We start from the raw sequence: 102,326 nt of genomic DNA on the forward strand, positions 1-102,326 counted from the left end.
TGTGCATGTCAATGATTTTATATCTATCATGGTAAAGACAGTTTTCTTTGTCACTCAAGACACACAGATATTGCACACTTTTAGGTTAATGAACTTAGACAAGTTGAAAAAGTTGAAATTTGACAAATTAATGAAATTAGACGAAATAATGCACGCGCGCTGATGTTGATGTATCTTATGCACCAGCCCCGATTGGGGGGGGGTATTAGAGTTAAATACATCAACATCAGCTATCATTGATTTACATGTAACAGCCCTATTTCCTAGTAAAAGTGGCACAATTGTGATTTTACCCTCTCGTTGTTAACTAAACATATCTCAAGATTTAAAAAAGCAAATTGAACAGAATAAACGGTATTTGAGAGCTAAGACTGTGCCCTTGACGTAGATGTAAGCATTATGTCACAACAGTATTTTCTAATTGCCAAAGAGGGCGCTTTTCACTTGCACAATTTTTTTTGAGACAGGCTGTATGTTTACATTTTCTTATATGTCAAGCACTGGGAAATCCCATTATTTTGATCTTGGGAATTCCCAAGTCTTAATTATAACATTAACCTTTCACATGACATCACTTCCTGAGGGGAATCCCGTGACATCACTTCCTGAGGGGGATCCCATACGATGCCATCTGCACTTTACAATCTCAGGGGTCCAATGATCCAATTTGTTTTTGATCAAGTTGATGCAAGAAAGGGGAATCCCTAAAATGTCTCATGAAATAGATTTTAATTGTAAACAAAGATAAATCAAATTACTCAGGGCATATCACAATGTAAATACCATTTTTACTGTAAAATGCCATTTCTGGATAAAAAATTACTCAATTGAACTTCTTTGTTCATGCATAATAATGAGACACATCTCTAAGTATCCATGTGAAAAACCTAGTTATGTACCTATAACCATGTGCTATTGGTAACCCAGTAAACACACAACGTTTTACAGAAAAGGTTTAAATTTCCGGTTTTACAAAGGGTATAAAAACGTTTTAATATTACAATATTCATAAAACATTTTTGAAAACGTGGTGCAAAACATTTTAACTTTAAAACAGAATGTTATTTATCTGTTGACAAAATATTTAGCAAAAATGTCTTAAAAATTGTATTCATGATGCTGAAAGAACCATAATTAAAACCATATGTTGTGAAGTCCTATGTAACCCAAGGGGCGGATCTAGGTTTTCGAGAAAGGGAGCACTCCTGAAAATGGTACCCAATAGAGCGTAGCGAGCGAAGCGTCATAACGGCGTGGGGTCCAGGGGCTCGTGTAAGGTCCCTTGGTGGGATTCAGGGGCGAAGCCCTGGCGGGGGTTGCGGGGGCAGAGCCCCGGAAACTCCAGGGGTTTGGGCATTTTAACACGTTTAGACATGCCTATTTTGGGGTATTTTTCGTTACTTTTTCTGGCCCATTTTTGTTTTAATTACACTGAAATCAAAACCTTTTTTGCCATATCTCTTTAAGAAATGTATTAAAACTTTTTGAATAAACCTTTTTTACATTTTTGTGTTTGCTGGGAAGCAGATGTTTGCAAATTGATGATTTCCAATGAGGATGAGATCACAGTAAGGATAGCACAGTATATGAGTTCAACTTCCACCCCCCCCCCTCCCTTTACCCCTTCTTTGCTGATCCACGTGGTCTACTCCTTGAATTACTCTTAAGAGGTTTGTGCTTCCAAGTAGTTGATATTATCATTTTATTGAATTGACTATTATCTTAATTTTCTAGACATATATCAGGGTTTATTTGTGCAGAGTTTCGACAATCAGACATGGAATACATTCTATTTCGAATTAAATCTTATCTTCTTTAATACGTCAAGTAATCAAACCAACACCCAATTCAATAGTGACTGAATAGACCCACACTCATGAAATCATGAGTTGAGTTTGGAAAATAAACATTCAAATAAGTGGAGACAATCTGAACTAAAATGAAGTCGTGTAAATCTGGCGTGATTTTGCTGTTAGTGGCATTAGCAGTCGTAAACAACTCGGATGCCGCATATGATGCAGTCAAGTATGTGTCAGTTGATGCATATTTAGGAAGGTGGTATCAGGTAAGATCACAATTAAGACTAAATCATAAAAATGTCATATTTTTGTAATCATCGAGAGCAATCACATGGACTATTAATAGTACCTATTATAACAGAGAGGCCACATAATCAGTTCAAGATTTTTCGTGGAACATTTTTGGAAACAGTTTTGAAATCATTTTGAAAGTAATTTAAAACACGTTCTTGTTTTCATTTTCTCATTTTAGTTGAGATATTTGGATTTAAACGGATTTCACCTAAAATATAAACTTGGGTTAAGACAACTATTACTCTGAAAGTTATGCATGGTGCATGGTTATTGAGTATGCAGCGACATAAATTCTCACTTTACATTATTTATGCATATTATTATTAACAAAATTTAAGTGTGTAGAGTAAATTTTAATGGTGTTGAAACACCATTAGACAATGGATCCATGTTACACGAAAACTTTTTGAGCTTTCATTTTAATGTACGAGTGTGTAGATGGTGGGTTGTGTTTTCGCGCCGGTGTAGCTATGGGGTAGATGTGTGTTGCGGAGGAGGGTGAGGTGTGTGGGGGTGTGTGGACATTTTCTGTGGATAGGTGTGTCTATGTTCAGGAATATATAGCAGATGTGTATTGTGTTGGTTAGGGTTTTCTTCGTCAGCGTATTATTTTTGCAATGGAAAATTTCCTTGCAATTTCGAAAGTTTCAACAATAATGGGGATACGCTAGATAGAGTCATCACATAGGCCTATCCCATTGTACAGCCTGTCTCAAAAAAAATTGTGCAAGTGAAAGCGCCCTCTTTGGCAATTAGAAAATACCGTTATGGCATGATGCTTACATCAACGTCAAGGGTGTAGTCTTAGCTCTCAAATGCCGTTTGTTTTGTTCAATTTGCTTGTTTTAATCTCGAGATATGTTTAGTTAACAAGGAAAAGGTAAAATCACAATTGTGCCACTTTTACTAGGAAAGGGGGCTGTACATGTAACTTGAATCAAAGAAGGGTCAAGTTTATCATTCGTGAAAATAAAAGAATGCATCAATTACACAACAATACAAAATTGTTTTTACTGCTTTATCATGATACAGGTATATTTATTCTCTTTTTCCACTTAAAACAGATTAAAAGATAAATAAATATTTTACATTTTGCTGTAAAACTAAAATACATGTGCATGTCAATGATTTTATCATGGTAAATACTGTTCTCTTTGTCACTCGAGACATGTTAAAAGACAAACATATAATTAAATGAACTCGTATTACTTGTTGGGAGAGAGATTAGACAAAATCGCGGTGCATTAGACGCATCAACATCAGCTATCATTGATTTACATGTACAGCCCTCTTCCCTAGTAAAAGTGGCACAATTGTGACTTTAGCATTTCGTTGTTAACTAAACTCGAGATTAAAACAAGCAAATTGCACAGAACAAACGGTATTTGAGAGTTAAGACTGTGCCCTTGACTTTGATGTAAGCATCATTTCACAACGATATTTTCTAATTGCCAAAGGGGTCGCTTTTCACTTGCACAATTTGTTTGAGACAGACTATATAGTGCTATTATGTGACACCATCTAGTCCAATCAGATGCAAGTGCGCAATAATGAAATTGAGATTTAGGCAAAACTATGGTCCAAAACATACAATACAAAACGTAAGGAAAATGACATGCCAGGGACTTGTGTAGCAGCTACTCTGCAAGTGAGGAATAGTAATAATGTTCAAAATCTCAGTATATCAGGTCGTGTCACGTTTGTTTGTTCAACTCTATTTACACGTATCCTCTTTTAATGTTTTCCTTTATTTATAAAGTGGATTATGAAGCAAAGGTCGTTTGAATTACATACATATCTCCACTGATTATAAGGTGATTTTACTATTTTTAGACGTCTACACGTGTGTGTGTGTGGTATATCTAGCGTGTATACTTTTGAATTCGGGTGGTTAAGTTGGTTGGTTTGTTAGGTGGTTTGCTTGTTAGCCTGTAAAGAAAACAGAGAAGCTAATTTCAAAACAACGATCAAGAAACACTCCTAACAATTTTATAGTCACCTTTTGGGTCAAGAAAAAGAAAATTCTCAACCTTAACTACCACTGGGCTTTATTTACCAAATTCTAAATGTACCAGATGGAGAGTAAACATCCGAATTTAAGTCGAATTCAAATTTATTATGTGATTAATGCATTTTTGACAAGTGTGGCTCAAGGGCGGCGGAACCGGGGGGGGCCAGGGGGGCCAGTGGCCCCTCCACTTTTTTTGACTGGGGGTCCTGGCCCCCCCACTTTTAACCCATAATGTGCTGTGTGTAACATGTCCTGGTGAACATAAAAATCAAATCTCTATTCTAGACCCTTAACATGCTTAAAAAAGTGTAAAAATGATGCATGAAATGGCTTCAATGGACCTTCATTTTGCAAAATTTTCCAACTCCCCTGTATTAGGACACCCAACAATAAAAGCAATAATTTATACAATTATAGTGAAAACTTATTTTCGGATTTTTCAAACAAAAATTGTACACAATGATAGTGCCAGAATGGTCCACCAAATGGCTTCAATTGGGCCTTCAGTTTGCAAAAGTTTTTCACTTCTGAGGGGGGGCACATCCCCTCAGACACCCCTCTGCGTCGCGCAAGCAGTGACGAGATGAAGCGCTTCGCGGCCATTATTTAGATTTTTGCATCACCCGGACTGGCCCCCCCACTTTCAAAATCGTTCCGCCGCCCTTGGTGTGGCTATAGCGCGCTCAATGGGCACACTATTCAAACTTGTTTCTAAATTGAGCTTTTGAAAATGTGTTTTTCAGACGCACTCAAACATCTTTGCCGATTTCTTTGCCGGTATTTCAGACTCAGAATGTGTAACTGCAACATGTAAGTATATACAAAGCAAAAGAAAGCAATTTACAAATCATGAAAACAAAGAAAGCATGTCAAATATAATATGGTTGCTTCATCGGCCAGTACTCATATAATTAAAGCAGTCACGGGCACTAAGCTTTCCACGGATTAACTTAACGAATTAACCAGCAAACACACTGAAAATGTTTTTGAACATGTTTAAAACGTTTGATATGACAAAACACCGATAACACACTATCTTAGTTCAGCAAAATGCCATGAGATATTTCAGCCTGCCGCTTCTTTGAGTCGACAAAACAATATTGGGCTTTACTGCCGCCTTTATTTTATTCTCTCAAACACACAAGAACCGCGAACTGAAGTTTGAAGACTTCACAATTATGGTTAATTTTGAACCACTAGTGGCAAACATATATTTTACAGAGTTCCCTGTTGTAACTCTAAACTGCTACTCCCGTTTACTTCACAATCCCCAGGCCTTATATATTACAGCACATTACATCGTTTCTAAATATAGCTCATTTTATCACCACACCCCACTGTAATTGCACCACTGAGCAATCACGATGCCCATTCTAGTAGTTTCCATTATGTATGATTATTTAATAGCATTTTCTAGAATTTCCAGAAGATTCCATGTACAAACCAAAGGAGATAAATATCAAAACAAGTGAAAATCAATAGCAAAATACATCATTTTAATAATTTTTATATATTTTGGGGCACATAACAACATTTCTAAACACAGCAAAATACCTCGACATAGGCCAATCAGAATCTGTATACATGGTTACTGTAATAGCGCCACCACTTATCAGCTGCGTGAAGCTCCCGATAATCATGATCATTATAATCAACGAGCTAAATACACGCATATTGTAGGCGCTGGAATGAAATACCAATTTTCTTCGTTTTACCTCATTTGTTTGGCTCGAAATTAAAAGGGGGCAATGCGATCAGTGAAAACTATCATTTAAATAGGAATCTATTTTTATGCAAATCCCACATTATTGCTTTAACGCGTAGCGTCCCATGGCAGTGGCGTACCGTGGCCGCTCGTATCCCGGGGGGCTGAAGAAAATTCAATTTTGCCGCCCCTTCCCTAACAGCCCGAAAAGGTTGACCCAATTTTTTTCGGTGGTTTTTAGGCGCTAAGGATTTTAGGCGCTAGCGCAATAAAAGCACTTTTTCAATTTGTTCAGCCCTTTTTTCTTTGCAATTCGTTTTGTCGCCCCCTTTGTTTTTGCCGCCCCTGTTTTTGCCGCCCCTTCTTCTTCCGCCACCCCTTCGTTTTGGCCGCCCCTGCTTTGACCCCGGGGCTGGCGCCCCAAAGCCCCCCAATACACGCATGCATGGTGTGATTCAAGACTACAAAGCTGATTGCCTTATGAATCGCAATTCCCGCATACTGACAAAACCGAGATAAACTATAAACAGTCTCTTTACTATTTTACAATGTTTATAAAGTTTATACTAGTAATCTGGCGATATGTCACAATGAATTATCATCAAGATGTATTCATCTGTATTTTCTTTCCTAGATGGGCCGATCAATGATACATTCGTCACTGTATTAAACGCATACAAGACACGCGATGGATTAGAGGACGAACTAGGAGGCTATGCATACATTGCTGATGTGAAAGAACCTGGCAAACTTACTGTTGCACTAGATGGTCAACCAATAGATTCTCCGTGTAAGTTCTAAATAAAGCTGAAGGAAAAATGTGGATCTTCAATACGACATTTTCAAAGGATCATTGAATTTTCCTCTCAGCTACATATACTTTAAGGGTATACGATGTATTGTTTGTCGAAGCAGCAGAAAAAAATAGTTCTTGCGAATGGGAGTGAGCTTTAGCAAAAATTGCATTACCCAATTCATAGCGAGGGTGTAGAAGAATTCAAACATCACAGATATACTTTTGTAGGTCCTGTGGTTCTTGAGTTATGTTGTAAAGAGGGCTGAAACAACAACACTTTTTTGTAAAACGTACATAACTCATTAACAACAATAAATTAAGCAAGTTTTCAAAGTATATGATTTGTCAATTTTCAATAATATATTGATTCAGATAATGAAATAGATTTTTATGCTGCGTCGACCAACAATACCTCGTATACCCTTAAGAACAAGTTTACTACGAGGACTGTTAAATGGAAAAAATGAAAAATATAAATTTTCAGTTATCTGTCATAAAATGTGTTTTATATCACTAATTTCACAAATCAAAATTACTTGATATAAGATGGACATTCCTCGTATTCATAATGGAATTCGATATGTCAAAGTTACTGCAAACTTCACTAAAACTGTCGCAAAATCATTCACACGAACCTGCTCCTGGGGGAACCACATTGGGGGAAATTTGTTTTTTTAATAGATGCGCAATGTAATCCCGCACATTACGACACCACATTGAATCCAATGTGACCTCAAGAAGAAAAGTTACAAGCAATTGAATAGACGAAGGTCCGGTTTTAAAAGTGACAAACTGGCCTATACAAGAGGCAAAAGATTCCAACACAGAGACAACACAGTTTCTTCAATGAGGCTTTATTTAAAGCAGTTTTTATTTCAGTGTTTACTTCTCTGTACTTTTCATAACTTTCATTTTATTCGTCAGTTCTTTTGTTTCAGTTTTCTTTTGTTCCTTTTGTTTTAAATTAAAGCTAAACGCATAAATTAGCCATTCACCGCTCTCAAACCAGATGTCTATAGTCTGTGGAGATTTGAATAGGCCAGTTTGTCACTTTTAAAACTGGACCTTTGTCTAATCAAATGCTTGTAACTTTGCTTCTTGAAGTCACATTGGATTCAATTTGGTGTCAGAATGTGCAGGATTAGATCATGCATTAGATTAGTGCATCTATTAAAAAAACATATTTACCCCAATATTGTTTAGTTTGGAAATTGTGATTATTTTTCCAAGTGTAAGGATACTTTATTGGCGCAGTATGTATATATGATTAATTTCATATTCCAACTTTTATTTCAGATTGGATCTTGAAACTTGGCCCGATGAAGGATAATATGTACGAGTACTCCATTATCAGTGACAATGCTGGGCTATTTCTTTTTGTTCTTGCACGTGATGTACCGAGATTTGAAGAGCTTTACGAATCTGAGGTTGTAGAATATTTGACACTAACTGGGTTTACCGGTGTGAAAGAACCAATTAAAGAATATCACGGTTCCGATTGTGAATATCCGCCTTTTCCTCTTGCTAAATAGAAACAACAAACACTTCAAATGATGCACTTAATTATGTATTCTGTTAAAAATTGTTCTACATGGTGATTGAATAAAATACAAGATGATAAAAAAATTACTACATGTTTTACTCGTGGTTAGTTACGCATTTCACTGAAAAATATCGTCATTGTAAACTTGACGTATAACGACAAGCGAACAACAAAGATATGACATGACGCTAAATACTATGTCATAATCATGCAGTAAGATCCGTCCCTTTCTTTTGACTTTCAGGAACTTGTTTAACAGGTACTCTTCCAGTTAGTCCAACATGTTTCTCGAGAAACATTGGTCACACACCCTTAAAACTATAATGGCTGTCATTTTTATAGAATAAATGTAATACTCCCTATTATTAAAAAAATTAAATAGAGAGGGCGCACAGCGTCATCATCCCTATATCTTCGTGTCAAAACTTGCCGTGATAGTACTGCGAATCCTCTCGTTTTTCAATAGCTACGCATGGCAATTTTGTTCGAGATAGGCCGAGCGACTCAGGCTAAGCATAATACGACTATCATATGATGGCATATGAGATACCACCAACTTCTATTCTATACATTATTACGATTTGCGCATGCTCTAGTATCCCATATGTGACCGTTCACGGGGAATGAGCCGTAAATTCCTGTGCTGTTGATCCCCCTTTTTGCCGCCTGACTCTTTCCAAGAGATCATTTTATCCATATGCTCCCTCGCTTTGGAATTACCTCCCGGAAGCCATCGTCAAGTCCACATCCTTCAGGCCTTCAAATTGGCTGTCCAATCCCACCTCTTTTAGCCAGTATCTTTGTGTATTTTCCCAGCTATTTCCTTTGCTTCTTTTGTCTGTTTGGCATGTTTTGGTACCTTTTTGTGTTTTTATTTATTCTCTATGTTTGTTTTTGATGTTATTCATGTATAGGCATCCCTTCAATTTATTGCTTGTCAATATTGGGTTTAGCCTGGCGTTTCGCCGAATGTTATAAATAAAATAAATAAATAAATTCCTCCCCGGTCAATTTTGTTTTATTTCGTGTTTAAAAAATAAACATCATAAACTTAAAAATGGTATATCATTTGACTTCAAACGATATCCAGAAGCGGGGTTATGGTTTGTTAAACTTTGCTCCTTCGACAAAATTATAGCTTTTACGTTTTTACATGTGTCTCTTTTTCCACATTGCTGGCAATAAATATCAAACAGTCATAATTGGCGGTCATTTCAAATCATCCCCAAGTCAACGAGGTTTAAGAATGCTCTCTCATTGTTAATTGTTGGTTATGCATACCTGTACAAAATACAATGCCTGGTAACCCACCACTTGAACAGGATTTAGCAAAAGCAAACAAAGACCAGAGCTATTAAAAGTTCTATAGCCATCTAAGGTAGAAGCTTATTATCCACTTCAACAATAGGATTATTGATTAGTTTTTGACTATCAAAATGAGACAGATGTCGGGTCAGCTTAAGTTACCGATGAATACGACCTTCGTACACATTTTACACGGTAACTCAGAATACAATTTAGGGAATTTACGGCTCATTTGTGCTGGCGGGTCACATATGGTGTTGCTATTACAAGGAAATTCGATTTGTTTTCAGGTTTTGTTTTTAAAACACAGGTTTTGTTTTTAATACACTAACTTGAAATTAAATACACTAATTAGAGACCATTGCTGTTTGCTCTGGATACATTTTTACTGCATTTGTAGCGTAACGATTTTTAAATCGTAAGTTAAAATTGTGATATATTTAATTTTGAGAATTACAATTATATAAAAGAACACATTTAGCCTATCCAGCTGCTTGTATAGAATATTCGATCGTGCACGTGTATATCACAATGCATATGTAAACTTTCTTTATCTGTGTCAACAATAGAATATTGATCACCAACGGAGTATGGAACTGTATGAAAAAATATTTATAATACAGGGTGTTGACACTGTGGGCGGCCAATCTTATGTGTCCTAGCAGGACATCAGTCAATGTTATACAATATACATCACAGAGGATACATGCCTGTGAAATTTACTTGCCCGTGAGACATTTTCAAGGGAATTATACGTTTAATTCGTCGGCAGATCAGCCATGAGCTGTTGTGGCGTGTGGTAGTGAACTCAGCGACATGTAGTGAGTGCGCGCTGGTTCGAATCCGAACGGTTCTGATTTTTTATCTCCTTTATTATAGTGCCAGTCTGCCTGAGCTGCATTTTTTTCATTTATTATACAAACATCTTACGCTAAATATGGATATGATTAGCGCAATTCCAATGAGATAATTAGCACTCTTATTATAATATTTTAAACATTTTTAAACAACGAAACCATTTCAGTCCAAATTACATTGTCGGTCTTAGTTCTCCTTACTCCGTCATTGTGCCCGTGTGTACCATAGCAACCATCCCTTTATTTTCCATGCCTTTCCTGTTTGCATCTTTATTGTCCTTTCGCTCCATCTTTTTAGCGTATCGAGTTATGACTTGAAGAATACTATAAAAACAAATCAGTTATGACATGACGTATAGTATGAAATAATAGCATAAAGCATATACTATACTTCCCACAAAAAGTATCCGAACACGTGAAACAAAAGCCATTTCTTAAAGACACTAAAATTAAATCACAAAATAGTTGTCGATAGATGGAGAATTTTGTTCGGCGTATTTTGATACCTCATTCGGTACGACACGACTTTATTTTCTTAACTTAGCAATTTGAATAAAACAAGAGAACTTTTCAAAGGTGACACAAATTTGCATTGACTTTTCATCCCTCGAAGCACACAGATATTGATCACAGCTGATCATTGAACCCATAACAAAAGGTAGCAGAAATCCCATGAAGGAGGAAATATCTAAATTTGTCAGTTTTGAAACTCGACAACATGTCATACGAATGATTATAGGTTAGTGAAATAAAATCGAATTGTGCCGAATAAGGTATCAAAGTACGCAGAAAAAAATTCTCCATCTATTGACTAGTACTTTATTTTTCAATATAGATTTAGTGTCTTTAAGATGTTTTAAGTGTTCCGATGCTTTTTGTGTGCAGTATATTTGAATTGTGTGGCTGCCTTTAGACTAAATCATTCACGTATTAATCTAATAATGTCATGCCTCAATCCGACCCCAAAGGCACTGGAGGTTTTAACTCAGACCACCCAGCCTACCTTTTGTCGTGTTATCTTTAATAGAGGTTATCCGTGTTCTATAAGCTGCATATCCTACCAGCGATTCCTATACCTTGTTTAGGACTTTCAAAAGAAGTACCTGCATGTGCAACCATGACTATTTCAAAATAGCCCGCCAAAGTCATGCAGGTAACTCCGAGGTCGTGCATTGAATTAGTTTGAAAGAGGAATACTACGGGAACCAGTGCCTTTTGTTAGAAGTCACACATGAGTTAAGTGGATAACCTCTATTACTTACATTACATCCACACAAGAACAAATGTATCTTTAAAACAACCTTTGAGTTACCATATTAACTGCTATCCCCTGAAATCCCTTCGAGACCTGATTTCTTGAGCTAAAAATAGTTTTTGCGTTATTATTTTGTTATATTATTTATGATTTACGGTTTTGACTTTTGAATAAACCATTGTGCATGGCTGCAATACGTATTTACCTAATTTATAGCAACATGTGATATGTAGAACAGTATTCAAGGGCTGTCAACTCACACGCATTCGGTACGAGTCTCGCGCATTTTCACGTATTTGGGCTCTCACGCCAAGGTATTAAAATTTCGCGCATTGTCATGGTACAAGTTCGAGAAAATCAGGGGTCAACAATTAACAATTTTAGTCGCCAAACAATATTTCCATCCCGATTCGACAATATCTCACCCCAAGCAATTCCAAAAGGTTGACATCCCTGAACATAATAATTGACGGAGGATGCAAATATTGTTTTCTAAGGAGTTAAAGACTTGTTTATTCCATTAATTCCAGAGCTGTGATGATGGAGGTAGAACTTTTTGAATGACCCCGTAGATCACGTATGGATGTATGCTTGTACATGTTGTAGGAGATGATCGAGGTATATGGGTGGGGTGTGTGTGTATTTCATTTTGACACACTTTCTAGAGGAACTTTTAACTTACGCCGTGAGTATCAACGGAATAAAGCTGAGTGTTCCCATCATAATGAAGACAAAGTTGGGTTGTGTTTGCACAGTTTTCCTATAAATGGAGTTCAGAAGCAAAGGTGATAACAGAGAGCCAATGCTCTCTATGCTTGCTTTAAACGCAAAGACCACACCTGAAGAGACAGATAAAGTTAACGTATCATTACACATTAATAGTATTAACATATGATGTTATACTCAATGTTGTCGATCATTGTGCGTTCTGCAGATCTAACCGCATCCGCATACCACATCAGCCCACAATTAATCGTTGCAGCCGGCATCAACTTTCATCTGTGGATGTCAGCGTAATATGGTTCCATGTTTTAGAGTATTTATTAAGTGAGCTGGTCAAATAGACACGGACACTAGACAAAATTTTGGATGAGAAAACGGACATTTTGGCAAGAAACGGCCAAAATGGGAAGAATTTAAATTTGCTCATTCTTTTGGATGAGAAAATAATAATGTTTTTTGTTTTTTAGCTCAGCGGGAATTACCAATTCTCACCAGTTTTAATAAGACAATAATGATTGACACATACACCACGAAGTTTATCATCCAAAAGAATGAGAAAATTTATATTCTTTCCATTTTGGCCGTTTAATTCTCACCAAAATGACCGTTTTCTCATTCAACACTTGCTCTAGTGGGATAAATTGAATACCCGAATTAAAAACGCACATAGGCTAGCCCATTTCGACCAAATGTGATAGGTATATGATAATATTGCTAGAGGGCCTATAAAGTGTATGATAGACTGGCCCAGACCTCCTTTCTAAGTGTTTCCCTTGCCAACTTACCACTCAAATGCATGTATCTAATTTATATACTGTCAGATATATAAATTACAGATTCATGTAAATGCCTTATTTTATCTTACATAAATACACGGCTTTCCGCTGAACCACTAGCAGGCTATGTTAGCACATCTATGACATCTATGACACTGACCCAAATCTAAATTTTGATGTTTTTTACGATTGTCCGGATGAGCAAATCACTGAATGGGCCTTTTACGAAACTTACCATGTTCATGATCTGATACTAGTTTGGACAACATCGTAGGTATCAGGGGCATGGTAATGGCACGTAAACTTCCGACAAGCGCCGCTGTGGAGATCAGAACAAAAATAATATTTTTTGACCGACATTCCGTATTGCATAGTAATAGTAGATACAGCTCGGGGGTTAATCCATCTCATTTTGTTGTGTAATAAGCATACAGCTCCCAAATTAATCGGTCCCCTTTGTTGTGCAATAAGCATATTGTGTTGTGGGAAGGAATTTCGGTCACAATGACTTCCATTAGAGAAACACAGGATCCACATCGTTCGATTTAAATTTATTATTATGAGCCGAAGTTTATATCATTGCTTATGTGTGTTTTAAACGTGGTCTAGGAGGAATTATTATCGCGGAATCTGGCAGAACTAAGAGTAAAAAACTTTTATTTATAGACTATAATAGCAAGGTATGTGAATACAATGGGGTAAGCCCTCGTAGTGCTCAAATGGCTTCATTTGGGGCTTCAGTTTGAAAACAAAATCCGACTTCACAGTCTGAGGCGCACATACATCACAGACACCGTCGTAAAAGTGCGGCGTGCGCCGCTGACACACCCATATCTTTGTTCTATCCTTTTTTTTCTTTTTTTTCTACAATCAGAAGGAAACCGGCAGCTTATTTATTGCCATGGTGAATAAGTTTTTAAATTAATACAAAAAGTAAAGAACAAAGGCCAACTTACCAGTGTACAATCCTAGCGTCGAGTTGACATACGCATTAAGATATCCAAAAATAATAGTAAATACCATGCTGACCTGCAGATTCCAGAGGTCAGGAAGACACATAGATAAAGTCTTTGCACCTATTGCACCACCTAAAAAACACGGACGGAGTAACATAAAGTCATTTTTAAACATTGCGAGATGTTTTTATTGTGTTTCTAGCATCTACATCTACATAAAGTTGGTTAATAAACTGGTACGTAAAAGTTAGCGTTTCTTTTCAAAACCATCATTCTCCAGTTTTAAACGTAAAAGATCAGTTACGTAGTCAGGAGGGCAGGGGGCAAAGTGTCCCCACAAAACAATTTCAGGGATAAAATGGGGACGGCAAAGAGTAAAGTGTCCTTAAAATGACTAAAAATGGGGCAAAAAATGACAAATTTGGCTTTCCCCCTCACATTAAAATCCTGGCTACTCTCTTAAAACCACAGATTGAAAAATCAATATTAAAGATTGTGTTGAGGGAAAAGTCTAAAATTAGATTGAAAATGCAAAGGAATTTAGTTTGAATTTTCAATCTTTAAGACTGATTTCTCAATCTTAATTTGGACTTTTCCCTCACCCCAATCTTTCCATTTAAGAGAGTACGCTACTGTACAAGGTTCTAGGACATTGGCGTAGCTATGGATTGTGGCGCCCAAGGTAAGGATACAAAATGGCTGCGCCCCAAACGGAAATGATTAATTACTGATTTTAAACAATTTATTTTTAAACACTACTGTATTTAAACATGGATAGCGAATATGTTGACACCATACGATAGTGCCCGCGCAACGTGCAATTGTTATTCTGCAATAAAAGCTATTTTATTTTTTTCATGTTGAGTTCTATTTTTCGTTGACCCCATGTTTTAATCCATCACCATTTCACCATCCCCCTAATTTGACACTCAGTGCCCCCCCCACCTTCCTTTGCCCCACGCGCTACACCACTGTTCTAGGATAAGATTGCAGGCCTTCCAAAATCCACCATATTTTTCGGTCTTGCGTCCGTCTGTGTTTCTCTTATTGGATATCAATTCATTAAATGAACTTAGATAAATAGCCCCCAATTTTAAGCTTACCTAGAGCACCGCTGAAAAGAACCAGTGTCGCATAGCCAGCAACCAGCACTGACGACCAACAAAATGGCGGTCCTAATCCATATACGAGGACAATCTCGAGAACTGCCATATTTATCGTCTGATTCATAAACTCTATCATATAAAGAAATGTCAAACGCCATCTGCGAAGGTACGTATTGTTTTTGAACAAAAGTATCAGACGTTTAAATCCAGATATGAAACTGGATTCCGATTTTTCTATTTTTTGTTTCGCGCTCTTTTCATTTCTGTCAATAGTTTCGATTAAAAATGGCGGGACGACAACATACAGGAATGCAATGCAGTAGGCAATACATGCCATCCATAGTGCAGGGCCAAATCCGTAGTCTCTTATAAGATAGCCAATAGCCACCTGAGTCAATCCGATCCCTATTGATGGTGCTGTGAAAGCGATTGCGATGCGCAACAATCGGTTTTCCTTATTAGTAACATCAGATATGTAGGCAGTACACTGAGCTACCATGAGCATATTGCTTCCGGTTAAACCTGTCAAATTAAATTAAAACTAGACATTGCTGTGGTCTAAGACCACGAACACAGCCGTGATGTGACCCCTTAATGATCTTTGACCCCAAAATCTATGAAAACCCCATAGACATTGGATAATGTAAATACATGTGTGCAGTGCACATGGCATCACTCTGCTATGCTAAGAGGTGTTTTGAAGGTTAATCGTCTAGGACCGGAAGTGACCCCTTAGAGACCTTTGACCCCAAATAAAAATTTACAATGTGCACACTGGGTAACATTAATTCATGTGTGAACATAACCTCACTGTGCTATGTTTTCTTTGTCTGATAAATATAAATTTCTTTTGAAGGTATCTCGTTCTATACCGGAAGTGACCCTAATGACATTTGACCCCAAATAAAATATACCACATATACATTGGGTAACCACAATGTAACCACATGTGTGAACATACCCTCACTGTCATATGTGTTTCTTAGCTAATAAAAAAATCAAGCTATTTGATTTACACCGGAAGTAACCCCTTAATGACATTTGATCCCCAGCTGTGTATGAGTGGGAGAAGTAATGTGTGGGAGAAGTAGCATTTTGAATCGAAATCACCTTTTTGACCCTATATCCCCTACGTGACCTTTGACCCCACGAGATTTACGTGACATGTATGGGCATGGTCAGTGATGGTTGTGACTAAGTTAGGTCATAATCGGTGTAAGCATGTGAGTGCTACAGCAAATGTAGAGGTCGACAGAAGAAAAAAAGAAAGAAAGAAAGAAGAACTTGACATAGCTGTGGTCTAAGACCACGAACGCCGTGTTGTGAACTCTTAATGACTTTTGACCCCAAAATCTATGAAAACCCATAGACATTGGCTAATGTCAATGCATGTGTGCATGTTTCATCACTCTGCAATGTTATTTGTGGGAAAAGAGGCATTTTGAAGGTTTTTCGTCTCAGATTGAAATAACCCTTTAATGATGATATTTGACACCAAATACCACGTGTACACTGGGTAACATCAATTCATGTGTGAATATACCGTCACTGTGCTATATTTTTTTTTTCATGGCTGATAAAATTCTTTGAAGGTATTTTGTTTTATACCGGAAGTGACCCCTTAATGACCTTTGACCTCAATAGCAATGCATGTGTGTAAGTTGCGTCACCATCCTACGTAATTTGTGGGAGAAGTAGCATTTTGAAGGTATTTCGTGTTCTACCGGAAGTATCCTCTTAATGACCTTTGACCAAAAAAATTCCACATATACATTGGGTAAATACAATTCATGTGTGAACATATCGTCACTCTCCTGTTTTTCTTAGCTAATAAAATTTGTGAAGGTACTTGGTTTTACACCGGAAGAAACCCCTTAATGACCTTTGACCTCAAATCTGTGTATGATTTACAGACACTGGGTAATAACAATGCAAGTATGCAAGTGACGTTACTGCCCTACGTAATTTGTGGGAGAAGTAGCATTTTGAGTTGAAATCACGTTTTTGACCCATGTGACCCCTACGTGACCTTTGACCCCACGACTTTCATGTGACATATAGGAGCATGATTAGTGATGGTTTTGACCAATAAATATCGTTTCATATCTCCAAGACAGTTTCAATAGTGCGGATGAAACATAGATTTTGACATTATTATTCACCTTCGATAAATTTAGCGACAGCGAGGACCCATATTGGCAGCGTGAGATGATATACAAGAATAAGGCTCGTGATGAAAACAAGATAACCGGATAAAATTAAACCTATTATTACTTTTCGGCCTACTATATCGCTCCAAGCACCCAATGGCGGTGTGACTATTATGGCCGGAAGAAGACCACACATAGAGATCACCATCTGCCAGTAAGCGACCTCCGCTTGGACTTCCTGAAGTCGCACGTAATATGGATTGCTTCGATTTCGTCCTACACACGTGCCGTTTATACCTCCGTCATCACCGGGTAGTGTCACATTTTGTTCCATGGCTACCGTGTAGCGGAGAAACTGTGGCAACACCGATATCACCACTCCAAAACCAACCGCTCCTAACAAAAGCATGGGTTCTACTGTTATGTATCGAGATGCTGCCCTTTGAAGGTTGGGCGGTGAACCTGGGGGAGCAGGTTGCAGATATGTCATGTTTTTTCGAGAGGTTTTGGATTTGACATTATCGTTCGTATTTGCAGTCGCCATGTTTACTCTGAAACAGGAATTATAATATAATCGTTATACAATATAAAGAAATATTTGAAATGTTCATAAATGATTGGGAACACAGTGGTGTAATGGTTAGGTCGCTCAACGCATGGTCAAAAGGTTCTTAGTCCAAATCCATTGAATGAAAAAAAAAATTGAGAAAATTTTGAAAAGAGGACCCATTCATATACCAAAATAGGCTTTGAAAAAGGGGCCATTGATATACCAGAAGGCTGAAAATGCTACCCATGTTTGCGGCACGTCCCCGTATGGACATTTGTACTGAGTACCCGGGGTCTTGGAGGACTGAGCTCCATAATCAGTTATCTCTCCAAATACACATGTTTGGAAATGGACGAAAGTGGCTCGTCTGATCACGTATGCCTTCTTGGCGGGCAAAAGCTAGTGTGCATCTTGTAGAGCACAGATGTAGCAACCACCTGTCGTCTGTGATGTAAAGAGGGGGTGTTAAGCTTCTACCTGTTTTATTTGTTTTTTTCATAAATCAGTGAATGTACTAGCATTCAATAATACTGACCTTTCATAAGATCTCTGATCTCAGTTTATGAGTACAATCCAAATGAGATACAAAATAATGGTCCGAATATTCTGCACAAGTTTGCTGCTATACTATATTATACAGTCTACATGTCAGTATTTCAGGTCACAAAATGCACTATGAACCCATTTATCACTATAATGTTATCAATACTGGTCACTCAACCCCACTTAACCCCACTGCGCATAGATTAAGGTAAAGGTGAATTCTAGCAGCAAATTTGGTAAATTGTGTATATAAGGGATGATATCAAAACTCGACCGGTGGTTGTCCGCCGGTTCCGTCTGGTTTCCATTGTTTAGAATAATAGAAACCGGACGGAAGCGGACGGAACTGGTGGTCGGCGACGGTTCGCTATCTCTAAGGACCGCTATCTCTAAGGTTCGCTATCCTCGCGGATGAACAATCCTTCTGCTAAGATCAACATCTGCGTGCTTAGATGGAAAAAAGTCAATGTTAATTTTTGTCACTTTTGAAAAGCTCTCTTTTTTAATTCAAAGTTAGGGAAATAAAGTCGTATCGTGCCGAATGAGGTATAAAAATATGCAGGACAAAATTCTCTATCTATTGACTACTTAACTTTATCTTGTAATTTAGTTTTAGTGTCTTTAAGAAATGGCTTTTGTTTTAAGTGTTCGTGTACTTTTTGGGTATATTTTCACCCGTATAAACTATTAAACTCGAATGCGCTTTTCCCGCTTTATTTAAAATAAGAGATAGTGAGCCTTATTTTAAGTTAGAGATAGTGGGCCTAATATTAAATTAGAAATAGCGAATCTTATTGAAAATTAGAGATAGCGGGCCTTATTTGAAATTAGAGATAGCGGTCCTTATTTGAAATTAGAGATAGCGGGCCTTATTTGAAATTAGAGATAGCGGTCCTTATTTGAAATTAGAGATAGCGGTCCTTATTTGAAATTAGAGATAGCGGTCCTTATTTAAAATTAGAGATAGTGGACCTTATTTAAGATTAGTGATAATGAACCTTAGGTATAGCGAACCCTAATCGAAATTAGTGATAGCGAACCTTAGAGATAGCGAACCTTAATTAATTAGGGATAGCGAACCTTAAATAAAATTAGTGATAGTGAACCTTAGGTATAGCGGACCTTTATTGCAATTAGTGATAGCGAACCTTAGAGATAGCGAACCTTCAATAAATTAGTGATAGCGGACCTTATTCAAAATTAGTGATAGCGAATCTTATTTTAAATTAGTGATAGCGAACCTTATTTAAAATTAGTGATAGCGAACCTTAGAGATAGCGAACCTTAATTAATTAGGGATAGCGAACCTTAAATGAAATTAGTGATATCGAACCTTAGGTATAGCGGACCTTTATTGCAATTAGTGATAGCGAACCTTAGAGATAGCGAACCTTCAATAAATTAGTGATAGCGGACCATATTCAAAATTAGTGATAGCGAACCTTATTTTAAATTAGTGATAGCGAACCTTATTTAAAATTAGTGATATCGAACCTTAGAACTAGCGAACCTTATTCTAAATTAGCGATATCGGACCTTAGAAGTAGCAGACCTTTTTTAGGCATAGCGAACCCTTTTCTCTATTAGAGATAGCGGGATTCTGATCTCCATAGACTTTACACGTTAGTGATAGCGAACCTTAGTGATAGCGAACCTTAGAGATAGCGGTCCTTAGAGATAGCGGGATGTCACGCTGGTGGTCAACCACCGATCGAGTTTTGATTTCATTCCTAAAATGATATCCTGGGTTTTGGGTTTTTTTTTTGAGAGGGTGATAGGCGAGGTTCGCATGACCAGAATAAAGGGTTCCACAATTTACCAATTCGAACATTAGTATACTAACATCTGTTTCGTTCAATTTCATTCAATCATAATAGACTAACTATACTGTGTCTCGTCTTAAGTTGACGCGGTTACGTCGCCAGCGTACGGACAAATCGCTATTCTTTCTACGCGTGTGTATACGCCCCGTGGTATTAGATTAGCGCGCGATTTGAATCTGCCACAATGATCGAAATGCAACATGGTGTTACTCTCAACATGAGACGATCGTCAGTCAAATATTAAAAACACCCACAGGGATTGATCCTTATCTTCCATTATCCGTCTGGTGCAAGTTACCATGTTACAATCACTCTCTGTTTGTAGTTTTTGACTAGTCTGAGTCAATCATATCTTTTGAATGCCGAGCACAGGCCCATTGCAGAACAAGTCCAGATCGTTTTCAAATCAAAGAAATATGTGACCATCCATCACGAATGGGCTGTAATGTCAGTAGAGCTTAGAGCTAGAGATATGGTCCATTAAACTTACCAAAAAAAAAACCCCATGGGATCAACTACTAATTTTGCAAACAAGCAACAGGGACATAAAATACCATATAAATTATATATATCATTGTAACACTTATGTTGAGGAGAATTTGCCTGTCTAATATCTCAACAGATTCCAGCCTCTAGAAGATATCGACCAAGCGATATGAGGGATTTATAAGCGCCACTGCAGAAGCAACGGAGAAGATCATCCCTGTTAGAAAGAAAATCAGGAAGGCGTGCTTCACAAGTGATCACAGAGTAACAACAAGACAGAAAATCAAAGATGCTTATGAGACATAACAAGAATGCACAACCGAAGACAACAGGCTCAGTTATAATCAGGCAAAGTCTGAATTAGCAGGAGCTTATAACCAGGCAATAGAGGATAATCTCAACATCAAGCTGAGAAGTTGAAATGGCCCACGACAAATGTAAGCACAGTCAGAGTTGGAGACTGATTAATGACATTACAGGAAGAAAGTCGTCAATGAGAGGCCAACTGAAAGGAGACACTCAGATAGAAAGGGTTTAGTGGTATCATCATTTCAAAGACCTACTAGGAAGTTCCCCAGATATAGAGGGAGAAGGTGATTATAATAGAGCCCATCACAGGTGATCTCACGATTGAGGTTGATCCTTTTTGCCATGAAGAATGGCAGAAGGAAAGAGTAGTGGAGAACACGACATCCCACCAAAAGTCTTAAAGATGTGACCTAGATGCATAGGCGTAGATCCCGGGGGGGGTAAATCCCCCCCTGATTGCATTATGAATCGTGATTCCCGCATACTGACAAAACTGAGATTAACTAGAAACTGTCTCGTTACTATTTTACCATGATTATAGAGTTTATATTAGTAATCTGAAGATATATATACAATGATAATCACGATGTCTAATCTGCGTTTTCAGATGGGCCGATCAATGATACATTCGTCACTCTATTAAACACATACAAGACACGCGATGGATTAGAGGACCAAATAGGATGCTATGCATACATTGCTGATGTGAAACAACCTGGCAAACTTACTGTTGCACTGGATGATGTTCCAATATGTAAGTATGTTCTAAATAAAGCTGAGGGGAAAATAGCTCTTTTGGGGAAATGTGCATCTTCAATGCGAACTTTTCAAATGATCGTCGACTTTTCCTCCCAGCTACATACACTTTTAGAACGTAGATTTATAAATCTCACTACGAGGACTGTTCAAGGTGAAAAATAAAAAATAATAATTTTTAGTAATTTGTCATCAGATGTGTTTTATATCGCCAATTTCAAAAAATCAAAGTTACTTGATATAAGTTGGACATTCCTTGTATTCAGAATGCAATTCGATATGTCTGATATGCTCTCATGTCCCACACAAATACTGTGCAAACGTTGCTATCCGATCCCTTAATTTAACATGACAGTGATTTTAGTATTATTGGAATGTCATTAATGGGTAGTATCTTTCTGAATAGCGACTTTGAAATTACCAGTTTTGAGAACTTCGCACCCATATAGTCAATTCCACGGATGCTGTAAAATTCCATGGTGATCGTAATTCTAATATAACGTCAATTTGTCGTAGAATACATCTACGATCTGAACTAGCTTTGCGAACGCATACGCCAAAGTACTGCAAGTTTAACTTAAAACTGTCGCTCACGAATGATTAATTTCAGATTGGATCTTGAAACTTGGCCCGATGAAGGATAACATGTACGAGTACTCCATTATCAGTGACAATGCTGGACTAAGTCTGTTTGTTCTTGCACGTGATGTACCAAGATTTGAAGAACTTTACGAATCTGAGGTTGTAGAGTATTTGACACTAACTGGGTTTACAGGAGTGAAAGAACCAATTAAGGGGGTACTACACCCCTGTGGTAAATTTGTGACTATTTTTGCATTTTTCTCAAAACATAATAACATACTGGTAATAAACAATTATGTATATTATTGGGGCAAGGAATCCAATTACTACACTGAAATTTCAGTGACTCAAGACAAGTGGTTCAGTATATATGATAGGAAACGAGGTACATGCTAGCGGTACCTTATTTCTTATCATAAATAACAAACCACTTGTCTTGGGTCACTGAAATTCCAGTGTAGTAATTGGATTCCTTGCCCCTATAATATACATAACTATTGTTACCACTGTGTTATTAGTTTTTGAGAAAAATGCAAAAATAGACACAAATTATCGAGGGTGTAGTACCCCTTTCTAAAAGAATATCACGGTTCTGATTGTGAATATCCGCATTTTCCTCTTCCTAAATAAACAAATGCTTTAAATAATGCAACTAATTATGCAATTGATACTGTTCAAACTTTTTCTACATGGTGATTGAATAAAATACAAAAATAATCACAAATTACTACTGTGTTTTATTCATGGTTAGTTACATATTTCACTGAAAAACATTGTAAACTTGAGGTATAACGACGATCGAACAATAATGTGATGATATGGCGCTAAATACTACGTCATATTTCATGCAGCAATATTGTTCTTTCAGGGACTAGTTTAACATGTACTCCCCGAGGGTGGGGGCACTCGAATGTGAAAGTGACGTACCTGTGCCCACCAGCGTTCGAAGCTAGGGGTCTATCAGTGTAGACATTTTAAAAAAAAAGGGGGTCATTCGATGTTGGCAATGTCAAAAATGTGGTGATTTTGTATGTGGGAGGGCCCAAATTTTTACATCATTAACAATCAAAAATAGCTTTTTACCCAATTTTACGGAACAAAATAGACAAAACTCCTTTCTTTTTTTCAAAATGCGCGCTGAAATTTCTATTTTGAGGACTAATTGTTCAAAAAAGGGGGTCATTCAGTGTAGGTTACTGAAAAAAACGGGGTCATTGGGTGTAGCATTTGCCAAAAATAACGGGTTTTTTTCATGGGCACATGACGTATGTCAATATATGGAGCCCCCCCCACCACCGAGAGGTACTCCTCCAGCTAGTCCAACAGCTTTCTCGAGAAAATTGTCACACACCCTTAAAAATACCATTGTTATAATTTTTTATACACTAAATGTAATATCTTTTTAAAATGTAAAGATAGATATGGACATAAACCATGACAATGAAATAATTAGCACTCTTATAATATTTGCAACATGTTTTTTCTATGCCACTCCAGTCCAATCTAGACAGATTTCCCTTTGTGTGTTACGAACATTGTCAGTCTGACGTGTTGCTTCAAAGTCCCAATTTCTCCTTATTACTCCGTCATTGTGCCCATAGCAACCATCCCTTTATTCTCTATACCTTCTTTTTCTGCAGCTTTATTGTCCTTTCGCTCCATCTTTTTAGCGTATCGAGTTATGACTTGGAGAATACTATAAAAACAATCAAAACAAATGTCAGTTATGACATGAAGTATATTATGAATACAAATACCATATTTGATTAACTCGTTCACTTATTCATCTAGTGAGCTCCTGCTTCAATGCGACCCTTAAAGGCATACATTGGAATGTCATCTTTCCCTGGGTAAGATCTGATACCAGGCCAGCCCATGGCCAGAGGGTAAAATGAGTAGGTTTGTTTCACCTTGAAGGCAAGGATAGATAGTCTTGCAAATATGGGTTAACTTTCCCCTAGGCCATCCAATATGCCATATACAGTAGGACTACAACTTGTATCTACTGGTCAGTACCCCTCTTCTTTTTTTTCTTGCAAATTTATGAACTACATAAATTTGTTCATCATCTCATGTCCTAAACTTATAAAATATCTCTACCTACAAAGTGATTTTAAACCATTTTAGTATATCATTTTTGCCCTATATATTTTTTGTTTACGTGTTACTATGGGATTAAAGTAACTCAGTATGTGTCCCTCACTCATAACAAAACATCATTTATTCTATTCAAGCCAGTACTTGAATAGAATAAATTATATCCTTTGTTATACCATCTTCAGACTTGTGATCAACTATATCTCTTCCTCAATGAATGGTATAGCAAATTTAATACTATAATGTCTCTATCATGTGTTGTTTGGAAAGAGATTTCTATAAGGTTATAGGTCATCATAGGTCAGGTTATATGACACCTGGTTGAGTTCAAATTTTACCCCATTTTGTATACACACGTGATATATTGTCACGGAGGTATAAGTGCGTTAGTGTTATAGACCTGACGGGGAAGTCCTCTTTTGGTCTATACGCTAGCGCGCTCGCCTCTTAAACCCAGGGTCGTGGGTTCGAGTCCTTACGAGGAGGGGGAGCATGTCACGGAGGTATAAGTGCGTTAGTGTTATAGACCTGACGGGGAAGTCCTCTTTTGGTCTATACGCTAGCGCGCTCGCCTCTTAAACCCAGGGTCGTGGGTTCGAGTCCCGGCAGGACCGGAAGTGGCTCGAGGAGGCGCAGGATATTTCCGTGAGGGGTTTGTGACATAAATGGTGGCAGCGGTGGTCCCTGGTGTTTCTTAACACCAGGGGGATCCACCCATCGGAAAGGGTTAGGCGTTCACAAAATGGCTGGCCGAGTATGCCTTGTATCAAGGACGACCAGTCTGGCCTTGTATCAAGGACGACCAGTTTAAACAAAGGAAGTAAGGCGCCTTACGAGGAGGGGGAGCATGTCACGGAGGTATAAGTGCGTTAGTGTTATAGACCTGACGGGGAAGTCCTCTTTTGGTCTATACGCTAGCGCGCTCGCCTCTTAAACCCAGGGTCGTGGGTTTGAGTCCCGGCAGGACCGGAAGTGGCTCGAGGAGGCGCAGGATATTTCCGTGAGGGGTTTGTGACAATATCAACATAGCTGCAATGAGGCATCAATTTTGATATTTGGTCTAGTTTGTCTTTTTATTGACTATATAATGCTATGATGGACAGAATAACATTTCTTGGGAATGGATGTAAATGGTGAGTACATTTGGTTTGTCCAATCCATTTCAACTAGACAAAGGTAAAATTGGTACCAAAATCACAAAAATGAAGCTTACGAAAAACTACCTAATCTGATCCCAGCTAACAATTTTACGTTGTTACAACGTTGTCTAAAAGTTATATAAAGTCGTACAAACGTAATATATGGACGTTGTAAGTACGTAAATCGTGAAAACGTTATTCCCGAACGTTAATGTAACGTCATTATGACGTTGTTTCGACGTCAAGTTGTGAAAGTCGAAACAACGTCACTATGACGTTATATCAACGTCCGAAAATCACAAGACGAATACGAGTTCACAAATTAACGTAATTACGACGTCCGTAGATTACGTTGTATCGGGGGTCAGACCATGACATTTACACGGCGTTGTAATAACGTACTTTATACGTCGAAACAACGTCATAAATGTGCGTACTAACGACGTCCGTAGATGACGTTGTATCTGGGTCAGTTCATGACTTTTAAACCACGTTTTAACCACGTGCTTTATACGTCGAGACAACGTGATTTTACTGTCTTAAAAGACATTATATTAACATCCGGCAACAATGATGCTCAATCACACAAAGGGAGAGCGTATAAAAATTTAAAGTTTAGAACTTCAGGAATAGAAGTCGTTACTTTGAGTTTCACGCCTAAAGGCGATCGTCAAATGACACGATAAGAACATTTTTGCTGGACAACAAACTCCTTGGAATGGAAGAATTTACATTCCGTGGTGTCAATATCTAAACTATTTTTCAGATACGTATTTGTGTAACGTTTTCTGAACGTATTATTCAAACGTTGTCACCAGGTTTGGTCAAACATTGCATCAACGTCGAAACAACGTCATTACAACGTCATAATGATGTTATATCAACGTCCAAAAATCAACGTCGAAAATAACGTTGTCACTACACGAATACGAGTTCACAGATTTACGTATTAACAACGTAAATGACAACCTAAGTCCAACATCCGCGAATGTCGTGAAAACGTAGTGTGTTAGCTGGGATGGTATAGGTGAAGAGAAATGCAATTTTTTCAACATAACTGTAGTTTGGTTGTGGAAACTTTTTACCTTAATTAGGTTTCAGTGAAATAATGTCGCTAGTTAAAATTACAAAATATAGCTTAACATTGAAAATAGAAGCATTTTAACCAGTTCGTTTGTTGATAGGTGTGGAGCACGGAAAATCACCAAGTTCATGAAGTCATCAAGAACCATTTATTCCCATTTTACATATCAACATTATTTCTCTAATGCGTTTGCAACATGTATCCAAAATGTTAACGAAATCCGTTGATAGTAAGCTTTCCAAAATGAAGTGAATTTAAAACATTGGTGATGTACCACCTTTTGGCTTCTACATGTAAAAGCATGTAAGCTACATTGATACCGATACCACCAATAGAACGAGAAGATTTGTCCCTTCATTTTGCATACTACTTTGTCCAATTTTTTTTCTCATTTCTTCACAAAATGCAAAAAAATGCGAAAAAAAAATCCAATGGGTGTAGTACCCCCTTAAAAGCGCTGGAGGGTTTTAATCAGACCACATCAGACAACTTTTGCCGTTTTATCTTTAATTACACGAAAAACATCCACACTTTCAAATAACAGTAGCTCTTTAAAACAAACTTCTTGACTTCAGACTTCTTGAGCTAGTTGTCCGCTTTATTATTCTATTATACTATTTATGAATATTTTGGTTTTGACAATGAATAAACCATTGTAAATGGCTGCAACACGTATTTGCCTAATTTACAGAAACGTGATCAAGCATTCGACGTAAGTCACACGCATTTTCACGCATTTAAGCTATCGCGCCAAGGTAGTAAAATCTCACGCATTGTTGAAATATAGTTCCAGAAATGTTTCTGGTCTTCCCACTTCCCCATCCACACTTTTCCATTTCTCGAGTGTCCTGGAAACAAACATCAGGGGTCAACAATTTTAGCCATCGGGCAATATTTCCGTCTCGATTCGACAATATATCCCCGGAATATATCACGCCAGGCAATTCCGAAAAGTTGACAGCCATCAACATAATAAATGACAAAAAAGAATGCGAACATATAGACATGTGCTTATGAGAAGTGAGGTGTATTGAAAAGACGGTGTGTGTTAACGGTGTATGTATATCATTTGTAAACACTTTACACTTTATGACGGATCTGTTTGAACTTACGCCGTGAGTATCAACGGAATAAAGCTGAGAGTTCCCATCATTATGAAGACAAAGTTGGGTTGTGTTTGCACAGTTTTCCTATAAATGGAGTTCAGAAGCAAAGGTGATAACAGAGAGCCAATGCTCTCTATGCTTGCTTTAAACGCAAAGACCACGCCTGAAGAGAAAAATAAAGTTAACGTATCATTACGCATTAATAGTATTAACATGATGATTTATGATGAATGTTCACAGTCATCCAGTTGTAGTAGCATGAAATTTGGAATTAAATACATAACCACATCCGCATACCTGATCAGCTCACAAATAATCTTTACAGTCGGCATCAACTTTCATCTGTGGAGGGCAACATTATTATAGTTCCATGTATTAAGGAATTTTATTCAAATAAATGAACAAAATATTGCATTTAAATGTACTGTTCAAATAGACATGGATAGATTGAATACCCGAAACATGCACATAGCCTACCTCGAGCAAATGGGTTAGGCATATAATAATATTGCTACCTTTCGTTGTTAAGGGGTACTACACCCCTCGATAAATTTGTGTCTATTTTGCATTTTTCTCAAAAACTAATAACACAGTGGTAACAAAGTTATGTATATTATAGGGGCAAGGAATTAATTACTACACTGGAATTTCAGTGACCCAAGACAAGCGGTTTGTTATTTATGGTAAGAAATAAGGTACCGTTAGAATGTACCTCATTTCCTATCATATATACTGAACCGCTTGTCTTGAGTCACTGAAATTTCAGTGTAGTAATTGGATTCCTTGCCCCAATAATATACATAATTTTTGTTACTAGTGTGTTATCATTTTTTGAGAAAAATGCAAAAATAGTCACAAATTTACCACAGGGGTGTAGTACCCCCTTAACTAAACATATCTCGAGATTAAAACAAGCAAATTGAACAGAACGAACGACATTTAAGAGCTAAGACGACGCCCTTGACGTTGATGTAAGCATCATGTCACAACGGTATTTTCTATTTGTCAAAGAGGGCGCTTTTCACTTACACAATTTGTTTGAGACAGGCTGTATATGAATCTGGAAAGCACAGATTAAATATTGCATCCACTAAGAGTTTATCATTATATATATTAGAAAATGCAATTTGCATTAAACAAAACTTACCATGTTCATGATCTGATACTAGTTTAGCCAACATCGCAGGGATCAGAGGCCCGCTAATGGCACGTAAACTTCCCGCAAGCGCCGCTGTGGTGAACAGAGCAAAAAATAACTTGGATCGCCATGCTTGGATCGATCTTGGGATTCTCTACCCGAGAAAGTCAGATTGACCGAAATTCCTTCCCATAAGGTAATGCGCCTGTTGCATATTAACAATACAGCTCGGGATCAATCCATATCATTTGTTGCACAATGAGCATACAGCTCGTATTCTTTGTTACGCAAAACGCATATTGATATAAATGTGTAATATTGGTCAAACTGACTTCCGGTAGAGAAACCCAGGATCTACGTTTCATCGTTTTATTTAAACTTAATTTATTATAGTTAAACTTTAAGGCGGTTGGTTGCACGGAAGATCATTAGTTAAAATCTTCCTCCAGAGGACATGCAAATCCATGGAGTACAATATCATTCACCTGTTAAATTGGTATTGGTTCTTTTGTACTGTATGTCTTTTGGAGGACGATTTGAACTAATGACCTTTCGTGCAATCGCCCTAGTATTATTAATGCGTTATTGCCTATGTATGTTTGAAATAATTATCTGACAGAACTGAAGTGTTAAAAACATAGCCTTATTATAGCATAATATGTTAATATTAAATTATGCTCACAAGGTTATTATTCAGAATGATCTGAGAATGTATTCTTTTGTTAATAACTTTTGTCGCTCAGCTTCTTTTGCTCTGTATAAGATTGGCCAGATTGGCTTTTCTCACTGATTTGCTTATAAATGGTCTAATAAAATTAAACCACATTTTGTAAAAAAAAATGGTGCTCCAAATGGCTTTAATTGGGGCTTCAGTTTGAAAACAAAAGCCAACTTCTCAGTGGCATACACCTCAGACACCGTCGAGCGACGTGCGCCGCTGTGACGTTAAAGTCGCGCCAATTACCAGATTACTGTTTTCCTTTTTTCAATCAGAAGAAAACTTTTAATTGCCTTGGTGGATAATGTTTTGAACCCTATGGCAACTACCGGCCGTATTTTCGGCCTCTAAGAGCAACTTTGATTGGTTACAAAGAGGACTATAGCATGTATTTAGCCAATCAGAGATATGATAAGAATAGCTTAAAAGTACCAAGACATCTGAAGGCTCTTTTTTGATTGGTTACCGAGATGATTATATCATGTAATTAACCAATCAGTGGCACTGTAAGAAAGGCAGTACTAGTGTCCATAGGGTTAAAAGCATTACATAAAAATACAGAAAACTGGCAACTTTCTAATCAATCATGTCGAGCGTACGTTATATGGTATTGATATGCATTGATAACAGAAAATACCACACTAATCTGATGAATACCAACTTACCCATGTACAATCCTAGCGTCGAGTTGACATACGCATGAAGATATCCAAAGAGAATAGCGAATACCATGCTGACCTGCAGATTCCAGAGGTCAGGAAGACACAGAGAAAAACTCTTCGCACCTACTGCACCAGCTGTAAAACACATACGGAAGAACTTAAAGATATCTTTAAACATTTTGATATTTTTCATTGCGTTTTCAGCTTCTATTTAACATTTTTAAACGAGGGACAGCTAGCTGCTTTAGTACGATTTTCGCTGTTGAATAACAAAAGTATCTTCTGGACATTCAGGGCAATCGTTTTTTGTCGTTGAAACTTTTACGGGTTTTATCGTGACAGGAACTACCTTGGTTTATTTTTTTTTCGCAGAGGATCGTATGTTTAAAAACTGCTACAAAATAATAATTCAAATTATTTAATAAATAGTCACATTATTTTGAAATTATAATATAACTGGCATGTAGATTATCCATTATGTATCAAAAACTTCAAGATAAATAATCTCCCCGACATTCCGCTTACCTAGAGCACCGGTAAAAATAACCAGTGTCGAATAGCCAGCAACCAGCACTGACGACCAACAAAACGGCGGTCCTAATCCATACACGAGGACAATCCCGAGAAGTGCAGTATTCAGCACCTGATTCATAAACTCTATCATATAGAGAAATGCCAAACGCCATCTTCGAAGGTACGTATTGTTTTTGAACAAAAGTATCTGACGTTTAAATCCAGATATAAAACTGGATTCCGATTTTTCAATTTTTTGTTTCGCGCTCTTTTCGTTTCTGTCAATAGTTTCGATTAAGAATGGCGGGACAATAGTATACAGGAATGCAATGCAATAGGCAATACATGTCATCCATAGTGCAGGGCCAAATCCGTAGTCCCTTATAAGATAGCCAATAGCCACCTGAGTCAATCCGATCCCTATTGATGGTGCTGTGAAAGTGAGTGCGATGCGCAGCAATCGGTTATCCTTATTAGTAACATCAGATATGTAGGCAGTACACTGAGCTACCATGAGCATATTGCTTCCAGTTAAACCTATCAAATTAAATTAAAATTAGGATATATACAGCTTTAGCTCCGGGTATGAAATTAGCAAAGTTAGGAAAGGAACAGAAAGATGCTATAATTAAACACAGCTTCTGTAATTCCATATACCCTGAAACCAATAATAAAACAACTAAAAGAAATAATGAAGAGGAATTAGTCAAGTATAATACTAAAGTAAAGGATAGTTTATTATACCGGTTGCCTTGATATTTGTCAAATGTTCTACCATTATGAAATATCGTTTTGAAGCTCAAAGACAATTCTGCTGATTAAGCAGAGATTTTGACATTATTATTTACCTTCTATAAATTTAGCCACAGCGAGGACCCAGCGTGAGATGATACACAAGAAAGCTCGTGATGAAAACAAGATAACCGGATAAAATTAAACCTATTATTACTTTTCGTCCTACTATGTCGCTCCAAGCACCCAATGGCGGTGTGACTATTATGGCGGGAAGAAGACCACACATAGAGATCACCATCTGCCAGTAAGCGACCTCCGCTTGGACTTCTTGAAGACGCACGTAATATGGATTGCTTCGATTTCGTCCCACACACGTGCCGTTTATCCCTCCATCTTCCTCAGGTAATGTCACATTTAGTTCTATGGCTACCGTGTAGCGCAGAAACTGTGGTAACACCGATATCGCCACTCCAAAACCTACTGCTGTTAACAGAAGCACGGGCTCCACTGTAATATATCGAGAAGCTGCCCTTTGAAGGTTGGGCGGTGCACCTGGGGGAGCAGGTTGCAGATATGTCATGTTTTTTCGAGAGGATTTGGAGTTGACAATATCGTTCGAATCTGCCGTCGCCATGTTTACTCTGAAACGAGAATTATAATATAATCGTTATACAATACAAATAAATAAAATTAAAATTAAATTTGGATTTATAAAGCGCCTTTCTCCAGATCTTAGAGGACTCAAAGCGCTGTAATTTCGCTGCATCAACTAGGCCAGTTGCTGCCAAACGGCGCACACCTATCCGCATTTAGATTGTAACATCCACCAAATATCTGTGCAGCTCCCCAAATTCCATTGGGTGAAGGAAGTTTTTCATAATCAAACAACTAATCACCGATTTTTGCGATACAGGAGGAAACCGGAGGTCCCGGAGAAAACCTGCGAGAGCGAACATGGAATCGGGATAAACCAAATGCACATGTGTCCTTGGGCCGCGCCGGGGCTTGAACCCGGGACCTCAGTGGTGCAAGGCGAGGGAACTACCGCTGCGCCAATTCGCTCCGAAATGCTTGATATATTCACAAATGATTGAGAGCATAGTGTCAGTGGGGTGCAGTAGCGGATTTAAGCTAATAGTAAGTCAGCAGTTGATGATAGAGCCCCTTCTATCTTAGCCTTCGGGTCCGCCTTCGGGTCCCTACAACCATAAAATGAATGAAACAGATCATTGAAGGAAGTTTGCGGCAATCACCACATTGTGCATGATAGAAAAATAATTCTTATACACGAATCACATGGGTTTAAAACTTATATTGACCATGAAAAACGAATAAAAACAGCCGTTTCTCAACACACGATACATTCAAAATTTGTGCTCAATTGTCATCAGGCTTCATTGTATACTGAGACGTCATTGCACTAGACAATTTCGGCGCCCGGGAATTTTGAATATCGCGTGTTGAAAGACTAGCATTTTATTCGTTTTTATGGTCAATATGAGTTTGTTTTAAATAAAACCATGTGATTTGTACTTGATCATTATTGTTCTCACATATAAGGCATAATATTGTGATTACCGGAGACTTCCTTTGACATTGTTCTGCTAAATACTAGCTGTACGAGTATATCCAGTCATCCGCGCAGTGGGACACTTGAGTCCCCAGGGTGTAACAGTAGCTTTATTACGTGTCTATCTTGGCTCGAGGTGCCTAGATCAAATTTACAGGAGCCAAATAACTCAATTAAACATAAATAACAAAGGTAAAAAATATATCTTGGCCTTAGGCCAAATATAAAAGAAACTTTTGCAGGGCAATCTTCAATGAGAATGTCAAATTTTCACTTTGATTGGGCCCTTGCCCTTCTGTTACTACACTGCTGGCCACCCAACTGGCCTCATAAAGTCATAAAGGGTATGTATGATAATTAAAGTACTTTAGAAACGTGTAATTTTAAAAAGTATTGAGGGCTTCCTCCTCAGGAATTGTTATGGCTTTTAATATTCCCCGCCATTTCAAAACACTAAGAACAATGAAAAGAGTAACTCTACGCGGACTATTAATTTTGTGCAGAAATGTCGGGTGACCGCCTGATGATATGATTTGGCAATGTGTTTTTCAAAACGAAGTTTCTGTTTGTAAGCCCCGTTACCTGTGTTTCGCAACATAACAGGCGATCATCGTTATGATTTTGATTTGTGAGTGGTTTTTTGTTCTTTATCGTACGCGAAATTGAAAATACATTGTCATGACTAATACTTTCAGTGAATTAGCCCCCTATAGAGGGCAGGGTCTGAAGAATGAGGGACATTATGGGGTAAAAAGTAAAAACTATGAAATGGTGACGGGTTGTCTATAAATATAAGTACGGGTGACTTTATCGTCAGCCCGTCGCCCAGTAGAGAAAGCCCTTCACCCTTAAAGTTAATCTTGCTTTCTTGCCCTGCGGGGCCCTTATATTGGGTCCCACTTGGATTGTTTAGTCGTCGTATGGAGTCGCCGGCCTTAGCCCGGCCTGCCGGCTCTGCGGCCTTGATGTTTTCCAGTATCAACAAAAAACATCAAGGCTGGGACCCCAATATAAGCGCCCAGGCAGGGCAAGAAGGCAAGAGTAACGGACTGTCTAAAAAATGTTTAAAAAAATAACCTTAATGTTAAAACCTTGACTAACCTTAATGTAACGACCTTGAAATGCAACTTATAAAAACTCAGAGGGCGCTATCACTTTTCTAGAGTACCATATCCATCCAGATATGTAAGGTGCTCTGGACACGTAGTACACCGTGTACATACGTATCCTGTAATGCAGGATATTTATCCAGCAACGGTGTCCAGTCCACCGTGTAGACAACGGTGTCCACCGTGTAGATATGGTACGTGCTCCGTGTAGATTTAGGGATTCAATCATGTTTCACCGTTGTTCATCACCGATTAACAACGATGCGTTCGCGTCGTCTACGTGGTTTACTTCGCGAGGGCAGCTTTAGCTGCCCGAGCGAAGTAAACCACGCAGACGCGCCGGACGCGAGTTGTTAATCGGTGATGAACAACGGTGAAACATGATTGAATCCCTTTCAACAACGAAACAAGCTAAAGATGTCTAATTTACATAATTCTTTCATTTGGAATGTCTGTTTGTCATTGCCATTCAACCTTACAAGAAGATCGCGGTATTTCTCTGTTGATATCAGCAATAAAACTAAAGAATAAAGCGGTAATATTTAGCTGCTTCCGCCAACATAAGTGAGTTTATGTTTACGCATACGTTCCAAGCATGACTTTTTTTTACGCGCTCATGCGTAACGCGTACGCGTAACCTTGCGTTCGCGTATACGCTATACGCTTACTGCAAAAGTGTGTGTGTTCATCACGGATTAACAACGGTTGGCTCCTGTACAAAAGTATAGGAAGAGTTGTTGAAATATGGGTGAATGGGTTCGTCGTTTGATGATCCCAAGAACACTTATAATGAGGAAACAACAACAACATAGGTGTTCACACAAAATAGCATGAACACGAACACAGACCAACATACCTACCTGTTTTAAGTAGTGGTAATAAATTATATAAGTTCACAAATCATGCTGCTCTGTTGAATGAACATGCTGGTGTGGCTTTCATTTGTTATTTCCTAAAATCTGTGACTGTGCGCGCATTCAATAATACTAACCTTTCATAAGAAAACTGACTTCAGTATTATGAGTAGGGCTACAATCCAAATGTGATTCACAGTAATGGTTGCAATATTCTGCAAGTTTGCTGCTATACTATATTATACAGTCTACATGTCAGTATTTCAGGTCACCAAATGCACTATGAACCCATTTATCACTAAATTAATATTATCAATACTGGTCATTAACCCCACAGCCCATAAATTGAGGTGAATAGTGATTTGAAATATCGCTATGCTGTAAACTTCAACTAGAAACTAGTTCATTATGGAATGTCAATTGCACATAAATTCATTACATAAAAAATTACCACTAAAGGCAGAAAAAGATGAAAAATTGAAAAGAAAAGAACATCTAAGTTTAAAATAGCTAAAATATATGTGTATATTAATGTGACAGCTGTTGGTGGTCCTAGAATTGGAAATTATATTTACGAATGTTTTGTTAGAAACATTAATCACATTAATCACATTAAACATTACATCACATCAAACAAATTAGGTCAACAAAATTCAAAAACACCCTATTGTGTGCTTTTTCTCGTCACAAGCACTTTTAGGGACTGTCATTTTCCCAAATATGTCAGCGACCAGTTTATAACCCTCTATATCGTTTGATCAAATTTGTGACCCATGATGCAGTCATGTCTACAGTAGAATTCATCTCGACCTTTGCAGGACTTAACCCCATTAAAAGCTATTAAACCAAGATAACACTCATTGAAACAGCTCAACTGATTAAATCGGATCTTCTCTGGTTGTGCACAAGTGACTGTTTTCATGTGCGATATCGCAATAAAGCTGGTATTCATAGCTTCAGTTGGGTAACCGATTATAAAGGAAACGAAAGGAAACAATGTTATGTGTGGCTTTGTTCACGAAATCAGACAATGGCGTGCTTTTTGTAAACCAGCATTCTTGAAAATGAGCAACATAATGATTTTTGACTTAACACGGTTTGGAAATAATTTCTTCATATTTTTGGTGTTATCTGTCGTTTACATGTCCTTCCTAAAACACAAAAGTACGACCCTCTCCAAACACCTAAATTAGCTAAAAATTTAGGACATGTTACAAAACTATATTGTCTAGAATTTTAGAAGAGTACTTTTAATATTGGCCGGTTATTTTTCACACAGCGACGTTAACTAGGCAATGTACTATTACCTATAACATTAACTAAAACACCAAAGTACGAATATTTCCAAACATCTAAATTAGCTAAAAATTTAGGACATGTTAAAAAACTATATTTTCTAGAACTTTAGAAGAGTACTTTTAATATTGGCCGGTTATTTTTCACACAGCGACGTTAACTAGTCATATCCCCATACTTTTAACGTAGGGCTATTTGTAAAGGTCACGCGTCAATGGGAAAGAGCACTGTGTATTGTGTATAGGAAAACGGACAGTAACTGCAGTATGCGTAACTTATTCTATGGTTGAGTAACTCTCTTTGAAAGTCAAGGAGATCTCTAGACCCTCCCTCGGGTCCATGGATAACGACTGGTACTGTAGACTATATAACATTAAAAATCAACCCAATACATCAGCGCTCACTGGACTTTTGCGTTCACTAATAATACGAGTATGTTTCTATATTGCTGCATGGTTCGACTGTGTGTAATCAGTGGCGTCGATTTGTGGATGAAGAGGAATGCGGTTTGGCATTGAGAAAACTAGGGGGGTGGGGTTACAGGACTTTGTCATTTTTTCCTAGGGCAATAAGGGCATTATGCATTATCCAGAGATGGAACCGAACCGAGGCTGTGGGTCAGTCTAGGAGATCTCATACAAAAATTGCCAAATCTGCCATTGTCTGCGCCATTTGCATCAGTAAACATGAATAAGGAATATCACACTGTTTCTTTAAAACGGTTTCGAAGTGCTGCCACCCTGATGTACCGGTCTTCTGCAGCCGTTGTTTTTTCTTGGGCGGCCACTTCTGCGTCTGTGAAACTCCTAAAGTTGCCGCAACTTGATTCTGATTGAGGTATGCCAGCCTCAAGCTGACCAATATCTCGAGCCTTATCCAGATCTTATAATCGAGCCATGGTTGATTTGAACTTTCTTGCAAATGACCACAATGCGTTGATCCACTTGAATCCACCTGTTGAACTGTTAATCCTATCCTGGCACTTTTCATTCAAAATGATATAATGCAAACAACATTTTATATCTTTCAGAGAAAGTTACTCAGCCGTGGAATAAGTTATCGTCACAAGTGAGGTGTCATTATTGACAGGAAAAAGCAATCACTGATATGAAACGATATGGCGACAGATCTGCGTCATATTCACAAAATCGGGATTTTCCCATCACTCACAACTGAATATCACATACTGTCGTAAACATCTCAAAAAAAAGTAACTAACCCCCTTAAGTAATGGCCATTATTCAAAAACGGGCGATTATATTACAAATCTGTAAAATGCGTTGGAAACAGAATTTATTTCTGCGCGTTTTGACACCTCATTTGTAGCAATTGTCTAAATATTGACGCCGCCGCAGCGTACATTTAAATTAATGTAACCCAAGATTTGAAAGTTGCAGTAAAATCTATTGATTTGTATTCAGTGTACTACAGTAAGCCAAAAAATTAAGGTACCAGTTACGTTCACCCCCTGTATATCCTATACAAAGGCAAACATGTCATAATTGGAACAAACAGCCAATAGCTGCATCTTTCAGCTCGAATTTAAGACCTCATTCGTTGACATTGTCCAAGAAATAAAGACACGACGATCCAAAAACCCAAGGAAGATGCAAATATAAAAGTTGCAGTTTGCCACATTGCATGCCCTATTGATTTGTACACAAAGCGTACGCGAACAAGATACTAGCGCTGTGCTTTCATTGATTAGCACGAAAAACTAGCATCGTGCTTTCATTGATTAGAACACAAAAGTGCAACTTTTTATTTCGTATCTTCATCAGGTTTTGGACTACCGTTTCTTTAATTCTCAACCATTTTCAACAAATAAGGTCTTAAATCAGAGCTAAAAAGTACAGGCATCGGCTGCTTGTTTTAATTTTGACACATTTGCCTTTATTTAGAATATACAGGGGTGAACACAACTGATACCTTAATTCTTTTGCTTACTGTATAATGGAAGGATATCTGTGTCATGATGTCCGAGTGCTTTTGTATTGTAAGTGCAACTTTCAAATCTGGACCTTACTTCATTAAATTGACCGGTGTTTTTATTGTGTTCTAGGCTATTGTATCAAATGATGTGCTTCCAACGCATTTTACAGATTTGTAATACAATAGCCCGTTTTTGAATAATGGCCATTATTTAAGGGCGTTAGTTACTTTTTTTGAGATGTTTATATCTAACCCGTTGATGCTGTGATGATATCTTCACAGCGTCGCCATCTGCTGAAGACGCTAGCCGGACTAGTGAAAACGTTCCAGGTGAGCGAAAAATAGTGTAGTGTTGAATTTAAACCTTAATTCATTTTATCTACCATTAAATATGAAGATAACATATTCAAATCAATATTAATAAGCCTTTTTGAAATATGGCGGGCACAAAAGGAGAGGGCGTACTTTGAAGTGAGTAATCTTTTATCCGGCTGAGAAGCATACAAAAGATTTGGCAGTTGGTCTATACCCTTGATTGTGTGCTTATTACGTAGTCAATTTACCACACACGGGTGAATGGGAGATGTCCTCCAACTTTTTAATGGACTTTGATGCCATATTTAAGATTGAAAACGTGATATAATTGTATAGAAAATATCTGAAATCCTTTCTTAACGTTAGTTATACGAAATACGTAAACATGAACAAAGCAATATACATTATACAAATGTATTGCAAAAGAATTTAAATCTCGATTTTCTCGGAAACTACGCGTAAGATATTTCAGAATGTAACGAGCGGTGCTGTAGAACCGCCAATTTGAATATTACCCAGCAAACACAAAAACGTTTTTAAAACGTTTTAAATAAGTTATATTTTGGGTTTTGGTTTAGGTAAAAACGTTTTAATAACATTAAAATGTTGGGTTATATAAAGGTCATGAAATCGTTTTAAAACGTTTTGTATGAAAACACACTACAACAATATTTTTAAAATGTTTTCGAAATGTCATTGTAAACTATTTTTGCAAACATTTTTAGCCAAATATTTGGTCAACACTTAAATAACATTGTGTTAAAATATTTACACACAGCAAACACAGCAAAAACATGTTTTTTACAAAACGTTTTAATAACATTTAAATGTAGGGTTATATAAAGGTCGTGAAAACATTTTAAAAACGTTATTGTAAATATTTTAGGCAAACATTTTTTGCAAAATATTTTTTCAACCCCAAAATAACATTCTGTTTAGAATGATTTGTACCAAGTTTTCAAAAATGTTTTTGGAATGTTATTAAAACGTTTTTATACCCTTTATATAACCCGACATTTAAATGTTTCCTGTAAAACATTTGTGCTTGCTGTGCAGTCAATTACCAACAAATGTTATTTGATGTTATGAAAACGTTTTATACCATTAATGTACCCTTTATATAACCCGACATTTAAACGTTTTCTGACAACCTTTTATAACCTTTTGCGAATGATGTCGAAAACGTTTTGTGTTTGCTGAGTAGTAGCCCAAATAGCACCCTGTGTACCTCTGATGGTTTCCGGTTCCGGTTCACATATGGCGCATTACCGATTCAAAATGGCGGAGCGGAAGTTGGAACTTTCGTTTCAAAATGGTTGTGCTTCCACTTCAACGATTCAAATGGCGGTACTTCCGATTGACTTTAAAATAAAGTAGTTTATTTCTCAAAACTTCCAAAGATTGGAAACCGATATTAAACGGTCAATTATTATACCTATATATATATATATATAGGCAAATATTTAAGTCGTTGAAACAAAAGGGCTGTTTTTAATACCGGTCTCGCTATAATAGTAGTATTACATACAAAGATGCCTCACACGTCCTGGCATATTGAATTTATGTATAAAATATACATAGGCCATAAATTACATTGAAATACAGTCAATGGCTATTTCAGTCGAAGCCCATACACCCCCTATGGATGATATAACTTTAGTCTCCCACTCAGGGAGTATAGATTTCAAATAGAGTCACCCATTTAAGTAACCCTATTTGAAATTGAAGGTCATGTCTTTCATAGGGGTGTGTGGATTTCAGCTGGAATAGCTCATTTGGTGGTGATTACCACATACGGTCGAATAGCACACAACAGTCGACCATCTACGGTCCTTTGTATCATTCGGCCAAAGAGGGCGACGTTACCTGCAATATATATTCTGATATACATGTATGATGCCATATGAATGGCTTAACAATCCTGCGTACTATTACTGCCATGTTCGTGATTATTTATAAGTACACTATTATTAAGCTCTTATTAGTTTGCTTGCTTACTTGCTTATGTCGACTCTTGTAGTCGGACTCCCATAATGGCTCTCCAAACTGATCTGTCTAGCATACAATTCTTGATGTCTGGGCCTGTTAATCCTGTATCATCTGCCAACATCTTGATATAATCCTTCTTGGGTGCACCTCTTGTTCGCTTTTCATGTTTGGGCTGCCACATAAGAACACTTGAAGCTGCTTCCTCTTCGCTTCTTGCACAGTGCCCTGCAAACTTTAACCTTCTAATCCTGAGCCTCTCAGAGATTGGTAACAGATTCCCATATAGTTCTTTGTTGGTGGTGTGAGTTTGCCATGAGATATCTAGTGCCTTCCGCAAGAGACGGGTATAGCAGCCATCCATAGCTTTTCTCATTTTGGTTGTTATTGTCCATGTTTCAGCGCCATATGTTAGTACCGATTCTACAGTGGTGGTAAACAACTTGATCTTTAGATCTCTTGGTAGATTACTTTTCCAGATCTTGTCCATGCTGTTGCATGCTTTCCAAGCAAGTGCCTTTCTGATGTTGAAGTCCTTCTCACTACTGGCAGTCCATGCACCTAGATATTTGAAGTCTTGTACTATCTCCAATTCGCTTCCGTCCAGTGTTTTTATTGAAGACGGAGTTTCCTTGTACAGCATTGCCTTGGTCTTCTTGGCATTCATTCCTAGTCCCACTTTCTGTGCAGCAGCTTCAACAAGATGTAACAGTTCTTGCGCGTCTTTGAGGTTGTCAGCTAGAATTGCAATATCGTCTGCAAAATCCAGGTCTGTGATTGTGCGTGGGCCTATTCGCCTACTTTTCCTGGGCTCCAGAGTAAAGCCAAGTCGCTCTTCATTGCCTTCCATAGCCTTCCTTAGAACACAATCAAGGACTACGATAAAGAGGAATGGTGCCAGAGTGTCTCCCTGCAGAACTCCTGCTTGGATCTCAAAATCCTTAGTGACACCATCAGGTGATGTGACATGAGCTATAGTATGATGGTACATGCATCCTATGGCAGCCACTAGCCTCTCTGGGACTCCATATGCTCTCATTATGTCAAGCATTTTCCCACGGTGGATGGTATCAAATGCCTTCTTGAAATCGATGAATATTACTGCTGCATTGAGATTGTTGTTCTTGACTTCCTCAATTATCCTCCTTAGAGCAAGTATTTGTGACACCGTAGATCTCCCAGGTCGAAAACCATTTTGATTGAATCTCAGGACCGGGTCAAGGTAAGGGCGAATCCTATTGAGTAGCAGCCTGTTGAATGTTTTTGCTACGATGGATGACAAACATATTCCCCTGTAGTTCTTCCCTTCTCTTAAATCTCCACTGTTGGGGATTGGTATGAGGTTGAGAATTGACCACTGGTCAGGTTTCTTTCCATTCATCAATGCCTCATTGCAGAAGTATGTTAGTATGTTATACCAAAAAGTATAATACACAAGAAAGGTACATGTTATACTATTAAAATGTTAAATTTGGGAAACATCAGATCATTTCACCATAAAACCTAGACGTTTGACCTTGTATCGATTTTAATCAAGACTACACCATCGTGTCTGTATTTGGAACAAAGTACCCATAATGCTCTCCTCGGCCACTTCGCATACAGGACCAATCTACAAAAATACTATGGAACCTGCTCGGACTTCCTTATAGGCCTATGATTAATATCTAATTATAAATACATTCAAAGATATCATAATAATAGTCGAAACTTATAATTGCAATTTTTTTGATTTAATTGTTTGACCTTGATTCTACATGATATGTTAAGTTAGCATTTAAAACCACCATAAATTATGCGACATATCGTCTTTTCGTATGCGGACATCGGCGCTTTACAAATTCTCATTATATTATTATACATCCAATATCATTTACATTACTATGCCTCAAGGCCTAACAACTTATTATAACAACTTAGTATCATTAATGTAGTTCTAAACAGGCGCAGAACCCGCACCAGCATATCTAGAAAAAAATATCGCAGCCAGGATCAGCTCTCGAGTTTCGTATTCGTCCGTCTACATTTTACGACATACCGTATCCGATTTGATATGGTATTGATGAATTAATATGAAAACAGTCGCATTTTGGTACTAATTCACATGGTTAAGCTAATACATTTAAATTACATACATAATATTTGGCTCTCATCATGAGTAATATCTATACATGAGAACATTTTGACTACAAAAATATAATTGTATATAATAGCCTGATATTTCTACTAGTAGTATATGAATTAATTTCGGTCTTTGTGCCTTAATGGTACATTTTGTCTCAGTGTCTCAAAACTCACACTACCATCGCTAGCATTATATTTTAAGTAACAAGCATTATATTAAAGTTATATTTGAATAGAGAAATCGCTTGAAATCATTTTAAAACCAGATTTGTCACATTTTCTTTGTTGGTTCAAAACATGCACATAAATACATTATTTCATACTAAATTTAGTAAGAAACTAAGCAGAATCTGCAACTTCACTCTTCATGTTTAAACTTTACTAATGATGAACGACCGAAACCAAACCAATGAACAATGCGTGGATCCTGCGTTTCTCTACCGGAAGTCAATATGACCAAAATACATTTCCACAAGATAATACACGTAATGCATAACAATATATACAGCTCGGCTGTAAATCATTCTCCTTGTGCAATAAGCATACAGCTCTGATGTTACTCTGTCTCCTTTGCTAGCTATGCATTACGGATGTTGTGTTGTGGGAGTAGTCCGACGAGTAGGACCTGTTTATTTTCTTAGTTACCAACTATACTCCGCAGCTCTGACACTGATCGCTCAAGAAAGATTAACCACAAAAATCCACTAACCGCCCCTCCCGAACTTTTTTTTCGGGCGGCACGGTCACTGGACTTTCGCGATTCGTCTTTTTTGCGCCATGTGAGATAGTGATCATAGTCTGAGCTGAGTATGGTCTGGTATAAACTTAGAAAAAAGTCCTACTCGTCGGACTATGTGGGAGGAAATTTCGATCAATCTGAATACCGGTAGAGAAATTTAGAGTCCATGTATTATTGTGGCTTTGGAAAGATAGAAAGAATAAGCCACATTCCAAAAACTGGTGCTGTAGTGTTTCGGTTGAGATATACAAAAAATGTTTAGAGAGATAATAGTACATTGGGATATTCTACTTTCCTGAAAATACCATAATGTATGATCAACTGATCAGCGGGGCACACTGCAATCATTGATAGTATTAAAGCAGTTTATCCAAATCTCTGTGACAACATCTTGTGTGCCATGAGAGGTCACATCCCAAGTTGTCAGGATTGTGGTGTGTTCTCCTACCGAAAACAACAGGTGTTTTGTAATGCTTCTTTGGTCTCAGTGATAGTCGTTAACAATAATTGGAGTGAAAATTCAGTTTAATATTTATTTAATTTCTTGTCTTGTGACTAAACTTAATAGTACCCTTTTTGCAAATACATGTACCGGCCATTGTATTTCTCAGAATTCCTAAAATCCCGACTTTAATGGCAAAGGCTTTCGGGAATTTCCGAAATTGTCTATTTCTACCGGACACTTGCACTATAAATCTACGCAGTTTTGGCATGTTTAGGGCAAAATATAAACTAAAAATTAAACATTTCGTCTGGTTGCTTGACAAAAGCAATACAAATTGCAATTTCACACATACCTTAAGAAAGCAACGTCTTTTCTTGATTTCTACAAAATAGACATATAAACTATACAACAACATATTGTTGTATTTGATTATTTTGATGTCGTGACTATTGCATTACATGAGACAAGAGTCAAATTTTTTCCTGAAAAAATGACGTTTCCCAATCAAATCGGTTCTTTGTCTTGTTTATAATAAATTCGCCCCACGCTCTCCCTTGAGATGTTCGTCAATAGCGTCAGCAAACTAGAACTGTCCTTGAGCGTAGTTTTGGCGCTGCCGGGCTCCCAATCGTCCTCACAGCTATCCCACTAAGACTTGCTGACGAATCAGTCAAGTTGTTCTCACTAGAAGGTAAATCCACATTGCCATAATTTCTTGTGACAAAGTCAAGCAGCTACTCTGTCTCCTTTGCTACGCATTATGGATATTGTGTTGTGGGATGGCATTTCGATCAATCTGAATACCGGTAGAGAAACTTAGAGTCCATGTATTAACGCGACTTTGGAAAGATAGAAAGAGTAAGCCACATTCCAAAAACTGGTGCTGTAGTGTTTCGGTTGAGATATACAAAAAATGCTTAGAGAGATAATAGTACATTGGGATATTCTACTTTCCTGAAAATACCACAATGTAAGATCAACTGATCACTGGAGCACACTGCAATCATTGATAGTAAGCATTTTATCCAAATCTCTGTGACAACATCTTATGTGCCTGCGTGATGAGAGGTCACATCACATCCCAAGTTGTCAGGATTGTGGTGTGTGCACTTACATTCCTACCGAAAACAACAGATGTTTTGTATTGCTTCTTTGGTCTCAGTGACGTGATAGTATTTAGCAATTGGAGTAAAAATTCAGCTTAATATGCAATTTCTTGTCTTGTGACTAAATTTAATAGTACTTTTTTGTTGTTGCAAATACCGGCCATTGTATTTCTCCGAATTCCCAAAATCGTCTTCCCTTCACGCGTTGAACACGTGAACTGCTCAGTAACGATGTGCGCATCATCAATGGCAAAGGCAAAGGCTCTCGGGAATTTCCGAAATTATCTATTTCTACCGGACACTTGCACTATCGATCTACAAAAAACGCGGCAGTTTTTGGCATTTTAGGCCTAAATATAAACTAAAAATTACATTTCATCTGGTTGCTTGACAAAAGCAAAACAAACTTACAATTTCACACATACCTTAAGAAAGCAACGTCTCTTCTTGATTTCTACAAAATAGACATATAAACTATGCAACAACATATTGTTGTATTTGATTATTTTGATTGTCGTGACTATTGCAATACATGAGACAAGAGTCAAATTGTTTCCTGAACAAATGTCATTTCCCAATCAAATCGGTTCTTTGTCTTGTTTATAATAAATTCGTCCCTCGCTCTCTCTTGAGATGTTCGTGTATACAGGGAAGTGCCACTGGTGTATGAGAGTAGCATATCGTCAGCAAACTAGAACTGTCCTTGAGCGTAGTTTTGGCGCTGCCGGACTCCCAATCGTCCTCACAGCTATCCCACTAAGACTTGCTGACGAATCAGTCAAGTTGTCCCCACTAGAAGGTAAATCCACATTGCCATAGTTTCTTGTGACAAAGTCAAGCAGCTTGTCCACGCGGGATTCAATGAGATCCATCGGTGATACATCCTTCTCTTCTGCATCTTCTGTTGAAAATAAAGTAAGAAATATGCATGTCTATTTTGTTTTTACTTTTACTGCTGTTATATTTCATATTACATTTTAATGGGTCTATCAGAACCTAAATACAAGGCAAGGCTCATTATTGATCGGAGATTATATTAGTAATAGACTAGTAATAGGTTGTGGGTTTGAACCCTGGTAGAATTTTAATTCTAATAATTTTCTTTTCTTTTGGTAAGAGGAAATAATAATGGCAATAAATCCGTCTTATCAAACTGAATACAACGGAATCTAGCTTCGTATACTTCGTACATCATGTAAGTGTACGGTATTATGTGATGCAAATGTTGATCAGAAAAAATATCACCAGCATTGCTCTTATAAACTCTCATCCACCGCGTCTTTTCATTAGAAAAAATATCCTACTCAAATCCGGAAAGGTGTCAAGATGTCAGCACATCTCTGGAGAAATTGTTCTCAAAATCCACATCAAAAGTAAAGTATCAGTGGCAGATGAAATTGGATTATTAAGTTCCTTCATCTTGTGGATTTCTTTGGAATAACATTATTTTCCTTGAACTTTTTCAAATTTGTTTCCCCTTTCCCTTTTTATATAAGCAAAGAATCCAAATTTGCAACAGACGGTCAGAGGAGAACATGTGGTAGAGTTTCGAACAATACAAACTGGATATGTGGTATTAAATAGGTGTCAAAGGTAGCGAACATCAATTCATTTTTACTTGCCTTCAATTGGATCTTGTCTCTTCATTTTCTTTCCTCCACCGCCTCCGCCACCAAAACTTCTTAGGAAACCTTTTAACCTATCTATCATAAAGTCCACCATTTCTGTATCACCATCACCGGTCTCTTCCGCGGTCGTATCATTCACGTCACCAAAAGCATCAGATATCAAAGTAATGAACATATTGCTTAGGATAAAGAACATCGACAATATGTATGAGAGGAAAAATACTGGTCCTAGAATGTCATTTGTTTGTCGCAATGGCTCAAACTCAAACGACCCCAACATCATTGCAAAGAGTGTCTCCATTGTTGTTATCAGAGATGAATACATATACACAGAATGGCCGAACAGCAGATTACCCATCTGACCGAAGGCAAAGAACATCACAGAGAACATTATGGAGAAGCAGATGATCCCGGCGGATGCACGTGACATGGTAAGACCAAACATCAACATTCGGGGACTAAGACGAAGCAGTCGCATGTAGCGAAGAATAGCCAGGTATGCCAGGAGCCCCATTATGTAACCAAATAACTCATCCCACTTGGCGATATGGGCGAAGTTGACAAATTTACCTGTGGATTAAACATAATCCGTACGGATTAATATCTATTGATTGTTTCTGCATAAACTTCAACTTAAGGATACGGCTTAGGTTAAGCGTAGAGGGTTAGGTAAAGGATTGTGTTGACAGGGCTCAGGAGTCGGGACAGACCATTTTCTCAGTCCGCGTATAATGCATTACAGTGATATCGTATGTTAGATTCTGAAACTATAGTAAAAATTGGAGATAAAGAAACTATTTCGCGTCTGATAATCAATTCCCAGTTCCCACAGCTCGTGATAGGTAAGTAGCGCGTAAAAGGAAAGCTGATCCAACTAGTATAAAAGGAGGCTGGAAGTAATTACACTCTAGATGTGCAGGAAGAGTAGCGGACCCCACACCCAATCCACATTATGCACATCACAGAAGGGTCTGCCAAGTCGCTTCAAAAGAGACACGGCACTCCGGCTTGTAAACACAAGCATGAACCTTAACCTTTTAGACTCACCTTAACAATTCTAGATGACCTTGAAATCAAAAAGGTGCCATGCATTTATATAATTACCTTCATCTTTATTCCTGACTTCTTTCAGTGAAAAGTAAATAAATAGCTGCCTTATTGCGAATAGCCCAACAGCTGTAAATGCCAGGCATAACGTCACAAGCTCTATAAAGGTCCAAAATGCTAATAATTCCTGCCTGCCTTCCTTGCGTATCTTCATCATCAATTTAACGGTGAAGTATATTATGTATGCCACGAATAAAAGCTGTGAAATGAAAAATCGAGAACATGAAAGGATAGAGGTTTGACATAATAAGTGCATGTTAATGCTCATAGCTAAAACAGGTGACTAGCCGATAGCAAATGTCGGAGAATGGTCGGTCGGATGCTTAATTACGGTACATTTAGTAGAATATATCTTGGGAGTAAAAAAACGACTGCACGCGGGTCATCAGAATATTAATACCTCCTTAACCCAAAGGGTAATAAATCCGAAAACTAAAAATGATCATTATGAAACCTAATCCATGCTCTAACCCTCGCCCTATAACCAAGACCCTAACTTTGCCTATTCTGACACTAACCACTAACCCCAACTTTAATTCGAACCATCAAATTTCAAAAAACCTTAACTTTAAACCTTTTTAGAATAATGCCCCTTCAAAATACTCATTTTATTAGCGAACTCAAAATGGTATGTTCTTACGACACGATAATGTATAGCCTACACAGTATTACAATTAATTACAAACGCGACAAGTTAAATTTACGAGTTTCGATTTTTCGAGTTTCCAGTTAGTTTAGACAAAATATCGACAAAGCTTCTCTTTATACTGCATTACTTACCTGAAAAACAATGGATACAATCGCTGCTACACCTCCAGCATAATGATAAAGTCTGAATGTATGCACAAAGTTTGACACGACGCCTCCGCCTGTTGTTGGTAACTCAACTAGAATCTGCACAACACTAAAAAGGTTGGTGTTTGCATTGTATATAGTAAATTCTAAGAATATAGCACGTGTCAACGCATCATACCAATCGTTCTCTCTCAGAAATCGCGATATTTCATAAGCTCGGTCCATACTGGCACCAAATTCGGCAACAAATCCACCGCCGCCGTATAGGGTACGTTTGCCCGGAAAAGGAACACCCTTTAGATCGAGCGAATCTTGGAACTTCCACGGCATGGCCTCGTCATCCGGTATGAACTCGGGAGTTTTGCCGATTTCGTACGTTTTATTACGAGGTGGTTGCCAGCCGATTGAAAAGCTGCCTTCTTCTTCGTTGTCGCTATTGTATTCCTTGTAACAGTTTGGTATGAAAAAGGCAGTTTGCTTTGGGGCTATGCAAATTTCTGTGAAGAAAAAATTAGAAATTTGGGAATTTTGTTTTGGGGTGAATTGCTTTAAATCATGAAAACGTGAATCAATTATTTTCTTTTCTTCCGTGTTGTCACAAATTACTCAAACGTTTCGTAACGCCTCCATGATAGAGGAACGTAATAAATGTAAGGAATTTTAAAAAGTATCTTACTCACATGACCATGCAGGGCACAGTTTAATAAGAAAAAGTGGGAACACTTTCACAGTAGCTAGACAAACCCAGCATAGATGCATCTTATGGACCTTGATCATTTGATCATATTGATCGACTCCGGTGCATTGCTTTGGCTATTTTTGGTTCACCTCAAGTTCGGTGGTGACGTCAATTCTTTTCGCGATTTCGCTGCAAGCGTGCCGACAAATAGCCCTTGTACACGTGCACGTACGCTCTGCGAGATTAACATTACGCGCACGATTCGATAGTGCGACCAGCGAAATATGCACCTACGTCACTACCAAATTTGAAGCGAACCAGTGTATAGACAAAGACATGCTGACATAACTAATTAACGTATACAGCTAGTTCTACCCGTTATTCCGATGGAGCGTTATTCCAAATTGAGCAAAAGGGGCGTTATTACACAAACCACGGAGCAAAACCCAGGTTTAGCTATAAACCCATACCAGAATCCTAATCCGTACCCTAACCAAAATTTTCGGAATAACGAGCCAACCCCGTCTCACTCAGTAGTAAGACTAATTCGGTAATCTAAAACGTATGTTTGTGTTTGGACTTTTAAAGGGAATTAACCTAGGGAAGTAACTTAATCTAGTCTCAAAGTAGTCTCAATCTAGCGGAACGAATACCGAATAATTGTCAATCAGAAAATAACTAAGAGGGTCTACAAAATGTTAACATGTGCCTAAAGCCTAGCCGCAGTCTGTGGCCCGGTTCACAAAATATTGGCAGACATTAAAATTGACAGAGACCAGCACATTTCTACCTGGCTTGACTCTTAGCTGTCGTAGTCTAGCAGGACCAACTCGGTATGATTGCCAATCAGCGAGAAATCTAGAGTGTCTCCAGTGCATAGGTTCCCCATTGTAGTAGGTATTACCATATAGTCCTGGTATGATAGATTTATCCATCCAATCCCAGAATAAATCTGGCGTACTTTTCGATAAGCTGCTTAACTTCAGTGTTGTCTGGTAAAATGAATAAGAAAGAATATTCGTTATGAGTTTGGTGACTGCCAACCATCGATTCGCCAGGCGGCGATACACTACAGCGATATCTAATGTAACAGAACCTGTATTACGCCCTCTTTCGCTCACTTATCACGCTGAATTCCCGTTAAATAATTGATATGTTGCCCTCTGGCTAGCGATTCCCTCAATCAGTCATGAGAGGCGAATCGCTACTCGGCAGTCTGAAAAGTCATAACTGATTATATTCTCATGAATGCCTATACTTATATAACGTCAATGTTTTATCTTTATTGGTTTTGTTTGATTATTTATTTCATCGATTGTTTGTTTTGGTTTTTGGTTGTTTTTGTTTTTTGTTTTGTGATCCCGTTAAATTTTACAATAATTCTAGGCTTCATACCCATTTCAAAGGACATATTTATAGAAACTGTAATAATTGGCTCAAAATCAAAATCTGTTTTCTTACATTTTCGCCAGCGTCTCCATGCACAAAGTTATCCCGAATTGACTTGGACACATAATAGGCCAATGTGTCCCGGTTGGTATAACACAGGATCAGTAATATCATGACATATATGGTGTAAATTACGGTCTCTCGTACGATACTGTACATTCGAATCTCTTGAAAGCGTCTCTTGCGGGCCCTTTCTAGTTCTTCTTTAGTTAGTGGTTTCCTCATAAATGGAAACGCCGTGGCTGAAGAAAGAAAGGGAGATGATGTATTAAAGCCATAATGTGTGATTTGCATAAAGAATAGATTCCTATTTAAATATAATAGGTTTCACTGGTAGCTACTGAGGTAAAACGAACAAAATTGTTATTTCATTCCAGTGACTACAATGTGTGTATTAGCTCGCCGATCGTATTTAATGATTATTGGCGGAGCGTCACGCAGCTGGGATGTACAAACAAGACGTTAGACAAATAGCGATATATTCACAGTTTATACGTCAAGACGTAAAACGAATAGCGATCAAGACGCAAGACTAATAGCGGTATGCACACAGTTTATACGTCACTGATTTAATGATTCAATGAAACACATGTACACGATGTGTTTAGCCATCACTCGATCGGTGAACTCGGAATGAAAATATTTTAAGTTAAAATTTGAAGAAAAAATCCTTTTAAAAATTAGAAATAGCCGATGCCATCTCTTCCGCACATACCTGCTTTATTATCACCCGTCTTATGGAGAAACTCTTCGTCACTATTGAGCTGATTTTCAGACAGAGATCCCAGCTGGCTGTCTGTGTCTGCATCCATCTTAGCGGGCTTCTTGAAGATGAGTGACAGAATAGTGACGATAACCAAAACCTGTCTCGGGTAAACAGGGTAAACAAAATGACATTAAATCTGGAATTTAAACCAACAGCTTTCGATTACTCCTCTTTAGTTTCAGTTGGGGCATATTAATGCGGGTTTTATTTTCTCATTTGCATGCTCAAACGTGGATAAATCAATTCCTATTACGTCACCCTCCTTCTATATTCCCTATTTATCCGGACCCGAAATACAAAATACACATTGGGGAATATCATTTGTCTGCGAAGAATCACGAGTAGACTCTACCACTTTCCCGAAAAATCCTCGAAACTTGTGCGTCCCAAACAACGCATATTCAGCCCTACTGTTCAAAATTCTTATTGCATGTGTTGATGTGAATCTTGCAGATGGATTTAAAGGAGGGAGGTGTCCTTAGGGAACAACCCAAAAGTTCGATGAAGCCCTATTAACGAATTGGTAAGTCACCTTTTTTTTCTCGTTATAATGATTGGTCCAAGCCGTTTGGCAGTAAACTTTGGCATTTTTAGAAAAAAAAAAAAAAACTGACAGGAGTTTGGTACATGTCCCTCCCCTTTGGTAGACAAGGGGTAAGCACCTCTAATATAACTTGAGCATCCTTGAGAATAACGCCCCTTAAGTTTAATAGAAGGAGCTATATTGGGCTATTTCATTTAAAAGCCACACTACCCCTGTGGAAGATTTCGCTTAAGTCTTCCACGGAGGGAAAATGAGTTTCGAATAGAATAGATTGAGTAGCTTCCATTTAGAAGATTAAGTTGTGGAAAATTAAAGTAAAGCCATAATACAGAGGGAGTATGGGTTTCAAAATGATTAACCCTGACCAATTACATTTGAAAACATACTCCCCAATGGAACATATTTCCCAAATCTTCCACAGGGGTAGTGTTGATTTCAACTGTAATAGCCCATTTTGTTCAAAACTGACCTTCATTGGTTGAATTACAACAACTGAATTGAAGAAAGACAACAGCATAGCAGTCAACCATTCATTGGCTTTCTCAGCTCCCCACTCCAAACTATACAAAATAGTAAAGAACGCTGACACCAAGCACGATATGGCAAAAAGAAACCACCCAATATACACACACCAATGGGGAAGCATAAATTCTTCTTTCTTTTTCTTCTCCTGTTTCTCCTTTTTCGGCATATCTTGTTCGTTACTAGGTTCTAAATCTACTTGGTAAACAGTCTCACGACTCGTCGAGGCCGATTGAGATTTCAACATGGCGACGTCATTCATTGATTCCGTCCGTGAGCTTTCCCCAATAGGGATAGTTTCAGTACTGGCTTTATATTGGTCGTGTTGGTATTCCTCGTCCTCGTCAATCATTTCCATATGCACTTTTGGTTTAAACGCTTTACGTAATGCAAACTCGTCCACTGTAATCATCTCTGGTTCTTGGGGTAGCACTATTTCTAATTCCGGTTCAGGTTCTGGTTTTACTTCCGGTACAGACTCCTGTTTTTCATCGAAAAGTTTAGTTTTTTCCACCTTGGATTTTTTCTTCTTTTGCCAGGGTTCTCGAGTTCATCAAGTTTCTGTTGAGCATCCTCTGGTAAACTCGCGTTAGTTCTGTCTTTTTTGCTCGGTTTAGATTTTCTAAAAATTTGCACAATCGCAACGTTAATCGGCACGACTACGAGAGCACTTATGAACCCTACAAAAACTTGTTGGCCACTAAAGATGAAAGGTCCCAATCGTATGGAGGTTGTTTTTTCGACGTTTTCTTCAGATCGGTAAAACATCGCGTTAGCGATCATACTGCAGTAAAGTAGTGATAAACAACATGACAGACGTTGTACGCGAGTAAAATGGCTGTAAAAGTATAATGAATTTGGTCAATATGGATTTAAAGTGACATAAATTATAAACATGATAAAGCGAGGCTATATTATCTTACCCGTCCCAGAATCCTTTGCAACATAACGCATCACCTCATCACATCAAATGATCCTATTACTCTTTACAGGTTTCATGTTGAGGATATACTGGCTAAATATGTGTCAATAGTCAAGAAATATATGGATGTGCTCTGTTCATTGAGGTACTTTTTGTCACTATCGACCCATGTTGCACGCACTAGATGGCAAATCAGTACAGAAAATTGAGATGGAAGAAATGCATTATGGGAAGTGTAAGATATCTTCTCTGCTAAATACTAACTCACATAATATTATTTCAGAAAACAGAGAAGATTTTTGATAGTTGCTTTTTAAATGTCAAAAAAGATATTTACCAATAGTTTTATAAATGTTGAGTGAAAAAATACTGCTCATCAATGGCAAGTATAAAAGTTAGCTTAACGAGTCACGAAAGATTTATCGAAAACTTTCTGAGGCATTTAACTATATATATATATACGTATACTACAAAGTAACCTACTAACCTTCGTGTAGGACGAGTAAAAAGTGAAAACCAAAGATGATCATCAAAAAGTTTCTCACGTGACGACGAATAGAAGAGTTGAGAGAACTGTGTCAGTTCTGATTTGGTGGCAACTGGAACAATGCGATCAACTGCTCCGTCGTCTTGCTCTACTGCTAGCCATCTCTCACAGATGAAGTAAAACCTGACGTCAAATAATTGCATAAGGTATGAAACTTGGAAAACATATTACAAAACGTTGTCTTAAAGATATCGTTAGAGAAGGCAAATCAATAACAAGTATAACCACAAAAAATGTGCAAGTGGTGCTTGCTTCGGTACCACAATTACTTGTCCACCATTGTCCATGGTCACTAGAACATAAGCCAACAGAAGATCATTTGACTTGTAACTTTACTTTACTGTTTGAAACGCATAGACCTATCATAACCCCTCTAAAACAAAACTATCCACAAGATATCTGATATCCATGCATACACCGGGTGTTCGACTAGATGGAAGCAGGTCTGATATTAAAGAATATGCTTTCGATTACAAACAGAAGCTTCTTTTCCAACTCGGTCAAAAAGGAAATATAGCAGCATTGACAAAGCAGATATTTCAAGGAGTATAGTAAAAGGTGTAGACGTAAGGTCCAAAAGACTAACTATAATCAAACTTAAAATGTATGATAATAAATAGAGCCCTATTTTGGAGCAAACAACTTACTGTTCTCCGGTTTGGATATCGAGTACTGAAACTTTAGACAAATACCAGCCAGCCATTTCGCCTTCACCAGAATTATCGTGCCATATTTTCAAGTAAGAGAGTGGACCGAGATTGCCTTCAACAGCCATCAAAAAATGGCATACACTTCCTCTGTCAAATACCTATTGACAGAATGAATTGATCAAAGCATTGGTTTTAAGTAGTCGAGCAGGATAGGTCTATTATGTCTCATTTGTTAGTATTATTATGTCACTCAATGCATTTGACTAACAGCCACACCTTTAAAACAGAGCATTTGCAGTCTTTACCATTTCAAAATCCCTCCGACTCGCCGATTCAATCAGACGTCAAATGTGTGTAATAGGGATATAAAAACTTTCAATTCGTGCAATGATAATAATAATAGGTGAAAGATGTATTGTTTTAACTTATCACGGCTCGTGAAATAGGCAATACATCTTTCACCGACTGATTATAAAGTATCGTTTAAAAAGTTTTCATATCAATTTTGGCTTTCCTTATATCTAAACACATGTACCGTATTTTAATGTTTTTGAATCTTTACCTCACGTTTGTTATCGTCAAGCAGGCGAAACCCAGTGTCGAAAAGGTCACCGGAAATGATAAGTCCAACCTTTGAACTGGTTCCTGACCCAGGTCGCATTCCAGTTTCTATTGTTACTTGATAATAGTATTTATTCTCTGGGCTGTTGTCTGCAAGAGGGTCACACCCACTAAAGCAAAACAAGATGTAAAGACAATTACTAGTATAGAAAAGCTATAATAACAATCTAATCACGTGTTAATGAGTGACTTCAAACTCCAACCGCCTACCGACCACAGGTGCAATGACAGCACCGGCGATTTAACCGACGTTATATTGTTCCGAACAATACAATTTAGGCTCAATAGAATAGAATCAAACTTTCCGTCAGCGCATTGCATGAATTGAGCTGCGTCACACTTCTCTACCGGAAGGTCAGTTTGATCAAAATTCCTTCCCACAATACAATATGAGTATTGCATAACAAAGGAGATGGATTACCCTCCGAGCTGTATCTTTTGTTAGGCAATACGCCTAATATCTTATGGTAAGAAATTTCGGTCAAACTGACTTCCAGCAGCAAAACCCATGCAGGATCCACGTATTATCCAACAATTGTGATATTTTTGACATACTGCGGTCATTGTGGAGAACACAAACAAAATTTAAATCGCTGACAAACAGTCCAAATGATTGTCTCAATTGGCAACATAGCAGATTTATGTGTTGGATATTAAGACTCATGGGAATGCCTATTGTCTCTGGAGCTTGTCAGGTCAATCAGCGAAATAACAATATCACTTTGGCTCTGTAGAGTCCTAGATAATCCTGAACATATAAGTTTTAAACGCCATCTCTCTGTTGATATTGCAACATTAATAGTTCATGGCATATCATTCCATTTTTTTCAAAATTATAACACAATATATCCTTTGCAAAAAACAATATACCTTTATAACATCTTGTTTGTCTTTTCTTCTCAACCACACAAGTAGAATAAGATACACTCCAAAAAGTGCAAAGCAAGTTGAAAATACTGCCGCATTGTCGCCAAGATTCTTAAATTTGGCGAAAACCGTCGAGAAATCGATCGAGTTTGGTGGAACGAAGAACGAAGATGCAAAATCTGAAAGATGGGTACACAAACACTGCGTGTATCGACTACAGGTGAGCGGACCAGGCTGAAAATGGAAGGAAAAAGTATTTTGACCAAATACCTCGTACTTTTTAATCTAGTGGCATTTTGTTGTACTCTATACCTTATTTTGATACACCCTGTTGATTAAAAAGTATAGGGTATTTGGTCAAAATGATATACGGTAATTAACAGCTAAATCAGTATCTTGTCCTCGCATAACTATAAAATCACTGGCTTGTGAGCATCAATAAGGACTCGTTGGCTATTTTAGGGATCCTAGTAAAAATATAGATGCACGAAGTCAATTAAATCAAAGCAATATGAAAATCACATGTTTAACCATTTTCTTCACAGTAATCACACTAATTGACAGTCTTAGTCTTCCAAATGGACACCAGGGCATGGCCACCATTCCTCTAAACGCAGATATATCAGCTCTCATGAAGGTGACATTCACTCCACATCTTATGTGAGACGTCCTGCCTGGGCATGTCAACTTATGTAATTATGTGTCTGAAAGGAAGGCTTGTGAAAATGTTTGATTTCAGCCCCACAAGAAGAAATCAAGAGGTGTAAGATCAGGAGATCGTAGGAGCCATTTCACTTGTTGCTTTAAAGCAATCACACGATTGCCAAACAATTCTGCAAGGTGTTCTGTCAATTACTGTAAAGAAGGTGGTGAGACTGTGATATTAATTGACTTCGCGCAACTGCATTTTCCACGGCTCACAAAAATAGCCATATTAATGGTCACATGCAAGTGATTTTACAGTTGTGGGAGGACAAGATTCAACCATCAACTAAATTATTTTGACTAAATGCCTCATAATTTTTAATCTAATGCCAAAAAAAAAACTATTTAAAACTATTTACCCTGCATCCGTCCGGTATCCATCCTCCTTTTTCTTCATTCCAATATCTACAGGCTGCAACATATATCGTGAGATCAATAGTTGGCAGATATTCGGCATCATTTGACAAGGCTGCTGTCGGTAAGTCAGCTGTCGGTAAGTCTTCTTCTGTATCCCAAATACTAAGGTTTACTGAAATGATAAGGTCAACAAACGCTTTTGACTTTTTGTGATTTTATATGGGAAGAAGATTTTGGTGAGCTAAGCCTTTAAAGAATCGTGAAAAATTCTTGTGGCTAGTGGTTGACCTGGTACATTCCAACAACACAGGCATATCCTGATTTACGCTACATGCCCCTGAAAATTTTATTCTGTATTCTGTCTTTTCCCCTAAATGATCAGTTTACCGGTTTTGCCATAGAGCCAAGGGCTATATAATAGGGGGATAAATTACGTCTGCGTCAGATGACCAGCTTTCTAGTAAGTGACCTTTGCCTGGAGCGATTTGTCATCAAATTGGTATAACATGTGGCATCAAATTGGTATAACATGTGCCATGTTGGAAGAAGTTCCTGGTCATAGTATGCATGGTTGAAAAAGCTATTAACCCTTCAGCTAAAGCGTCAGTGAAATATGGCTAATTTGAAATGGTCAGTTAACCGGTTTCTCATGTTGGGGAATCAATTAGGTCAGATCACCTTTCCAGCAAGTGACATTCTGAGGCGATTGGTCATCAAATGTTGACGGTTGCTATAACAGGTTTTAAACTGGAAGCATTTCCTGGTCACAAAGTATGCATGGTTGAATACGTTATTAACAGCTAAAACATTAGTAAAGTAGGACCGACTTGTTAAGGAGTGTGCAATGAATAAGGTTTCTTACATGGCAGAGCTATGGCTACATAGTAAATCCCAGCACCAGTTCCATTAGCTGTAGGCACCCAGACGCTATACCTAGCCTCCTCACGGATTTCTCTATCAGTCCACGTCTCATCCTCCGTTAAATTACGTGGTATCGTAAATACGTAATCGTAATTGGTTAAGTTGACTGGATCACCGTATTTTACGTAGAGCTTTACGTTGGTAATATTACCCGGTTTCACTATCAAATGAATATCTGAATCGTTACTTGGTAGGTCAACTCTGTAGTTTACGGTAGAGTTCCAGAATACTAGCTCCACGGGGACTAATTTGTTTTTGTTTTCTATGATTATGCCGATTTCTTTGGTCAAATTTTGAACGTTAATGGCCTCATTGGTATCGGATTCAAAGTCAAGTTTGATTGTGCCTTCCGTGCCTACATCGAGCGAGCTAGTGTCGTATGCGTGTGGATTCACGTTGAAGGAGTAAAGCTGAAAGAAAAGAAAATGAAATCTGATGATTTCAACAATTCCCATGCAACATCCGATTTTGACTCCCTTCAATGAGGTGGCCGGCTTGGAATGGGCGGGTGTTTTAACGCATAGAGGGACTTCCAAAACTATCCATTTATTCCATTGCGTGTGTAAGACGAACCCGAGGGCCGAATAAAAGGAATGTGCCACTAGTCCACGTCCATATCCTGAACAAATAACCAGGTACTCTGCTTTGAGCCAAGTCGTCTCGGATTCTAAAGGTCTCTCTCACCACGGCTGCCCGCAGTAATCTTCTACAATCATGATATTAACCCTACCTGTATATATTTTCGCACAAAATTTCGCATCCCCCTCACATCGAAGGGAAAAATTCACTTTCACCCCCCCGCCCCCTTTAATCCTCCATTCCTTGTATATAATTTCATGTCCCCCTCCAATATTAAGGTCAAGATTTCATGTCCCCTCCTCAAGTTAATCAACAAATGTGCCCCCCCCCCCCATAAAATCCTCCGTTCCCTGGCGTAAATAGTGACTCTCCCTAAACTACCCCCTTAGGGTAAGTGCTACGATATAAAAAGTAAAATAAGCCAAACCTTTTGTTTTAGATTTCCAGCTGGTACATCAGCAAATAAAACGTCTGCCGAGGGGAGACTACACGACCCTCCACCAATCGCAAGGTCCCTGCCGCCCATTTTGTCTTTTTCTTCGACGAAGAATTCCGCCTTTACGGTGCCGGTGTCCATAACGACCGGTGGTTGACCACTGACCTGTTGGCTGATTAATACATTGGCTACGTTGTCCAGGGTTCTTTCGGTAATTCCACTGATTGTCTTTGCCTAACATATTAAAAACAATCGGGCAGCACTTTGAATATGTCACTTTGGCAAACAATAATAGTGTAAATTACATTCAAGGATTATATATAATAGAAATTAGCAGATACATAACAACAATGATACTAAAATGGCAAATTAAAACACAAGTCCAGTATTATTTTATGGCAACACAGACATGACAGAGAGCACCTATAACATTGCATCTATAGAGGATGCATGTAATTCCGGGCTTGTCCAACATAATTGATGTCACATCTTGTAGAGCACTTACACCACTTCTTTCCAATAAAGAACAAAGGTCGTCTGGGGTTATCTATACACATACAAAAGGTATTACTGTAAACATGGTAAAAGTGTTGGAACTCAACCGGTGTTAACTATAATAATAACTATAAAGGAGTTTGGTATAATATTGTGTTCATACCGCAAATCGAGCACCTTCTAGCTCTAACGCTCTCTTAGCCGCTTCTTCAGCCATCAGATCGGCCGCAAGCTCCGGGTCTATCGCTCCAGCAGCATATTCGTCGACTTCTTCCGCGGGTTCATTTGTGGGGTCGGTTATCTCTACCAAGCCAACTAATGCGCTATTGACAATGTCCTCAGATTGGGTCATAAGGTTACCTAAAGCATCCGTAAGACCTGAATTTGAAAAAGGAAAAACAAACGCATTATTACTTTAATGTTATATAAAATTGCGCGGCCATATAAGAATCCACAACACAAAATACATTCCCCTATAGGGGGCCTATACTCTAAATCGTAACCCTAATCTGTATCTCTTCATGTCTATCTCTTCATGTCTGTCATTTATACGTTGATATTATTGATTACGCAATATCAATTTTAAGGCAATTACCTTCCGCTGTATTAAACACCTCTTCGGGGCTGTCATCGCTAACGCTGTCCAACTTCGATGCCATAGCAGCCATAGTCGTTGCTGCGTTGAACTGGGTGAATAAAGGGAAAAATTATATTAAACGCGATGCTTTATTTATTCCACAAATGGCGGGCATTTACCCATACATGCACCTCAAATCTGTCACACCTCCCGACCCGACCATTCCACTATGACCCACCCACCCATCAATACATAACGATACACAACAACACACCTCTGCATCTTGCATGTACTTAAAAAGAACATACACAAACGTAATCTTACCAATGCCTGGGCATGTGCGCTTCCACCCGTAGCTTTGGAAAGTGCAGACGCGGCAGAGTTTAAGTCACTAATGGTATCAGCCCATATAGACACTCTGGCTAATTCATCCAGTAAGGATGTTTGGATCTGAGGAAAAAGTACTCATGCTGTTAAGTACATGTATGTAATGGCCACACAGTGACAGAGAAGTGTTGTGTCCTATGTCCTGTTTTTGGGGGGGGTTTTTTGGGTTTTTTTGTTTGTTTTTTGTTTTTTCATTATATCATTAAGAAGAATAAAATAAATATTGTTTTTGCTGGGATTTTGATTTTTTTCCAGAAATAATCAACTCAAAACATCAATTTTCGACATAAATCCCGCTCTAGCAATCAGTTTATCAATGTGCGTCATTATCGTTGTTGCATAGATATGACCTGCTTGTCTTGTTATTATAACTTTGGCAATATTACTTGTCTATCAAGTAAAAATCTTTTAAAAAGTTAATGAAACTCTAACATTTTAAGCCCACCAAATTCCTTTGTTGAAATGAAATAACACTTTTGAATCTGTCTAAATTTGACCACTTCTCAAACAAAGTTCAGTTTAATAACAGCTTTCATATGGGAACCACTCTTTCATGAAGTTTGCTACACTATATGCCACACAATATCTTTGCGTGAGTTAAACAAATTAAGTAAGCAATTAATCTACTATAACTAATTCCATTAACTGTTAATAAAAATAATCTTAGCATTACTTAAAACTATGTGATCTGCTTCCATAAATGAGAGTAGAGTCGCAAATTGGTAGTTTCGAGACCTTCTTTATTTGATGCAAACATTTACAAGCCATAAGTGTGTCCTTTGTGAAAGCCCTATTGTGCATGTTGTACCCCATTCGCAGAGGACATAACTGGTATACGGAATGCCCCATTCACAAAAATACTTCTGGCATGCACAGTTGGACGTGAAACAATGTCCATTAATTCAGCAGCCAAAAACACCAACGCTCATTTCGTGGAAGAATTCGTTGGCATTATCAGAAAAGTTGAGGCAGGCGGTTACGTTGAAATTTTAAGGAAGCCTAACAAAATATGAGTGTATTTTACACCCATACAACTGCCCGTCACATCACCATCAAGTCATATCAGGCAGTCAGTGTTTATTTTTCTTACCTCTTTCACTTCTTCTGTTGATAAATCACTGGTTGAGTTGCCCTATTGAATAGGTTTAAAACAACAACACAAAGTCATGTAAAATATTCAAAATATTAAAAAGTGGCTTATAATCGCTCAAATAATAGAATGATTAGTTTTAATCCCCCTCTCATGATATCACATGCCAAACGAATAACTGGTCAAGCTAAGATGTGATAAAGGAAATCACATCCCTTTGCATGACAACGCTACTAGAGACATTATTTTGGTTGCATACAAACCTGATCTGAAATAACAGAGAGGACGGCGGTTATCAACTGAGTTGCACCTTCTGCATCACCCGCTGCGATGAGTTGTTGTAAATAGCTGCTGTTTGAACCAACTAATGTATTTAATTCTTCTGCTTCTATCACCTTTTCGGTGACCTACAAAAACATAGCAACAAAACTAGTTAAATCCTTACACGCATTGGATGACATATCGTGTTCTCACTTTTCCTTGTGTTAAACAGAGACAAAATCACTTGTTGGGATAGAAGTTCATATAGAGAAAACAATTGTTTCATGCAACATTTAAGCAAGTTGTCTATGAAACAAGATAAAGTTACATAAAGAGCATGGGATACTCTTTTTACGCAAGCTTTGTATTTGTATTTATATACTAACGTTAAAAATAAAAACGTTACACAAACTTAAAACCAGCGTTGTATAATAAACACAACACAAAGGGAATTATCTCACTTACATCCCGGGATTTACAAAACCCGACATCAATCTAAACCTCTTCATGTTATGACAATTTGATTGACACGGTCGTGTGCTGCATCTTGTTAGCTCTAATTGATACCGCCTTTATTACCAAAAGCTCTAAATTATATTGACAAAGATTGATACCAGTATATGAAAGTTGGTGCATTTTCAAAAGTTGCAAATCAAAACGATCACGCAGTTGAAATTCTAGGCATGGCCAAGCTCGCTTGCCTGCGACGAGCCCCTGTCAAGTATCTCAAGTGCCCGTTTATTCAATTGTTAATTGGAAACGCACGGATTGTTACACTGCTTTATTGCTGTATACGCGGGCATGATGCGATCGACATTCCCCAGCGGTCGTTTCGGGCTATGTAATGGTCACGCTCTGCATTCACCTCTACAGCTTGGGTGCTCCTTTTTCTAATTTGCAACTTTACAAAATTTCATATACTGGTATCAATCTTTGTCCATTTAGAGCTTTTGGTGGTAAATGTGGTATCACATTGGAGTATACAAGTTGCTGCACATGATTGTGTCAATCAAATCGTCAAAACATAAGCAGGTTTAGATTGATGACGGGTTACATTGGTGCATTTTAAATTACCATTTAAACTTTAATTTTTGGTGTTTATTTTTATACTTTGCTTACTCATAATTCGTAATTTTGACATCTTATAACAATGCCAGCAAAATGCCAGTCATCCTCAAGGTAATAAATAATAGCTTTTGTTTGACACCAATTTATTACCTTAACTGTAAGATTCTTCTCCGCTTTGGCGCCAAATTTATCAACAACTTGAACTTTCAATTCAAAGGAGTGATTATATGCCGGTGGTCCGATGCCAAAAATAAGGCCTGATACTATGTTATCTTCTCCAGAATACATCAGTGAATATGCCTTGCCTCCTTTGGGTCTTTGTAAGACTTTGTACTGTAGATACGGATCCTCAATGTAATCTCCAGGAGATGGACGCTCAAGACTGTTGCCTTCGTCCATCCAGCCCGTACACTCTACACTGAATTTTGTAGTAATTGCGAAACCTGATAAAATACCACGTGAACGATTATGTTAAAACATGACGCTGTACATAACATATTTGATTTTAAATATAATCTTAGTTTAGGTCTCAAATAGAAATGAAACTCGGGTGAACAGACATAATAATAAATTGAAAGAGCGGAAAATTAGGACCAGGGGATCGAACCAGCGCACTCAATATTTCCGGTCTATTATCCAACTGCATCACACAGAACAACAGCGATTTGCTGGTGAATCTTGACTTAGAGAATAAAGGTATTGTTTTTAGCCGCTGTTGTGCATCTTAAGGAGCCGGGTTGTTTTGCGCCAAAAATAATGATGTTGCCCGCGTTACATAAGACGATAGATGCACGACGCGCACGCGCTTAACCGTGTTATATCTCAACTGTTTAAGAATAGCGAGAGAGTTGTAAGAGAGCGACAAAATCAAGCGTACTCACGATTTACGGTATTTAGTGCACCATCTTGAGTGCGCCAGTTCAATTCCCACCGGTTCTGATTTGTAAGTTCTTTTTGAAAGCCCCAAACAAAAACTATGTAAGTAGTGTATTATAATTACCTGATGATGGTGAGACATGACAGGTTCCATTATAAGGCGGTAGGTTTGTCATGAAGGTGAACTCGCTATACCCGGTGGTTCCTGCAGGCGGTTGAATGGAAAGTCGTAGTCGGTACTTCTTACCAACTTCTAACCCACCTGCTATGAAATTCAATCCCGCTCCGTGATCTCCTGAAAAATTGAACGTTTAAATAATGGCAGAATTGGCGTAATCCTTATATAGATTAAGTGATTTGATGTTACCAATTTACAGAAGCATTTCAAAACGTGATTTAATTTTGTGGGCAATTAAGGGATATTTCTACAGGTACTACTCTTCAGAAAACCAATTTCCTGTTAGAATTTGCTCAATAAACATGATAAACTTATACCAGATATATAGGGTCAAATGACTTGTATGCACACAATTTAAATGTTTAAATTTAAGAGATGACATTTTGATCTACTGCAAAATCTTTATTTCCATATTGACCAGGCGGCGAGTGGCATGATAGAGCCGGCAACTTGTGAAACCGCCCGGCCGTATGGCATTTTCCATATACTCGGTTAGTTTTGTGGGGTTCATTATCGAACCCCAACGGTTTAAGCTTGTATTTATATTATTTATTAACATTGGCCCATTTGTTTGTGATATTTCAAGCGTTTTAAAATTTCAAAAATAATCCCATTCAATTACACGGTTGACGATGGAAATTTACTGAATTTAGAGAATGCACGGCTCATACCACCTGATATTGACAGCATTTGGCTTTTACAAACAAATCAACCAACCTGTCGACGTGATTTCCGTGAGATTAGAGACCTTAACATATTCGTAGTCTTCCATCACATATGTATCCCATTTATACACCAGGTACTTGACTATGGAGTCAGGACAATTTGTACAGCTACCTTGAAGAGCAAACGATGACGTCGGATTCATTTTTCCTTTGCAATTTGTCACACACCTGTAACATTGTTACAAAAAGACGAAATATAATGTAAAATTGACAAATGCAACCTGAAATGTTGACTTGTTGTGTATAAAGGCAAATACAGACCATTTTGAGAGAGTGGTCTTCTATTTCAAACAAAAAATCTGCATTCCAGTTTGTATTATTCTCTAGCTGGGGTTCTGAGGCAATATGTGATTCAAAACACTTGCAATAATCACAGCTTTATTCATGTGGGCGCTACCATCTTGGAACAGGTGACCAGCGGCGTTTAGGTTGCCAGTCGTAAAAAGGATTGTAAGCCAGATGCCAAACTGCCGAAATCAAATATCACAACACAGCCCATGAGACAAGAATAATCATTATAATATAAAGGCAGTCCAATATGCTAAGTTACAAGCTCATATCATAACCAACCATAATAACTGTAGGGAATAATGAATGTACATTATTGAACAAAACTTTAAACCAACACAGATCATAGAAAAATAAGTAAACCTATCATGATGGATCAATTTATTTGGATTAGTATGGCGTCTTACTAAATGCATAAGAGAGGACTATAACTACGCGTATATTAGCATACAACCTCAGTAGCCAATGGTATAGGTACATTTTAATATATCCTTTACGGCACAACGTCCTGTGACCGTAATATTTTTATTTTTAAGACGGATCGTTACTAGGACTGATGCCTAACTTAGAAATAAAGCAAATGAACGTTGGATTTTAGGATGTAACTTTATATTTTTATACTGTACATTACTCTTTGTACTGAGGACAACATGGGGTATGACATAATTGTGCCTTCTAAATTTATTTTATCATGCATACAAACTTGTTCAACGACCATTCAATTCATTAGACGACGACGATTTTTTTACATACATATATGCCGAGATGTACCTTAACTACTTCAGTATTAAAACATAAAAACAAAATAATTCACAAGACAGTCATTCACTTTGTAATTTACTTACCTGATAGACACCGCAGGCAGATCACCTTGCTCAATAATCACCACTTGTTTCTCAGACGCAACTTTCTTTCCTTTGGCCCCTGCGTATGCCTTCACTCTAAAGTTATATATTGATCCCACTCTTAATGTCATCGCATCCAGTTCTAACACACCTGCCATCGTGTCAAGAAGCTCAGGAGTCTGATTATCACATTGTCTCGGAATTTCTTCCATTTCTGTTGATATTGGTGCTGAAGTTATAAAGTTTGCTCTCGGAACACGGAAACACGACCAAACAAATCGCCACGTGCTTGGATCTCTTTCCGGGTCATCGGGGTCAGATGATAATGTTACAGCGTCCACTTTTAGTGGCTCTACCGACCCAACTGCGCGGGCGGATCCACCTACGATTACCAGCACCAACGGGGTTTCTTCGATGTCAAGGAATATTGAGTCCAAACCAGTGTAAGCTGGACGTCCAGGTACTGATACAGTCAGTGTTACCTCGTATAAAGCAGCTTTGAATGTTAATGGCGGAAACGTACGTTTTGGTCGCTGGAAAGGTTCAATTACATAATCCAATTTTAAGGTGAAGCCACCTTTCATGACTACTAGTCTTTTTGCTGTCCATGAAAATTCGGGATTTTCAACACCAACGCATGGGAAATATACACTTGGATCCAGTGGAATCTTCTCAGACCGCAAGAATTTTCTCGGGTGATACTGGTCTTGGCCTGTACCAGGAAAAGTAATCTGGATTGGCTTAGAGCAGCCTTTGACTGTTACGATCTCTTTAATGGTAACATTCTTAAGTGTCAGATAATTTTCCACGCCAACTCGAACTTTATAGTACCCAGGAGTTTGATATACATGTCTGTGTTCAAAGCTTTCTAGAGAGTACCTGTCAATTTCAACAAATATCATGTTATCGCCAATTGCCTGCTCTATGCATGAAGGTGGTCCATAGGTAACTATCGGTGAAGAGTCTCCCATGTCCCAGGAGACACAAGAAGGACCAGGAGGACTCGTTGCTTCTAGTAGAAAAGTAGTCTCACTATCGATCCAAACATCGTCAGTCGATCCCTCAGATAATATTGTACTTAAACGTAGACTTATTGGATCAGAGACTATGAACAGGTCAAAGTATTCTTCGATGATTATATGTGATGTATTATGCATTTTAAACTGACATTGTACCATCCAACTTCCTGATAAACGTGGAAGGTTGTGGTTGATGTGATGTCTTCAGTGTCATCTCCGAAGGACCAGGTGGTATCCAATCCTTGGAATGAGGTATTAGCGAAAAATTGCAGTCCCGTCTTCACGGGCATCCAGTTTAGCTGTGGTCCGTGTCCATTCAGCCATGTATCTTCTGCATCGATGTACTGAATGAAGACGGCCAACGGTGGTGCTTTCTTGGAGAGCATTACAATAGTAGTATACGTGTTGGATTCGACATCATTGCTCACAATGACACTAGCCTGGTATACACCAGGGGTATCATACACGTGGGTCGTTGTAACCTGGTTGGAGCCATTAAAGTATCCGGTAATCTGATTTGACCTCTCGTCACCGAAAGCACAATTTAAATTGACTTCACTAGGGAATTGCTGATCTTCTGGAAAGACACTTAAAATGAATCGTACTTCACCCGGTGGAATGTAACCAGTGTATTCTGCAGACAATTGAAACATGTCAGTCCCATGAAGAACCTCCATATCAATGGTATCCACCTCAAAATCCAAGCTGTTTTCTGTTGCTATTCCGTTAGATATCACTACCTTTGCCTCAAAATTACCAGCCTGAATGTATTGATGCGTAAAAGACTGCGAATACGCATCTCCTGACTGGGTTATGTTGCGATGTTCCATCGAACCATCTCCATATTCAAATGAGAAGAGGACGAACGAACCTGAAGAAATACTGACGATAAAAGTGACTTCTGTACCAATTTTAACAATCGAATCATCAACGTCTAACTGTAAGTTCGAAATCCGTTCATATACTTTTATCCTAGTTGCCATGTTTGATTCGCCTAAAGGATTTCTACAAGTCACAAGAACTTCAAACAGACCCCCAGGATAACTTTTCTCAATTGTCACAGGTGTGGTTTCAGATACCTCCACGTCATTATTCATGATAGGATTCGAACCATCGCCAAAGTCCAAGGTGCAAGACATTTCTGTTGGTGGCATATTCCCCGTTAGTTGTGAAAGCGTAAGATCAACGCTTCCAGGTGAGTAAATGACATCTGGTTCTGCTTTGAGGACAAGGCCATTAATTGGTGTCACAACGTGAATATGTGTAGTATTGTCCACCAAATGACTCAGTAAATTAATCACTTCAAATGTTACTACACACTTTCCTGGAGTTTGATACTTATGAGAAAAAGTCACAAGTGTTGCCGTTTCTTTGAAAGCAAGCTCAGATGTGCCGTCTCCATAATTGATCTTATACGTCAAATTGGTACCGGTTTCGGTTGAAGACACAAAAGTGACGTCTTCGTTCACAGCGACCAAGGCAGAACTAGCATTGACTTGCATCTCTCTAGTGCTTTCCATAACGATTACCGCCTTCAAGATTTTCCACTCACTGACAAGATTTCTGAACAAAATAGAAACTTCAAAGATGCCTATTCTTGAGTAAGCGTGTTGTATTGATTCATCATCAGGTAGCGGATAAAATTCGTCCCTAGTTGTGCCATCATCAAAATCGATCAACATCGTGACGTGTGATGGAGCTTCAAATCCTTCTGCTAGAGTAACCTCAAACATGACTGTAGGATCTTTGATGTCTGCTACTTCAGGTGTTACTGCAAGATCAAAGTTGCCGTCAATGACGGGATTGAGAACATTCAGAGTGACATTAGATTTGCAGTTGCTAAGCGGATTTTCTGCAGTTACAACGACGTCCAACAACCCTGGTTGTGTGTATGTGTGCTCGAATGTGTGGACATAATCATCGGAAGGTAGTCGATTCCATTTCTCTATCAAGCTGTTACCATCACCAATGCTTATTTCTAGATCTACATGAGAGCCATCTAAACTAATCTGAAATTCAGCTACTTTACCAGTCACTTTAAAGATTGGACCATTCAGCGCACATTTTGTGATGGCGGCAACCACTGCAACATGAACAGACATTGTAACAACGCTGACTTTATTCAAACAAATAACTTTGACTGTCACATTGCCGTGTGGTTCTACGTAGGTATGGTGCAGAATCTTGTCTTCGATATGCGTAACATTAAGAACCAATTCATCAAGAGTGGTTCCATCTCCAAAGTCAACATTACAAGACGCATTCCATGGAAGAGGGGCAGATTCATTCAATGTTATCGATATCTCAAACACTTTATTGGGAGGTACGATGGAAGTGTCTGTCACTAAACTCAATCCTTCAAGCTCTCTGTTTATCGTAACATTTACGTTAAGAAACGCGAAGCCATAAACATTGTTGGCTGTAACGTTGATAGTGTGATCGCCAACGTTTTGGTAAACATGAGTAAAAGTAGCCGCGCGAGATGTGCCGTCAATTTGAAACAGATTTGATGAAGAACTGTTACCAAAGTCGTGATGATAGGTGATAACTTCGCCGTCTCCATAGTCAATATTCAAGGCCAACGGATTCCCTTCTGCTATGCTAACTACGATGTCGGTATCTTTGCCGATAAGCGGATATTCTGGATACACATCAATTGATAGCCCGTCGATGGCGCCCCCAATTTGAACCGAACAATCTATCTCTAGGTATTCCAATGGATTTGATATATTTGCTCGGATTTCGAAGACACCGTAATCTGTTGGATTCATATAATGCATGAAAGCGCCCTCTTCGTTTTGCTCAAAAGCTACCTCCTCATCGTTATCTGCGAAAACCAAAGAGATTTTCGCGCCATTAGGCCATTCTGCGCCCGATTCTGCTTCGATTTGTATGGCAACCGCATCTGCAAGAGTGCTCACATTTTGAGCAATCATCGTCATCGATGGAATGTGACCATAAATCACTACTGTGACATTCTCAGTTTTCTGTACCGTAAAGTCATTCGACGCTTCCAACTCAATAAGGTACATCCCTTGCGTCGGTAATATAATGGTTATGTTATATAAACAAGGAGCCATTTCACAAACATACAGCTGTTTCACATCACCTACACTCAAAGTCATAAACACCTCTGTCCCACTTGCAATGCTTGCATTTACTACAAAGCTTTCATTGACGAATGCGTGTGAGGTACTTATGTCGACGACAAAGCCATCGACAGGTGCTCCAATGAAGATATTGACGAATGCAGTGACGGTACTTGTGATCTTATTATCAGCAGTCACGCTTACAACATGGTATCCTACGGTGTTGTATTCAGCTGAGGTGACCGTTACTTGGCAGTTCCAATCATCATCGCACGATTTATCCATTTGCACGCCATCGAAAGTCACGTTGACTTCAGATACGTTTGTACCTGTCACCCCAAATGTGATCAGTTGATCTTCGCCATACTGTAGCTTATAAGAAGACTTTACTTCTATGGCGATCGGCTCTATGACTATCACTGAAGTACTGCTGTTGATGTTACTATACCCAGCCGAGCACATCATGGTAACAATATATACACCAATTGAGGAATATGAATGTTCGATTTGGTTGATCGTTTCAGTGTTCTGATAAGTGTCTTCCTGATCGTCTCCGAAGTTCACATGACATGTTACCTCTTTCCCGTCCACGATATTTATCTGGATCCTAGATGATCCATTTACTTCGCCAATACCACCTAATATGGTCAAATGTTTGATAGCATTCGTATCGTCGACAACTGTAACAGTAAAAGCAATTTCTTGTCTGTTTTCGGCATTGAGAGCTGCAGCAGTCAACTGATAAGTTCCAGGAGTTGGAAAAACTAGACGTGCTGTTTCCTCAGATGTCTCTACTTCCTCTATCCGTTGGTCTCCATAAGTAAAGAAGACAGCATTGTTTCCGGTATCAAGTATGAATCGAATGTGAGTTGTTTGACCGTAGATAACAGTGAATCCATCAATACCCACAAGTTCGACATTAAAACCAGATATTGGTTCTACTGCACCTAATGAGTATTCAAAGGCAGATGTGATGTACACGCTTAGATGTCCTAAGCTACCAGAGTCTCCTGGAGTACCACACGTGGCAGATGAGAAACCAGGACAAGTTGTGCTGCAATGGGAATCATCCACAATCATTGACTCTATTAAGGTATCGAGACAGAAGCAATGTATGTTTCCGTCCGAATCTGGGGTTAACGTAGCATAGCGATGGTTTGCTCCGCGACAACTGCTTCGACACGATGCCGGTGTGTATGTGGTCGTTGTGGCGTGGTCAGGAGCATTGGTCAAGATAGATAAAGATGCAGTATGGTCAATACATCCCTGGTAATAAGTTAGAGCCGCTCCTGTGACAATAAAAACAAAAGTGCATCGTTGTATGAGAAACAATGTGTAAAACAAAGAGAAATAAAACAACAACGCAATAACATCGCTTTAAAGTTGTAGTTCTGTATGTGAAATAGTGTGAAATAATTTATTTCCCGATATCGTATTTAAAGTGCATTTCATACTGGTCTATCTCGAGAGAGACCAGTATGTGATGCGTTAAAGTCACGTCACCGTTCGCGAAATCGAAATAGCCCCAAGATAGACCAGTATGAAATGCACTTAAAATACGATATCGGGAAATTAACTATTTCACATACAGAACTACAACTTAAGTGTAGTTTTAAGCAATATTGCACACGTAAATATAATTCAAGATTCCACTTCAACAAATCTGTTAAGTACCTTAAGTACCTTACCTCCTCTAAAAATCCCAACAAGGATTAAGTGTATGTGCCCTTATTTGCTGGTGGGATTTTTATGGGAGGACACTTTTAGTTTGTGTCTAAAATTCCAGTTATGTCAAGGGAGCCCATAGCGCCATTAGGCGAACGTTTACGGTATATGCTTTAATTTAAAACCACTTTCATGAAAATCCTTAGTCTAATTAAATTATAGAACGGTAAACTTAATACGAAGAATACGTGTTTTTCGAGATCGACCAGTATGTGATGCGTCCGACGATAATCATTACCAAACTTAAAGGAAGTCTCCGGCAATCAAAACATTATACCTTACCTGTTAGGACAATTATTATCAAGCACGAACACATGGTTTTATTTTAAACAAACTCATTTTGACCAAAAAAACAGCCGTGTCTCAACACACGATATTCAAAATTCCCGGGCGCCGAAATTGTTTTCGTGCAATGACATCCCAGTAATACAATGGAGGCTGGCGACAGTTGAGCACAAATAACCACGACGTGAACGTTAAGAGACGACTGTTTTTATTCATTTTTATGGTCATTTAAAATCGATTCGTTCTTGATAATTATATTTCTAACATACATGGCATAATGTTGTGATTGCCGGAGACTTCCTTGAAGAAACAGCAACAACGATATTATACGCTGAAAAATTAAATATTTCAAACGGTTGCCAAATTTAACTACTGAATCTTACCTTCCATTTCAGCATTATAAAGATCGGTTGGTTGCTGCCAGGAGAAATAGAAATAAAGCCTTCCTATATTTGCGTTGCAATATCCCTTTGATCTATCGTTCCGTCGTCCGACTAGAAAATCACGAAACGGGTCATCATTGCCACATGTTGGGATTGTATCTCTTGGAACACCCTGAATTTGGCTCCCAGCGCATTGTCCATCAACATACACGTCTACACCCAGATCATCTTTCCATGTTACAATAAGATGCATGGATTTCTGTATCTGCGCTACAAACAATACATGCCATTTCTTCTCCGTTGTAGATATACCCACGTCAAACAATGCATTGTTGGCGGTTTGGTTGATGGAATTCAAGCGGATGTAAATACCGCACGATTCGCTGCGCTGTGCACCAGTGGATATTAAATAGGATCCATGTTCACCGATATGTGTACCTAATTGTTTGAGCCACATCGATACGGCGAATCCGTTGCTACATTGATTGACATCTTCACGACACAACCCATAGTAGGTACCAAAGTTGTATTCTTGATGACTTGCGCAACACGTTGTCCATAAGAGGGGATCTTCGCTGTCTATTTCACTAAACCAGGAAAAACGATAACTGTTTGAACCTGTAGGTCATAATAATAAAGAAAATCAATTGTATTTTTAAGTAGAAAAATATCAAGCAAATGAAAGCAAATCGCGCTTGGAGCATGATTCGCCACACTTGTTTTGACTTTCATGATATTAAAAATAAGAACAAGGTTATATCTTGCTCATGTCAGACCAATGTTAGAATACATCTCTAAAATCTGGAATTCTATTAACAAATATCTTGCTAGTGACATTGATAGAGTGCAAAGAAGGGTGACAAAATTTATTGTGAGAAACTCTGCTCCATTATGAATACATGAAGGATAATGTATGAAGAGTTCGGACATGCATTCAAAACGCTCCACGAACCAATATGATTGCAATGTTATTTTTTCTCAGGCGTATGCCCGCAGCAACAACTTCATGTAATATTCTTCTGCGTCAGTTATTGTAACTTATACGTCAATATTGACTCAATATGAGTTCAAAACTCATTAGAAATGACCATTTCAGGCCATTTTAAAATCATCTCGGCTAAGAGGGACAAAGAGATGCAGGACCACCTAAAATAATGACGGGTGTTTGATCAAACACACATATTAGATGCATGGGATGGAGGAGATACAAATGGAATATATGGAGGAGATGAAAAAGAAACATGCACTAATGGATCACGGAGAAGCAATTCAAAGATATTACGGTAACAAAGAATAAAGAGGTTTACTTCAAACACTTTTGCCTGACAAATCCATTAAATGAGTACTCACGACTTTAGCTTTCGCCAACGGGCTGATGTTGAAAAGGCTTGTTGATATTTCCAGGAAGTGATGATGTTTTTGTTTTGAGCAGTGGATCGTATGCGTGATGTAAAGAAATGATGCCTTAGTAGCTGTTGATTGATTTGGCCCCCTTTTTACGGTGTAGATTGCTTCCATTATTCTTCAAGTGAACGCATTTGAGTCCTTACCGAGGATTGGTGCCTCTTCCCATTCTATGATATGATTTTCTTGAGCTATGTGGTCTGTAATGGCTGATTTGTGATGTTCTGTGGTTGATTCTTTTCTGTTTGTTCTTGTGAACTTTCTTTTGGCAATTGTTTCAGAGTCCTTTTTATGTTCTTTTAGTCCCGTACTGAATTGTCTTCCAGTCTCCTCTACATAAGACATGTCGCATCCTTTGCAAGGAATATTGTACACTACGTCACTGGTCTGATTGTCCTTAGGATAGACCAGCAGACTTTTAAGTGTGTTGGTAGGTCTCGTGGCTGTCAGAGGATGATTTAAGCACTTCCCAGCAAGTCTTGCGGTTAACACAGCTGTGTGAGTGAACATGACACCACTGCCCGCCCACTGCATACACACGTGCATGGTTAAATTTGAATTTGGACAGATATATTTACAATAAAAACACCTTCAAAAGGTTGGTCGATTTCACATTTTATGTTATCTACAGAAGGTGTGAATTATCCTTCATGCATACATCACTTTAGATCTGAAATCGACCAAGTAATAATGACACACGGGCAATTCTAAACAACATCTTTTGCACAGAGTTCAATGGGATTTGAAAAGTAAAGTGGCAGTTGAAACTCTAGTGATAACACTTTTACAGTGCATGATGGGGCTTCCTTAAATCATCCTCTGCGTGGCTGTGGAGTGTTATGTTTCGCAGTGGACCAAGTCACTTGTGATCAAGCCATCAGCCCGGATAGCGAAAGCTAAAGTCGTGAGTACTCATTTAATGGATTTGTCATGCAAAAATGTTTGAACTATTTATCTACAATCCTACAAATGCATCTATTTACTGTAATAAAGAGGTTTATCAAATGAAAAGGGAAAAACGTGATATCGAAGAGAAACATACGAGAAGAATCGAACCAGTGGAAGGAGAAATACACGAACTAAGTTACATGAACGCTAAATTGCAAAAGGATAGTGGCAATCAACAGGATCAACTAACTGATCTTCTTTCTAACCTGGAAGAACAAAGCAGGGTACTTGAACGCCAATTGCAGTACTCGAGGAGAAATTTTAGTAAAACATGATGATAGGGCTTTCCGAAGCAAGGGGGGAGTACGGCATACGAATTAAGTAAATCCAGATATTTACTGCCACAGACATTGAGGTCTCATCGCATAGGGAAACCAGGTATGAAACCCAGGTCTATCATTGTCAACAAGATACAAAATACAGAACAAATTAATGAGGGTGAGAACAAATTGAAGGCAGTGGCGTAGCGTCATAGGGGCACGGGGGTGCCCCCCCCCCAGTTGATGACCCACGCTACGCCACTGATTGAAGGGTCGGAACATGGTGAATTAGAAGCACCTGACAGCATTCACACGGGACTTATTGGACAAATTAAAGGAGTTAATTGAGCCAAAGAACTCCTTGGGTCAAGAACGTATGGACTTGGGAGGGAAAGGTGAAATCGGGAAATATGTATTGCCTGTCAGAGGAAAATGTACATGATGTGTGAACATGAACCGCATTTCGTTACTTACGCTAGATGAAAATGTGTGTATATACTGCTTTAAAACTATGGTAATGAAAAGTGATAATGAAATAATGAAATTAATTATTATTGATGAAATTGATGATCCCGCAGGAAATATGAATTTATCAGATATCATTATGGATGAATATGACAGTATGGTTTTTAATTGAACTATATTTCAAAATAACACAAAGATGTTGAAATAAATGAAATGAATCTTGAACGAGAGTGTAATTACCTGACACGTGACGTAATCGGCCTGAAGTACAAAGGGTAAATTTTCTATATTAAATTCTGATATAAAAAGCATAAACAAATGTTGATATTTATATAGCGCCATTCACATGTATCAAAGCGCTAAATTCCGCTGTCATTAGAAATACGTCAGCTGTCATACAATGCCCAAGGCATGCTCATACCTTTGGGCGGTGCTCAATGGACATTATTCCTAACAGCTCCCCATTTCACCCCTGGGTAGAGAGAGGCAATTGAGGTAAAGCGCCTTGCCCAAGTGCACAACAAGATGGCACCACCGGGGCTCGAACTCGAGGTAGAGCCTGTACTGCTGTGCCACCGTGCCCTACATTGAGCATTGCAACATCAATTTTTTTTAACTGCAACAATGTTTAAAAATATCAAAACACAGATCTACAATGATCTGAAACCCACTTCAGGTGGTACTTCACCCCTTGATAAATTTGTGACTATTTTTGCATTTTTCTCAAAAAACACTGCTAACAAAAGTTAAGTATATTATAGTGGCGAGAAATCCAGTTACTACACTGGAATTTCAGTAACTCAAGACAAGCGGTACGTTATTTATGATAAGAAAAGAGGTACCGCTAGAATGTACCTCATTTCTTAACATACGTATGTGGGCGTACATTACGAATAAGCCGTAAAGTCGGGAAATTGTATTCTGAGTTACAGTGTAAAATGTGACCGGACACTACGAATCAGCCGTAAAGTCATAAAATTAAAAAGGAAGGATGACCTGAACGATTATTATTGACGGCTTTATCTATTTTTATATGATTCGTTTCAGGCTTAGTTTTCCTTTACCAGTTATATTCGTAATCCATATCATACCAAACCAAAAAATGTCAAATCTTACTTTATTCAAGAAACTTCGTCATCACCTTTCATGTATGTAATAAACTTCATCTTCACTTTTAGAAGTCTATATCATAATCAATAACAACATGCGTCCGTGCAGTTAAGCACGCAATTAAGTTACGCTAATTACGGTCTTAAACCTGCCCATTTTCTATTGATCCCACCATTATCTTACTAACGATACGCAATAAACTCACGAGTGATATTATATATAAAACTAAAAGCTGGGCTAGTTCATATCGCCAACGATCCGAGAACGCGCCATAATTACATCCGTGGAGTTTAATTTAAAAACCAACAAGCATGAGCTCGGGCAGATGTTTTGCACCACTGCTACGCAAATAATAAAACATAAATTTTATGATCCGTGGTAGTTCAAGTGGTTGACATTGGTTTTCACAAATTGACGTATAATGTTTTTCACACGTTTATTCACTAAATTCCGAGTACAAAAGGTACCTAATATCTAAGATTCACGAAACAAAATCAATATATGTCACTGTCTATCTATAGAATCACTGAACCAATACTAGGCATGTTTATAGTCATTTTGAATAGATATTCCATTTAGGTTTCAAATTTTGTCATGAAAATTTACAATTTTGAAATTTTTGAAATATTTATGAAATTTGTTCGATATGTTTACTGAACCTATCACACGTGCGTTATTAGTAAAGACCATTCGCGTTCTAAGATGTATGGTGTTTATAACGATTTCTAAGACAACATACCATATCGCGTGCACCGTTTGAAATGTCAGTTTTGATTTATCGATTGAAAAACATGAAAGCATGACAGATATATAATTTCAAAAGTAATTATCTTTTTCAGATGAATAAAGGGGAGGATACGTTTATCACCTTTGTACTTTTATATCCTTGATTTCTGTTGCCTGCTATGACGATAAACATGATGAACAAGTTTTAACTTAACTTAGTTCGGTTACTTAAGGGTAGACGAGGTATTGTTGGTCGAAGTAGCCCAAAAAATTGATTATCTAAATCAATATATTATTGAAAACTAACACTTTGATGTTTTGCAAAAGTTCATTCTACAAAGCATATACTTTGAAAACTTGCTTAATTTATTGTTGTGAATGAGTTATGTACGTTTTACAAAGGTGTTGTTGTTTCAGTCCTCTTTACAACATAACTCAAGAACCACATGACCTACAAAAGTATATCTGTAATGTTTGAATTCTTCTACACATTGGCTACGAAATAACCAATGCAATTTTTACCAAAGCTGACTGCCATTCGCAAGATGCTGTAAACTACCAAATCGCAACAGTTTAAAATAGTTGCTAACCTTAAAGTGGCATGTATGAGGTTTCAGACACCCTACCAGCTTTAGCGGTATATGGGATAAGAATTTCTATTTCTTATTACTCGTCCCAAGGAGTAATAATTTTGTTATTTTTTGCCAAAACGTTTTACACAATATATTAAGGGCTGGGGTATGAACGTTTGGACAGTATTTATTTTGGGACATTCGAGCACATCAGACATATCGAATTGTATTCTGAATACGAAGAATGTCATTCTGATATCAAATAATTTTGATTTTTGAAATTCGCAATTTAATACACATTTTATGGCAAATCATTAAAATTGATATTTTTGATATTTAACAGTACTTGAAGTAAACTTTATAAATCTGATGATTTATACTTAAAGTGTATGTAGGTGGGATGAAAATCGACGATCAATTGAAAATTTTGACCTTTCGTATTGAAGATATGGACTTTTTTCCCAAAACACCAAAAAAAAATAGGTCTTTTGGGGAAAAAATTCCATATATTCAATATGAAAGTTCAAAATTTTCAATTGACCGTCGGCTTTTCCTCCCTGCTACATACACTTTAAGAATATATCATTAGATTTATATAATTTACTTCGAGGACTGTTATATATCAAAAATTCAAAAATATCAAATTTTATAATTTGTCATAAAATTTGTATTATATCGTGATTTTCAAAAATGAAAATTATTTGATATCAGAAAGACATGCTTCGTATTCAGAATGCAATTCGATAGGTCTGAGGTGCTCTCATGTCCCACAAAAAATACTGTCGAAACGCAATAAACGCTCATTTTAGATCCCTTAATACCAACAGTGAAGGAGGTTTTCTGATCAGATCATTTTAAGCTGAATTAATAAGGTAAATGACAGAAAACACTTAATGATGTCGCTATTATTTCGCATGTGAACATGCTAAATTTCATAACGACACGTTGACGGACAAGTTTTAATTAAATCATTTTGTACTAAAAAGTTTTACAATTCGGTTGATTGATGACAGAAAATATGATATCTATACACACAAGTTTGGTTTACATGGTTAGCTTAGCGGAATATAAAGTCTTTTTCTTTAAAAATTTGTGATTAACAAAATATCAAATGGAAATAGAAGTTTCCTACCACGTAAAAGCACGTTGAATTTTCTGTATTGTTAAGGTTCAACAAGGTCTAAGGTGCCCTCTAAAAGAACAAATGAATAGCATAACCATTTCTTTGGGTTTTTTGACAAACCTATGCAAAAATGCCTGTAATCACGTCTCCAAAAAAAGAGCATGAACCAAAATTCATCATCAAATATACAAGCCTATTTTAAGAATTTCCTATGAGCTTACAAAAGCTAAAATATTAATCTGTAGCCTTTACATTTTCATATACACCAATAAATATTGCACATGTGATAAATATTTATGGGGAAAGTTCATAGGAAACATGACAGACCCCAATAAAGTTTCAACCGGTCAAATGACCACAAGGTTGTTTGATGGTTATGTAGAACTGTAACCATTTTTGGGCAAAGTTGAACACTGATGGCGCTATTTATCTTAAATCTTGCTTGCATTTTTACACATTTTCAAACTACATTTATCATGAAATGAAAGGAATAACTTATATTATTGGGCTAAATTAAATTAAAAATATTTGTAAATAGCGCCCTCAGTTTTCACACAAATAAATATACAGGTAATAGAATAAAAATTACCACAAAAAGGCATAAATAGGTTAAAAATTTGATAACGAAAAGAAAAGCTAAGTAAAAAAATAACTAAAAAATATGTGTGTATATTAGCGTGATAGCTGTTGGTATTATAAAGGTCTAGAATTTTTTTTAATGTTTTTAGCGAAATAAGATCAAGTCACAAAAACGAGTCCGGTTTTCCTCACAGTAAACATTGACGCCGACAGTTTCTCCGCTTCTCCCTGTATATTTTGGTAGGGAATGCCGCAGGTCGAGAGCAGAGGCGTACCGATCGGGGAACTCAAGACTACTCCCTCGACCCCTCCCCACTCCAATGCAGGTACTGGGACAAAAGTAACTACACTTGCCAAAATAGCCCCTGTTCACGGCGGAATAAAATCGCCATGCGTGGCTGTTGAAAAACTAGTGGATTCTCCCTACTACCATGGCAATTTCTGACACGAAGATATAGGGATGATGACGCTGTGCAAGGACGTGATCTAGAGTTCATGACGAGCCTGGCGTAGAAAAACAGCATTCACATTTATCGTAAATAGGTATACTTATACTGCATACAATCTAAAGTAGGTATGGATAAATAAATAAAATAACTGTATAAAGATATAAAAAAAAAAAAACGAGTAGACCCACTCTCCTGGCGGTTATCACTCAAGTATCCGACATAGACTGATAATACTAGAATAATAGGATGATGTATTCAAGATTAGCCGCATATAACATGTATAATGTTGTGTAATGTCTGGGGCCAATATGCATATCTCATTATGTGAAACAAAATCTGACAATTTATGATGTGATGTGTGCTAATAATGATGAACGCTTCATTATCTGACATTGACCTTGAAGTGCTGCTAGTAGTGGACCTATCTAGTTTATTACACTGGATATGAAATGTATCAATCTGGTTATGTAGAAGTAATAATATAGCTCTTCTTTTGTTACTTTTGGTTCAGTTCAATCTGGACTTAATATCGGATCTGCATTAAATAAAAGAGCACTCAAAGCCTACCTTCCTTCCTTCCAATACAGTGCGGTTCTCATTTGGTTAAGAATAAACGCACAACGTGTTGTGGGCACGTAATTATGTATCAATTGTGAACAAGGAGGTCGTTACATTCATATACTCGTAATTTGTAACTGATAATTTCATAAAGATATTAACATTAAAAAAGGAAAAAACAGTTACCCCACTGACATGATTGTTTTTAATATTGTGATATCTTACTTGATTTTTAAAATACCATTTTGTAAATCTCAGACCAACAGAGGTTTTAATGTAAATGCATGTTAACTCATCTATAGATCTGAATAAACATAATCTGAATCGATCCGAATCAGAGCGTCCTTGTGCTGAAAAAAATCACATGATATAATAGCCCGAAATTATGGAGATAAGATAAACATAAACCTTAAGCTATTCAAAGCATTTTAAAGGCTCAAGCATTCTAATTTTAGCTGCAATTTATCATAATTTGCATTATACCAGAGATCGGTATGTTTTTTGACGATCTTTGATTATAAAAAGTAACCAAATAGCTTTCTCATATTACAAATCTGGACTTTCGATCTACAAATGTTGACGGGGGGTCAAAATCGCGCTTAACCATCGCATTCACATCTTTACCAGCACTCGACACTGGACTTCGGGTATATACGCTCGTATATAAATGCGCATTTATAAATGCGCACGTGACATCTACAAGTCGTGTTCAACGATGTAAGGTACCCGGATGTGCACAAATTCCACACGCAAAAGTATAGGCGAAAATGACAGGTTACAAGGAAAGTTGGTTTTGCAAAATAGTGCCATTGATTGCAAAGGGCAAAATAATTTGACCCGAAACATAAACTCTTTATTTGGATTTTCCATTACGGAAAAAAAATTTATGACGGAAAAGCTAGATATAGCTGATTTAAAAGTTATATTTCATTATTTCCGTGCTAAATGGGCGTGGCAATTGGCCATATTGATGTCGCGATGTGATTCTTACTGGCATTACGGTCAGAACTGGGTAGCTGCCGATGATGTTATTTGATAATGTTTGCACGTAGGGAACTTAGGGGCTGTCATTTTCTTCGGAAGGAAGGGGTCATGGATTTATTTATTTGGGAGTCAAGATAAGTATCCCCCCCGTAGCGCCGCCAATGAACATAACTCTGACCCTAATTTTAACTCTAATTATAACGTAAATTGAGGAAACTATAACTTTAGCCCTTTTCGGTATAATGACCCTCTCAAACTAATAGGCTAGATGTCCCCGCCCGACCTCCTCAATTCTAACTTACTCATTCGCTCGCAAATGGACAAAAACAAATTCAAAATGTGTTTTTTAAGCACCTTTTTGTCCCCCATGCTAAATCGGTAATCTGTACACCCTTTGTCATCCTTTGACGTACAATTTAGAGTATAAACACGTAGATGACTGTACATGATCTAATCATCCCGGCTGGAAGATGTTGAGGAAGACTCGTATACTATACATCACGCTCATACGTTATATGACAATATGACGTACAATCACGTATGTGATGCATGGTTTGAGGTTTATTCAGCTAGTAAGTTAGATCTCGTCATACACATTATTGTCATGGTATATTGTAATTGTATGCGTCAATTTTGTTCAGTTTGATTCAACCGGCTTATAAAGTTTTGCTTTACACGGAAGGGGAAAGTTAGCAAAAAAACAATTAATTTATGAGTGTAAAAGGGAGGGTGGTTTTGGGGAAGGGGGGACAAATAATATTTATAAAATTATAAGTAAGGCGAGAAAGAGAGAAACCCTGTTCTACGGGCGAACGGACCTTTCAAGTAGGTTCGGTCGGTTGGTATTTAAAAAAAAATTAATAACCCAAAAAATCACAAAAATGCTGTAAATAAATTTCAATTTGAGAAAATAAAAAATAAAATTGTCCTGAAATTTCCGAAATTTGGAGTCGGCATTCATTTGTACAGGAAAAATTTGTTTCCCAATTTGTTCAAAATAGAACAGGGTTTTCGTTTTTCGTTGCATAAATAAATAAATAAATAAATAAATAAATAAATAAATAAATAAATAAATAAATAAATAAATAAATAAATAAATAAATAAATAAATAAATAAATATTACACGTATATCAATACAGTATGTATTGGACTCGCTACACTGTGTTTCACGTTGCTAAACGATCATCAGGCGAATGACTACAAACTACGGAGGTTTTTTCTTCTTCCTGGCATGGCAACACTGCCAGGAAGAAGAAAAAACCTCTGTAGTTTGTAGTCATTCGCCTGATGATCGTTTAGCAACGTGAAACACAGTGTAGCGAGTCCAATATATACTGTATTGATATACGTGTAATACTACTGCTCTTTTTCGAAATCGAGCCCTCTTTTACAGCAGTTTGTGATAACTTTTTTCGTGTATATAAATAAATAAATAAATAAATAAAAATAAATAAATAAACATTAGTTATGTTTGTACATGGGGGGTGCTGTGCAATAATCATGATCCTTTGATATCCATGATTTATCCTTGCAAATTTATAGCATCGAACCTCCAGCCAATGTTCCTTGCCAGTGCTAGCCACGAAACAAGGTCACAACTGTAGCCACTCCTTCAATGGTTGCCATTTCAGTGATTGACAGTGATGTAATGCAAATATGGCGCTGGCCATCTGGTCACGTGCGCTTTTATAAAAGCGCATTTATATATGTGACGTGTCATGTCAAAAGGAGACTACACTTTTGGGCAGGTTATCAATTTTGAGGTTATTGCATATCTTAAATATAGAGATATTTTGCTCCTCAACGCCGTTTTCCCCAATGAATTCAGACATTCCTAAGTGAAGATATTGAGTTCGTAAGTTATGGTATTATAAAATTGGAAATTGAGATATCAGCCTTTAAAAATATTATTGACAATGTTGAGAGTAGGAATTACCTTGAAAAATGTCTCCAAAAATATAAGATGCCAGTTATATTCCGGTCTGAAACTATCAGACAATATTTTAAACATTAATAACTGTTTTACATCACAAATTCGAAACAAACTCAAATTGTGAAAAAATCACCCCCGGGCAGATTTTTTTGGCTATTTCTCCATTTACGATCCTGCCCAAAAGTGTCTCCTTTTGACATGACACGTCACATATACAACCGTAGACTGGCCCCCAGTCTCGGTTCGGTTCCATCTCTGGATAATGTAACAATAAATAATTACGTAATGCCTTATGAAAAAAATGCCAACTCCCCCCTTATTTTCTTCAATGCCAAAACCCATTCCTCTTCATCCACAAATCGACGCCACTAATTACACCCACCACAGTCAACCATGCAGCAATATAGAAATATACTCGTATTATAAGTGAACGCGAAAGTCCATTGAGCGCTGATTCCGAGACTGGTCCAATCTGTTAGAGATCTCACTTCCAAATATTCGTTCAACGAAGCACGGTGATTCCGATGTCAATTACGAAAGCCCCGCCCCAGTTTCAATTCAAATATGGTAGCACAAAGCTATGCCGCGGGATGTGACGCCAGATCTGATGGGACACTTGTCAACAACTGAGAGGTATTGAGCTCAAGTGGCACGCGTCTGATAGACCCATGGTACGCGCAATAATAAAAGGCAACCTCTCGACTCGGACTTGGGCCTATTGTCCATATTGCGTACATTATCGCGTGCGGTTTGCAAATGTTTGCACATTATTTAGCTAGGGAAGCCTTTTCAAATATCCCCGCGCTGCCAAGCTGCGTTGATTGGTCGGATACAATATCGTTGATTAGTCGCTTACACAAACGTTAATGTAGTGAAAACATGGACGTGGTATATGAAGAGTTGAATTGCAAAACTGCTTAGAGACCATTTTTTCAAAATTGAGTTTTTGATGTTAAGTTATAGTGCTGATAAAAATACACATTTTAGTGCTTGTTTGACTTTCATACCACCTTCCGTTCCTGAGATATCGTAAATTTTCCCTTTCGGAAATCTTCGGGAATTTCCGGAAATTTGAACTTATATGGGCTATAAAATCTCCGAAAAATAATTTTATTTTCCTTTTTTGATGTTTTATGGTAGCATTCAATGGTTTTTAACTTTCAAAACCAAAATTAACTGTTTGTGAGTCTCCATGTTTGAAAAAAATAATTTTAAATAACAAAAGTTATAACTTCGGAAATACTCCAAAAAGGACAGAATATGGCATTTTGGTGAATTTAATTAAAAAATCATGATTAAAAATGTAAATGAGATATTAAAATTTTTCTTTTTGATTTTGAAAGCATTAATCAAGGTGCATAAAATAATGCCAACGGATGGGCTCAATTTTGATTTCAAAGATGTTTTTTAGAAATGTTGTACATGAGTTGCGCTGCAAAACTGCTTACATCCATTAAAGGCATGATATAAAAGAAATAATAAAATAAATACGAAGGCTAAAAAATTGTACCAAACTTCTTATTTTAGTTTCTATCCACCAACACTTTAATCAAAACCAAAATGAATCAAATCGAACAAGTAATAATTGCACAGTTAAAAAAACGTGTTTTTCTCAAAAGTCAAAAATGGATGTAAGCAGTTTTGCAATTCAACTCTTCATATAGAAAGATTGCGTGACTCCAAATCCGTAAAAGTGAACTTCCAGCAGTTTGTGGGAGCTGGAAGTCAAATTGCCTACAGACTGGGAGGGTCCGTGTATTGGGTTGATTTTTAATGCTATGTAATCTACATTACCAGTCGTTCTCCACGGACCCGAGGGAGGGTCTAATACAACCGAAGTCTACTGCTCGAGAGAGAGCAGGTAGTCTTGGTTGTACGAGTCCTTTATCGCAAAAGGTCATCGTTGACATGGGCGCAAGTAAAGGTGGGATTTTACGTATCTCTTTCAAATTGCGGACGTGACATGGCAAGGACAAGGACGGATCATAGAAACATAATATTGCAAATTGTTTTGTCAGATTGGTATAATATTTTTTTAAACCCATCCTCACATTTTCTGTAAGGTATGATGTATAAATTACTATTTTATTTAGTGTGCTGACTGTGTGCATGTGGTAGATACATTTGCCTTTATTTTTAAGCATTTTGTCGGGGAAAAAATTCGAGATTATGCTTTTGGTATTATATAGAAAATGCAATTTTAGGGTACTAAAGTTGATTTTTCATGTTATATGTCTTTGTTACCTAATGTTTAAAAATAGTAAAAAAATACATATTTCTTCATTCACCAATGTATCAAATTAAGATACAAACTAACACGTAAAATGATCAACTTTTTGTCATCAATTGCTTCGGACACTACTGATGCATGGATTGAAGATATTACGGTAATGGTATGTTCAGTATGCTGTTTCCAATTAAATGTGAAAATTGTATTAGAGGCAGCATCATTACTGTTAGATTAGGGGCTGATGAGGTTGCCATGATTCCACCTTGATATGGAACTTGATCGTCCTTGAGCTATAGCCGAAACCTTCTGCTGGCTTTCTCAAAGCGTTGATGATGCTATTGATCCATCTGCTTGGAGCGGGAAACTTGACCGGATGTTTTGGTTTTCCCGAAAGTGGTATTCCTGTCTCCAGCGTTGGTCTTGAGTGTCCTCGTCTCTGTTTATGGTGTTAATTGTCCCCTCTCTTGCGAATCCATATCGCTTCCTTTACCCATCTTGCTCTGCGATTTTCTTCTTTGCCGATGATTGATGAACTGTTCTATGATATGGGTTTTTTTTCTTGACACATGATCAGTAGCGGATTTGTTTATTTCTGTAAGAGATTCTGATCTTTTGGAGCGGGTGTATTTATGCTGACTAGCTTTCTCTGCTTTAATTGTGCTCACTCATGCGGACGCCGAATTTTCTTTTAGTCTCACCGATGTATGTTTGGGGGCAGCTTTTACACGGGATTTCATAGACACAATTGGCAGTTCTTTATTTTTCTTGTATTCCTTCGGGTAAACGGGCATCTTTTTGCTCTTTTCCGCGTTTGGATTGTCTATTTTTTTGTTTGGTTTATTTTTTACCTTATTAGATATGTCCGTTTTTTCTTTTTCCATTGTCCAATTGGGGTAACCACACTTTTCTAACGCGTTCTTGATGTGATTCTCTTCTGCGATTTTAACCTCATCCTCGGTGATGATCTTGTCACCTCTGTCTAAGTCATATATAGTGATCCGCTACTCAAGACCAACGCTGGATATAGGAATACCACTTCCGGGAAAACCAAAACATCCGGTCAAGTATGTATATATATATATACCGCGCACTGTACTGGCACTTGGGATAGTCGTCAGTGGCCATCGTGGGCAAGCAAGCTTGACTACGCTAAAGCAATTTCGACCGCGTGCATCATTTTGAAAATGCACCAACTTTCATATACTGGTATAAATTTTTGTCAAATTCGAGTGAAAACCTGCACCACCTAGCCAAAAGAGCAAGACTTACATCACCCTTCCTTTCATTGATGGACTGTCGCAGAAACTGCAACGCATTTTTAAGTCTTATGGGGTGTCAACATCCCCATACCACTTTGAGGAAACTACTTGTTTCACCAAAGGACCCAATCCCGCTGGAAAACGAGCTGGTTGTGTATACCAAATAAACTGTACTGACTGTCTAAAATCATATATTGGACAAACTGGCCGCCAACTGGACCAACGGTTAAAAGAACACAAATCTACTGCCCCTAGCAGGACCCCCTCAGCGGCCACAGAACACAGTACCGACTCACGCCACTCCATAGATTGGGACAATGTTAAAGTGCTTGACAGAGAAGACAGAGAGTACCCACGCTTAGTGAGGGAAGCCATACAAATCAGAAGACACACGCCGCAACTCAACCGTGACCAGGGCTTCAAGATCCCGACACTGTACACTTCATTGATTAGACCTAAGGTCATCTCAGGTCAACATCCCTGGAGTTCTCCTGATGAGGAAATAGTTCTCAATAATTTTGTGTTGCATTACTGTTTAAATTTTACCTGCAATTTTTGTCAATTTAGAGTGTTTGGCAGCAAATTTGGTAACAAATTGGAGCTAACAAGATTCTGCACACGACCTTATCAGTCAAGTAATTGTCATAACTAGAGCAGCAGGTTTTGGTGTAGGACGGGTTACATAACTGCGGACTTTCTTTATTTCAGGTGTTTATATGCAGGCATTTCTTCTAAACCTATACTGATAATCATTGTTCCATAATACCCATGTTAATTAATGTAATCAATATATACATACTTTCCTCACTCTGGACATCAATGCATTTTCTTTTTTTAAATTTTGGCATTTTTGCTTGACAAATTCAAATGTTTACTATTTTCACTACTGAGTTCCATATGGCTAAAATATATGCCACATACATTGCTGCTATTTACAATTGAAGAAAGTCTCATATTTTGTTTTTAAATAAAGTTGTGAGTATAAAATTAGATATTCATTATGAAGTATTTTTGCAGCAGTCCGAAAATGTTGGACCTTGGTTGGACTGAGCAGGTCGACTTTTAGAATAATCTTTCTTCAACTGTAAATACCTGTAGACAAAATACAAATGTCATGAATGCTGGTTTGAAAAAACATATAGTATACAATTAAGTAAACTTATTACTTTCATTGAAAAATAAATTAAGTGGTAGCGCCGTATTATGCAAGATGCAGTAATAGTACCACGAATACCCTTTTGTCTTCTGCCTACCCATAGAAAAGACAGAGAGCGTGGTACAAACAAATGAAACATTTGGAAATCTTGTTTATTGGAAAAATAGGGTTTTTGCTACATCCCTTAATAATTCAAAATGGGCAAAATAGTGATTTTTCCCTATTATAACCTTCCACAAAAACGTTTCAAAACGAAAAAAAGGGGCTAAAGTTAACAAATGTTTCCTGTGTGGCTTTTCACCCTTTTTTAAAATAAGAAATTACTTCTTTGACAGACGCACATTGTACATTATACGTAACACACAGTAGCAATCTAATTGAAGAATTATTGTTACATATATCACAACAAACTGCAGCAACATGCAAATATTTTCTAATTTAGAAATATCTACTATACTAAAATAATGAGCGAAGTGTGTCAGTCTGTTTGTCTGTCTGTCCGGCTATGCGTTTCGCCGCGCTTCGACGCATCGATGCGATATTTCGGATATGGATAGGTACCGGAAAAAGCATGTCCTTCGGCTGGTTTTAAAGGTCATCGGAGTTCAAGGTCAAAGGTCGTGGATTTCAAACTTTGTCCGATCAGGCTCAAACTTGGCGGGTGGAATACTTGATATAAGGGAAATATAATGTGCGGAATGAATCAAATGAAGGTCAACCGAGGTCAAAGGTCATCACGGAGGGTTCAAATTCCAAACTTCGTCCGATCTGGCTTAAACTTGGTGGGTAGAATCATGCATATGAGAGGGAAAATATAATCAAGGTCATCCGAGGTCAAAGGTCATCCTGTGGCTGAAGTTTAAACTTCGCCCGATTTACTTAAACCTAGTGAAAGTAATTATCTATATTACGGGAGCATGAACAAAATCAAACCAAGGTCATTTGAGGTCAAAGGTCATATGGGGACCAATGTTAGAGTATGTCCAATCGGGCTTAAAAGTGGTAAAAAAATCCTCAATATAACATGAACCAGTTACTCTCACAGCTACGGGTGAACTAGTTATATCTAAAACCACTGGTGTGATGGTTTCAGTATTATTATTGAAAGGGTGGGGGTGAATGATATTCAATCCTCTACTCTAACCCAAGCTATTGTACCCCCAGGCCCTGGGTTTGCTTAAAGGCCCATTCAGTGATTTGCTCATCCGAACGATCGTAAAAATCAGAAAAAAATTCAGATTTTGGTACCTTTGTCATTGTCATAAATATGTAAACATACACTCTTAAAACAAACTAATCAAAAATGATTAGAAACTAATCAAATTTGATTAGACTGCCGTATCGATAGGTGACTTACTAGAATCTAATCAAAATGATACGGAGAGTCTAATCAAATATTTGATGAGGGAACTAATCATTTTTTACAAGTTATCTAATCAAAATGATTAGATAACTATTCAAATTTGATTTGATCCTTATCAAAATAATACGTAATATATCAAAAATGAATAGTTTACTAGTTGCAGTTGATTAGAATCCATTCAATTTATTTGAATCTATTTGACTAGAATCTGGTTAAAATTCTAGTCATGTTAATTTGGGGAAATGCGTCGTCTCTTGTCCGCTTCACGCTAAGAGAGGAACACTATACGACTCAACACTGTGGTGTTAAATAGCCATCGAGTGTAATTTGATAGCATGGTGACACGTATTACAGAAATTATCTATAAAATTACGGTCTTAAAAGAGGATGGCAGAAAATTATAATGTATTTGCTTGAAAATATAAAATCTATGGTGTTAAATAGCGTTTGCCCTGTGTTCTTCACCCGTGGTTTTGTTTCCTATTATTTCAACTGAGATTCTAACGTACTTTTAAAACATAATGAACACAAAAATACAGATGCTAGATTAATATATCAATAAAAGTGGATTTCTTACTAGTGCCTATGTCCCCACCGTACTGTACAAATGTGTAATGGCGGCCGACCAAGACCCCGGATACAGCAGCGTGCGTACTTTTGACCAATGAAATCCCTCATTATCGTTGACGTCATTTTGATGAGTGTGTCGATTCAAAGTTTTCTGCGATGTTGATACTAAATCGCATCAAACGATATGATTCGATTTAAAAATGATAAGGGATCTATTCAAATTGATGAGTTTCTATTAAAAAAAAAATGAATAGACTTTCTATTCAAAAAAATTAATAGGCTGTCATTAGAGTGATAGCCTGCTAGTGGTTCAGTCGAAAGCCGTGTATTTAAGACAAAAATAGGGAATTTACATGAATCTGTAATTTAGATATTGACAGTATCTAAATTAGCTGCATGTATTTGAATGGGGCTTCAACTTCGTCTGTACTGCTGTTTTCTTTGTTTGTTGAATGACTTATCCTTCACTTTTAAGCAATTTATAAATAATTTAATTTTTTTACACTTTCGCTGGGATCACTGAATGGGTCTTTAATTTTGAAAACAAAACTATGAAATATTATCTTATCTTGGTTCTTTATCTCGTCGATATCCAAGACTGTTTCCTTGTATATCTTGTAATTGGTGATACCACTGTTTGATCATGTTGATATAATTATGTTCAATTTAAAAGTTGGTAGTTTTCATAATTGCAATTTGTATGATATAAAAACATGAAAAAGCACGTCTAAGTCTATAAGTGTAAGAGTATTGGAGTATTTTTAATGTTGATTGCGAAACGTCGGCGGTAGAGAAAATTAATAAATGTGTACTTGACCAATTTAGGCGATTCTTTCATAACGATTTATCCCTAACAATAGTGGATTTTCAGTCTTCATTTTATTAACTATCCGTTATTTATGTCTTCTTTTTTTTTAAACTTTGGCAAAACTCGACCACGTTTTTTTTATCATTATAATTATTATTAAAGCGAGAGGAATGGCGGGAGTCATATTTTTCAAGTTTTATATAGCCATTTAACTATTTACTAAAACACTGCAGTGTACTTCTTAATATGAATTTTTAATACTAATCTTATAGAAAATGAGTTAGGGAAGCCAATAATTGAATTTTTATTTCCGCAAGTCCTGCGGTTGTTGAGTTAAGGCCAATATCAATACAACTGTTTTGGGGTTTCCCCTTTTATTCATTTATTTGTTTGTTTGAAATTTCGGATGCTTTCATGTATTTATTCAGATCTAGGAATGTGTGTTTTTATCATCACGAATGTCTGGAATTACCGCTTTGATTTTAATTAACTTTACAACGTATCTGTTCACAGGAATCTAATACTATTATTTAATCCCAAAATCTTGTGTTGCGTCTACCATCGACCGACCGACCTTTTGAGTTTCGAAAGATAAAGCATTGTCTTCAGTAAACCAAGAAATTTAAGGGATGGGTTTATATGTGTGTAAATGGAGGAGAAATGGGAGGATTTTGGCATGTTTGCTGTGATTGTTTGCCTAGCAATATTGATCACAAGTACACAATTGATGGTGCATATCAAGGACCAAACTCTATAGTTTTATATTTGAGCACGATCACTTCTGTAAGGTCATGGGAAATTATGTAAATCGGCTTTTATATTTGATGTTGCATATTGGCTCACGCACTTTATTTTTGTACCCAGTATTTCACAAAGTCCCTGTACTCTGATGACCCTATGACTTTTTGCTGGTATGTTGAGCACTTTAAACAATTAATTATAGTACTTACCTCCTACTTTAGGAACATGCGTATGTCTTAATGTATGTCGACCATGTCAACAACCCAGTGTAGTTTTACATGGTTGGAAAAGTCTATTTCCTTTCGCTATTTTGCCAATCATAATTCATAAATTGTCCAACTTTTTTGACAAAAAGAGTTTTACAACTATTCCGCCAGCAAGGAAACACAAATTTATGTGTATCCAGTGCGTCCTTTACGTTTAAATAGTTCAGTTTATTGTCAAGTTGTGCCTCTATACGCCATATTTACGGAATTGATGATACGAGCTGATACGGAATTTTTGAACCCAAATTTCTTGAAATATACATTACCTTTTTAACTTCTCGCCACGAAATTGGATTCATAAGAAGGTCAAATACAAGCCTTCCATTATGGCTGGTATCATCATCTCGATTGGTGTCTTGTGTTAGTATTATTCCATATTTTGCTGGTAGAAGTTCAATGAAACCTAGCCCTAGAACTCTGGCCATAGTATCCGTTTTTACTTCCACTAGGGCCAGAGGCACTTACATTGAAAAATTTGTTGGAGATGCTTGAACGATCCAGTACAAAAAATCAATGCTTGATCGAACCAATACAAATGTGTGTCAGGTCACTAATTAACATGATAAAACCCACTTGAGAACACGCAATCGCCAGTCATTTCTAAAGATGCATTTATACTCAATCGCTTTTGCAGAAATCTGAATCGCACGCATGATCAGTGTACTAAATCGCCGTCGTATTTGCCTGCTGAGCATGCGCATGAATCGCTGTTTTTCAAAAGCGACACGTAGGCCTATATTGACACCCTCTGTCGGTCAACGTTCTCTAGAATTATTGCACACATAACTTGTGCAGTTAACGACAAGGATTCAGTCTGATGATGAGCAACCCATGGGTATAAACACAGCTTTACACAATGACTAATTTACATAGGCACAAAAGACCGTGTTCATGTACCGTTACTCAGCCAAACATGGCAGAGTAGGTCCCGGATGACGGTACATGTTCCTATCTCCTCAACGTTATACCTTTCCAACAAGGAAAGAGATACGAAAAGCGAACGTCTAATGAAACCCTCCATAATTTACGACTACTGTCACTTGTGTTATAAACTCGATGTGTTTACTATATTGTCGCTCGGGTCCGCGACTAATCGCAGGGACCAGTCTATCATTAGCTATTCTATACACTTTTCAATAGCCTTATTGTGATGTGTGGGAGTTTTAAAAGCCGAGCCATGAACAAAATATAATGCGAGCACCCGGGGGCATCAACTTTAGAGGTGACGGTATGTGCCTGTCAATATATGCCCCTCTTTGAAGCCGACTATACCCGATGACCAGGCACCTTCAGTTTTCAAAATATTATACCCAATGACCCCTTTTCATTTTGATTGTACATAATTGACCCTTTTTTTATAAAAAAACCCCAACGTTTTGTACTGATATGCGCCTACTACGCGACGCTTGTACAAAATGTAGGCACATATACCCATCAATTCTAAAGTTGAGTGCCCCAAGGGCGAGCGCATACTGCGGGCCAATGAACAATGAGATAGTGGCTTTTCTGATATCACTTTGAGGAACTGTTGAAGTATAAAATCAGCCAACGAGTAGGTGTGTCCAAATTGCACATCTTGAATTGAGACCAAGACATGCTGTTATTTCAATTGTTATATCGTTCCGGTTGGTTTATTACCTACCATTGCCTACGAGATGCAGTTCTAAGGTGACAGAGGGACAGGTCTGCAATTCGATTCCACAACCATTCATACCTTTCATCTGTTTTATTGTATTATCGTGCGAATTGCTCCGTGGTACCTTACGGGTACCTGAATTTTATTTGAATGAAGATGACTCTGTCATGCTCGACGTCATATTGCATAATTTCTATACAGTATATGCAGTATATGCAATAAACCAACCAGAACAGTATAACAATTGAAATAATAGGCAGTTCTAAGATAGGTTAAGAAGAATATAACGTCATTCTGTATTATTATTCAAGGTTGTAACGTGTGTCTATGCTGTCATATAGGCCTACCTGGCAACAGACACGCCCCCGGTACAAACAGATGAAATTTGTAGAAAAGCGTGATTATGACAAAAAACATTAAAAAATGATACTTTGAGGTATTGTTTTTTTAATTTTTGTATGGCAGATCATACATACACATGTGCTGAGGTCAAAAGGTAAAATTTTGTTTTTGACCCCTGACTCACCTGTCATTCCAAACAACCCCTTAACAGTACATTCACCAACTAATTGGACAATAAATGTCATGACGGGTTGAGCCCGGGTTTGAGAGGGAAATTCCATCATGTTATAACATTTCTAACTTAAAATGTTGATAATAATACTAATTTTAGTCACCTTGTGCAAACAAGAAATAATTTATTACAGCAATGTAGCGGTCTAATGTTAACAGTTATATTTTATAGTTCTAATTTAAGTTTTAAATTTCAAAAAGTACTTGAACTTTTTTCAAAAAGAAACAAGTTCGGAAAGCTAAAGCGCCCACATTGTTTTCCAAAAATATTTCAAATTTCTATGCAGATTGAAGTTCTTACCGTATTTGCAAATAGTAAGTTTGTTTCCATGAGCTATATTATGTTTGCATCCAGCGAAAAGTGTGCATGCTTGTTGAGGGCCATAAATCAAAAGTATTAAACACTTCGTTTTTGTATTGTTCTTATTGCGCCACACATAATGAGACCCAGGGCCGGATTTACCATAGGGCCAGATGGGCCCGTGCCCAGGGCCCCCAAATTTTTGGGGCCCCCAAAAATTGCCTGTGCAGTGTACATCTTCCATTTTAGACGAAAAACACCATATTTTGGGCCAAAATAGGGTACAAAAATTGCCAAATTTTGCGCGCTTCGCGCGCACTGATCTGTTATATAACAAAAATCAGCTTCAATTTGGGCTAAATTAATCTAAAATTGAATTTATTTTTTCGCGCGAACTTGCCCACTTGAGTGCACATGTCTTTCTCACGGTGCGTTTGGGGGCCTGCAAATTTTGGCCTGGCCCAGGGCCCCCAAAAAGGTAAATCCGGCCCTGATGAGACCAACTTCTGTGAAAAATGGGACCCAAAAACATTTTGACCCATTTTTAAAAATATTTCCTTTTTTAAAACATTTACATCAGTTATGAAAAGCAGTCGTGGACTTATTCTACATTGATTTCCTGAAAGGTGTGTATTCAAAGATTGCCTGTTCAAATTTACACATATTTGTACATATTTGTGGACTTTTTGTGATAATTTTTTGAGTGCTGGTTTCTACGTCTCCTACGAATACAATTTTTCATTGCACTATCTGTATCTGTTTAAAAAATGAAAGTCATTAATTTATGTGCCATCTGTAGAAACCAGACATCTTTATTATTTTGTTTAGCTGCCAGAAATTATAAATGGCACAAAGGTTGGTTTGGTAAAAAAAAACACAAACTGAGTGAATAGTAAATAATATTTAAGCAATAGGTGAAAGGTAATACATTGTTTAATACTAGCAAGTTTCAATAGCCTGCGTTTAAATATTTCTGAGAACAAAACAAGCAAGTATTCGCAGGTAACTTGAATACAATGTGACATTATGACAGTATTGCGAAACACCGCCATTCCTGCCAATGCCCATATTGGTACATAGAGAAGGCCCGTATAATTATATTCGCTATCAAATCATATGTCAATGGAAGTTGCGAATTCACATGTATGCCTGCCATGCAAAACTGAATGTGGTTTAATTATTGTAAAATATGTACTGAAATAGACAACAGTCCGTTCATCTGGAAAAAAATCAGATTCGAGGAAGATTAGAAAGGATAAATACTTGGATTTGTCAGCTGTCATGTGTGCTTCATTTTCAACATTACCGACCTACACGATTCTGAGTAATGTCTGTCCAAATTGATTTATTCGAAGGTAACTTTTAATGTTTTTGCTAAGGTTACCTACGAATACCATGGACAAAAACGACTGTAGACAATACCGTGACGGACTCTGGTATAAAGCTACTTGTAGTTGCACTCAAACGAAAGGTCACAATACGTGACTGACTCCATGATGGACTTCACAAGTCTGTAATAACGAGGCGACATTATTAATATGTGACAGGGCCTCTAGTATTAATAAACTAACATAAAGATAAAAATACATTCAAAGTGCTTTATAAAATGAAGATTTGATTGCGATAAGGAAATTAATTGTCAAAAATATAAAGTGGTACTCCCGGACAATATTATTTTTCATATTATGGATAATTCAACAATTATTTATTACGTAAATTTGCTGTTGAACTATTTGTATATCAAAATGAAGTGTTCAAAATCTTGCTAAATTAATTAAAATGTTGTGATCTAAGGTAATAACATTTTTTCATTTGGACGCACCATCTGAAACAGATCCAAAAAACTACAATTTTATCTATTCATTACATACATAGCAAATTGTGAACCTCTAAACTCAATATAGATATTGCTAAATCGATCATGTTACCTACGAATACCCGGGTGTCTTCACCTATAAAGCGTTAGGTGTATGCTTATATAGTTCCTAATATATTCCAGAAAAAAGATATCCCACTTTTTCTAATACAATATGTAAATTGATTTATACTCATTTGCTAAACCAAATACAGAAGCTGACCTAAACTTCATTTTCAAAAATAACAAAAATTGAATAAGATCATATTGTTCGCGTTATAAGACATGAAAATTAGTATTTTCTGTTGAGCTAGTTTTTTCCTGACACCCTGTGGTCTACAATACACGAAAAACGCATTACTGGAAATTGACCATTTGTTTTAGATTGATTAGTATTGCAATAGTGAAAGCATCCTAGTGATTCTATTTTGTACTTTTAAAGAGGACCCGTGTACACTTTTGGTTGAATTCGACCATATGCATTTACCACCTTATAGTTACGAAGTTTAAGGAGAGCCTGGCGCAGGAAAATCAACGTTTGTATTGTACCTGGTATAGGATCGCGTACTACCGGCTTTTAAAAACAATGTTCTGTAATGGAATTCCGCAACGCTTAAATAGTTTTGCATACAAATGGATGAGTAGGGCCTACCAATAAACAAATCTTCGCATTACGTATCAGCTCTTTAGAAAATGTACTAGAATTTGAAGCCGGAACATAAATATATTGTGCGCAAACCTGATGCGCAAGTTGACAACGTCTAACTGTATATAGACGAATCCAATTTCACGCATTCCCACACCTCAATGGTAGCCATAGCTGGGTCCCTGTCGGCTCAATCTCACCTAAAATGTGAAATGATGCGGCCTTGGAGGGTATTTTAAACTGTATTCTATGTTACACGTAGACAAAAGAATGATGACAGTTTACAACACAAAAGAATCTAACGTCGATTTTTAAGCGGCTTTAATCCACCCAATTGGGCAGTCACAACACCAGTTTGGTGTTGCGGGGACCAAGTAATGGCCGACCAAATCCTGACCATAACTTGGCTCGTTGGATTCGTCTATGTATATGTCACAATACATAGCCCTATGAAAGGACATGATTTGCTTCAAACTTGATCAGCTGTGCAAGTCCCATATTGATTTCTGCCTCTATTATATAGGCAACAGTGATGTCGTTACTGGTAGAAAATTGTGTAAAATGCTATTAATAAAACCAAACTACAACATTGTTTTTCCAAGATAATTTTCATCGTATAATGGTTCCATAAGACCCTTTTTTAATTGTTGCGTGCTGTTTTAATAGACAGTGTATACCCTAGCCCCGCATTACTAATAACAGAACTGAATACGTAAGCCTACCCCAATTGGCAGGTAGCACAACCTAACGGGAAAACGCCGGCGTCAATGTTGGACTTTATTGGCCCTTTCAGACGGGAAAACAATATCACCAACATGAACAGCGTCGTAACATCCATGCATTTTCCTATAGTCTTCTATAGTCGTCTGAAATTTCTAGAGCTATTGTAAAATAGATTTCCCTTTGTATTCACAAGAAAAAAATCCAGACATGGCGACTTACCGGGCGGGCTTTTACAACAACATTTGCAATTAAAGCACATAATATTTACCTGGCACATTGGATCTGCATGTATCCGGCGAATAATCAACAGTAGTAGATGCCGACGACCATCCGTCATACCCGACAACTAATCCGACGATGATATAAAACAGAATCATGTTTGAAGAAAAAATATCCACGGCACTCTGAAGTACATAATTGTTTATATATGCCTTAGCATGTTGATGTTTATGTCCTGGAACAGTTGCGTAAATGATACAGCTTTCTCCTTCATATTACCAAGCCGTCTGTTTGCCGTCAATTCATGTAATGGTATTTAGCTTTGTTGCTCACTTGTTAGATGCAACCCGTGAACTCGTTGCAACAGACATTTTTCTCATCAGAAACGGTGGTTAACCATGCCGATGACTTATTAGTTTATAGTCGCTTGCATTGCGTGATTAACCACCAGCCAATCAAATGGATCGTTATTTATGATAGCAAATATAACGTTCCAGCTCATTGGCTAAAAATGGCATGGTTTGAGGCAAAGAACAGAACTAGACATGCAGCTTTACTCGTCTCTTTTGCATGATAACACGCCTCACAAATTTAAAAGATTAGAAAAATAATTTCGAATGTAAGAAAAATGTCAATCATGATGTTTATTGGTTGTTACGCGTTACCATGCCGTAGTGGCACGTGATTGGCCAATCGGTATGACAACATGAAACACGTTGATTAATATTTTGCCAGGGTCGATACTGTAGACATGCAAAGGTATTTTACGCTATTATGTGAAAAAGAAGTTTATTCCCAAACAAAAGATGTTGGAAATATCTTCTAAATTTTGGCAGTATGAATTCCAAATAGCATGAACACATTAAGGCAGCTCCATTTTCATTATCTGCTGAGAAAGAATCAACCTGAATATTCCAGAGGGAGGGTGAGCTTCAAATAGAGTTAGTCAATTAAAACCAACTAAAAATTTGATGTCTCTTTGCTAAACACATGGCAAAACATTCCTCTGTTTAATAAACAAGTCCATACTGAAATGGCACAAGGTAAAACAATAATTTCGATCTGCACAATTTCTGCAATCGCACACGCTATCAGTGCTACGTTACAGATCCATCAAACACTTTGTCATATTTTACAAAACTGTTTCTTGTTGCCAACTGTTACAACTATAACATGCAGGACAAGGTAACTTTCTGGAAAGCTGAAAATAGGTTATCTTGTGCAACAACTGACCAAACATATGGACATAATGATAAGCTGGTCATCTCAAGACCAGATCCAGAATTATTTTGGAAACTTGAGTTGTAAAGAAAAATTGGTAAGAACTTTAAGGGACCTGTAATTTAATGTTCCTCTGAATGAACTGGTGTGCAGGTCCAACACAATCAGCATTTTCTTCGGGAAATCACTTGTAGTACTGATCTAACTATAAAAGCTCTAGTGGGTGACTCTACACAAGACAAGACGCCCTAGACGCAACGTATACACAAGAAACTCGCGCACTACGCGATCCGGATGCCGATTCGAGTGCCCTGTAAATTAATAGATCGTTAATTGTTATATGATTTACGAAATACTCGACCGTTTTTGTCGTAAAGATCCCAAAATTATAGCAATGTTGGAAACATGATCTTTAGCACAAGCGCAACAAATGCCTGTCTCTTATCTCGCAGAAATTCCAAAATATATAATAGATAGCGCCATCTGTCGGTGGTATTGTCAGCGCGATGATTGGACGAAAACTTGCCCATGAGTGATTGTATAATCAAAGGATTTGCTACATCATGTACATACAGCACACAGTGTCATCGACCCTATATCTTCATAGCAGAAATCGCCATGGTAGGTTGAATCCACAGCCACGATTGGCCATTTGGTTCAGACCTTTGAAGCTCTTTGAGACGAATAATTAGTCGAGGGACATGACTAAGGCTACTCACAATAGCAGGGTAATTGATCTTGGTTGTGCGTGAATAAGCTTGTATACCCCATTGAAGTCAATGGTCATCGACTTTTATGACTTTTACACGATGTAGTCCATACAGACCAACGCAATATAAAATTAGAGTTTTGGTCCCGGTTTTGGTCCGATTTTGAGTTCAAAGCGCACGGCCAATTTTCAAAGCGCATTCTAGCGACCATTATATCTGTTCAACACGTATTTTCAAGTGTATGAGACCACATCTGGTTTCTTGAGAAAAATTCATTTACGGGAGATATTCATCATTTTCTAAGCCGGTATCCGAAGATTTTTGTCTGATATCAAAATCGTGCATAGCAATTCACGTGTATCGATCCCGTGTATTCGTTTTAGTGTCTCTGCTACACCAAATAATTATTAGCCAGGCGGTGTCGGTGTGCAGCAGTTATCATGGTTTCTGTCTACAATCAGCAGTTATCATGGTTTCTGTCTACAATCAGCAGTTATCATGGTTTCTGTCTACAATCAGCAGTTATCATGGTTTCTGTCTACAATCAGCAGTAATCATGGTTATTGATATGCTTTTTATAAGTATGTTTTATTAGCTGTTGCTGTTGATTGGTTTGGACGGTTTACATTATTTTGTTGTGATATTTGAAATAAGCCCACATTTGAATGATTCTGCTGAATGTTTCACAAGCTACAAAAAAGGGTGAGCATGCGTTAGCCGGTTCTCTAGTCCGATAATAAGGTTTTCTAATCGAAGAAAAAAAAGTTTCGAAATAAGAAAGGGTTCTGCGGAGGGGTGTAGGAGCTCAACTGGTGGATCACGGACATAACATGATTTGCAGGAAACTTCAACTTTGTAATCCTCTGATACCGTAAATACGTTTTGAGGATAACTTGTTTTTGTTTAAGCTCAGATTGTCAAGCATGGAAAACAAATTGTCAGAAAAATTTTGGTTTCTGTCCAAGAAGAGTTTCTCAAACTTACTAGAGATTGAAGAGAGCCCAAAACATTGTTACAGCGCTGTTCAAAAGGTTAGATTACAAATCCAAAACAAATGACAAATAACATGAATACTATGTCCAAATCAATAAACACATTAACCAGTTATCTGGCAAAACTTCAACCCTGTTATTACTCAAAATTGTGATGCGATCAAGCAAAATCAGTCGGAACTCGGATATATTGATTTTGAGATATAGTCAAACAAAGGAAATATTTCCTTTTGTTTCCTCTTGTTTTTGGAAACTCTTTTAGCAATTAAAATTGCTCATATCTTTGGAACTGGTTGCTCAATTTCAATGGGGTTTTCGGCAAAATGTTTTTTACTATCCTGCAAGAAACTGAAAATTTATTATTGCCGAGTTCCGACTGATTTTGCTTGATCGCATCACAATTAAACAACAAGGAGACAGGGATTGTAACAGTGCTTACATCCAAATATTGAACGAGTCACTCTTTGTGACGCAATTTACTAATACAATCATTTGGACAAGTAATGTGGTATGACTATGAGTACAATAAAACGTGGCAATATTCTTTCACCGTGCTCGTAACCAGGCAATCTGGCAATTGTTTTAAAAAGTACTGCTCAACATTCCTATAATTGCAAGGGCACACGTATCTTCATTTATCTCAATATCAACAGTTTGTACTAGAATATCTCAACCATTTAAACAGAGTTTCAACCATTACCTCGAAGACTTGAAGCAATATTAGTTTTCACTGTTCTTGGTATATTGGTCAGTAACACCGAGGCAACTTTAACAGAATGTACATGAACGGTATGACTAAAACTTCAGTTCTAGAATATAGCATTGGGTCGGATTTACCTTTTTGGGGGCCCTAGGCCAGGCTAAAATTTGGAGGCCCCCAATTCACCCTGAGGAAGACATGTGCACTCATTCTGGCCCAGAACATGCATGGTGCTTTTCAGGCTAAAAAGGAAGATGCACAGGACAATTTTGTGGGGCCAAAAAATTTGTGGCCCTGGGCCCAAATCCGGTCCTGTATAATACATCATTCATTGACGTCTATAGGTTAACATATTGGGTCAACACCTTTTAAATTTTAAATTTTACTAATATTTAGTGCAGATAACTCCATCAAAATGTTTTAAAAAGCTACATTTCCACTTTGCAAAAAAAAAAGCGACTGTGATTTTTTGAGTCGGTCGGGAAAGGGCAGTCAAACCTTGTTTAGGCCTAATGAGGATAAGTACATAAAAATAAACATTTTCAGAAATGAAATAAAGCAAGGAATTCAACTAGCACTGCAGATTCCTAATACACATTGAACAGTGTTGTGTTGATCTATTTTAATAATGATGCAGGCATATATTTCCTATATTGATTTGAAACTTGGAATGATATCTGATTACATGTTTGAGCAACTATACCTCTGAGAAATCCATACCTAAGTTTGTACTTTTATGATCTTCTCCAAACCACGGTGGCACGAGTCCCTGGCCAAGACTGCTGAAGAATTACAAGGTTTGGTGAATCCTTTTCATATCCGTTTGTGTTGAAAACAATGTGACCGTACACCACGAATGAGTTGTA

General features: G+C 37.6%; 2 protein-coding genes across 2 annotated transcripts; both read right to left on the reverse strand.

Annotated features, from left to right (window-relative positions):
- Window positions 1–23,903: 23,903 nt before the first annotated feature.
- LOC140163681 (proton-coupled folate transporter-like) lies at window positions 23,904–32,151 on the reverse strand. The gene is made up of 6 exons (XM_072186996.1): window positions 31,722–32,151; window positions 31,128–31,319; window positions 30,273–30,404; window positions 28,899–28,982; window positions 27,758–27,914; window positions 23,904–24,021 (listed from the first exon to the last, which is right to left on the reverse strand). The coding sequence occupies exons 1-6, from the start codon at window positions 32,149–32,151 to the stop codon at window positions 23,904–23,906; spliced, it is 1,113 nt and encodes a 370-aa protein (XP_072043097.1).
- A 13,520-nt stretch (window positions 32,152–45,671) lies between these two features.
- Window positions 45,672–98,105, reverse strand: LOC140163682 (polycystin-1-like). The gene is given in 28 exon segments (XM_072186997.1): window positions 45,672–45,894; window positions 46,616–47,191; window positions 47,726–47,927; window positions 48,509–49,020; window positions 49,993–50,194; window positions 50,664–50,893; window positions 51,367–51,514; window positions 52,431–52,943; window positions 52,946–53,321; window positions 53,893–54,075; window positions 54,600–54,760; window positions 55,165–55,333; window positions 56,080–56,324; window positions 57,155–57,324; window positions 58,015–58,483; window positions 59,080–59,322; window positions 59,747–59,961; window positions 60,179–60,269; window positions 60,485–60,610; window positions 61,638–61,679; window positions 61,901–62,044; window positions 63,117–63,409; window positions 63,967–64,137; window positions 64,738–64,913; window positions 65,879–67,016; window positions 67,019–71,275; window positions 72,380–72,997; window positions 97,887–98,105. Coding segments are annotated over 28 exon segments (11,997 nt in total). The 5' UTR covers window positions 97,996–98,105; the 3' UTR covers window positions 45,672–45,676.
- Window positions 98,106–102,326: the final 4,221 nt, after the last annotated feature.

This window comes from Amphiura filiformis, chromosome 11 (genome assembly GCF_039555335.1).
Source record: "Amphiura filiformis chromosome 11, Afil_fr2py, whole genome shotgun sequence".
In the NCBI taxonomy this organism is placed as follows: Eukaryota; Metazoa; Echinodermata; class Ophiuroidea; order Amphilepidida; family Amphiuridae; genus Amphiura; species Amphiura filiformis.

Bases quoted from the DNA above. Each gene is read 5' to 3' on its own strand.
- LOC140163681 (XM_072186996.1), bottom strand. From the start codon at position 32,151: ATGGCGACGGCAGATTCGAACGATATTGTCAACTCCAAATCCTCTCGA. The intron at 27,915-28,898 runs GTAAGTTTTGTT...TTTTCTCTTCAG, and splicing joins AGTATCAGATCATGAACATG to GCGTGGTCTTTGCGTTTAAA. The intron at 24,022-27,757 runs GTAAGTTCAAAC...TTGTTTTTATAG, and splicing joins ATTCCGTTGATACTCACGGC to TATTCTCCAAGTCATAACTC.